This window comes from Lemur catta, chromosome 12 (assembly GCF_020740605.2).
Source record: "Lemur catta isolate mLemCat1 chromosome 12, mLemCat1.pri, whole genome shotgun sequence".
NCBI classification, from domain to species: Eukaryota; Metazoa; Chordata; class Mammalia; order Primates; family Lemuridae; genus Lemur; species Lemur catta.
The window spans coordinates 10600778-10744956 of NC_059139.1; the positions used below are offsets into that span (position 1 = coordinate 10600778).

Genomic DNA, 144179 nt, shown 5'->3' on the forward strand with positions numbered 1-144179 from the left:
AAGCCGGGTAAAGGAGCAGAGGGTGGGAGGAGGGTGCCATTTTAGAGTGTTCTGGGAGGACCTCATGACAGGAATGCAAAGTGGTGCCACGAGGACATGCAGGCAAGAGTTGTGGGCAGAGGGAAGAGCAAAGCCTGCAGCTCTAGTGCAGGGAGGTGCTGTACACGTTTGAAAGCCCACACGAGCCAGACTGAGCAAGTGAGCAGAGTAGTGGGAGCTGACATCAGTGAGGGCAACTGTAGGCAGAGCACGTAGGACCTTGTGGGACTTGGCAAGGACGTTGCCTTCATTCCCAGGGAGAAGGGACCTCATTGGGGAGTATCTGAGGAGAGGAATGACATGATGATTTACGTTCTAAAGCCATGGTTCTTCTGCTCTATCAAGGTAGGACTGCGAGGAACAAAAGTGGTCCTACTGCTAAGTTGTCCTAGTGGTTTTCTGAGGATGTTGTAACAAAGCACCAAGAACCGGGTGGCTTGAAAAACAGACATTTATTCTCTCCCAGTTGTGGAGACCAAAAGCCCAACATCACAGTGTCAGCAGGGCCCTGCTCACCCTGAAGGCTCTAGGGGAGCCCTCCCTTGCCTCTTCCCGCCTTTGGTGGCTGCTGACAGCGCGGGTGCTCCTGGGGTCATAGCTCTGTCACTCCAGAATCGCATGGCACTGTTCATCATGTCTCTGTGTGTCTTCACATGGCTTTCTCACAAGGACACCAGCCACTGGATTTGGGGCCTGTCCTCATCCACTATGACCTCATCTTAACTAATTACACATGCAAACCCTGTTTCCAAAGAAGGTCACATTCTGCGATTCCAGGTAGACATGAATTTCAGGGGGACACAATTCCACCCAGTACAACTGGCCTCAGGGAGCTATGGCAACAGCCTCGTGGGACATAATGGTGACTTATACCACCAAAGGAGGTGATGACCAGTGATTAGATTCCGGAAAATGGTTAACAAGTGAACCAATAGAATTGAAGGTGGATTGAAGGTGGGATACAAGGAAATGAAGGATTTGGCCTGAGCAGCCAACTGCAAGAATGCAATTTCTTTTGTGAAGATGGCAGAGGAGCAGGTTTTCAAGAAGAAACAAAGAGTTTGGGTTTGGATAGGTTGGGTTTAGATGACTTGTCTCCTGTTTTAAAGAGAAAATGAGAGCTCCTGGCAGAGGGGCCCTGACTTCCTTCTACCAAAGCCACACACTTAACCAACCCGTGTTCCCTCCCTCCGCTCCGGGTGAAGCTGCACCTCAAACACTGTGCAGGGCTCCAGATCCCGCCCTCTCTGCCCTCCTCGGGGAGCAAGTATAACGCTCCTCTTCCTCACTTATTCACTATGTCAACTTCTCAGTCGTGCCCACACCCCTGGCTCCTTCCCAACCCCATCTCTACGTGCTTAAGGAACTCACATCATGAAATAAAGGAGAAGAAAAAAAAAAACCAAGGAATAATAAGGAAAAAAGAGATGAAGAAATGGAAATCCTGCTTTGGGAAAACAGCTACCTCCTACTGTCACTGTCATCCACGATTAGATCATGGTTTCTCCCCCACCGAAATTCCACTGAAACCACTTCCATCCAGAGCACTGAGACCCTCCTTGCTGATAACTGCCACCAGACACTCTGTGGTCCTGACCATACTTTTCAATGACATTTGGTGGTCTTACCTTGCCTTCCTTTTTGAAGCTGTCTTTCCCCACTTGGCTTCTATAAACATCCAACTCCCTTGGTTTCCCTCCCCACTCTGTCTGCTCCTTCTCACTCTCTCTCCCCCCTCAAGTGCTGGGTCCAGCTATAAACCCCTGACATGTACATTTCCAGCAGCGACCTTGCCCCTGAGCTTTGGATTCACACATCCAGCTGCCTCTTGGACACTTCCACGTCACTGTCTACGGGCACACAAACTCAGCAAAGCCACCAGAGAACTCAGGATCATTCTGCCACCTCCTACACCCTGAGCTCTCTGTTTCAGGGTTGGCATGTGGCTCCCTCACCCTGCAGACCCAGCAGCCATCCTGGGCGGCTCTCACGTGTTTTCTCTCTCTCTCTGCCCCTTACATGTAAATCGCCAAGTCATTCTGCTGCTCCCCAAATGTGCCTGCTTCCTGTGCACACTCTGCCTCTGCCACCTGAGCCACCTCCTGCTTCTTCAGGTTCTCCGTTTAGAGGTTACCTCCTGTAGAAAACCTTTCCTGAACCCTCAGTCTGAGTCATTTGTCCTTCCCGTGTATTCTTTCCTTAAATTCTCATTTCCACAACACAGCACTTAAACGACTTTGTTCTAAAAGTCAGTGGACTTGACTTCATTCTCCACAAGATCATAAACTTCTTGAAATCAGCCTGTCCCTTGTCCTGTGTTCCCAGGTGGCCTTCCCTTCATGTCACCTCACAGGAGGACTTTGGGGCTCATGGTCGCTGTGCCCCCCCTGTTCCTTTTCCCCTCCATTGGTGCTGTGGCTCCTGACTTTCTACCTGTCTCCTTTCAAGGGCAGCCTCCCCGGCTCACGTGGGGAGTGGGTCCTTATGAACGTGCCTGAAAGGAGCAAGCTGGGCCCCCTGTGACCATCACAATGGCAGGACGGAGGTAACGCCACCTCAGCTGCCCATGCCAGCATTAGCGAACAAGGATGGGGGTGTAGAGACGTGAGCATCCCAAGAGCTGCAGCTAACAAACCCAGTAACATTGTAAGGGGTGAAGTGTTTATCTTCTCCCGGTCTCCTAATCAGTGCTTTGGTTCTTTCCTCTTACTAAATCCTGATGTTTTCAAGAGTATAATGGGAAGAGTGTCCCACTAAGTATTTAGAGATCCCATTTAGAGTCCTTGCTGTCACAGCAGCTTCTGGAGCAGATCTCCGTGGTCCCAAAGCCCCCGAGTCACCATAATGAAGAGTTCAATGTGCCACTGTAAGAAGGTGCTTCTCTCCACAGTTCTCGCCCACAGCCCATGCCCTTTCTGAGGTCCAGCAGCTGCCACCAATCTCCCCGCTCGATGGGCTCACAGTGATTGTGAAATGCCCAGGTCCCCACTGTGCATCTACACGCATAAAGCTCCATTCTCCGTGCATCTCAGAGCAGACTTTTTTTTTCCTACTTGTAGTATCAGAAAAAGATTATTTCCCCTGAAAAGCCACGTTGCATATAGAAAATCCTCAAAAATATGAAAAGTTGCAAGAAAATTTAGTGACTGCTGACCCGTTTTGGAAAATTATCATAAAATGCTTTGGATTAAGGTTTATAGATTTTAAAATAAAACACCACCAAAACTTTATAAGAAAGTGTGCATTATTTTCATTCTCCCATTGGCTCTCAGTATCCTATATTTCCTAGGGAGAAAATGCCTTAAAACAATTTGGATCTCCTTGACTAATTAACTAGTTAAATCTATGGTGTGGAAAATGGCACCTTTACGAAACTAATGAATTAGTCTCTAGATAGCACCGGGGCCCAGAACTTTGAGCTTTGCTATAAATCATAGCATCTGCTGCAATTCTGCATCATGCACATGTGATGGAAATGTTTTTTCCTTAACTGATAAACTGGCACTGAGCTAATTGCCTAAAGTATCTCTTTAAGGTCTTTAACTAATTATGTCTTAATATATAGAACATGAAATTATTTTTCTATAAATTATGTCACTATATAATATATACATAATTATATAATTATATATTATGTTATCCATATTGTTTAATATATGTTATTAATGTTTATCCATTATTGTTTAATATATGTTATTTATTTTATATATAATTTGAAAACAAACTTTGCCACATTTTGGAAAAAGGATGAACTTGAAAACAAAATTTAAAATATTAGATGTTTGTAACCTACTGTCATTAAAATGTGTACATTAGAAAAAAGCTATAAAGAAAAATACGGACAGAGCATGACCTGTGTTTAAAAATCACACATTGGGCTGGGCACAGTGGCTTACTCCTGTAGTCTCAGCACTTTGGGAGGCTAAGGCAGGAGGATTGCTTGAGGCCAGGAGTTTAAGACCAACCTGAGCAACACAGAGAGATCTCATCACAAAAAAAAAAAACAAGAAAAATTAGCTAGGCATGGTGGTGTCCACCTGTAGTCCCTGCTACTCAGGAGGCTGAGGCAGGAGGACTGCTTGAGCCCAATGGTTTGAGTTTGCAGTGACCTATCATTATGCCACTGCACTCCATTCTTGGTTGACAGAGTGAGACCCCGTCTCTACAAAAAAAAAAAAGAAAGAAAGAAATATCAATTGTTCGATGACAGTTAATCTAATTGTGGAGCAGCAAAGACAAATTTATTTTGCCGTTTAACTCTACAGACAAGGGAGGTTGGAGCATTTGCACATCATCAAAACCAATAGGTCATGCTAATATCCCTAACCTATGGGGGAAAAAAATCGAAAGGAAAAGAGAAGCAGTCCCGGGCTGAAACAAAAGCAACAGAGAGAGCTTGCTTTATTGTGGCATGTTTTTAGTTATTGGTATGTACAGAATAACAAATGATAATTTGATTATTTAGGGAAAAATCTAATGGTAAAATTTATTTACTCTGGAAAGTGATTGGGGGGCACTTTTAAAAATGGAGAAACTATCCCAAGATCTATGATGTGCTTTCTGGGTTTTGCTGTCTCCTGGGAGAGGGGAGGAAAGCAGCACAGCCCATCTGATGCCCGAATATTTCTACTGCATTATTGAATTTACAGCAAGTTGTGGGGAACACCCATCCCCCAGAAATGACCTTGCCCAATCTTACCACCTGCTGCTTGAATACCATCTTCTGTGTGGGATTCGGTCCCAGGCACCCAGCCAGCCCTGTAGGGTGGGATCATGTCTTCACCTATAGCCTGTGCTCCCCCCAACATGAGTTCTCTCCTTTGCTGGAGCATGCCTCTCTTTCCGCCCCCAGCTGTTCCAGAGTGTTGTTTTTCCCTTCAAGACCCAGGTCCTGTCAGATCCTCAGTGACACCTTCTCCAGGTGCCTGAGGGACAAATGGCCACCCCGCTGAACTGCCGCTTCTCTCAGCTCACCTGTATGTAGATACATAAGATGTGGAGCCTCCCCGTGAACTTGGCTCCCCCGGGCCCCGCTGCTCACAGTGCCCAGCACACAGAAGGTAAAGGCTCGTGCTGCAAATTCACGACTGAAAAGAGACAGGCTGAATACAGGTTCTAAATTTGTGTAACATTGGAAAAGATTTCAAAAATAATAATTTAAAATATTTCCCACTCATTTCCTTACCATAATTTTTTTTTTTACATTTAAGGTGGCCTGAGTTTGAATTATGGCATTCACAATTGAAAAGTTAATTGTTTATAACATAATTTATATAGTGCAGTGTTAAGAATTTTAATTATTTTAAAGCAGTGAATTTGTTCTCTAAATGCACTCCCCACCCTTGGAGTGTTTCTTTTTGAGTTTCTCTGCAATCATATCATGGATGGTATATTATGTTAAGTGGAAATTCTGCCAGATTTCTTATTCCAAGATTGATTCAGGCTGTGTGTGTGTGTGATGGGCATGAAGAGGTGAGGGGAAATACGGGGTGTAGACAAAGGTAACATCCAAGGGCAACGGCCTGGGAGGGAGGGAAACTAGGGCACATGTCCCTTTCACGGGGACTCATGCACCCACACAGACATCACAGGCAGAGGGGTTCTCACCCTCTCTCCCTTTTTGTTTTTGAGTGAGGTGTGCACTTATTCAAAGGGCAGTCTGGCTATACACTGGAAGTGGTAGTCTAACCTGTGTTTAAAGTCTCTTAGTGCAGCATTTTTAACACAAATTATTCTAAATGTAATGACATTAGTAACCAAAATTATTCTCCATGAAATGTGCTGTTGACTACTCACCTTAGTGAATAAACTGTCCAGGAACCTCACCCAGGATGGTGCTCACGGGACATCATATTACAACAAGCAAACAAAGTGTGAAATAGAACGTTTAACACGCTCACCTCCTATATCTGCTCCTAAATAATGGCTGAATTTTCCTTCCTTTGTGACTTCATGATTCATTCTTCACATTTCTGCAAATTGTCACATCATTGTCATTTGTAAAATGTTTTTTTAACTGGAAAAATATCAAGTATTGGGAGAATTTTCTATGGAGGAATCATATAATATAATAGTGCTACTCTGTGAACTACTGTATTATGTCAACATGATCTATTCTATTATTAATCACTAAAAAATTATTTTTAGAAAATAGAATATAAAACATTTTACTTTATATGCTTTTAAATCTAGTCATTAATTACTTCAAACAACCAGCATGTCCAACTCTTGTTTCTAGGGAAAGCGTGACTTCCTGCCTTCTCATCTGCTCTGCCATTGTTCATTCAAATGTGCCAATTACCTTCATTAGGTGGATAAAAATGTGGAAAATCCCCAGATACCAATAGTTAGCAGCCTGTTCCTGGGGAGTCAATAGGCTCATTTTTCTTTTCCTCTTTTCATTTAAAAAATACTCATCTGGTGAAAGAGAAAGACTTCTCACTGCTGGCGAAAATATTTCATAGGACTTCATTAAACCAAGTAATAGAATTAGTGTTTAAGTGATTAAGGTGGTATATACGTCTTTACTTAGAAGAAAAGAAAATCTAATTAAGATGGTGCACATGGACTTCAAGACACTAATAATTAACTAAATTAATTGTGAGAGGTCTGTTAGAGGATTACGCAAATGTTAGGCTGTATTACAGGTACTGGATGCAACATTTTGGTAAGCTTTGAGGCTTGTAAGTATGCAGGATGCCCTGCTGATGTAATACATACTGAAGTAAAACTATTTTATTCCACTTATTTTTATATTTCTACAAGCGCTCTGTATTGTTTCAGAAATTAGGAAACAAGCCATAATTCCTAGAACTTGCATTCCTGGGGACAGGCTATTTCATCAGAACAAAAATGTCATGCTCAGATTTGCCAACCAGCACGAGGCATGAGGAGAAGCCCCTCTGTGCTGCATACTTGATAGGCACTTTGGAACCTGCTCACAGCATTCTAAACTCTTACCCATGTGTCACATGTCTGAAAGATTACACGTAGAGCAAAACGTTTGATAAAAATATATTTAAAATAAGCAGGAAAAAATACTTTTAGCTTAAGGATAACTTTCATCATTCTTTTAACCAAGTACAGTTAAAATTATATGTATAATGATTTCAAGTACCAACTCATAAAAGATGTGACAAATCGGAAAACAAAGAACAAGAGGACTCTTTTTTTCAGAAAAATGTATTTGCAATTCAAATGTTCATATAAAAAGCATAAATTTTAAAAAGTTCATAGATGTTTGTTTTTAGAAGTGCTATGGTTTCACCATTCATTGCAACTACATTCCAAAAGGTGCAGGGTGGTCCACACTGCATCATCTTATGCTTCTGTCACACTGAAGTCACTCTCATCACAACCTCCCCCGAGCTGTTATCTTCCGACAAATCTTCATGGGGCCTCATCCGATTGAACAGATGCAACAACACGTACCCACACTGAAACCGGGGTGAGGTTAACTGTGTTGGGTGGACCAAGTTTCTGTTCCGCAGAGCTGTCAATGGCAACCACAAAGTCCTACTTGTGGAAGACTCTCCCCGGCTGCTCTCTTCGATGTCTGTGGCTTTGTCATAGTTTAATACATCCCAGTGCAAATTCACAGCTCGCCAGCGCTTAAAAACCCTGTAAACTGCAGCTCCTTCATGGACAATGAGACCTAAAATTTGAGGGAAAAGAAAAAAGACTGGTGATAATCAAAGGTCGGGAATGTTGTTTTGTAGATTCAAGGGATTCAAGAAATATTCAACTGTCTGTTATTCACCATCACTGAAGAACATGACATGCTGTCTACCCAAATATTATGGCTAATGGTAAGCTACTACCCATGCTACACAGGAATAATCTATACTTAAAGAATACGGATACACCAACATGCAGAGAGTTAAGCTATCACGGATATAATTACTTGGCTCCATGATGGCTTAGAATATGCCTTGGGCATTTACATGGTCTTAGGAGAATCATTAGGCCCATTTACTGATTTAACATACATGTCTTGACTGCCCGTTGTGTGCCAAGCAAAATGTTAGGGGCTTGGACCCAGCTGGCAACTTAATTTAGGAAAGAGACAGCTAACAGATATTAAGAGGAAGTTGCTTCACACATTTGGAAGCCCACATGGGCCAGACTGAGCAGGTAAGGAGCAATGGAGCTGCCATCAGAAGCAACTGGAGGCAGATCATGTAGGACCCTGTAGGACGTCACAAAGACATTGACTTCATTCCAGTGTGATGGGACCTCATTAGGGATACGTGTCTGAGTAGAGGAGTGACATGATGATTCACGTTCTACAACCATGATTCTTCTGCTCTGTTGAGTTAGAGACATAGAGATATTGAGGGTTCTATCTCCCCAGCTCCTTAAACAATGCCTGACACAGAGTAGGAACAATATGACTTTCTGTTATTTGTGCTTTGCTCAACAATTCAACAAAACTGTATTGAACAGCTATTTGAGAGCTTCATGTAAATTATCTCATGTGGTTCTCAGCACAGACTTAGGAAGTAGGTGCTAGCATTTCCCCCATTTCACAAACAAGATGAAGCCACAGGGATGTGAAGGAACTTGCTCAAGAGCACACAAATAGTGGAGGAGCCAAGATTTAAACTCAGCCAGGCTGGTTCCAAGATCCTTGTTCTTCATTGCTACAAAGGGAATCGGATGATTACACGTTTCTGAGACACTCTCAGGAAAATAAATAAGGTAATATGAGAAACTCGGGGACTACAAACTGGTGGCCCATAAGTCAGGTATGAGGCACTAGCACATGGGGCTGTCATCATCCACCCCGGCCCTACCACACACCCTGCACTGTCACACATTTACATTTCAGTGTGTAGTCCAAATGCTTTTGAATTTGTGACCCTTCACACGAAATGAGTCCTTGGGGGAAGTCCCTCAGAGACAGACGTGAGGAAGAGCTCTTTTCTTGGAGAAAGTTGAAATTCCATGGAAAGTCGATGCAGAGGCCAAGGAAGAGCCCATTTTTGGTGAAGTAAGGCAGGTGAGCATGGCAGTTGGCACAACCACTTTGTAAAGATGAGTTTGAAAATGAGCAGTGCCTGCCTCCCAGCATTTAGACCTTTGGGTATATGCCCTAGAGAAGCTCTCACAAAGCTGAAAAAGGAAGCATGGTCAGAAACATTTATTACATCTCACTGTTTGTATTTGAGGAAAAAAATTACAAGTGATCTTAAGGTCCATCCTCAAAAGAATAGAAAAATTATAGAACCAAGGGACTACAGCAATGAAATAAAGGGAATAAAGTCATATGCATCAACATGGATACATTTCAAAACTATAATGAAAAATATCAAAGTCACAATGAAAAAGTGAAAGTTGCAAAACGAAACACCTGGAGTGGATAAATATCACACATTTTTATGAATACACATATATACGGTAAACACATAAGAGCAGGCATGAGAACAGTAACAGCTGATTTGTGACAGTGGGGAGGGGCTTCATAGAGGGATTTCAACTATTATCTTGAATGTCACATCTGTCAAACAGGGTGGTGAAGATATGGCTGTTCAACATACTGTTCTGTGTGCCTGAATAATTCAAAACTTCAAAAAATTACAGGAAATTTATCAGGAAAGTTAATACAAGATGGACTGAGGAAGGTGTGGAGACAACGAAGGAAGTTGCCAACTTACACGTGAAGAGCAAAGTGGTGGCGGTAAGGAGAGCACAGAGAAAAAAGCAATAAACCCCGAGGTAAAACTGATAGGAATTGTAATGGAAGAAAGGGGGAAATCAGAGTTCCGTATATGTGAGGCTGGAAGAGTGGGTGACTGGAAGGATGGTAGTAATCTTCCCATAGGTGCAATGACTTAAGGGTTTTGAGCATGTTTTTGTTGGGGAGGTTATTTCACTTTTTGTTAGTTAAATCAATACTGGGTAGGTGAGGGAGATACCAGTCCCTGAAGAATCACACCAATCTAATTATCAAAACTCAAGTTTTGCATAGATCCCATACCAGGAGATAAACTTCTGATTCATGTGACATAGAAGGACTCCAAAGATACTGACACAGGCCATTAAAAAATGCATGTGGTCTAGCAAGTAAAAATGTCTTAAGCATAATTATTGTACACCACCAAAATAATGAGGAGAAATGTAAACTTCCATTACTCAGAACAATTTCAAATAATTGTTTCGATCTACTTCTTTTTCCAAAGGAATAATCTAAAGTTGACCTAACTGACCAGATGTTTTCAGGAAACAGCTAGAATCAAAAGTCAAGACTACCAGATTTTAATTGGTGATAATATTATTAGCTTTCTAAATCTCCATGGCCAATGATTAAACCTTTTGGGTTTGATTTTTCCTCCTTAAAATGAAATTGGAATATCTAATCTTTACATTCAGCCAGATAGTATGAAGATAAATTGGAATTCATCAACTATAAAGCACTCAGATTTCCTCTGAGATAGTAACTATATAAATACAAGACATTATTATTAATTAAAAAATCAATAGTGAATCTATGTGGTGAGGAGCATTCATTCACACTAATCACAAAACAATTACAGCCCTAGACAGGTTCATTTTGGGTAAGAGCAGCAATGGGGGTGGGTAGGGAGAGCTTCACTGAGGGGGGAACCATTGGTCTCGCAGGATCCTATTCTTTTTTATTGATTTCCTTTGCAAGGCCAGAAATCAGATCCCTCACTAGAGCTTACAGTCACTTTCTGGGAATATATTTCTGGTAGCTCTTTTCTAAATACATAAATCTACCCAATGTGCAGAAATAAATCCTACAGGTCTTTATAGTATATTTTGAACTGAATTTAAAGAGAGAGAATTTCTTGAAGTTTTCATGAAGACATAATCCCCTTGAATTTCCAGCTATGGGCTGCTGCTTCTTAATTACATTAAGTTATGAATGATGTTTAGACTTTGTTTTATTTCCCATAAGCATTTAAGAAGTCCTTGCCCTGTAGAAGCCTAAATTTTACTGTAATACAATGAACCCCACCCCACTCCCAAGGTTGTCCTCTGTAATGTGCATTTTTACCCTTTCTTCTTTAAATGTTCCGGAGTTGTGGCAAATGCCTTTTGTAACCACTAGTTTTGTAACTAGTGGTTATAAAAGGCACAGTGAGAAGATATGGCTATTATGATCACTCAAGGGTAAGGACCCATTCAGCTCTGGCTCATTGTGTTGGAAATCCAGCTTTTAAAAAACATGCTGCTCTGCCTTTTTACTGATGATCAAATGAATTTGTCACCTTGACATTTCAGGTCATATGAGCGCAGACTTGGATTTACTTTTTCATCTGAGTCACTAAGCCCAAAGAGAAAAGCAATTGTAATTTCTATAAAATGTAAGTATTAAATATTTTAGGATGCTTGCTACATTATTAACGGTATGAATGTCCACAAAGTGTGATTTATGGGAATGTGGAGAGTTGAGAAGTGTGCTTGTGCACGTGTGGCTGTCTGGGTTAGTTTTTGTCATTTTCTTGCCAGTAACATTTAATTGGAGCATCTTCTTACTGGTGTACAAAGGAACATTTTTGTCAGGGAATAATCTTGAAAAGCAAAGCAGGCTTAAATATTTTCTGGTTTAATTGAAATAAAAAACAGTTTTTATGTAAGTGAAATACATTCTAAATTTTGAACTGGTGTGTTAGTTGAAGTTCTTTATGGTGGTGTAATCTGAGCTATTTACCAAAAGAAATGACAGGAATGCTACGAAGGTACATATGGTCACATGCTCACATGTATGTGCACACGGGCACACACACACACACACACACACACGCACAACCATTTGTCTATGTTTACTTTAACACCTAAAGTGTTATAATTAACAGAGACTTGCAAAATTTATAGTCAAATACAAACAAATTTTATCTTATATTAACCACCAAAGCACTGGTCAAACAATTTCATCTCTTGCGTTACCAGTCTCAGCTTTTGCTTGGATAGGTTTGGTTGTTTCTCATAATTTATAAGATAAGTTTTTACCAAGGTTCTATTTTGTGCCAAACACTGTGCTAAGAGCTTTACATGAATGATTTGCATTTAAGCTTGACAGCAACTCTCAAATTAGGTGCTATTACTGAACAATTGTACAGTTGAGAAAACTGAGACCTAGAGAGATTTAACAACTTGTCCAACATCATGAAGACATAAGAATTGGAGCTGAAACTGGAACCCAAATTTGTCTAAATGTAAACCTTGAGTATTACAGTTCTACCCAACCTAAATCTTCAAAGTATGGCAGTCTCCTCTAGTTAAAGAATCACCAACCAAAAGACCTTAATATGGACTAAATATTTGTGCCCCCCAATTCATATGTTGAAGCCCTAATCCCCAATGTGATAGTGTTTGGAGATGAGACTTTTGGTAGGTAATCAGGGTTAGATGAGGGTGGGCATCTCAAGATGGGATTAGTGCCCTTACAAAAAGAAGAAGAGACATGAGATCTCTTCCTCTTTTTCTCCCTCTCTGTGTGCACACACCAAAGAAAGGCCACGTGGGAAAGGGCCTAGCGAGAAGATGGTTGTCTGCAAACTAGAAAAAGAGCCTTCATCAGACACCAAATATGCTGCTGTCACCTTGGGCTTCCCAGTTCCAGAGCTGGGAGAAATGATGTCTGCCACTTAAGCAACCCAGTTCATGGTATTTTGGTTTGGCAGCCCAACTGACTAAAACAGATCTTGTGGACAAACTACATCACCGTCATTTAAAATATGAATAAGTTGTGATTTGAGTGAAGTTTATATGATTAGCTGCCATCTTTAATATCCTGTGTGTCACTGACACTGTTATGTCATTAGAGGTGCCAGTGAAACAGCCACTTCCTATCCTCCCCATCCATGGCGGGGAAGGGCTGGGGAGCCTCATTCGAAGGTGACACTGTCAGTGGTGAGAGCCTCCTCTGGGCAGTGACGCTCACCCTCAGCTTTCCCAGGGAACGCAAGCTCGTGGTGAGACCACAGAGGAACACAGTAAAGCTCCGTGTGCTGTTCAATCCAAATGACCTCTGGGAAAGCTTAAGAACTCACAGCTCACAGCAGATATTTGGCCAAAAAAAAGGCTCTTGATTGTGAGAATGCTCAAGAATTTTAGGTTAAATTTCACCATTCTCTCTTGCCAAGATTTTTCTCTTTCTCTCTCTCTCATTTACATATATAGATGCACACACACATATACATATATATGTATATTTATCTAAGCTTTATAAATATAACCCATGTCATTCGGGGAAGTCAGTGTACACTGGAAACAGAATGTGGGTTGGGTTCTCTTTAATCCCCTGTGCTAGAAGAATGGTTTAGAGCCCATCTCATAAATTGGCCCCACTTTTGACTCCTTAATTTTCACTGATACTTGGTGAAAACCAGAGTATGGTTGCTCCAGAGAAAATCAACCCAATGAAACAGTAATCCAAGATACCCTTGTTGTGATGATCTTTGTGCTAGAATATAACAAAATGCATTAATCTTCCTGGCACTATTTTCCAACCTACCCCAAATTCAAATGCCCAATAATTATAGAAACTTAGATGTGAGTATAGAGGTAATCACTTCAAAAGTAACTGCCCCATAGTTGAATCTTGTTAATATAAATCAAAGAAATACCATAAGCCATGGTTATTTCTTTGTATGTTCAGAACAGTTTTTGGTTGACTGAACAATATATGAAGTTTAATGCAAAAAATGCAGAAAGATAAAACTTAGAGAGATGAAGACTGAAAGATAATATATGTCATTGCAAAAGTCACTAAGCTCACAAAACAAAGCTATCATAAATTAATATCCTAAAACCCATGCCTCTGGAAACTGCAGTGTCCTAATGACATACGGGAATTTTGTGACTATGTATCTCCAATGTTGTCTGTATAGGAACAAATAATGTAAAGAGATAGAACACATAAAGTGCACTGACATCTGTAAAATATGTGTTGATTTTTCTATCACCAAATATAAATGGTACAGAGCTTTGCTCCGCTCACAAATGCATAGAACCAAGTAAAATTCCTCAAACCAGGTTGAGAATGGCATGCTGATGATGAGAGCTTACAGCTCAAGGGCTCAAACACAGATTCATCATTACCATCGATAATATCATCTTCTGTGCAAGAAACAAGACAAGGACAAAAAATTATTCTGGCACAGAAAGACAAATATTGCATTTTCACACTCATACATGGGACCTAAAAAAATTGATCTCATGGAGGTAGTGAATAGAATGGTGGCTACTAGAGGTTGGTAAGGGTGGTGGGAAGGGGTAATGAAGAGGTGTTGGTTAATGGGTAATACTGTTAAATAGAAGGAAAAAGTTCTAGTGTTCAGTAATGCAACAGGGCAACTACAGTTAATAATCTATTATATTTCAAAATAGCTAGAAGTTTTCAAATGTTCTCAACATAAAGCAATGATAAATGTTTCAGGTGAATCATGTCCCAATTACCCTGATTTGATCATTATATGTTATATGCTTGTATCAAAATATAACATGTACTCCATGAATATGTACAATTATTATGTATCAATAAAAAAAATTATTCTGAAACTTCCCAAGACACAAAACACATTAGGGTCTAGATAACTTCCAAATATTGATGATCCAGCCCACCCCACCCCCAAAGTAGGTAACGGCACACAGGAAGAAATGATTAGTACAATAGTGAAGACTCTAAATGATGACGGTTTGTTGAGAGCACACAAAAGAGAATTAGTGTTCACTCTGTCTCTGACACTCTCAATGTCCCCCTTTCCATGACATCTGCAGTCATCAGCCTGGAAGCAAAGGGCACATCTGTGCTGGCTCTCCAACGCTGATGACATCACTTTCTGGAAAGAGAACAAGATGGGAAAGCCCAATTGTCAGACGAAGTCTAATACTGCATTATTAATACGTGACAGCTAATGAAGCTTTTCTGAAAGGTTCTGGCGCAGGTTGAGTTTGATCTTATCCTGCCATGCCTATTTCAGTTAATGACCATCCCCCAAGTCATGCAAACCAGAAATCTAGAGGTCACTACAACTCCTCTCTCCTCTTGCACTGAATTCTGCTAATTCTGGCTTCTTAGCAAACCCAAGCTAAAATCATAAAACAGAATTTCCTGGAATGCCCACTCTCTTACTTTTTTTTGCATGATGAACTATTAATCATGCTTCAAGATTCAGATTCTCTCATAATTTCTTCTCCAAGGCACTCAAACAAAATCAATCACTCCCTCCTTCTACTGTCTACCATGCCACACAGGAAATATCTGCACTGATTTATGTTGATCTTCTTACTGCCTGTGCTGCACCAACTTGTCCATGTGCCTGTGGTCCCTAAGCAGCTGTGTGCTTCCTGAAACAGAACCCTGCCTTGTTTGCCTTTGGGTACCAGTTCCTACTGCAGTGCCTGGCCCGTGGTAAGAACTCGGCCAATCTTTGCTAAAGGAGAGGGAGAGAGAAAGAGTAGCGTAGCCATCATCACTGGGAGCTAAGGGACAACAAGGATTGACTTAATATAGTTGTGACTGTGCTATGAGAACAGAAAAGGGGCTTGAGTATTGTTTTTTGAACATTAAAGTAATATTTTCTGACATCAAAGACAAACTGACACATGCAGTCCAGTGCTAGATTTGGAAAGGGTTTAGGGATGGGGTCCATATTTCATGACAGTGTGTTTGGCCCCAAGTTGGGGGGTGGTACGGGAAATGTGGGCAGAGGGCCTGGCACGGGGCAAAAGAGCCAAAATTCTGTAAAAGGTTTTGCATTCAGCCCCAGTAAACTGTAGCCTCCTCCTGTTTTGCTGGCCTGGCCATCAAATGTTTGCCTGCATCAAACAGTCATGAACCCTGATAGTGACAAAATGGTTGTGCCCAGGCCTAAAACCTGCGAGGCAGATAAGGATTTTTCCCTGCTATTTCCAGGCAGAACAGAGAGAGTAAAAAGGAAGCAATGTCCATTCATGTGATCACTTGTTTTTCTAAGAAGCCTATGATCAATCAATTATTCTATTTTGTTTTATTCTTTGATAGATAGGACACTCTCTTGATCTTTCTACTAATAACCCTGGAGGATAAATCTATGATTGGCATATTCAAAGAATATTCCTCAAATATTATAATGTGCAAATATACATATGTAATATATATAATGTGCAAACTTTGTTACACATTATAAAAGATATGGTATGTTGAATTTTTTTAAAAAAGGGATTAAAAGAATTCACTAGTCAGAAGAATTGTTATATTATCTAAGTTTCTACCCAACAGTGCTTTGCTTGAGAAAAAAAATTCTATGGATATGGTTTTTCAATAAAAGAAAGCAATGAGCCCAATACTTTTATATTAATAGATAATAAAGACATCCTAGAGTTCTCCTATAATTGGGAGCATAGAATCAGTTAATTTCAGTTGAATGACATTTCAATTCTGCTCCTCCATCCTTGGACAGATGATAAAATTTGTTAGCAAAGGAGTAGCCTCATATATCACAGGGCTCTCATTCAAGATCAAAAAGAACCTGATGGACAAACATAGTCACTGAATTTTAAAATTAAAAAATATATATATATTGGGTATGATTTAATCCCACTGTCTCACTTTGGAGGATGAGGACTCTGAGACCCAGGGAAGTGATGTGGCATGGTTTGCTCAAGGTCCATAGTTAGTGACTGAGCTCAGAATCAGAGCCTGCCTCTTGCTGCCGGGTCCGGTGTGCTTGTTCTGCTAGAGCTTAGACCTCAGCATCCTTGGCCAAAGCCAGTCATCACCAGTGTCCTCTGCCCGCTGAATAGTCAGTGGCCAGAAGGGATGTTATACTGACTAAGAAGTAGATAGGATCAAAATATCTTTTGGGTAACAGCAAAGACTGAGATGGGTAAATTCTTCTCTGGTCTTTATCCTAAAGGGTACATTGTAGTACATTTGGATAGGAGACAGGGGAATTATAACAACCCTCATGATTTCTAAAAATAAATAATTCTGCAAACCTGCATTTAATAAAAACTGCGTTTGGTTTAAAAAGCCTATCAATCAATGTCTATCTTCTGTGTTAATTAAAGCTTTTAGGATTTGGTAGATTTCCATTTGTTTCCCACACTCCAGTATATGAACTAACGCCAGTTCTTAAAAAGAGACTATTAGTGAACTTTAGTGGCAAGTGAAAACAGATACAACTAATTTTCCATTTCTTCTTCAGTGAATAAACTGTCTACTGCAGACTCACAAAGCATGATTTTAATAATTTTCAGAGTACACTACACATGTATGTGTTGTTCTATTTTGGAGGAGTGACAATAATTATTTTAAAAGATCTAAATTGAAATATCTAATTAAAATCTCTTTACCTTAGTGACTTGTAATAGGCTATTTCATTGTTGTTGGCTTCAGTTTTCATTTCTCTTAAATCATATAGGCAGTGGATAAAAATTCCAAACAGAACCTACCATCTACCCATAATTAAAATTTATAAACCCTTCTATTTCATTCCATGACATGAGTAAGATGTTTGTAATTAAAATATTAATGAAATGTTTAACCTGAATATAAAAATGCTCATATGTTAGTTTCCTTAATATTCTATCCTGTGACCTAGTAAAAAATTTCAAGATTGTGATGTGATTCTTTACATAGATAATTCCTGTTAGGAAATTGTTTCTCTTGGAAGAAGGGGAAGAGAGAAATGGCTTTTGGTATGGTATATCCCATGTTTTCCATTCTCCTTGCTAATGTTTCTGCATGTGTGGGGCTTTATTAATTTAGAGTAAGTGAATGAAGATTCACAAAATAACGATCTTTTCCCAATGTGCCAGCTTCTTTCTGGCTTTGGCTCCTTCTCTAGCAGCTGGGAAAGCTCAGCCCCTTCTGGAAAGCTCTCCCCACTGGAGGTGAAAGGCAGGCTGATCTTGCTTCTGTCTTCCAGCAGCCCTGCAGAACAAAACCTCAGTGTGGCCCAGTCTCACCTTCGCACCTCTCTTCACCTGCACCTGCGCTGTGGGCCACTGGCTCCTCCCCTGGAAGATCCGCCCTCCTCGCCGTGCACGACCCCACTCTCTCCTGCTCTGGCCCTGCCACCCTTCACGTCTCGCCATGTCTGTGTCCCTCAAGCCAAAGCATTTTCCCTGCAGCCACTGATTCCAGCCATCACATATAAATCTCCAGCTCCAACCTCTATCCTAAGCTCCACACGCTTAAGTCCAGCTGCCTACTGGCCATATCCACTTGGTATTTCCCAGAAATTCTACAAAGAGAAAATGTGCAAAAGGAACCTAGGACTTTTCTCTCCCTTGGCCCTGTTCTGACACCCAGCGTTTCAGTGACTGCTGCTCCTGTCTACCTGTCGGCCTGTGAGTCACACCTGATGGGCCCTCCCCTGCCCTGATTAATCTCTTTTAATTCTAGCAGCTTCCCACCACTCTTAACGCAGGCCTCATCACCTGCCTGGGCTATTGCACTGTCCCTCACCTTCTCCACCCGCCCCTCCCCTTCAGCTTCCACACTACTGAGATGGTCCTCGGTGTCAGGCTGGTCAGTCACACCCAGCATGTGTAGTCTCAGTCCCAGGTGCCACCCACAGGCCCCTTTCCTGCTGCTGCTCCTCAACAGCATCTTTCATTCTTGCCACCCCACGCCACACAGGGTTCCTTAAAAATATCCCATGATTTTGTGTGTTTATAGGTCTAGGCATTTGCCTCCATCTGGGCCCTTCCTAGTTTCTGCTCTTCCCTAAAATTGCATCAAGATTTTCTCCCTCCATGGACTTCGCCAACCAGCATGACGCATCTTCCCCCATTAGTTCTCACGTACATTTCTCCATCGGCACTTTTCATGTTGTATTTTAACTGCTCATTTCCCTGACTGTCTCCCGGAAGCAGGTGGAGAGCAGGCAGTACGTTGTATTCCAGGGCTCAGCGAACCTTTCTGCAAATGGCCGGGTTGTAAGTACTTTAGGTTGTGCTACCCTCACAGTCTCTGCTGAAACTCAGTGACAGCTCACAAATGAAGGGATATGTCTGTGTCCCAACGTAACTTTATGGGTACTGAAGATTAAATTTGATATAATTTTCATGCCATGAAATAAGAGTCTTCTTTTTATGTTTTCCCACCATTTAAAAACGGAAAATCCACTGTGAGATCATTGGCTGGGTTTGGCCGCAATTTGCCACCCCTTGTTCTGTTTGTATCCCTGCCCCGCACTGAAGGCTTGGCACACGGTAAACAATGCAGGGACTGTGGGCTCAGTAGATAACTGACACCTCCTTGGCTAGGCTGTCCCCAGTTGGTGGAGACAGCTGAAAGTGTCATAAGAGTGAGGCATGGGCCCCTCCCCTTAGAAGGCCTAAAGAGTTAATTAGTTCAGAGAGACCCTTCCACGCACAGCACTGAAGGGCAAGCGGGATACGCAACAAGCTCCCTTCTATTTTATTTCCCAGGGTTTGAAAGGCAACAATATCACTAATAATCAACTACGATAATCTTTAGAGAAATTAGTAAACATCAGTATGATTAAGGCATAGAAAAGCCTATAATTTGTATCGCCAGAGAACAGAAATAATAATGGTCTGCTTCTCAAAGCATGTGAAGGATAAAGCTTGGCTTTTCCTCTGACAATTTGGAATTACAAAGGGCCAGTCTGCCTCTGCCTCACAGGGGCCGGCCCAGAGCGTGTTCACACTGTCCAGATCCGAGACTCTTGCTTGCGTTTCGGGCTCACCGTGTTGAATCAGACTCTTTCTAAATGAAGCTGAGGCATTTCCTGGGGCATGAAACATGCTAAGATATTCTGAGCCCAGGAATAAAATCTGCGCTTGTAAAAGATTTCTACTCTATTTAAGAAATGATTCCAAACGAGCTAGCAGAGTGTGCAAATCTGCAACAGTCTCGGCTGCGCAGGCGCAGCTCCCCTGCAGTCCGGGCTCTGCCTGGGAGGAAGTTTGCAGGGAACCCCAGAGGGGCTTGGGCAAGACGAGAATGTTCCTGTCCTCCCTACAGAAGCGCTGTGCAAAGGTCTCCTAAGTAGCCGAAGCATGGCACCGGGGGGACGGAGGTCCCCAATCAAATTATAGATCCGGAAATGGAGGTATTTCCTGGAGCAGAGGTGGCTCATACACTTCTTACGTCTGGAGGGAAAAATTATAGTGATATGAAGATTCAAAAAGGAAATACTGAACACTGGGCTAATCAACTTTCATGGGTATTATGCCAAGCAGTGTTTAAGTTGAGCTGCTTTTCTCACACGCCGTATGATTCATGCAGACGTACCCACTTTAGTGCTTCCTATGAAACTCGGGATGAGATAAATACAGCAACAACGCCTCCCACCACCTGCCTACCACTGCAACCCAAAGTGCAACCGCAGCCCTTGAGCAGCCTTCCGCACCCCACTCCGGGGCTGGACGCCGGCCTGTGGACTTTCAAAGCCTGGTTTTCCTGAGTGACCCCAGTAGCGCAGATTCCAGAAGTGGTAGCGGTGCTGGTGATGCAGGTGGAACGAAAAGTCAGATCTGGGCTCCATCACCTTGTAGAGAAAAAAACTACTTTACATATATGTGAAGTTTTTTGATTAAAGTTGCTGACAATTTTGCATGGGATGGAGCTGCCCTGCTTGTGCAGCCCTGAGACGTGTGTGTTTCGGGGGGGCTGGCAGCTGTGGTCCCCACTTCCCATAGGGAAAGTATCTTCAGAGGAGGTGGCCCACGTCAGACCACACTCAATTTGGGAGGCCTAGCAAAGAGCTTACTCTTCTCAGACATCCTCAGCCCAGTGTGGGACAGAGGCCCTAAGGGGTACAGGGAACATTCTAATTGTTCTCTCAGTAATTTTACATTCTTCACTTGAAACTATTTGATACATTTTATATTTATCCATAAATATTTTACAGCTTTAAAAAATGCCATCTATCAACAATGGCCCAAGGCCGGCACATTTTACAAATCTTACCAGCAGATGCTCTTTTCAAATGTTTTTAACCTAAAATAATTTAAGGACTATTGTCAACTTGTGAGTCACGCTGAGAGGAGCCAGAGGGCATGGAAAATTTTTAAAAGGAGTTAGTCTAAAAGTCATTTGTATTTCGTTTGGAATACATTAAAAACCTTTTCTTTAACGGTAGATTTACCCTCTTAATTATGCTTTGCTTATGCTAATTGGTCTACATTCACAGAAAGCAAACTGCAGGGAGGAAGATGGCCGGAAAGCACCATGTCAGGAGGAGGCGACCCGGCCATTAAATAGACAACTGGGAACTTACTTGTCATCACCAGTCTAATTACCCTGAAATTCTTCGTCAGAATTCTTTACTGGGACTCATATGACAGAAACAGAGTTAGAAAATGTACATTTTACATTTCAGGTCAACAAAATGTTAAATCATGTGCTACCTTTAGCTGTTCTACCTGGAAAAATATAGCAGAGTGAAATAATATCGAAAGCAAGAGGAAAATGTTATCCTAGGTTTTTAAATGTAAATATATGTCTAATGTAATCAATCTAAAACTGCAGGAATATATTATATTTATTTATTATTCTGAAGTTCTATAATGAAATGTGAATATATTACCAACTGGTAACTCTAAAGTTTTCCTGTGTGTGCCCAAATAGCTTTAGCTAGATATATTGTCAAATATGAAAAATAGATTTTAGAAGGAGCTATAATACCTATAAGAATTTACGGGGATTTAAAGAAAACTTATTTTAGGCTGGGCGCAGTGGCTCATGCCTGTAATCTTAGCACTCCAGGAGGCCGAGGCTGGAGGATCGCTCGAGGTCTGGAGGTCAAGATTAGCCTGAGCAAGAGCGAGACCCCATCTCTGCTAAAAATAGAAAGAAATTATCTGGACAACTAAAAATATATACAGAAAAAAATTAGCCGACCATGGTGGCACATGCTTGTAGTCCCAGCTACTTGGGAGGCTGAGGCAGAAGATCCCTTGAGCCCAGGAGTTTTAGGTTGCTGTGAGCTAGGCTGATGCCACGGCACTCTAGCCCAGGCAACAGAGCGAGACTCTGTCTCAAAAAAAAAAAAAAGAAAAGAAAAGAAAATGAAAGAAAACTTATTTTAATTCAAAATATAGGAAAAATAAAACTTTATGTTGGAGAGTATGAAATTTTTGCAGAAGGAAAATTTTTTTTCAATATGAACTATAATTGGTACAGTCAGGAGAAGACATTTTGATTTTATACTCATCCTAGTATATCTCAGGTTATTTTTTTAAATTCCCTAATTTCTGTAGCTTTCAAAAGTAAGAGAGCATAAACAATTACATCATGCTTTATTTCATTATTTCAAAAGAGCCCTGGGAGATGATATTTTTGGTTCCTGGTGGGTATATCAGTATGTGTTTGTGTGTGTGTGTATGTGTGTGTATCTATTCTCCCCCATTCTGCATGCTTATGCTTTAGTTTGAGGAATAAAATAGTATGAAGAACAAGCAATAACAGAATCAGAACTTCAGCCACAAATCGAGGGGAAGCCATTTTTCTTGAGGCAATTTCAGGGAGTACTTTCTACACCAAAAAGAGACTGAGAAGTGAAATCCCCTCAGTGTTAGAAGTACAATAAATAGAAGAAACTGACCCAAGGGCTCCTAAAATGTGCTGGAGAATGCAGGGTTTTTGAGAGGCAGTGATCTCTGGTCTCAATTTCTCCTTACAGTGTTTCCCTGAGTGTTTAGAGAACACACCTACTCTATGTCCCTGTACATCACATTCCAGTGCGGTCATTTTTATTTTCTTAAAGAAAATTGCTCCACAAGTTTAAATAGTTATAGAATTAATTTTAAGAAAACCACTCTAATGGTGTTAAATGTACTTAAAACCACCATTAAAAGGTCAAGAAAGTGGTGATGCCCATGGCTGGCAAGGTGTGGGAAAACAGGAACTCTCGCATGTTTGAGGGGAGTATAAATTGGTAAAGCCTTTTTAGAGAGCACTGTAAAAGGACTTATCAAAATATAGCACGTGCTCATTGCTACTCAACCCAGAATTTCCACTCCTTGGAATTGTGCCAACAGAAACATTCGCATAAAAGGATGTCTTTGCAGCACTGTCCCCAATGGGAAAAATAGGTAACCACCTAAATATTTATCAGTAGAAGAAAGGCTAAATACATTGTTATGTATCTGTCATAATAGAGAGAAATCTCTAGATCATACTATTGAATGAAAAAGACTATTTGCTCAACACCTTGTATAGTGTGATCCCATTTACATGAAAAAAATTACATAAGTATCTATGTACCTACAGGCATGTAAACCTAACAAAAAAAATCTGGAAGATACATCAAAATGTTGAGATGGGACATTTCCGCAAAGGAAGTGGCATAGTAGAACAGGGGATGTGAGTGAAATGGTCTTTTTGTAACTTTATAGATTACACAATTATAAACAAAAATTGTGTGTGTGTATGTGTGTGTTATGTGGATAATTAAGAAAATTAAAAAAAAAAACAAAAGCAATGCATGTGCGTAACTGTGTAACCATAATCAATTCCTTCCCATAATATTTCATGGAAGATCAAAACATTTTCTGGACTTGGATTTGCCACTAATTTACAGTGTTGATCAGATTAGGTGCAAGCACTGCCATCTGTATTTCGGGAATACCACTAAATGTAATAGGGTTTTGCTTTGTTGCTTCTGTAACAAGAAACTGAATTCACCTAATCTGGTTCCACCAGACACTAAAATGAGTTGGTAACTGCTCTTATGCAAGTGAATCAAATGACCCCTGTCTTCATGTGGCCTTCTCCTAGTCCCTCAAATTTTTCATCATTAATAAATATATTCCTCTGGTGGCACAAGCTTCCTTTGGTATCACACAACCAACGGAAGTGGTGGTCTTCTGTTTCCTCAAGGCACACAGTTATGGAGTGAAGAACCAGATCCTCTGCCCAGTGCCTTCTTCTATGCACTTGCTCTTCATTTCTGGGCTTGCTAATCTCCCTTTTTCCCCTGTGCAAATCTTTATAGGAAGGAGCCAACAAAAACCTGATTCATTACCTATTCCTAAATTACTGCCACTGCCACCAATAGCTTGGTGATTTAAATCCTTTATATTAGTTTTCCTGATGTACAATCATAGTCTGAATGCCATCTATTTAAATATTTAAAAGAGCTCCCCAAATATAATATAAAGCTGTATCTCTTCATACTTCAATTTCCTTAAAACAGATGTGACTTTTATAAATGTAGATTGAAATATACTTGACCCACAGAAGTCTTCTAAAAAATTTTGGTAACCAAAAAGAGTCATCTGTCCAACATATCCCCCATTATGGCTCTCTGCCTAACTCTCGGCAACCATCCTCTCACGTTAATGCCTTCCTTTTAAACTTCCCGAGCTCATTTTTACTTTATTCACCTCTCTTGGAACAGTTTCTTTATCATTTAGGAAGTACAACCCATTTATAAAGACAAGGTGAAACTTGTTAATCAGCCCCTGCACACTTACTCCATTATGTAGAATCTGTGCTGTTAATATAGTGGTCACTAGCCATATATGGCCATTTAAATTAAATTTAAATTAATTTAAATAAAATTTAATTTAAAATTTAGTTTCATTCTCACTAGCTACATTCCAAGTGCTCAATAACCAAATTTAGCTAGTGTTTATGGAACTGGACGGCACAGATATAGAACATGTTCATCACTGCAGAAAGTTCTACTGAACCACTTTGATCCAGATATTTCAACTATAATAGTACCTGGACCCTTGGGAGAATTCAGAACATCAATAGCAAGAAAAAAAACTATGTCTTGGAAAAGAAGAAAATGTATTAGTTAATGAAGGAAACCAACAAACAAATTCACTGCATCTGAAAATAAGTAAACAAATTTTCCCAAGTAAATAAGTGTTCTACGAATCCTTAAATTTCTATTTAACAATACAATTCTTCCTAAGCATTATATGCACTGGCTAGATTATAACATTTTTGGATTCTGAGATAATCTATGGATTTTCAGAATTATTTCTTCAAAGAATATTTATGAAGCTGCCAATCTGTTCCTTCTCATTTAGGTGTAATCAAGTTTGAAAAGTTTGGACAGATAGGAATGAGGGAATGTTTCCCAGTGTTTGAAAGCCCTCAGAATGGCCGGCCAATCCCACATTCTCCAACAGTGAGAAGCCGGCCAGTGCTCCATTTGCCAGGTAAATCTATTCATCTTTCTGCCCACTTGGCCATCATTTCCCCACGAAATCTGCTCGAAATCTTCCCCTCTCCCTGTCCCACTGCCATTTCCTGCGTTTACTTCATAATGGTGCACATCCAGCTGCATTCTAATGACTTGCATGCCTGTCCCGTGAGGCCATGAGCTCCTTGGGGGCGGAAAAGTGACCAACTCGTGTTTGTATTCCCAGAACCTAGTGCTATGTCTGACATAGACAGCTCCCAATAAAGATTATTAAACTGAGCTGAGCAAATTGGACTCCGAGGTGTAAATCTGATTTCACTCTAACTCTCACTGTAAGACTTCCAGTCAGGAGTATTTAAGGTATAATCAACGTAATCGTGATCTTTGTTACTGTCCACACTTAGCATGCAGACATTTGAATTAACCCGAAGTGTCAACAGGAGCTATTGCTACTGTGATCCAGGTGGCTACTGGCAGCCTATGTGCATTGTGCTTCCTTTACTGTGTTTCTAAAATTCTTGAGAAAAAAAATAAGATTTTCTCTGGGCCAAAATAGACTAATTAGTGAGGTAGCCAAGTGAAATAAACAATGTTCAATCTGAATTCTTTAATATTTTTCAAAATATACAAATAGATCACTGAATGATGAAATTTGGATTTGATGAGCCAAAAGACAATAAGAAGTACTGTCAATATTTAAAACCCAGATAAAAAATTACGCTCCAAAATGTCTCCAAAAAAATGGCAGCTGTTTTTGTTTCTAAGATATCTGACTTTATAAAATGAGCAAATGCTCAAATTTCAAGAGAAGCTCAAATTTGTCATTTATCATTGAAGGATCATTGGAGTTCATATGTCCGCGTTCTTGAAACCAGAATTCTAACAATCTTGATTAAAATACTGACATTACCAATCAAAATTCAAGATATAATAACTCCACACTAAATGCAAGTTGTGAAATTTTAAAAAAAGTTATTTTCTAACCATGGAATGTATGATCTTTTTAAGTATTATAATGATATGAAGAAAGTCAACTGGAATTTTTTTCCCTCCAGGTTGGATTGGGATCCTAGTGGTTCTTTTATTTTGCATTTCCCTTTAATATCAATGGAATACCACATTTTATAACATTCATACTGTAAAGTAAACACTATCTTTGAATTTGTTGAGGGATTCAATTTGTAGAACAATTTTATGATTCTTCTTTATTTACAGTGATGCCCTAGAGATTGTATTTGAATAGAGATTCAGAATTGCCAAATGCTTACATATGCATTATCACCTTTAATGTGAATTGTTCATACACATGATCAGCCCAATTATTCAGGTAACATCTTCTCAGTTTATATGTTATTCATGACATTTCCCTCCCTGTTTTTTTTCTTTCTTGCCTGAAATTTGATCATTTTCTTTCCTATTAGTCTTGCACTACTGACAGGGAGGAAAGAAAAAAAAAATAGGGAGAAGTCAGGCTGATCCCATTTTAAACATTTATACAGTTCTTTTAGGAAAAAAAGACTGAAGAATTAAACTGCTAGTTAAAGTGAAACTCTAATAAATAGAGGCATTAATTTATCTCAGAGTTATTTCAATGTTTCTGACATTCAAATCTATGACTTCTAATTAATAACATAATTATTTCATAATCATTATTTCCTCTATTTTGACCTGCACAGCAGGGATTCTTATTCCCATTTTTATAGTTGAGAGATGAAGCTGACCTGCCCAAGCAGAGGCCAGGATTAGAAACCAAGTCATTGATCCCAAGCTTAGCTCTCCTTACCTGAAGTCTGTGGTTCTTAAGCTCTAGCGTGCATCAGAGCCTAGCAGGGGCCCCACCCCTGAAATCTCTGATTCAGTAGGTCTAGGGTGGAGCCTGAGATGTGCATTTTTTAAAAAGTGAGGCAACTGCTGCTGCTGCCAGTGGTTCACAGACGACACTTTGAGAATTGCTGCTTCAAATCATGGCGCCCTCCTTCAGCTCTTTAACACCCCAGTAAGCTGTAAACCCCCTCGGAGCAGAGGAATTCTTTCGATACTGCGATGCCCCTCTCCAGCCACTCTCACCTGCCACCAACTGGTCACCATCACAGTGCCTGTGGCACCGCCCACGCACCACATAAGTGCTACATGAATAGCTTCCGTTTTCTCATGGTATTAGGGAAAAGACAGATTGGTCAAGTGAAACACAGAAGTAATCTTCCAGTGGGGCCTATTTTAGCTAAAATGTTTGATACTTTTTCTTCTCTAAGCCACCGAATTTATTTAATGAAGCAAAGAGACATGGGCTGGCAAGAAAAACTGTCCCCAAGTCCCTGACCTTCCAAGGAGCACTCCACACCCTCAGGGAATCTGGGCAACCACCACAAAGACAGACATCCAGCTGTCCGTCCCCTCCCCAAACACACAATGCAGGAGGCCATTTGCACCAGTCCATGTTGCCCTGCTTTGTAAAGGGGAATTGATTTGCCTCATTCCTAAATAATTTCTTCAGCTCCTCCTCCTTCCTTTTGGTTGCAAAATATATCACTTTGGGCATTATCCTGGATTTTTGTTTTTGGTTTTTTTTTCCCCCAAACTACTTGGATATAAAAATGTTACGCTTTTTTATAAAAGCAGCCAAATTGTGACCCCTGCAGACAGTTAATTAACTGGTGAACCGTGATAATTCGAACCACAGCATTCTATGTTAGATCCGACTGGTGAAAACATAATCGCTGAAAGAAACGGATTATACTGACAGTTTGTTAATGTTTAAGGTCGTGGTCTTACCTATGCACACTAGATCCATAAAACCATACATTCCATAGCAGATTTGAAAAAGGATGTCCTTCCTCTGCCACACTGCATAGGGGCTGAAGGCTGACCAGAGGAGCCAAGTCACACTCGCTATCAAGAACAGGGATCCTAGGATTACAGCAATCATCTGAACTTTCTCAACCAGTGTTATAGAAATGCTTTGCCACTAAAAGAAAAACAGAGGCATGTAAGAAAGAGGTGCTGTGTATAATTAAAAAAGAAAAAAAAAACATTTTCAGCCCCATGTTTCTCTTCATAATGTTAGACCCTTTGCAATCTGGCCCCCAAATGAATTTTTCCATTCCATCCAGGCTATAAAACATAGACAAGCAGATAAAGATTAATGAATTGCCTTAACTTCATTATTTTCAGTAATTCACCACTCTGCAGGTTTAATCTAGTTTTACTCCAGATAATATTATGGAGTGTGAATGGCTGAGGAATATTTAGTACCTGGAAATCATATTATTATCTTTCACGCATGCATGAAATTAAATACACTCTGACCATTCATGGTGAGCTCTCCTCTGTCTGGTAATTTATTTTGCTCTTAACACATTTGGATAATGCAAAAAGAGGGAACTGTCTCTTGTTTTTGTAGAAAAAATTTTAAAAATAAATAAATAAGTTATATAAGAACATCAGTAAAAAAAACTCATTTAAGATAACACACTAGGATAATCATAAGGGAACGATGAAATTGTACATTATCTGTTATTGGTACATTTCATATACTCAGATATTACTGACTTTTTATTATCTAATGGGTAATCCATGAAGAATTTTTGTCAAGATTTAGAATTTGTAAGTAAGTGGAGTATCTTTGAAACTCACAAACTGTTTTAGCAGACTCTTCAATGGGGAAAATAATTTGGTGTTCTAAGTATCAACATTTGAAAGGATTTACAGCACAAGTGATCAAAAATCCTTCCAGGGTGCTATCACCTTGAGAGGATTAATTAGTCATGTTCTCACTTTTGCATAATTAAAACAGAAACAAAACTAGAATTGTTATGGTTTGCCAGTAAACAATGAAACTCAAAGCAACCTGCATAATGTCATTTTGTGTGAAAGAACTCTGGCTGTTTTAACATATGGCTTCTCAGAAAAATTTCTAAACAGTTTTAAATAATCATTTTAAAAAATGAGCTTAAGCAATATGTGTCCATTGCTTAATTTCCTTAAACTCTTTACTTACCTTAAATCTGAACATATGTAACCCCAAATAGCAAATCTATCATACTTTCCCTCTCTCCCTCATTGTCTGTCTGTCTCTCTCTTTTACATACACAGACACACCATAAATAATTTACATATAACATTTTAAATATGCATCTGACCCTGCATATTAATGGATACTATTAAATTCTACATTTCTTAAAGATTAAATACCAATATACATTTGAAATATTTTATTCTCCAAAGTCATTTACTTTATTTTTCTTTTAAAAATCAGAACCAAACAACAAATAAAGTTTGGTGAAATACTATAAGATATTTCCATTAATTTTAATGTGAAGATTGATTTATTGAAAAATGGCTCTTGCTTTTACAATTTGGAATGAATAATAAACTAGTTGATGGTATTTTTGTCATTACAAATGAATCAATGCTGTATTTCAAGCATGTTTTTGGAGGTTTTTTCCCCCTAGTTTCTTTACATAATTTTTAACACATTCATTCCAAACCACCAGGCATTTGAATCTTAAACCATTTTAAATTTGGTATCAACAAACAAATGTGAAGTGTCAGTATCTCTTGTTCTTGTTTAGTTTTGATGCTCATTAAAATTTGCTTTGAATACAACGTGTTAAGCAATTAAAAAAAAAAAACTACCTACAGATAGCATCCATTCTAGATGGATGTTGCCATGTCTATATGCATTATCTTACCTGTTACCGATTTATTAATCATAACAGACAAAAACAAAGCATACTTAAGTAGATCAGGCAAAGGTGTCCAAGCTGTGTGTGGGTGTACATGTTTGATTTTCACATGGTGGGCCACATGTTCAAAACCCATATGCCTGAATCACAGGAGTCTTGAGTAATCAAAGGTGGGTGAGAAGAATTTGCCAACAACAAACAGTCTTTACTGATACCTATTTTCTTTTTGCCAATAATTCATGTTACAGGTTTATGATGTAATTTTACTGAAGTTAAATTTGAATAGCTCAATAACGTATAATTAATTATATTTAGCTTCAATTATACCTACTAATTAATTGGTCCAAGCCTGCTTGCATGATAGCTCAGTAACAACACGGTGGCCACAAACACAGTGTGGTCAGTCCCTCCTGGAAGCTTGGACACAGACTGAGGTTGGATACAGTGGCTGTGGCATTTCCCGGGACACAGAAAACCAGGACAGGGAGCACCGACTGTGAGGGATAAGCCACTTCTATTTCCTGTACGGCAAGTTTCTGACACATGAGGTTAGCTGTTCCTTGGTGGGGAAGAAGAAGCTTACCAGGAGCAAGAAACACTGACCCCTCACACTTGTCTCAGTGACACCAAATTTAAAATGGTTTACAATTCAAATGCCTGGCCGTTGTAAACAGAATTAATGTGTTTAAAGTTATGTCACGAAACTAGGGGAAAAAAGAACAACTTTTGACTATAGTACACTGGGAAGCCTAATTATTTACTAGCATCATAGAAATTATTTTTTTGTTGTAAATCTAAGAAGTAACTTGGGATTGTTGAAGCTTATTTTTAAAGGAGGATATGTTATACAAATGGGCTCCCTGAAATTTCGATATAAAAATTTTTATAGAATTTGGTTTTATATAAAAATAATGCAAATAAGCAAATGTGTTCAAAAGTAAATAGATGTTCTTCATATACTGATGAACCTTAAAATTAACCTCATTTCACTGAATAGCTAATGAGGACAACCTATTTTTAAAAATGAAATTATTAAATTTTATTATGAACCTAGGAATTTCTCCTTGAACACTGATATTTTCTTGGCAATTCCTTTGCCCACTATATGCTGTGCTTTCTTATTTCTACCAGTATGTGCAAAAAGGGGGATTGTTCTTATCCTTCCCCTAGGAAAAATAATTCTGTCTCCACCAGTGGAAAACACTCACCCAGCGTCCTTGCCCTGGGAAGGCTCACACTATCTAACAGCTCAGCCTCAAGGAGCTGTGTTAATGGACCATTACCTTGGACAATAAAAGTAGAAGATGAGTCTCTTAGGGCTTCTCTCTCTACCCCAATGGTATCCAAGGGCTGGATTGAAGTTGGTAAGGTATTTCTGAAACTTGAACAAAAATTTTCAATGGCTAAACACACTTTTATCCCCTAAAGAGATACATGCGGGGCAGTGTGTGTGTCCGTGTATGAGTCTTTTGTTCAACTTTCCTCCCGTGTTTGGAAAGGAAAGTAATATAATAATAACCAGATTGATTCTAAATAATTGCCATTGTTTTATTTCATTCTGTAATGTTTACATATGTGTGACTCTTTTATATTCCTGAAAAGCTGTTCACTTCAACAGAACCAATTATTATGCCTATTGTTCCAGCTGAAGTGGGACCAACTGGCTCCTCTTTTGGGATTTCACCCTTGTTTAGTGCACTAGAAGTAATTTGCTAACAATAGCCGATATTTGTATATGACCAATACATGCCAGGCATTTTTCTAAGAGGTTATATGTATTAACTCATTTAACTCCCACAACAACTCCATGAGGGAATTACTATTATCATCCCCATTTTGCAGATAAGTAAACTGAGGCAGAGAGAGGTTAAACAACTTGCCCAAGGTTATACATCTAGTCAGGACCAGAGCTGAGATACAAACCCAGGCAGTTTGGCTCCTAGGTTCATGTTCTTATCACTTACCCTAGACTATGGCATAATTTGGCTGAGCTATGGTAACAATTTGTCGCACACACCCCTATCTCTGCAGTGCCAAGACAATTCTGATGAAAGTTCCGAGTCTATCTCCTCTGGTCTGCTGAAAGAGCTTTCCAGCCAGACTTGCAGCCCTGAGTCCTTCCCTGCTCCTCAATATAATTCTGCAATCTACGTTCCTAATACGAGGGGAGCTGCCCCTCTACGCACCATCAAGCAGGGCTAAATGTTTGCTTCCTCACATATCCTCTGTTCCTGGCATGTAATCGTTGCATAAGGATTGAAAAAAAATGGGATGGAAGGAGATTAAGAGGAAGAGAGGGAAGAAGCAGGGAAGGAAGGAAGAGAGGAAAAGAGGGAGGGAGGGAAGGACACCCCTCAACCCCTCAATTCAGCGTCATCCGACTTCTATTTATTCTCCCAGATGCCGCGTACCGTTTACTTTGGTCCCTCTGTGCCTGTGAGCACGCTCCGTCCTTGGCATGCAATGCCTTCTCCTCTTTCCTCACCTGTCCACACCTGGCTCCAATGACACTCTTCTAAAAAGCTGTCCCCTCATGCCCTCGCTGTCCCCTCATGCCCTCCCTCCCCTAAACAGGCCCCTCTCTCTGGGCCGCCACGATCCACTGTTTGTACTTCTGGTTAGTGCGGCTGCTTCTTCCCTTCTTGCTTGGATCCCAGATGGCCATGTAGCTCCCGCTGTCCAGGGACTGCAGGTTCCCCACGGCAGAAACTGAGTCTCCTTCCCCTCACGTTCGCCACCCAGCTGAACACACCCAGGAAGTGCTGGAAACACATGGAATCCCGACTTTAGTGCCCACGGCCCATCCGACGGCCAGGTGAGCCGTTCCATCACTGCCTGCAGCACAAAGTCCCGGCTCTGGCCAAACCACCGCTTAGTCAACAAGTGCGAATTCCAACTCAGACCTCTGTCTCCAAAGCCTCAATTCTTTCTAAAATGCCCTTCTTTCTGCCATCTCTCTCTCTCTGTTCCACCCCCCTTCCCTCTGCCCGCTTAAACTAACACATGTTGCCTCTGAAAAGAAAAACAAACGGGCACAACTATACCTATCTAAAAGGTGCTTGTGGGAATGGAAAAAAGTCAGTATATGCAAAAAGCAGTTCAGCAGAGTTCCAAAATCTGACCCCCAGCTTTCTAAATGGCATCTTTTAAATACTCCTTGAATCTGAAAGCTGCAGTTTGTTAATATTAACATGAAGAGGACAATCTCAAGGAGTTACATCTCTTTAATTTTAACGAAGGTTTGGAAGAAGGTAAATAACTCACACTGGAAATGATTTAATATTCTCTTCATAGGTAACTGTTCAGAGATATACCAGTAAGGTCCCCCAGACCTACAAAGATCTGGACGAGGCAGGCGGCCCAGGATCGGGTGTGCTTGTGTGTGAGGGCCCAGGTTAGCGGGGAAATCAGGTAAGCACTCCAGTAATTACCACAGACAGCTGTGAAACCACAGCAACTACTGCGCTCTTCTCAATGAAATCTGACTAATTATTACTGCCTTCGGAGAAGAAAGGGTGGAAGAAAAAGCTAGAGATTTTCTTAACAAAATGACAGGACATCCACAGTATCCCCTGCACAAATCCCTTCCATCCAGTACGACAAGCACTTGAGAAAGACATACAATTCCTAGAGAGAAGAAAATTTAGAAGAAAATGGACCTGTCATTCCATAGTCTGAAAGAGTTAATTCACCTTCTCAATGTAGAACCCAATTTCCTCCCTGAAAATAACACATGCTCAGAAGGAATTAGACTGAACTCTGAGACAGTTACCCATTCAGTGTGCCTTTAATCATTCAGTCTAAAGTATTGTTTCATCTTTGTTTTTATAAGGCAGGCCAGATATGAATCATAAGTTAATAGATTTTTAGTATGATGATTTATGCCATGCACTGTGACAAGTGGGATTACTCACCAGTGTCACAGGAGAGAACACCTGCTCCTAAGAAGTGTCCTCCTCAGAAAAATGAATTTAGCTAACACCTATATTCAATCATCTTTAGATGGTGTTTAAATTGCATAGCTAGAGTTGGGATTTGAAATGCTGGCAGAAAACATCTCAATGTGTAATCAAGTTGACACATATATACAACATTCGGTTAATTATATGCCCATTCTTTGTAGAGCTGTATTTATAGGCTGCACATTAAGAGTGATTTCATGGTTTGGAATGAGTCTTTTCTGCTCGAAAAGCATCTTCATAAACTTATCAGAGCTGAGAGAAAAATCAGACAAAAGGAATTTGCTTTTGCCTGAGAAAGTTGAAATTTAAACAACCTAGATAAAATAATTAGAAAACATGGAACCACTTCTTTGGAAAAATTAGTAACAATAGGCAAATGAAAGATAAGCTATAATGACTGATCCTAAAGATGCAAATAGTAGTAAGGGGATGTATAAATAACTCTATGAAAATTAATTCAATACCATAAGATGAAATAGATAAGTTCCTTGAAAAACTGAACTTACTAAAGCTGACTCAAGAAGAAATGGAATGTATGAGTAACTCTATATAAAATAAACTGACATTGTAATTAAAAGTCTTCCACAAACAAGATAACAAACACCTCCAGGACCAGACAGTTTCACTAGATGTTATCAAACATTTAAAGAAAAAACTGTATCAATATTACATATTCTCTGTCAGAATATAAAGGACAGAACATTTTACAACTCATTTTATAAGGCCAGCACAACCCTGATACCACAACCTGATAAAAACATTACAAGAAATGACAAATCCAAACTAATATTCTTCATGAGCATGGATGGGAAAAAAAAAAGTGCTCTACAAAATATTAGCAAATTGAATCCAGAGATACATAAAAAGAACAATGAAGCATGAGTGAGTGGAGTTCATCCCAGGAATGCAAGGTCAATATACCATTCAAATATCAATCCATGTAATTGACCATGTTAACAAACAAAAAAAGAAAAAACAAACCCCCTCCATAGATGTGGTAAAATCATTTGACATACCCCCAATTCATGACGAAAACTAGGAAGAGAAAGAAAACTTCTTAACCTGAAAAGAACAACTACAAAACATTTACAGGTAGGATCATATTTCATTGCGGAAAATAAAAACCTCTTTTGTCACATTAGGAACTAAGCAAAGATGTTCACGCTCATTATTCTTATTCAATACTAGACTAGATGTCCTCGTCAATGCAACAAAACAAAGAATAAAAAAGAGAGAAAGGTATAAAGATTGTAAAGGAAGAAGTATAAAATCGTCTCTACTCTCTGTAAATGGTATGATTATCTGTCTAGAAATCGCAGGGCATCTAAAAGAAACCTAGTAGAATTAGTACATTAATTCAGCAAAGCCTCAAAATACAAGGTCAATAAACAAATATAAATTGCATTTAAATACTGGCAGCAAAAATTTGGAAAATAAAATTACAAAAACAATACTACCTAAAAGAACAAAAATCATAAATGACTTATGACTGAATTTTTAAAAAAATAATCGACAAACTATTGCTAAATAAAATTAAAGAAGACCTAAATAAATTGCAGTTATGCATAAGAAGACTCATTATTGTTCACATAAACATTCTCCCTAATTTTAACTTCAAAAATTAAAATAGAAGCAAAATAACATCAGAAAACCAAAAGTTTCTTGTTTTGCTCTCATTTTTTAAAAAGAGACCATAGATCGTCAATCAGTTGATGCCAATCAATCTAATTTTAAATTCACATAGACAAAAAAGAAAATTGTTGGTTGCAATTTGCACAAGAATTAGGCAGGAGAAAACACTCTTGACCCACTTTCTGATGTGCAACAATCCTCACTCCCACTTCCTCAGCTATTGGTAATGTGTGTCCTCCAGGGGACAGTCTTGACCGTAGATCATCACTTTGTTTAATTAAAACGCCTGGAACTAGGTCATGTGACCAACAGAGAAGCAGAGAGGTGGGTGGGCAGTTCCCCATGTGCACTAGGGAATGTCGTGAGGGTTTCATGTTATCATACAGAATTTAGAATGTCGATACAAATTTTTCTTCCAGAAACCTGGAAATCTCAGGAAATTTGACCGGCCATGTCCCAGGACTATGCGATATGCCCAGTATGTTTTTAGCTCAGGGACAGGAAACCACACACCTTGAGGTAAAGGTTACATTAGGAGCTCTTGGGACACAAATGTCCAGGACCATGTGCCCGGGTCCTAGGGTGACAAAATAAGAGAGAAATTTTCTTTCCCAAGAAAGGAAGCCCCTGGAAGGAGATGGCCCCTAAGAAGACTTTGTTCAGGTAACGAGTTTCTTCCCAGCTTTCCTCGTGACAATTAGGCTCAAGGAGAGTGACACAGGACTAGGCGAGGTTGCCCTTTAACTTCAGGACCAGGAGATTCGAATCCTGGATTTATCAGGGCAAAGGTGAGACTGGCCCAAGGCCACCTGGAGCAGCAAAGGGACCAAGAATACCAGGCAAAGGCCATAGGGATCAGATAAGCCTGGAAAATTCCAAAATTCAATTCCAGGAAGTGCGGGGAGAAATTAATGAAAAATGAAGATTTGTTTATCAAGTGAGAATCACGATGAGCAGAGCCCAGGGACTTGAAGTGAGGAGTGACATTGAATGGGAGAGGCATCTGTAAGTGGTCAGGGACCAGGACAGTAATTACACGGGCATGATGAGCCTTCCAAAGAAGTGTCTACCCTGAAAAGCCTTCTGACAAAAGCTGTCCTCTACCCAGATGCCCAGTCGCTGGTGATAGGAGACGGAACCCCGTGGGCTCTTCTATCTGGCTGGCTCCAGATTCACAGGAAGAAAAGCAGATCAAAGCAGTTAAATGTGTGAAAAGTTTTTTTAAAGTGGATAAGGATGCTTAGTTGGAAGGTTATGTCTAACGGAGAAAAATCCTTGGGATAACTGAGTATTGGCAGGAGCAACAACTATTTGAACTAACAAGTGTTAATTTAGCAACTGTGGGGTACAGAGTCCACATAGGGAACACCAAAGATTCTGATCTCACTCAAGAAAAAGCATATTTAGTTTTCCATATGCTTTCTCTAATTCTTCCAGAACCATCCATATCTCATCTCTCAGGGTTTCTCTTGTTTAATTGTTTTGGTTTTTATAGATTTTCATATTTGTCAAAGGTTTATTAGCACAGATTTAATAGTCCAAAAGTTGAAATAAAAATACACTTTAGCTCTTCAGATTTCAAGAGCTTATGCTGCCTTCTCCTTCTCTGTTGTAATGTTTCTTGTGAGAAAAGCAGGTGCTATCTGTTATTTCAAATCAGGGAAATTTTCCCCAAGTGTGGACTGTCTAATATAGTTAGTCTTGGTAACTAGATTTTGTCTCATATAAATTAAGAGTGTGTGTCTGCATATAATGCATTTTTATTTCATTACTCTTCTCAGTTTTCATTATTAATTATGTTTCAGTGCAGGCTCCCCAGGAGAACTCTATCTAACTAATTAGTAGGGGGCCGTACTGGATTTACTTGTTCTCTCCGCAAGGAGTTGAAAGCTACCTTTGCTAAAGGAGCTTATTAAAACTCTCAATAGGTTATTGCTGTTCTTAACCTTGCTTTGGGGCAGAATTTTCACTGAAAGCAACTTCCCACTTGAAATACTTCAGTTCACGTGGGCCAAACGCTGTATATTCTTCTGGCGGTCAGAACAGCACCGTTGTAATCAGGAGCATAGCACAAGGCAGATCACCCTTCCACAGAGCTCAAGCACAGTCTTTCCCAGAGGGGCTTCCCCGGGCTGGGGGAGGAGCACACTCCACCAGGACACACAGAGCTGCGACCTGGCTCCACGACCTGGCAAGTAACTCTTCTCATAAAGACCTCGATGTTCTTCTCTACAAAATGGCATCTGCTGTGAGATATCCCAGAATAACTGTGTGTCGACGCCTCCATGCCTTGCCCTCCTTCCTGAAGTGGGGCTCTGGGGACCGAACCAATGGCTGTAAGACCAGGAAGTGGCTGAGTCAGTGACAGCAAGGACACAGGCCATGAGCTGAGCACCGAACGTGCAGTGTCTACTACCACACGGAACTGGGCTTTGCCTCAGCTCTGGGTTAGAGAAGTCTCAGCGTGGGATAACACGACCAGTGTAAAAATGCATATAGAATTCTGCACCCTTTAAGTATCTGATACTTAATAAACGTATTTATTCAATTTGCACCTAACAAATGTCTGGTACATGCCAGACCCTATAGAAGTCACCAGCATATGGAAAAATTCCTATTCTCATGAGATCACTGCCTAAGCAGAGAAAACCCACAAAAGTCTAAAAATCACAATACAGCTTGTGCTCCCACCTTCCTCTTACCCCTCCTTGGTGTGTACTCACAGAGAAACGTGAACGTGGTGCTTGGCGAATGGAGAAATTGCCTCTGCTGGAATTGTTCTGGAAGGGAGCACTTGAGCCGAGCGCAGCAGGATGAGTGAGAAGAGTTGGCTGGGTGGAGAGAGAGCTGACGACGCGGGGAGACATGGGAAGGGCGGACAGGAAGAAGCAAGTGCGACAGAGCTGGCATGTTTGGGGAACAGTGATACTTTTATTACTGCTAGAATAGAGTTTGAATTTTATCCTATGAGGCAATGACTCCTACAAAATTACAAGAAAGAACCAGGTCAGAATGTGACAGGATGTCTCAGAGGTTTATTTGCCTAGTCCTGTTCTTGTTTCCTGTATATTCCAGAGAAGGACACAACCATACATTGCGACCCACACGTGTTTCTGCCATGTGGCTCTTGCCAATCCCCATCGAGAACGAGTGCCCACTTCTCCACCTCCTTGAATAGGGGATGCTTTGGCCAATGGCATTTGGTAGACGTGACCCCCTATCAATTCCAAGCACAGATTTTAACTGTCCTGGCAGCTTCGGTTTCCTCCCTCTTGGAAGGAAGGAAAGATGTGCAACTACCCCCAAAACACCGTGTCACGAGAAGCTCAAGCCACATGGGAGAGGTCCTGGGGGATGGGACACAATGCGGAGAGGGAGACCAAGGGGCACCAAGGAACTGGGCGTGTGAGTAAAGATTTCTTGGAAGTGGATCCACAGCCCCAGAATCCTCAGCAGATGCCACACTGATCACAGACAAACCGCCCAGCAGGGCCCTTCCGAGCCACAAAATCATGAGCAAAATAAAAATGGTTATTTGAAACCACTAAGTATCAGGAGAGCATCGTGTTAACCACACGAGAAACAGGCTAGGACTCAGGAAACCAGGCTCTTAGTGTATCACCAACTCAGCTGAGTTGTCCAACTTCACCCCTTCTCTTCCTCATCTTTAAAATGAACATTTTGATTAAGTCTCTCTGTGGCTCCTTTCTGCCCTCCAGTTCCCTAGAATACTCACTTCTCTTTGTTATTTAACCTTCTCTTTCCTTCCCACTTTCCTGCTACCCCTCTTCCTCCAACTGCTTCTCCCCACACCCACCTTGGGAATTCTATAACAAAAACCCCATTAAGAGCATGAGGGATGTTTCAGAGGTGATGAAATGTTCTAAAACTGTATTGTGATGATGGTTGCACAAGTCTATAAGTTTACTAAAAATTACCGAATTACACACTTAAAATGAGTGAAATTTATGGTATGTAAATTATACTCAATGAAACTACTTTTTTTAAAGTTCTGGAAAAAATCCTTAAAAAAGCAAAATGAATGAAATACTTTTGGCAATTATATGTTTATCTTCTATTATAAAATATTTGAAATGCATGTAATTTTTTAAATTAAATATAACTCCTGGCACAACCCAACAAAGAAGGAACTCCTAAGAAGGCCATTTTACCTAAACAGAGTCTGCTTGCTTTGCTCTTCCTGGAAAGTGCATCCTGGCCAATGAGTTCAGACTCTGAGGTCAGATTTGAATTCAGGGTCTGATACTCCATCTCCTTGCTGTATGACTTTGGGCAAGAAGGACCTTAGTTTTCTCCTTTAAAGTGGGATAATAGTAATTATTTCATAAGGTTGTGGCAAGGATTAAATGAAAATACACACACACACACACACACACACACACACACTACAGACCACAGTGCCTGGGCACATAGTGGGTGTTCATTTAGCTATAATTTTTCTTCAAAGGCAAAAAAGCCCCAACTGATATAAACTCTCTGAGAAAGGCAAATCCCTGAGCATTCCACTTCTAGGTGTTTCTAGACGAAGTCTGATGAGGAATGATTGCCAGTGTCTGGGCACCACGGCTGCGCAGCTGAGCTCCCAGTCACAGCCCCAATCACGTCCCCCGTTCCTGACATCCTGCCCTGGTTTGCATATCACTTTGCTTGAAGTGCAAAGAAATCTGTTCCACTTCCATAAAGAACTGTGAATCTCATATGTGAGATCTGGCAGCTCATTAATCCCCAGGAAGGGGTGGGGAGAGGGAGGGAGAGAGAGAGAGAGAGAGAGAGAGAGAGAGAGAGAGACAGCTGTGAAATCTTCTCATATTTTATTCTTTACTTTGAGCAACATTTTAATACAACAAACAAATAATTGCCTTCCTGCTAGTTCCTAGAATTCCTCATTGTCCTTTAGTTTTCCCATCATTAAGGGTTTTACAGGAATAACAAAGAACAAGCCTTGCCTCACTGAAGAGATCTTCCCCTGGCTTAAACTTTAGGGCAGTTTTTCCCATTTTAGTTGAGAACCCACTACTTGCCGGGGGCTGGGCAGCAGTGCAGGACAGAGTACTGCAATGAGACACCGCAGCCCCTCCCAGAACACCTGAATGTCGGGGGAGGGAGGAGACACAGGGCCAATGCCGCAGCGACTCCCTGAGCAATCTCAAGCCACGGAAAGCACAGAGGAGGCCACATGGGCTCTGAGGTTTGCAAGCATCAGTAGAAGAATGTGCCTGTCAGAAGGCCAATACCTCTTACTCTTTGGCCTCCTGTTTTTCTTTAATTTCATTTTATCTTTCACTTGCCTTCCCTAATGCTTTTGAGTTCTCCTCCATGCCTAGTTTGCAAGTCAACAGCAAACAGTCAAATAGTGACTTGCTTAGTCTATTCATGTGAATAATCCAATATAACATCTGGTTCCTACCTTCAAATAGCCCACAATTGACTCGATTGGTAAGATCAGTGCATTGGAAACCAAGGGGCCAAACAGCACAGCATGTTGAGCCATGAGCTGCACGGAAGAGAGTGTGTGTTGCGTAATGGGAGCCGGGTGGATGCACATCAATCAAGCCGAAGCAACACAAAACGGTTTCCTGGAGTCATGTTCAGGTTGCTCCTGCCGGCAAGGTCTCATCTTGGACTTTTTCGCCTCCCAATTCTCCCTGCCGTTCAAAGGAGGCCTGCCTTCTCCAAGAAGCCACTTCAGATATCTTGAGCAAGGGGCACCTCTGTGGTGCCCCATTTCAAGTAAGGTTATGTCTGCAGGACCCCAGAGGAACCATATGAAGAGTAAAAATGTGGTCGACAATCTGATAGATCTGTCTACAAAACATCCAACAATATGACTGATTTTCTCCCTATAAATCTCGTAGACACATGGTCATCCATTGACACGTCCACTTCTCCAACCACGCTGTGGGCTCTCTGCAGGCAGGGACCGCCCCCTACTGATGTCTGAGTCCTTGCCCTGTGGCCCCAGGCCTCGGCACCGTGTCGGGACTCAGGATACACCAGGCCCACGAGCAAAGTGTGGTTCTGTTTTGTCTCTTTACATGAGTGACTTATTTTGACAGCTTTCATGGATCCCCAAAGTCACTTTAACTGCTAATTCCAGCCCAGTTATTCTCAACCAAGGGTGACTTTGCCCTACCCTGCCCCATCACCAGGGGATATTGACACCATCAAGAGACATTTTTTGTTGTCACTACTGGAGATGGTGCCGCTGGCATCTAGCGGGGAAGAGGCCAGAGATGCTGCTAAACATCCTGTGATGCACAGGACAAACCTCACCACAAAAAGCTATTTGACCCAACCCATCAGTCATGCTGAGGTTGAGAAACCCGGCTCCAGTCTATCACACGAGGACTCAAACAGGAGCCGAGCTTGGACTGTGAGTATTCTGGTTGTGTTCTCTTTTGAACTTAAAGCATGCTTGTCTTTTAAAATAAATAAAGAGAAAGAAATCTGATACTTTTCAAGATAACTTCACTTGTTTCCTGGGAAACTTAGCAGCAGTGATGCCCAAAGTGTCATGGATCATCCTGTCAGCCAGCACCCTGCATCACAGAGTGACCTTGTCCAGAAATACGTGAAAAACAGGTGGTACAGGGAGGACAATGGCAGATGGTGACTAATGGGCCGATAGGTTCAAGGTGACTAGTTAAAAACATGTTCTAGTTCTTTGTGGTTTTGAATGCAATAAGCACATATATATACAGCACAGCCTGTTAATTTTTAAAATAAATGATAGGTGACTCAATGAAGCATTGATGAAGGAGGAAAACATTACTTAAGGAAAGATTTCTTTACAACATGAGATGAACTGACACATGATAGGCGAATGTAGATATAGACAGATATAGCTAGATGGATGGAAGGATGGATGGATGGATGGATGGATCCACACATACATGCATTCATAGACAGATAAAAAGATAGGCTAAGCTTTAACCTTCATCCAAGGCCACAGCCAAGGTCACTATAATGTCCACAATGCTATATGCCCATCCTGTGTTGTGTCTCCACCCAGATTAGGAAAACAGTTGGCCCTTTTTTGACTTTCATTAGGAATTGGAAGAAAGCTATCCAAAGAGGGTAAGGTGATGCTAACATTCTTGCACCAAACAGCTTCTGGGTCTGGTCACCTTTAGGCCTCAGAGAAGGGAGACTGCCCTAGGGACTAAATGATACTACTGTCATAGAGAAGAGATAGTTCTTCAGATAGGAGAGAAAAGCAAAAGCAATCTGGTTCTGAAATAAACAGTGGGCATGGATGAAGAGTGTGTCCACTGAGGACAGAACTCAGCCTATTCCAGATATGCACATATAGAATTTAGAACTAGTCTTCATAAAGACACAGTTGGAAGGAGGTAGAAAGTTCTTTAGAGACCCTTCATTTTCAGAACAGAGTGGCCCATGCAGGGATGTGAACTGCTGTGGCACGGCCACTGAGCTGGCTGTGGGATGTCAACATCCCCACCAGAGCACTGGCTCCTGGTACTCTGCCACGATGCCTCTGAACCTACCCTGAAACCCCTCTTGTTCTCACTTATGTCATCTTCTTACTCTTATAAATTCTTAATTATTTCTTGCCAATCCAAGGGAGCTGGCCTATTGCTCATAGAAATGGCAAAAACCACCTGCCCCACGAGCATCAGAGGTGGCCGGGGGTCTGGCCACAGGTGAGGTGTTTTACAAAGCTGCACCTGTACTACTTCTTATGAAATTTCCATTTATCCCAACAAACGTTCCAAAATAATAAACATAACAAGGGAAATGAATATGAAATTATCCACATGATGGTGGAACCACCTTCTAAGCAACTTTACTTATAAATGGGATTTATCTGGCAGAAGATGTGAAGGCAAATTTTCTAGAGTTTTCCCTCCCCCAAGAGATGCTTAAAGTGAAAAAATTAACTAAGTGATTCGGAGAAGAGAGGAGGGCTTGAGGGAAGTACTATTGATTTTTTTAAAATCAGATTACCATATTATTGCCTTTTAGGCAGTTATGTTCCCATTAAAGAAAAATTTATTCTTCAACAAACTTCTCTGACAAAAGTTTTGTGATGAGAAGTACTGGAGTTGAGCATGCTTTGCAATTAGTAAAGTAAGGCAACTTCTGCTTCCCAAGTAATAAATTATTAAATAGCTGCAACAATATTAAATGTGCTCCTACTAAAAGAAATAAGTCTATGTCTAGTTATTTTGTAGCTAAGAAATGGGAGGGGCTAAAATAATTGTATAGTTCTTTCCTGCTAAACAGTGAGTCTTAAAGTTTCTTTTTAACTTCTCATTCTTTATATTTCTATAGATGAGGCTTCTCATTTGGTTCTCCTAATTAGTTCGCACACACCTCCACCCACCTCAGTGCAATTACTGCATAGGCAAATTTTTTAAAAAATTAAAAATTTATGTTATAATTCAGCTAAAGAACATTAATACAAATACAGAATGACTTAATGTAATTGTTTGAGAATCAAATGGCTAGATGAATGGATATGTCAAAATACAAACCAATTCTCTTCTCTAGTGTGTTCTACTCAAGTTACAGACTAACATAACCAAAGTCAGAAGTATTGGAATTTATATGAAAAAATACTTCCAATGTAATCCATTTTTAAAATGGTTATTTTAAAATAATTTAAGTGTTTCTGTAATTGCAGTACTGAAAAATTATTTTTATTACTAGTTTTGATAGATTGTTTTTACCTCAAATTTGGTATATGCCAAAACACTTGTCAGCCCTTACAAAATTGATTTCAAAAAAAAAAAAAAAAGAAATGGGAGAGGGAGGGCAGTCATAGAGTTGCAAAGGTGAGAACAGAACTTGGAAGACTGTGTCGTGACCTCAGCCAGGGAAGGGGACTGGTTGGAAGCAGAACTGTTCCCGGGCAGGATAAGCTCCAGGTGGAGAAAAGAGGGGGCCCAGAGGACCAGAAGTGTTTCCTTCTGGGAGCCTCAGCAGGCCTAGGGCAGGGGAGGGAGGGAGAAGGGCAGGTTAGAAAGCCCCAGACTGAGAGAGAGTGTCCAGGTGCCCCACCCATCTTGGGAAGCTACTCTGGCCTTACTTTGCATGGGGTGTAGGGAAGGCTACACAAGGCAAGGACTGTGTATTTCCAGGTAGCTGAGTCCTGTGAGAAAGCTATGCTCTGGGCTGCTTCCCTCCTGCAATTGCAGGAGCAGAGCTCTGCTTACGGTGTTTTGTGAAGTGTGTGCATGCCTGTGTGACACTGGGCCTGTGTTCTCCACCTGGTGTTAATGACAGTCAACATCACAAGCCTTGAAATGGTTAGACCTTGAAGCCATTTCCTATATAACCTTGGAAATGTGCTTGACCTTCAGAGCTAGAGTTTCATCATCTGCAAAACAGAGATAATAATACCTACATCATAGGACTACTGTGTGAGCGTCTGGGACATGATAAGAAATACAGATATTTGGTCTCTGCCCCATTTCGTGGCACACACACCCTAAAACCCTTGGAATCTCCAAAGTGATAACAATCTTTTGTATGCTAATAAGATGACTAGTGGCTAGGGGCTCCTGGATAGCCCCTCCAATGTGGGGGCTGGTTGCTAGGGCCAACCATATGATTAGAAGGTTGAGATTTTCAGCCCCAATCCTTGACCTCCAGGGAGGGAAGAGGGGCTGAAGGTTGAGTTGGTTGCCAATGGCCAATCAATCATGCCTATGTAATGAAGCCTCCATTAAAAATTCAAAAGGACAAGGTTCAGAGAACTTCTGGGTCGGTGAAATGAAGTCTAGAAAAACCAGGCAAATTATATTCAGATTTTTTTCAATGAATCTAGAAAATTTTATGTTTGCAATTTTAAAGGCACCCATTAAGACTCAAAAATGATAATACAAAGAGTTCTTGGTTAGAATACTGAGGCTAAGATCACATAATGCAGTTTCTATATTTGTAAAATCATTTTGCACAAATAAATCATTAAATCATGTCACTGGACTCAGAGGAGAACAGATAAAGTGCTGAGACTGTCTGGCCCATCTACTTTTGCATCTTTCCACCACTAACTTACAGGCTGCTAGTCATGGGCAAAGAGCAGCATCTTCACAGCTGAAGGCCACAATCACAATACGACATAACAATATAATATGAAATTATTTATCTGAACTACAGAATATTAGAAGTAAAAAAAAAGGCACTTACTTAGAAATAATCTAGTCCATGGGACTGCAAACTAGTACAACCTCTGTGGAAAACAATATGGACATGCCTCAAAGAGATACAAGTAGAACTACCATTTGATCCACCAATCCCATTACTGGGCATCTACCCAAAAGAACAAAAGACATTCTATAAAAAAGACATCTGCACTCGAATGTTTATAGCAGCACAATTCACAATTGCAAAGATGTGGAAACAACCCAAGTGCCCATCAGTACATGAGTGGATTAATAAAATGTGGTATACGTATACCATGGAGTTCTACTCAGCCACAAAAAACAGTGGTGATCTAGCACATCTTGTATTATCCTGGATAGAGCTAGAGCCCATTCTACTAAGTGAAGTATCCCAAGAATGGAAAACCAAGTACCACATGTACTCACCATCAAATTGGTTTTAAGTGATCAACACTTAAATGCACATGTAGTAGTAACATCCATCAGGTGGCAGGCAGATGGGAGCGGGGAGGAGGGGATGGGTATGTACACACATAATGGGTGTGGTGCGCACCATCTGGGAGGGAGATGGACATGATTGAAGCTCTGACTCGGGTGAGGCAAGAGCAATATACGTAACCTAAACATTTGTACCCCTGTAATATGCTGAAATAAAAAAAAATTAAAAAAATAAATAATCTAGTCCAGACTCCCATTTTATAGAAACTGAGGACAAAGGTAAGATGACATACCTAAGGTCACACAACTAGTTAGTGGTCAGCATAGTAAAAGTTGCAGGTCTTTAAATTAGTAACAGTCAACTCAGAAAAGGGTGTGAATTTATATGTCTAATATCCAGCCTGTGAAGTAATAGTTTCTGTATTCCTTGAGGTCTAACAAGATAATTTGTATCATATCAAAAGCTACCAAATTAAAGAATGATGCAGCCAGAGAGCATGACTTTTATGGTGATCGTGATAGGAAATTGCTAATACTTAGCCAAAACCACTGGTAAACTAAAAACTGATATATGTTTAAAATAAAATTGGCTCCAGTAGATATATGCTTCTTCCTGAAAATCACTGGTAGATACCATGATCTACAGAAAGCTCTCTATCCATTGCACTGGCAATATTCTTTTAGCTTTGAAGAGTGGGGAGGTTTCCATTCCCAAGGAGGCAATCTCTAACATATAGCTCGCTATTTCAATACAATCTCCACAATTAATGTTGGCTAGTGATCAAATGAAAAGTATGACTAAAATTTGGAAGAATATTCCTGAACAAACTGAAGAAACTCACTATGTTATTACTGCCTAACTTAAAAAAAGATGGGATTTTTTAGACAGTCTTATAGATCAAAGGGTACCTTCCCTTGTTAGATAAAATAGGCATATATTTGGACGAGGCTATAAAAAGGGCATAATTTTAAGTGAAGAATGATGCTTAGAATCTCAATGCCAATAACAGCCTTTTAAAATGTGATACAGGCCAGGTGTGGTGGCTCATACCTGTAATCCTAGCACTCTGGAAGGCTGAGGGAAGATGATCACTTGAGCCCAGGGGTTTGAGGTTGCTGTGAGCTAGGCTGACGCCACTGCACTCTAGCCTGGGCAACAAAGTGATACTCAATACATACATAAATAAAATGTGATACAGTATTGATACATAATATTTGTATGTATCTATGGGTACGTCTGGGGGATGGACACGCTTGAAGCTCTGACTCAATGGGGGAGGGGGAGCAAGAGCAATATACGTAATCTAAACATTTGTACCCCCATAATATGCTGAAATAAAAAAAAAGACACCTGCACTTCAATGTTTATTGCAGCACAATTCACGACTGTAAAGATGTGGAACAATCCAAGTACCCATCAATTCATGAATGGATTAATAAAATGTGGTATATATACACCATAGAGTACTACTCACCCATTAAAAAGATGAATTAATATATTTTGCAACAATCTGGATGGAGACCGTCTTCCTTAGGTGAAGTATCCCAAGAATGGAAAAACATACACCACATGTACTCACTATTAAATTAGAACTAACCGATGAGCACACATGTGCACAGAGGGAAGTAAAACTCAGTGGAAAGCAACCAGAGGGTGGTTAGGGGAGGGGAATAAACCAACCTAATGGGTACTATGAACACTATTTGGGTGACAGGCACATCTGTAGCCAGGACTCAAGCATTACAAAAATGATCCATATAACCTAAAACATTTGCACCCTCTTAATATTTTGAAATAAATTTTTACAAAAAGAAGAAATGGCTGTGATAATTATTATTCTAAATATGAAATACAATGTGGCTTCTCATGTTTTCCATTGATTAAATTTTCTGTATTTGGATTGTCATTTTAAGAATTAAAAACCTGTGATGTGGAATCAAAAACAATCTATCTAAGCTTTTCTACTTGATAGTATGTATTTATAGCATTTAACTGCACATCGTGTCTCACGCTGCTGCGGTTGTTTCATCCTTTTGTGGTGAGAAAACGCCTCGCCATCAGTGAGGCTCAGGAGTAACATTATGAGTCTTGACTCTGCAGTGACACTTCTAACAGAAGCCGAGGGGGGACTCTGCAAAGGCATCTTGCAAGGAGAATAAAATGAAATTTAATGCAATATTTAGCCAATCTCCTTCTTAAGACAAAATCTGTGCGTCGAATTTAAACCGTTATTTTGTAATGAGTGCTCTCTTATTCCTTAATGTGTCGATTTCCTTCATAACACTGGCATTAGATATGCATTTGGTACCACTTCCTGTACGTCCCTGAATCTCCCATTTTGGGTGTTGGCTTCCTCCTCAGCTGAGGAACACGGTCAAGTGGAGCTTGAAGTCATGGCCTCGTCCGTTTATGGGAAAAGAATAAATTCATCAACAAATCTGAGTCAGGAGCCCTGGGAGGTGGACGAGGGGATAGAAGCAGTGGCAGGCAGCGAGAATGTCTGTTCCCAGATAAGCATATTCAGAAAGCCTACATGTTAGCAGGCATCTAGTATTTTCAATACATTGGATAAGAGGGAAGGAATAAAAAGATTTATATTAAAATTACATATATATATAAATTTATATTTATATAAAAATTTTGCACCAGTTAAGTTGAAACTTGGAGCTCATTTACTTTTTTACATTCTTATCTTTTCCTGGGAAAATTTCAGTAAAAGCCACTTTTATGTTTATGTTGTTTTTTCACATGCCTCTGTGGGCACTGAACCCTCTTGTAAGTATAGACTGACATGCATTTTGTGAGGCAGAGAATTATTAGGAGTGAGTTGGCAAAAAGTTTAATGGCAGGATTCTAGCCTTTGGAACATGAATGTATTTGTTGATGACCACCAGAAAATACACTGCAGGCAATAAAGAAAATCATCCTGTTTTTTTTTTTTTTTTTATCAAGTCAATGAACAGTACTCTTAAAGTTAATATCCTCAAATGAAGCATTTCAATCACTTCAGGCTGTCTGTATGTCTGTGTAACTCTCTACAACCACAAAGTTGAATCTAGCTCTATGAGATCAAACTGACCACACTTCAGTGCCAGGGCCTGAGGGATTCTTTCTCACCAGGAAACAGACAGCATCCACTACCCCACCTCCCAGCGTGTGGTCCATCTAACAAGGAACTCAGAGACTGTCCAGTTTCCCATGCCTACAATTTCATCAAACAGCTCTGATTATTTCAAATAGTTCATTCAATGTCACCCCCAACCCCAAATTGCTGAGAACTGTTATTATAGGTGATTTACAAAATAGTTTCTGCTACCATGTGAACTTCTAAAAACAGAAATGCTATGCTATTGGTTTCACTTTGTCTACTTTGACAGAGTAAAAAGATCCCATGGTGACTACAGAAAAATTAATCTCGGGCTACTGGGATTTAAAAAAAACTAAAAGCTGCTATTGCCTACCATGCATGGTACCATCACGCTTTGGAATATCTGGAAAGAATTCAAAGCTATAACACCATGCAGTGATGAACAGCTGCACAAAAATATCTAAACCTACGGACAAATGTTTAAGAAACTGGATTTGGGGGAAATGCACGAACAGCATCTTCATAACAGAAGCTGCTTTCCCTGAAACAATCCACCACTCCATACAGGGTCAGACAGTGAGAGGTGCTAAGAATTTTTTCAAGCACAAGGAGAAGAGTGAACATTAGTAGTAACTGCAACAGGGGTTTTACCAGAGGAGTAGCAATACCAGCAAGAGAACGGATGAATTTTGCGGGTGGTTTGCCCGAAAAGATCCACCTAACTTAACAAACAGAGGAGGGGGACTAGATAAGCACCAGGATTGCTCTGGAAATTTCTCAAATTGATTTTCTTCAATACAGAGATAAATAAAATATGACTGAATCAGCTGCGCTATAATCTAGTTCATTTGGGATGCTATGAATTATTTATTCCTATCTACCCATTTGGCATGTTTATTCACTAACCTTTTAAAGCCAACTGATAAAATGGTGCAAACTTTTCATAAACTGATCCACATGGGTAGACACACATAAGGACTAGCTTCTCTCTTTGCACTCCTGAACTAACTTTCATTCATACATCTGCGGGGGGCGGGCGGGGGGAACCAGAGTACACATGGGTAGTGCTTTGCACAGCAATGTTTGAACTCGGCTTCCTGCAGCAAGGCCCCACAGGAAGGCAGCAGGCCCACAGGAGGCGGTGACTGCTTTCTTTAAATTCCAAAATAAACCAGCAAATAAAATTCACTCATTCATCGTCTAGTAACTTAGTGCTCACTTTGTTCTGGCTGCCGGTCATACATTTGTGAAAAGACAGGCACGTTCCTGCTCACGTGGTGCCTAGACTAGCGGAAGGTGCAGGTGTGAGGCCAGGAATGGCACAGAGCAAGTCAGCACGCAGCCGTAAACCTGAGCAGCGCTGGGAGAAAGCACAGGCTGCTTGGAAGCGAGAAAAGAGGAGGAATCCATCCATCTGGGCTTGGGGGCTCAGAGAAGCCTCTTTAATCAAAAAGGATTGTATCCTGAGAGCTGAGGAATGAATGGGTAAGAAGGCATGCAGAGAAAAGCAGGGCATAGGTGTGCCTGGCGAAGGGAAGAGTGCTGAGCACCTGTGGTGATTCTGAGGCACATGTAGAACTGCAGATGGAATGCACAGGTGAGAGAATGAGTGACCCCAAAGGAGCTCAAAGAAATAGGCGTGGCCCAGGTCAGGCAGAGCCTGTGAGTCCCCCCAGGGTGTTTCAAGTTTTCTCCCAAGCTCACTGGGGAACCAACCACTAAAGGCTTTTAAAGCAAGAAGTGATGTTTCCTTCACTGCTGTATGGAGACTGGCTCTGAGCAGGGGAGAAACAGAAAATCCATTTAGAAGATCATTCAGCTGGTCCCGATAAGAGGCAGCGATGACTTGGACCAGATGGTGGCTTGAGAAGGCAAGTGAGCGGAGGTGCAATGCACTGAGATGGGAGAAGGTTTCAGGAGAAAGACCAAGAGTTCCATTATGGGCACATTCAGCTTGAAGTTCCCATTAAACAGGCAAGAAATGATGTCAAGTAGGGAGTTGGATTTATGAGCATGAACGAATTACCACATTCAATAGAGGAGAAATCAGGATTCTAAAAAAAAAAAAACAAAAAAACTGAGCAGTTAGAGAGAGAAAGGGAACCCAAGAGGGAGTTACCAGAAGAGCAATAAAAGAAGGGACACTCTGTGTTTGTGTTGTACTGTCCAAGGTGTCTTAAGACCCTTCTTCCAGGTCACGGTTGGCTTTAGCAAGAGCAGTTTCAGGAAAGCCCTGGAGGAATAAGTCAGTCCAGGGTGGGTTAATCGGGGACAGGGAAGTGAAGAGGTGGAAACAGTGAAGTGTGGACAAGAAAATTACAGCAGTTTGTAACTCAGGGTCAAGGGAAGGTTTGACTGCTGGGTTTTCGCCTCTTCTGTTCTGTTTCTTAGCATGAGCGTGTGGGAGGCTATATAACTGTATATAATGACTCTTGGAAATAATCCAACAAAGAGAGACAATTAAGAGTCAGGGAAGAGAGGACACAACTGAGGAACAAAACCTTTAGCTGTGGGCAGGGCTGCTGAGAGGAGGCCCCTGAAGAGGCTGGTGTTTCCTCTCTGGTACCAGGTGGAGAGACATCACACAGGGGGTGCACCCCTGACATTCTACATAGGATTTGGCAAGAAAAAATTTTTATTTTAGTTTTTCTGAATCCCCAGAGTCGTGATAATTGGAAGCCTTGAGGTTTTAAAATATTAAGGAATGCTTATTCATGAACACTATATGTTTTGGGAGGCTGAGGTCCTATCAGCCAACAAAACAATTATGTTTACTGACTTGCTGACAATACCATTTAAGAAGCCTCAAATTCTAAGTTTATTCCACCAATTATTCCTCTAAGGCAAAAAGCCCAAGGCTCTGTGTTTTATTACTTCTATTTATAGTAATAAAAACTCAACCTACAGATTCAAATAAACAGTGCAAAATGCAATGAAGTAAAAAGAACTCGCTTAAAATGCATTACTAAATAACCCTTCCCAAATGGATTCCCCTAGGCTTTATGTCCCTACAGATGCTGCTAAGCGCCTAACTCAAGGACACCCCATCCCAGCAGGCGGCCCAAGGACGGCAAGCAGAGCCCGCATCTGTGCAGGAGCCAGAAACTCCCAAGGAGTTTCTGAGAATGGGATCTATGTGGTTTCTGCAAGTTTGCCTTTAAAATTTAAAATCTCACAGATTCATTCACTCATTCAGTTAACAAATATGTACTGAATGTCTACGATGTGCCAGCCATGGTTCTAGGCACTGAAAACACTGTGGAAAATAAAATGAGTCTTGCCCACAGGGAACTTTCACTCAAGGTGACAGAGAGAGCAATAAACAAGGAAGACAGTCGATGTACACCCGGGATGTGGTCACTTCTCCCCACCTGCACTGCTACCACCCCAGTTCAAGTCACCTTCGGGTCTCACTTAGATGACTCCACAGCCTCCGCTCCCTGGCCACTCGCCTTCCACTGGGCCCCTCCATGGTCTTCTCTCCACGGAGCAGCTAGAGAGATGCTGGTCAACTATTGTCACATCACAGTAAAGCTCTGCCTCAAACCCTCAGATGGCTTTCCTGCTTCCATTACCAACTGACATTGTAAGGAAAATGCAAACTTTCATTTACAACGTACAAGGCTCTGCCACTCTCTGACTTTGTATCCTGCCACTTTCCCTGAGGCAGATGGCAAAAATCACCACGCAAGAGGCAGCTCCTCTCACTGAGAGGCAGAGTCTATCTACCCAGCCCCTTGAATCTAGGATTGGCTGTGAGACTGGCTTTGACCAACAGAATGTGGAGGAAGTGACTTGGCATGTGAATAAGCATGGGATAACCTGTCAGAGGACAAGAGACAAATGTGGACCGGAGATGAGCCACCCTACTTGAGATTAGACCAATCAACCCTCAGCTTCCTGGGAGCTGCCAGAGACACATGCATGAGCCCGTGCAAGACCAGCAGAAATGCCCAGCTGAGCCGACCCAACTTGCTAACAAACAGGTTACTGAACTAGATAAATAGTGGTTGTCTTAAACCATTAAGTTTGAAGTGGTTTGTTATATGGCAAAAGCTAACCAATACATCCCTCTCCTTATCTATTTTGTTCCTGGTACACTGACTTCCTTACTATCGCATGAACACAAACAAGTATACTTTGCAGTTTGGGCCTTTGCACTTGCTATTCCTGATAGTTAAGAGCATCCCTCACCCAGATATCCAAATGTATCACTCCCTCCAGATTCCTGCCCAGCTGTGACTCATCAGGGAGGCCTTCCCTCAACATAGTAGATAGAATTGCAAACCTACCTACCCCATGCCAGCCAAGCACTTCTTTATTTTTCTGTGTAGGGTTTATCTCTAACTGACATACTGTATTTACTATGTATTTACTTATCCATCCATGTTTAATCTGCCTTGTCCATTAGACTATAAGAACCATGAGGACCAGGACTTTCTCACATTTTGTTCACCCCTGTGTCTCCAGTAACTAACAAGGTCGCATATAGTAGGGACGCAGTATGTATTGGTCAAATGAATAAGTAAATGAATGAACAAAACAAACCAGAAAATATAAAATAGTAATAACTACTAGAAAGAGGTTTAAAATAAGGTCATTAGGTAGTAGTGAGCAGGTGGCCTACTTTAGATTTGGTGGTGACAGAAGGCATCACTGAACAGGTGACATTTGAGTGGACACCTAAATAAATTCAAGTTCTTCTAAATACAGAAGGTACAAGTTGCAAGTAAGTGTTACACCAGCAATGTTGCTGTTCCCAGCTGCAGCTGACTGTGCTACAATGGCCCAGGGAACAGTCTCCATTCACAGATCCAAAAGCCAGGCTAAAGCTTTTATGCCCAATAAAATAAACTTGCCCATCCTGAAGCAGGAAGACTTTATCCTGACCACTCTATCAATCCTACCATCAATATCCTTATAGCTACACTATCGCGGCTGTCCACAATAACAATGCTGACTCTTTTGAGCATTTGTTCTCTGCCAGGTACTGTTCTAGGCACAGTATGGGCTTTGACTCATTGGTACCATTATTATCCTCATTCTAGTATCCACTGGTACTCTTACTATCCTCCTAGAAACCAGGAGACAGAAAATGTAAGCACTTTGTCTAAAGGCTGACAAGCAGCAGTGCTGGATTTAAACACAGGCAGTTTGGCTCTGATGCCCCCGCCCTGTGCCTCCCACTGTACACTGCCTCACATCAATCCCAATGCCATAACCAGAACTTTGACAGGAGGAAACTCCTGGGCCCTGGCACCGAAGCATCATGCTTTCCCCGGGGAGCCTTGAAACTGATTGCCTCTTCTTCCCCCACACATATAAGCATGTACAGAGCATGAGTCTGGAAAGAAGGAGCTCCTCCAAGGGGAGAACTGGATGAGGCGTCTCCGCATTCATAATGAAAGCTGGTCTTGCTGTGCCACCTGCCATCCAAGCTCCGGGATCCTCTTTTGATCAACAATCTGAAACACCAGTGCTCACCATGCATGTAGTCCCTATGTTTGCTATCTTAAAAGCCCAGCAGAAATAAGTAATATTTAAGGAAAATATTTTTAGAACAAGGAGAACTAGACAAATGTTAAAAGTTTCACCAAATGACCTTCTTGTCCCTGTGCCTAGTGACCACCTAACTTTTCTATCTCAGTATCAAAAAGATACCCACACTTGTATGTTTATCACAGCACTATTCACAATAAGAAAAGGTAGGGAATCAACCTAAGTGTCCATCAATGGATGGCTAGATAAAGAAGATGTGGTGTATATATGTGTGAATAATATTTCTTTAAAACAAAAATCACATCTTCTGTAGCAACATGGATGGAACTGGAGGCCCGTTATCTTAAATGAAACAACTTAGACACAGAAAGTGAAATGTAGCAAGTTCTCACTTATAAGCAGGAGCTAAATAATGTGTAAACATGGGCATAGAGTATGGCTCGATAGACAGTAGAGACTCATAAGGGTGTGGGAGAGTAGGAGGGGGATGGGTGACTTGAAATTACTTAGTGGGTGCAATGTATTAGGTCATTAAATATGAAATGTCCAATTTTGAATCCAAAGTGTAGTTTATCATATCTCAAACAAGAAGCAGTACAATTAATCAAAGTATGCACCTAAGCTTTCAACACAGTTTTGCCATCTTAGCAGTAGCTTGTTTATGCCAGCAGTGAAGAAGCCTGGAGAGTGAGTGGTGATGAAATCGACAAAGGCATTTTCCACAGCTTATTGAAAATTAGATATTTTTCCTTCCAAGCAGTGGTCCAAAGCCTGGAAGAAGTGGTAGTCAGTTGGTGCAAGGTCTGGTGAATATGGTGGATGACAGAGAGTTTCCAACTCCAGCCTCTGTACTTTGAGCAGCGTTGTTTGTGCAACACGTGGTCAAGAGTTGTCTTTCAAGAGGCTTGGTTTGTCTCTATTGACCAATCTCGGCTGCTTAATCATAAGCATCCTCATCATTTCACCCAAATGGCTGCAGTAAACATCTGCTGTAATCAACTGACCAGGCTTCATGAAGCTGTAATGGATAGACTAGCTCTGGACCACCAAATAGACACCATTAGCTTTTTATGGTGAATATGCAGTTTTGAACTGTGTTCTGGCACTTCATCTCTATCCAACCATTGTGCCAAATGCTTGTGATTGTTAAAAAGAATCCATTTTTCATCATACGTAACAATACAGTTTAGAAATAGTTTGCCTTTATGTCATGACAGCAAAGAAAGGCAAGCTTCCAGGCGATTTCTGTTTTGGTACTTGTTTAACTCATGCAGTACCCATCTATCCAGCTTCTTTACCTCGCTGATTTTTTTCAGATGTTCCAATATTGTTGGAATAGTAACATCAAACCTTGCTGATAATTCGCATATAGGTTGAGATGGATTCCCTTCCACTACCGCTTTCAGCTCATCATTATCCACCTTGGTCTCAGGTCACCCACATGGCTCGTTTTCAATATTAAAATCACCAGAATAGAACTTCTCAAACCATCGATGTACTGTGCATTCATTAGCCACATCCTTCCCAAACACTTTGTTGATATTTCAAGCTGTCTGCACTGCATTGGTTCCAGGACAGAACTCATATTTGAAAATAACAAGAATTTTTGACTTATTCATGGTTTCACACAAATTGCTCTAAAAAAATTTGAAAGATAATCACAAGCCAAAATGTGCATTTGAAAGACTGAGGATGTACCTTCACAATAAATATAAAACAATAAGTGTCAAAATGAAATGTCAAAGATATCACTGTCAAACTTAGTACTTAAGGAAATTGGACATTTCATACTTAAATAATAAATTTTATTATTTAAACTCTGTGGGCTCATCTCTATAACAAGACATGAGGCCAGAAACCATGTATTCTTATATCCCCTCATAGTTATCTGCTGTGGCATCTCCAATATCACCATAATGTTATTGCTCAGCAGAATTTGCAAAATGAAAGACCAGATTTGCAAGTGACCATTTTTAGCATGTGCAGTCTTGCCACATTAAACATTAAGTCCAGCCTTCTTTAATTTATGTGTATAAAGACCTGTTTTTTACAAGCCAACATGTTGCACGAAACATGCACAGATACACATAGGTCAGTGGGATGGGACATTTAAATCAGGACTGCCTGGGAAAAGTTCAGCACAGTACCTGATGCATCAGCTCTTGATGTTTACAAAGTTACCAAGTGTAAATCTTTAAAACAGGCAAGTGTTTGAACTTGGAAGACAAAGAAAGCGAAGCTGTGGTTCTGTGGGCCAGGTGGCTCATTTTAAAAGCTTCTGAGCATGGAATGACCCAGGATGGGAGGCAGAATGGGCTGAAAACAATGCAAGGAATAAATGAGAAGTTGTGAGGAAAAGAAATAGAAGAAGAAAAGAAGAAGAAAGCAAGGAGCTGCTACCTAGGAACGGGGGCTTCTGAACACAGAGAAGTTTCTGCATAAAGTGACTCACAGGCGAGATTAGAAAGAGCAAGTTAGAAAGGAGGAAGAGGAAGGCTGGATGGGTTGATGGAAACACTTTTGGAAATTATTTCTGTTATAGAAGAGGCAGAATAGTTCACACAGAGCTCTAGATAATGGTTGAAGAGGATCACTTGTTGGAATGTAGTGGGAGAGAGAATTTCAGGGATTTTAGTTCAACCTGAACTCAAACATGAGACTCAGGAATCCAGGCAAAAATGACCTCTCTTCATGACCCCAGGAGAAGACAGAAGTATGAGTCAGGGTGCAAACAGCTCCCAGTGAGGTGCTACATGGATCTGAAAAATAGGATTGCAGGAAATACAAGAGTATGTTTTCTAGAAAAGGAGTCAAAACTGGAGGCATGGCCTGTGTCCCATAGAGAAGGGTGAAAGATGCCATCCCAAGGCACTTCACACCTGTTCACGCCAGTGATGCCTCCAGGGAGGTGAGGGCTTGGGCAGTGTCCTCAGCCTGTTTCATCTCAGTTGCATCATTAACTTAAAAGCCAAGGTAGCCAAAATTCTTAGAAATTCAGTCACCAATTCAGGGCAATTAAAATCTCAAAATGAAAACTGAGTTTTTATCATTAGTTTCTATCTTGAATACAAGGCACACTTAGGGGCCAGATTCATAATTAACAATAGGAGATGCAAATCCATATTTCTAATTATCTCTTAATCATTTCTAAGTTTTCGGCAGATGTGTTCTCACATTTGATTATCATTGTTTTCTCTAGAAACATGGTAACGTGGTCACCTTAGTACTAGGAATGCCAGCTTGGCTAGGAGCTTATTGTTTGATTAGGTTTGCTTTACTATAATTGTCTTCAATATGAGATTTCTTTGCAGGAATATTTTTCAGCCTCTTGTCAGTTATGTGAAAGTAAAGCAGAGTGTAAGCCATAGATTGCAATCGGCAGTATCAACTCACAGGAGCCAAATAATCATGATATGTCCCGTTAGGCTGAAATGCAACACACGAGTGAGGGCAACACTCCTGATGGCGCATGTATGACCATCTGAGGTTTGAACTGCGCACTGGGCTCCAAAGCCAATCTGTATGTTAAACACTGGTAAAGATGCTGTTGTGTGGATTGAGGATAATACACATAACTACCCTAGAACTGGGATATCTCATGGCACATGTACAATGCATCCTGTAATGTCATCATTATCCTAGAGCTGTCAGTGCTGTAAAGAATCCCCCAAATGTTCCCCCGCCATGTGGGTTTTAAAGCACAGAATGAACTTCCCAGCAATGCTTGGGCTGCCATAGGGAATCTAGTCCCAAGTCTGGCCCCCAGGAATGGATGTGGAACTTGTAAAGAACTTGTATCCTTTCAAACTTGCTCTTACTAATCTCGCTTCTATTTCTTTTCCTCACAGCCAAGATCTTAGAGCTGGCTCCTTCATGGTCACCTCTCACCTGGGGAACCCTGCACACTGAAGTTCCTCCTCGCCACTGCTTCACTACTCTCTCAAAGAGACTCATGTCAAGAAACCAAGAATAAGTGGCCCAATAATGAGGAAATCTAGCTACATGTGCTCCATGAGAGAAAGAGAGAGAGAGAGAGAGAGAGAGAAGCTACATAAATGAGAGGGAATTTAATACAAGTCTCTTGCGGGTAAAGCTGATAAACACCAGTGGGCCTGTGAGGTAACCTGCACTTTTATTTTTCTCCGTGAGAAGAAAGACACAGCAAAGACATGCTGCCCCTGGAATTCGTACATACTAAGTCAATATGATGAGAATTTCCTCATTTTGATTGGTGAATATAACTTGCTTGGCAAATCCTTAGAAAGCAACCAAAGTAAGTGTTTATTGTAAAGGATTTAGACGAATCCCTCAGTTATCATAGTTGTTAGTTTGCGTTTCTTAAATAACATCACTCCGGCTCACAGACACTATATGCACTAAGTGTCATAACCCAGAGCAGTCAGTGAGCAATTGCCAACGAAGGAATAAAGGATCTGTCGCTGTGACATAAGCCGCAGAAGGTTTTCAGCTGGGCTCTTGGGCAAAAGGGGCAGGGATCACTTGCCATGTAAAGAAGGGAAAGAGAGTCGAGAGTTAAGATAAATCATTTTCTGATCTGCACAGCGCTCACCAGTTCCATGAAGTCAACATGCCAAGAATGTATCGCATAAATGCCACTAATTAATGACCAAATCATTTACTAGAAAATGTTGGCAGATAAACTAATTTTAAATTTTTAACACATGAATTATTTTGCACTTTATTCCAAGTTATAATACTTTGCATCTGGAATTAAGTTTAAGTTCTTAACTGCAAAGCCCCTACTTGATGCTTCGTATTGTTATAATAGCTACCTCTTTGTGCCCTGCACAGACATTTTACAAATAAGAACTAACTGCTTATAATGAAAAAAAAAAAATCATCACTATGTGGTGGTCCTAAATTCTCTAGAGCAAAGAAAGCTAAAAGATATTATATTCTTTCTCCAGTCTTTGGTCCTGTGTACAGCATTTCAAATATTTCAAAAGTTCTCATGCAATGAGACATACAGAGTTAAGATTGTAATGAACACTGACATGAAATCAATTCACCCTATGAACCACTCACCATAGCACAATTCATTGTTTGTTCCAACCTTCAGGAATGGTATTTTCAAAAACTCTGCTTTCATTAGTATCTACTTTTAATAGGCATGGACATTTTATTAGGAGTCAAACCAAGCATTAAAAATTGGGAGAATAGTTTTAAAGAGTGATAAATCTTTAATAACAACATAAATCTACCTGCTTACATCATCTTAGCTCAGTCAGAAAAAAAGGATCTCCCCTTGGTTCTTCCAAACAATGAATTACAGAGATAATTAAAGTAGCATATCCAGAGTAACTGGTTAAACATTCAAGCTTCCCCGAGTACGGTGGAAACTCCTAGGACAGCAGGACTTAGCTGATACGAGCAGAGCAGCTGAGCATTCAGTTAGCAGGTGTTACGGAGGCCCAGCTCACTCTAAGCCATGTTCACTGCTGGGATTTACACACAGGACACAGATTGTCAATGCTCTTCAAACATCCTTCAAACATCCTGTCTTCCTTTGCAGTCAGTTTGGAGCAATGTGACTAAGTGGTCAATAAAATGTGAGGACTAGGCCTTAGCCACACCAGGGCTGCTCATAATCATCTTATGTGAGCCTCTCCCTCTCTCCCCTCTTCCTCCTAGTGACCCTGGAGACCCGTGTTCCAGAGGGTCTGTCTCCAAGAAGAAGGCGAGCATTAGACTCGTCTTGGACTGGAACATGAGCAAGCAGTACTTTTGGTTGGGTTAAGCCACTGAGACTTTGAGATTCACGCCCACATCACACCCAACCTGCCTTGACCAACACAAGGCACGTCTGAACAGATCTGCTGAACTGCCTGGCTCCACACAGCAGAAGGCTATTTGCATGAGTAGCTGGACCAGACTCAAGCACGGCAATTACAATGTGCATTGCCTCACAGCGGGAGGGACCATCCTGCATGTGGCGAGGCATCTGCTTTGCAGATTTCTACCCCGCCCAGCTCACAGGATGCATGTCTCTGGTGTCCTAGGAAAAAAGAGGGGAGAAGAGAGGGTGTGTGCAGAATACTCTCAGTTTGGCCCGCCAGGCCTCATGTCTGTCTTCCTCTGCCTGTTCCCAGTCACAGGAGTTCCCCTGCCCTCTGGCTTCTGGCTGGATGCAGCCAATGGAGAGGACTTCAGGAGGTCAGAGGGAGGGAGTGAAGTCCAGGTATCTGCTCCACTCACTTCCTCTCCAGCCATGGACTTGGCAGTGGCTATATTCTACTACACCGGGGCTCCTCCCCTCTTCCATGGCTACAGCCTCCAGTAACTCTCCACCTGCCCCTTCACCCGCTGCTCTTGCAGTCCCTGGGTGCCTGCCATCTCTTGTGGGTTCTCCTAACCCTGTTCACACCACCCACAAAACCTGAGGGCTCCATCTGCTTCCTATCAGGCTGATGCAGGCTGCACGGATCTTTATTGAAATTTCTGTACGACACTGCAACACGAGGCTGCACTACTGGGTGAAGCACAACCAAACACACAAAGTGAGGTGCTCTCTCTACTCTGACTCAAGACCCAATGCCGCTTGGCTATTTGAAGGCTACCAGACACATGACAGCACCTCAGGGCTCTAGCGAGTGACTCAGCAACACCCCTGCCTCTGGAGGCAAAAAGGGCTGTGGCTGGGTACTTCTGCACAGCTTTGCACATTGCTGAACAGCTATTAGCTGCCAAGGGATGCTCCAACCCACTGAGATGGCCCGTAGGGGTACTCAGAAAAAGATGAGAAAGGTTTGAAATCGTCCAGGATCCCGCTATGTGAAGGAGGGACAAGAGACTGAGAAATAGAATTTAATGTTCTTGATGTTACCACCTATGTGAATCTAAGCCTGGGAACATGATCATTTTTAGGAGAAGGTGGTGTGGGAAAAGTCACTGAATGGAAAATGTGTCTTAACAAAAGAAATAACTTCCTTGGAGTGGATTTTAGTTTACTGGCCACATTCCAAACTGTGTGTGTGTGTGTGTGTGTGTGTGTGTGTGTGTGTGTGTGTGTGTGTGTGTGTGGGGTGTGTATGTATGAAAACACCATTTCAAATGTGTCATTCAAAGTCCGTGAGAAAATTTATTCAATATTCAAAAATTTAGGAAAAAAATACGTGCAAGCTTGGCCATCTGTTCGCGCCTGTAATTCACAAAACCTCAGTTGCAGATGGATATTTAAACCTTAGACATTTACTTACTCTGCCCTTTTGTGTCTAGTTCTTTTCAAGTTCAAAACTTTTATTTTGTATGTATGATCATACCCTTCTTGACATTTACATTTTTACACAAAGAAGTCCCATTAACCTTTGATTATGAGGATTGATTAGAAGACGAGCTTAATGCCAGTGTCACTTTTAGCAGCGTCATTCAGCCCTTCCATGTGGCAACCAGAACTTCCGCATTGCTCAGGACAGTGCATGCAACTGGCATGAAAATGACATGCATTGGCACCCTGCTGCATACCTGGGCAAAATGCTATTTTCATTTCTGAAGAGCAGGGTGCCTTACAAATTTAACAGAGTAAGTTGGGACATTCCAAATATAGGAATATAAGACTGTGGAATGGCTGGAAACGTTTTCTATCATCTTCTCATTATTATCTGTGTTGCTTTGATAATGTTTTCTTGGAATTGCTCAGGAGGCTTTTTCCAGCATATAGTTTTTGTACCTATCATTTTTTTCCATAAAGCAATATTTTATTAATAGAATACACAAATGTTAAAGTCACAGTTTACAATGAGAAAGAATTCCTTATTTTTAAGTCCAGTGTTTTATATTCAAATAGCTATGCCAAATTTAATTTAATGTAATATAAAAATGTTTACATGAAAGTATTTATTTTAGTGTTATCTTATATTCCCATTATGCCTTAATTAAGTAAATTATATTTCAGACAACTTGCTGGCTCATCAATATTTTATGTCTTCACTGAGTTTCAGCAATTCCATAAAAAAATTACAAAATTTAACTGTAGAGTAAGATATTTATTTTTAATATCCTTCTTGAGTTTGTTTTCTGGTGTTTCAACAGAGATATAGTGATTTCCAATCAACATTCATTCCAATCAGTTATGTAATTATTTTTTTTGAGGTCATTTTGTGTGACTCTGCCCCAACTTACATTTAGCTTTCATAGCACTGGGGATATGTCGCAAGAGTGAGGAAAGCTTTGATTATCAATAAGAAAAGAACCAAAAGAAAAATAAATGAAAATCTGAAAAAAGAACATGCAGTCAAATTTATGCTACAAAATTCAAAATAGACAAAATTTCTACCTCTTTCCTTTTTTAACATTTCAAGACATATTTCCTAGGAAATCAATAGAGACAAAATATTTTATCAGTTACAGAGAAAATGAGAGATAATTATTGCCCACTAACATTTTGTCTAACTTCATTGAGTAAATACAGGTAAAATCTCATTTTAACAAATTTAATAATTATATCCAGATTCAATTTTGGAAATCTAGCCTACCTCTCAGCCAACAATTCATGTGAAATTTCATGCAAACTTCCATGTGAATGAAAAGACCATAAATTTCAGATACACATACCACCCCTCACATGATAGATGTGTTCACATTTTTGTGAACCACTGCTCCATGTTACTGCCAATGAAGATAATGAGTGCTTCAATAAGAGTGAGTGTGCACAGATCTTGAACTTGAATACTTTCGCTATGTTAAATATGCTCACAAATTAGGATACTGTGCTGCAAAATGTTGTGCTGGTGATATTTGGGCATTATAAATATAGTTTTGTGGTTTTCAGACTTCTGTAGAGATTCTGGCTGGGTGGTTATAGAATATAATCAGTGCAGAGTGCTACTAAGTAGAGAGGATAAACAACCTTGGTTCTAGTAAAAATCCTCCTGATGATGGTGTATATATGAAAGGAGCAGACATAAAACGACAAACAGCAATAGCAATTTCATCGAGAAAAACAATCCAGAAAGTGTCATTGAAGGTAGGCAAAGATGCTCAAGGTATGATCCTAATTTGCATTGTAATTATTGGGGGTAGAAGACAAACACCATCACAAATCAACCTTAGTACCACTGCCAGAGATCAAACCATAAACTGACAGTCTAACTCCAAATATGTTTATATCATTTTTATTAGGTACCACATTTTCCATGCTCATTGAAATTAGTTCACTTCCTAAATCTTCTCCATCTGGCACAACTTATTTTAACCCATATGCCTGAAGGCTCATGTTAATTTACCAGACCAATATGGTCTGATGGCTCCTTCATTTTAAATAGATAAAATAATGTTGAATATTCACATTTGCCTTTAAATATACATGTTAAATCTAGCAGTACCTTTAGTATTCCATTTAACAGAGGATAGTCTAAGCAGAAAGAACACAAATCCACATGTAATATTAAGGGAAGTGCTACAACAGTTGAAAGTAATTCCTTAAAAAATTCAAAATTCTAATTCTGATTGTGATAACTCCTAATTAATTTTTAAGAAAGAAAATGAACAATCATCATGAAAGAAGTAGCATGCAGCAATGTAGTTTGGGTCAATAAGCAGTAACATAATCCCACTCAAATTACTTTCCATGGAGAAACAGAAGTAGAAAAAAATAGTTTGCTATTTATAATTTTCTAGACAAAAAGAAGTAGATTCTAGAAACATTTTTGGCCCATTTTGAAATATAATAAATATACAAATGTATACTTATACTGGAACAAGGAAGAAAAAAATGTGGAGTCTGGTAGCAGAAAGGGAAGAAAAAATGCAATCTAAAATTAACGTATCAGCAGAAGAACTGGCGGGTGGCTGGTGGGGGTGGGGGAAGCAGAGGACTGGGAAGACCTGGATGAGTCTTGTCTCCCAGTTACCCACTCTGGAGTTACAAATGAGTCACTCAACCCTTCTGGGGCTCAGTTTTCTCCAGTATAATGACAAGGTTGAAACTGGTGATCTCTCAGATCCCCTTCAGCTCAAATATTCTAGGAAAATTGCCATTTCATGATGGGCAGTTTAAATAGAAAAATCACTACTTTGTGCTTAAGAATTGGAATAAATTTCCTTTTAATTTTTTTCTAAGTACCTGCTTGGTTCTAACTTTTGCTGGCATCTGATGTCAGATATTAAACAGCAGTGATGTTGCATCATTTAAAAGGGAGAAACAGTAATTAAGTAGCAGATGCTCTGTGGTAGGATGAAGTAAGTACCCCAATGTAGGAAGAACAAAAAAGGAAAGCAGAGAAGAAGCCATTGCCTGCAAACCACGAGTGTCTTTCAGAGACTGGCTACAGAGAATTCATCTCATCCCGGATCCAGAGCCTCCGGCAAGAGCTCAAAACATCTACCATTGTGGCTGGGAGCCCGCCCAGATGGTGCAGGAGGATGCAGGATTTGTTGTAAGGCTACAAAGCAGGTTTACTGCCATGCTCAGAACCAAGTACAAAACTGGTTATTCTCAAGGTGTTTAAATAGCCTTAAGAGCAAAGATAATGAGAGGAAATAATTATACAGCAGAGGAGGAGAAGGGACGCAGTGTGATCAGTGGCCACCTGGATATGTTCCTTTTGGTCTGATCTCAACCTTCAAGCCAGCCACGCGCGTCCGACAGCCCGACTTATACGTATGTCAGGGTTCCATTCCTTTTGGTCTAGGAGTTTCCATTTCAAGTTTGTCTTTGGCTTCTTCCCCCTTAATGTGGAGCTCATTACGCTCCTACAGTGTCTGAACTGGCACAGTCAATGACAGAAAGTTTGTACATGGAAACCCAGTTGTCTAAGGAGAGTTTTTTTTAAAGCAAAACACTAGAATGGGGTAAAAACAAAAAATTGAGTAAGGAGCAAACAAGGGATTTTATTTGGATATAGATAATTTATATTGAAAGTGTCAGAGAACAAGATAGTGTAGAGTGTTAGTCCAGAGACCAAGAATAAGAGAGCTGATGTTTCATTAAAAAAAAAAAAAATCCAAAGAACATTTTAGAAAACTTCTTGGAAGTCTCACAACTATGAAAGAAGCTATGCCCTATAAGAAATAGTAGCAGAAAATAACAAGGAGAGAAAATCCTCAGATGAAACATCAATAGGAATAGACAGAAACACATCTAGCTGCAAGAGAGGAAAAGATAAATAAGCGCAAAGAAATAATCAAATGCAACAGGCAAATCAAAATCCACACTGGAGTGAGAAACTGACATTAACATGGACAATAGGAATAGGTGCAATAGTCAAAGATATAATGAAGAAAGCCTTCATGTACTTAATAAAAAGAGTAAAACTAATCAAAATATATATTTGATATATCCTAGAAAAAAATACTGAATCAAAAGAATTAAAAAATATACTAAGAAGATTTTTTAAAAGTAACCTACTGTAGAAGATTGAAAAAATGGCCCCAATTATCCACACCTTGTAATCATACCCTTTGCAATATATAAAATTTGCAGTTCCTTCCATTGAGAATAGAGTCTAATTCCCCATTCCTTGAATCTGGTCTGGTTCTGTGGCTTGATTTGCTTTTGCCAAGAGCATGTGTCAGAAGTGGCTAAGTACCAGTTCCTAACCTGTCCTGGAACCCTGCCACCTGAACAAGCAGAACTAACTAACTGAAGGCAGAGAGCCCAGTGGCCCTAGTCTAGGCTGTCAGAGATCAGCCAGCTTTCCAAGTCCCAAAATATGACAGAACTCGGCTGACATCAGCAGAAACATCTCTACCCTACATATGACCACAGGGGCATGAAAGAGTCCAGCCAAGACCAGAAGACCACACAGACTACCTAAAGACTAACAAACAACAACAAAGGATTATTTTTATAAACCTCTGAGTTTTAGATTCTTTTGTTACATAGCACTAGCTAACTATCTAAATAGGAATAAAAAATTATAACATACACATGCACAAACACATACATACACACATGCAGACCCACACACATATTTGCAAAAATATGAAAAATGTTGAAATATTTGAAATGCCCTTAAAGGAAATAAGCAAAACTCTAATACCCCACAGACAGCAGGGCAAAGGACGGCTACAGAAAATTCACAGAAGAAATACAAATGACTAATGAACATCACAAACTACTCAACTCCGTTTATAAAAGAAACAAACATTAAAACAATGAAGTGCCATTTTTCCTTTATTAAGTTGAAAACAAAATTTAAAAAGTCATAAGGCTAAATGCTATGGTCGGCATGGGAAGAGCATCGCTCACACACAATCCTGGTGAGAATGTCAATTGGCACAGCCATTCTCATAAGCAATCTCCTACTGTATATAGCTAAGGTTGAATGTGACCCCCCCAAAAGCACACGTTTTAAAATTGTAAAGATTGCAATCCACAGTGAACACCTAACAATTATAAAAATGGCAGCAACACTTACATGGCAGAGCCTATATGAACTATAGAAGTATGAGAATTACAAAAGTTTTGAGATTAATTTCTCTCTGCCAAAGAATTATCAAGTGAACAATAAAATTACAAAATCATTCTAATAGATACATAAATGGAATTCCATATCCTAAAACAGAGAATGCAACTTCTTTACATTTTTTATGTAATGCCTCAATAAATTACAAAAGTAGAAATTAAACAGAGAATAATTTCTGTTCACAGTGTAATAAAACTAAAACTCTGCAGTAAAACCAGAAAGCCTAAAGACCCTGCCACTTGTAAAAATTTTAATTCTCCAAAATGAACTTTGTGTCAAAAATGAGATTAAAACCAAGAATACAGAATATGCAGAAAATAGTGAAAGTGGAATGTTCTCTATTGGAATCTCTGGATACAGTTGTGATGTGCTCAGAGGAAAATCCACAGCCCAAACTACTTATACTAATATTTTTTTTAAAAGAGACTTTTTTTAAAGAATTAAACATCCAAGTCAAGAAACATAAGGCCAATAATTGAGATTAAACCCTTAAATAACCAAAATAAAGAAAAAAATAGAAGCAGAATATAGAAATAACCACAGATTATTCCTAGAATATATGAATCATAAAAACTACTTGGCTCACAGATATTATAATAAATGTGAAAACCTGTATGAATGGATAATTGTATACATAACCAATTAGCACAAATGAAATGACAACACATTTTCAAAGAACACTCCTCTGGAAATGCACCAGACAAAATCAATTTCACATAAGTGAATTCTATAAATCCTTAAAGGAACAAATAATTCCAATGTTATTTATAATGCATATAGAAAAGGAAGGAAGGTTTTTGGATCTTTCTATGAAATGAGCATAACCTCTAAACCACCTGATAAAGACAGCATGCGTGCACACAAACACACACACACACACACATATACACACACTACAAATTTCTCTTATGTCTTCAATAAAAAAATCTTAAACTAAATCCGTGCAAACCAAATTGTGCAGCACTATTCAACATTAAAAAATATGTTGATACAATTCTTAACCTTAGTAAGTAAAAATAGAGAAATCTCATTTTCTCCATGAATGCTCAGGAGTTTACCAAAATTTAATAAAACTTAAAGTTTATTCATTCATGATTTTTAGGAACTCCTAATAAGACAGAAAAACACAGAGATATCACTAATATCATAATACTAACATCTATATAGTACTTATTATGTTCCTGCCATCCCAAGTGGATGTATACCTATTCAAAAAAATTTTTTTTCCCTAAAGTAACGGTGAGGTCAAGCAATGGCAGTGGGACCAAAGTGGGTACGGGGAAGGGCCAAAGCTGTAGGACTCCTGATTTATTCTGAAAGTTGGAGGAATTGTCTAGGCACCAAGCCAACAGAGGAAGAAACCTCTGGGTTACGTTTACCCAATGGCTGCTGCACACTGGACCAGATGGCAGGTGCTCATCATGCTTACCAAGTGCCTCCCAGGTGCCAAACACAATGCTAGGTGCTAGAAATCCACTGGTAGAGAGATCCTGTCCTCATCTACCTTGCTTTCTGGCCCTAAATCTAAAGGCAAGGGGCATTTAACAGCTCAAATCCTCTTTATCAACAATAAACACTCCCAAAGTTTCAGGCACGGAGTAAAATAAAAACAAAGCTGTGGCCCTTTCCTAAGGAGTCCAGAGTGTCCACAGGGATGCGAAGGCCATCTGGAAACTGATACGCGGCAAAACCCCTGCCGTGATTTATTGGCAAGATAAAAGAAGGATGTCCTTGGAAAGTCATCAAACACAAGTGTGAGAGAAACACATCCATTAGAAGCTAAACGGCTTGGGACACCCTTGTCTACACAGCACGATCACTATAATATTTTGAAGAAAATTGATGTTTTTAAAATCCAATAAAACCCACTTCCATTCACCTTGAAAATGTGAATTGAAACTCAATAGACAAGAAATATATGAGTACACTACATTCTGACCTTGAGCAAAAAGAGCAGCGTTGCCTCCAAAACACGTATTCTGTGAAAAGTACCTTCCAGCGTCCAGGTCGTTCACGTTCATTACCTCAGTGGCACAAGGACCCCCTCAAGGCCTTTAACAACCAGGACGCTGCTTGATTTGGGGGGAGGGGGGGATTTCCTTCCATTTTTCTGGAAAATCACTTTCATATAAAGATTTTTAAAAGGCAAAACAGAGCCAACCCATGGTTTCCACATGAGTCACTGTCAAAAATTTAAAAGACAACCTTGAGATCATTTTAAAGAGGAAAAATAGCAGAGTCTATCTTAGTCATATAGTATCAGCTCAGGCCAAAATGACTAAAACCTCACTTGAAGAGTTGGCTTCACAATTTCCAAAACCAAAAGAGTTATCAACAAGTAGTTAAAATCGGAGGGAAATGATTACATTGTATTATGTTTTACAAAAGCAAGCCATTTCTAAGGTAAGATTTTAAGAGGCAAAAGCATCCAAGAACTTAACAATCATAACGTGGTTTTCTGCCCAGCCTCGGACCTATGTCCTCATCTCCTCCACCCAAGTTCACCTTCCTTGTAAAAATAATGAGGTTGGAAGTAATTCCACTTTAGGACCACTGGGGCGGATTTCAAAATCCTTCTGAGCCCAAAAGCATCTTGAGCCAAGAAGACAGCTCATAAGGCAACCAGATAACAAAATAGAGCCCTGCAACACAGCCTGCTTTCGCCCTGAGGATTCCCACTGCCTACAAGCTCTGGATGCCAGGTGTCGGTGGAGCGTGGCATGCTGTGCAGTCTGGTGACCAGGGGACGCTCACAGCTCCGGCTTCTGTTACCCCTGCCTCCTCTCCTGTGTTAGCGCCACTGACAGGGAATGCTCCGTTTATACTCTTTGTATTTTGCCTTTTAATGCATAAAGGCTACTAGTGTCAGATTTTAAACAGGGCAAAATACCCTGTGTCCATATCCCTTCCCTTTTCCTTTCTCTGCACCTTCGTTTCCTCACCTGTCCTTGGCCCTTCATTCTATTTGAAGTCCTTCTAAGGGACCCTTTGTCCTGTCTCTATCTCTGACTCCTAAGGTAGCAGAGCGTAGACTCAGGCCACTGTGGATACGCTGGAGTCAGCGAGGCAGAGCGGGGTGAAGGAAGGCAGCCGATGTGGAGACAAGTCCTGATCTGGCCACAGCTCCTATTCCCAGTCATTCCCTGTCCCTCCAACAACACTAGGTCTGTCCCACGGGCCAAGGCGATCTGGCCACACTGGTCCTCTCTAGCCGGCCTGTTCCTCCTCCCCATCTCCCACGAGCTGGCTCACCAGGCCACTGAATGCTGACATTCCTCCCATCCAAAAGGAACTTCTCGTCTTATTTTTTTATCGTTCTTTTGATCCCTTGCGCAGCTAACCTGATACACTATTCAACAAGAATGTGCCCTTGGAAGAGAACCGTCCTGAGCAAGAGCTGAGCCCCAGCTAGCACGCCAAGGAACGCAGGCATTTTTCACCAACTCTAATTCAATCTTTTTGCCTAAACCAAGAGGGACTAATTGCAAAACGAAGGAAAGGCAAAAAGAGGAAGGCAGATATTTGAAAAGATTGTGTCTAGGTCCAGAGGAATGTGGCACAGAGTGGGAGGTTTGGGTTTGGGTGAGTTTCCCCAGAAAGACACTCAGCTTGTACATCCTGGTAGCAAAACCTCGTCAAAATACTGGCGGGACTTTAGAAATAGTTTCATTTAAGTGGCAAACTGCAGTGCATTAGAGTCTAAGAGCTACAGTCTGTAGACCCCTGGGGTTCAGCAGGCCCTAGCAGTGACCACGCTCACTCCATCTGTGTTAACTGAAACCAGCTGAATTTAATTAAAACCAACTCAAGTTCCCAGTTCTTTACCCCTGACCCAGTGACCCAGGATAAACTGTTTAACCTCCCTAAGCCTCAAGAGAGCCATCTGTAAAATGGGACTAATGATAAAACTAATGGCACACATTTTAATAAGGAACTGTTGAGCTAATACATGTGAAAGCAATTTACACATAGACAATGTTAATTGTTACTCCCAAGAAAAACTCAATGAATGCCATGAGAGGAGGAAAAAACATAGCTAAGAATATGTTCTTGAAGAGTCAGTTTCTAAATATTAAGATGACCATTAGTGCCCTTTAAAATAGAATGTAACAAATTGCTCCTTGATGCCCAGATCACACACACACTCCCAGGGTATTATTCATCTCGAGGTACAGCCACCGGCAGGTCCTCCCTGCCCTCCCCGTAGGTGACAGGGCACTTTGCAATAGTACCACTCTGCAAACTCTTATTTTCCCTTTCCTTCATTCTCTCCTCTTTATCCCACAATCCTCTGTCTGGTTTCCCAGCAGCTTGTTTGATTGATCTGAGGGATTCAGCTTTTGGTTAAAGCACACATTTTGATTTTTAATCAAAACCACATATTGCAATCTGTGTATTGAGCACACAGAGAAATGCACAGATATGAGTCACATGGCTTCACATCCAGTGAAATTATGCCATAATTTAATAGCCAAGTGAGGAATTCATGGTGCCAAAGTAAGTATATCACTTCACAATGCCAAACACTGTGATTAGAAAATAACATTCAGTTCATTATCTGAATTTTTAGGCTGTTAAGCAAACATTTAAATTAAGTGGAAACATGGGGATAACTAACTAGATTTTTCATTCTTAATGTGGGTTTTAAATGCCATGGCCACACCGTAGAAAACCAGCAAAATTAAAAGTGACAACTGACAGAAATGAGAAAAAGAGGTTCGATGGGGAGCTTATAGGAAAATCATTAGACAAAATATTCCCATAAAGGAAGAACTGGGGTTCGAGTAGACACTGCAGGTTAGTAGAAGAGAGTTTGATATGTTCATTTGAAAAAGTCAAAGATCCTCCACCCTTTGGGTGTAGGCTGCACTTACCATCTTATTTTTAAAGAGCAGATTATGAAAGGAGGTGGGAAGGAATTAATAACTTCACAGTGCAGAAATCTGGCAAACACAACCTCAGCCAAGTTGCTGTCGTTTGAATGTGTCCCTCAAAATTCATGTATTGGAAACTTAATCCCCAATGCAACAGTGTTGGGAGGCGGGGCCTAATGAAAGGTATTTAGGTCGTGAGAGCTCTGCCCTCATGAATGATTAACGCTGCTACGGAAAAGGGCTTTCAAGAGGGATTTTCCTTTCTCTTCTGCGGTTCTCCCATGTGAGGACATGGCGTTTCTCCCCTCTGAGAACACGGCACTCAAGGCACCATTTTAGAAGCAGCGAGACCAGGTGCCTTGGTCTTAGACTTCCCAGCCTCCAGAACTGTGAGAGAATACATTTATGTTCTTTATAAATTACCCAGTCTGTGGTATTCTTGGTATAGTCGCACAAAATGGACTAAGACATGAGTTCTCAAGACCAACATCAACAGTAATAAGTCGCGATGACAGCATGCACCCTTGATACAATATAATGAGAAAGACACTTCACTTCTCTGGTCTTCCTTCCCCAAAACCATGATCCCATCTATCCACAGGAACAACATCATGCAAACCCAAATAGAAGGGCATTCTATAAGACACTTGACCAGTAATTTTCAAAACTATCAAGGCCATCAAAAACTGTCACAGACAGGACAAAGTAAAAGGGACTAAATGGCATCTGGCCCCCTGGATAGGATTCTGGCAGAGAAAAAGGATACTAGTGAAATCCTAGTAAGTTGTGAAGCTTAGTCAATAATAACGTGCCAGTGTTTGTTTCTTAGTAGTGACAAGTATATCATAGTAACACACAGGCATAACTCCAAGATATGGCAGGTTTGGTTCCAGACCACTGCAATAAAGCTAGTATCACAATAAAATGTGTCACAAGAATTTTTTGGTTTCTCAGTGCATATAAAAGTAATGTTTACATTTTATTGTAGTTTAATAAGTGTGCAAGAGCATATCTTTAAAAAAACCAAAGTATATACCTAAAGTAAAACACATTATATTGCTAAAAAAAAATGCTAGTGATCATCTGAGCCTTCAGCAGGTCATAAATATTTTGCTAGTGAAGGATTTTGCCTAGATGCTGATGGCTGCTGACTGATCAGGTTGGTGGTTGCTGAAGTCTGGGATGGCTATGGCAATTTCTTAAAATAAGACAATGAAGTTTGCCACATTTATTTCTTGCCACATTTTCCTTTCATGAAATATTTCTCTGTAGCATGAAATGCTGTTTGATAGCATTTTACCCACAGTATAACTTCTTTCAAAATTGGAGTTGACCATCTCAAAACCTGCCGCTGCTTTATCAACTAAGTTTATATAATATTCTAATTCCTTTATTGTCATTTCAACAATGTTCACGGCATCTTCACCAGGAGTAGATTCCCTCTCAAGAAACCACTTTCTTTGCTCATCCATAAGAAGCAACTCTTATAATATATAATATAGATACTGAAAGAAATGGATTTTGGAAAAATATAAACCATGTCCCTTTCCCTTTTTTCTCATTCCAGCATATGCTTTTACATAAAAAAAAAATACACAAAGATATGCCACTTTTCACAGAATCACTATCTCCATATTTCCATATTCATGCAACATATGACCCTCAAGTAGATAGTAAACTTCCTTACATTTCCAGGTAAGTTTTCTGCTATTTGTCCAAAGTAAATAATTAGATAAAATTTCACCTTTTTTATGGACCAAACCTCTGAGAGGGTTTTCTGTCAAAGTGTTTCAAATCCCTTCTGCCTCAGTCAAATACCTCCCTCACAAATTCCATAAATGGAGTGTAGCATCCAGTTTTATTCAGGTATTGAACATTTCAAATCAAAGCTCATAATAATTTTTAAAAACAGGAGAAAATTCCTTGATTTTGTAAATAATCGAAAGAATTGGGACATAAGGACAAACTTCTCAGTCACGAATAAGTGATGAGCTGGTGAATATCACTGTTTAAATGTCAAGACCCTTTTTGTTTCTATTTTCTTAAAATAAAGGAGCAGGCAGGGTACCTGTAACCCCCTGCCATGGCCTTCTTCACATTATACCACATCATTCTAACCCATGGAAGTTGGTGCCTGTTACCCACTGACATTACACATAAACAAAACAAGGTACAGTTGAGCAAAGCCCTTCATTTGCTGAAAGCACTCTAATTCTTCTCTTTAGCCCTGATGGTTTCAAACTGCAGAATTCTCTCTGGTTCACCACAACTTGGAGAATAGAAATAAGACCCCCCTAGATTCAGGGACAGGACTTCAGGGCTCACTCCTCAAGCTCTATGATTTCAGGGGTTTCGCATAGATGATGTCTAAGGCACTTGCAGCTCTAAGGACTAAAAACCTGAAATTAATTCAAAGTTCTGATTTGAAAGCCTGTTAGAAGCAGAAGAAACTGTTTGGGCTACATTGTTTCCAAGTTTTTAAGTTTGTGGCAAAATAGCTAAACTGGGAGGACAATCAATAATCTCAATTTAGCTTTCAACTATAACACAATTTGAAAGTGGGCCAGGTAGCACAGTAGCAGACATGCAGGCTGTAGCAGCCACATTTCTTAAGAAGCACATCTCTTGCCTTCCATTATAGCACTTTGCAGAAGACGAGATATCAAGGAAAATAACTGGAAGTTCTAGCTTAGCTATTTTGTGCTAAAAATCATAAAGAGCTTGAGACAGAGACTGATGGGGGGAAGAGAGAGAAAGAGAAAGGGAAAGGGAAGAGGGGAGAGAGGAGGGAGAGGGGGAGAGAGAACATGCTGAACCAACTGCTTTTAAGTTTACCAGAATGGAAATACTGGAAGTATCTCAATAGTTCTCAGATCAATTTTCTCAAAAGAAAGGAACATTTCAAAGGACTCCCTTTCAGTTGGTATCATAGTGGGTACCATCTTTGACATGATTGCATTTAGAGGCAGGGTTGGCCACAGTGGAACAGGTTTTGATTGGTCAATGTTTGAAGTTCCAAGAAGACCCTGAACCAGTACTTAGTCTCTCTTTATGCACAAACTATAAAGCCCTTTATTTAAAAATCACTGCTAAAGCCAGCTGACATTTATTCAGTGTTTTCTCCATGTATCACTCTGCTTAATGCATTATGTGCATCATTTCATTTAAGCTCCCCAAAACCCTATGACACAGTTACTACTATTATTATCCCCACTCACTGTAGCCAAAAATACTGGGACACTGAGGTAAAGAGGGGAGGAGGGATGGGTATATTCACACCTAATGGGTGTGGTGCGCACCGTCTGGGGGTGGACATGCTTGCAGCTCTGACTCAGGTGGGGCAAAGGCAATATATGTAACCTAAACATTTGTACCCCTGTAATATTCTGAAATAAAAAGTATATATTAAAAAATAATGAAATAAAATAAACAGTATTTTCAATAAAAAAAAAATACTGGTCCAAGGTTACAAACGAAATAAATGCAGAGAGACTCAAAATCTGATTGGTGGGCTTATTAAAACATGCCCTCAACTGTGAAACTGCTTGTAAAAACTAGCAGGTCCTGGTTCCAGACATGGCTTGGCCACTATCTATCTCTGGGAGCATGGCTACCTCATCTGCTCTCTGAGTGGAGAGGCTTGGTCTAGATGATCTTTAATGTGTCCATGGAAATCTGAATTTGGGATCTCCCAGGTATGCTGAATGACCATGAATCTGTCCCTAGTTGTTTCAGAGCGGTCATTCCCAGACAGTGGAGTCCACTGGATCTATTTATGCAACTAATATTGCATGGCAACATCACAATCCTAACACTCTGCTCCTCAGTTTGCAGTTATTTGGGTCCCTTGTCTACGTTCTACCAGAAATTCTTCAAGATGAGAAGCATAATTCATCATTGTAGCCCTCAACTCTGCCTTGCCACTGTCTCGCCTATTGCACACATTCAATGAGCACACCCAACACACCGAATGAGCGACAGAACCCAGGGAGAGACTGCTGGCTCACAGCTCATACAATTGCAGATGCCAGGAAATGTCTGCGCCACCATCAAGTCTACGTAGCACCAACAGATCATGGGGAAATTTCCATGTGTGTTTTCTTAAACTTCTGCCTCTTTTTTACATTGCATGCTTTAGGAAATTTGAAGAAAAAATCGGGGGAGAGTGCAGTCTATCACTTTCAGCCTCACATCCATTTAATAAATGATCAGAGTACGAAGTAAGTACTCAAAGTGATAGGAAACAAAGGGCATGAATTTATTTTTTGATAATAGAAAACCAACTCATAGGATTAAATTTGTGGAAGAAAATATACATAATGGATAATAACATGTAGATATCATGAATGTAACATATTTCATAATCTCACTTTTGGACACCCGTTATAAAAGAATGGCTACCCAGAAATTGACCAAATTCAGTGGCTACATGGAATTTTCCTCTCCTCTTTCCTTCTTTCCTCACTAGCCTACATAGACCCACTAACATCTGGCGATCTTTCCCTGGTACCAGCTTCCAACCATAATCATTACTTATCCTGTCCAAAAGCAAGTGCAGACCAGTGGGTTTGGTGATGGAGAAAGGGGAAGAAAGATACGTGACCCCCTCCCCTTCCACTGCCTGTCCCTACCGCCCTACCCACCGGATCCTTCTCCAGCCACCTGAAGCCACCTGTTAGCTGTCCCCTCCCATCTGCTCATCCAGCTCCCCCTTACCCTGAGCAGCACTGCACCTCCCCCAAGCCCTAACCTCAACTTCCAACACCTTCCTTTGCAATGTGAAGTCTTCCTGGAAAGTCACTAAATGCACCTTGTTTTGAAGACCTAGGGCCTAAATGGAAAGAAGAGGAAGTGTAATGGAGAGCTGAGTTGAGGAGGGAATCCTTTTGCGTTATGGATGCTTCCTGGCTGCTGTGGTTAGAATCAAAAATCATAAGAATTCAACACCAAGTGTTGGCGAGAATGTGGAGCAACTAGAGTTTGCTTACATTGCCGGTGGGAGTATAAATTGGTACGAGCACTTGGAAAACTCTTTGACAATATCTACTAAAGCCACACATACATATACCCTGTGACCCAGCATCATTGAATGCATTAGGGCCCCAGGCCTTCCCCTTTCCCTGTATCCATGCCTTCAGCCATGTAACTCTGCAGTTTCTCCTTCCTCCGTAGAAGAAATGCATTTCCCTGTGCCTTGACTTTGGACCCAGCCTTGGAATTTGCTTTGGCCGATGGAATGTCAGCAGATGTGTGCTTGCGTGCTCTGTTATGTTCCCTTAGGCTTCAACCATCTCCTTAAGAACAACATGCCCTGGGTAGCCACTGGGCCCAGGAGAAAGAGAGCAGCATGGCGTACCAATGGCCTGCATCCGCGGTATATCCACGCAACAGAATACTACACAGCAATGAAAAAAAAAAACAAACTACTGCTGCCTTCGACCACATACATGAATCTCACAAATGTAATATTAAGCTAAAGAAGCCCAAGACAAAACTGTAAGCACCATAAGATTCCATTTAAACAAAGTCCATAAACAGACAAAACGAATTGATTTTGATAGGAATTACCTTTATATCACATAATATAAAGAATTCTTGGAATTTAGAAGGAACAGCAGGAAGCTACGAGAGCCGATTCCTGCTGCAGTTTTCACTGCTCGAAACGAGCACGTATGGAGAGTCCCGGCTCTCCAGGCCCTGGAAGCCCGTCGTCACCAAGCTGGCGAGAGCAGAGAGGAGAGGAAATGTGTTTCCCGCCTCCCCAAATCCCAAACTCAATCCCCCTCAGAAGTGTAACCCGTAGTGCCGCAGGACACACAGGCTGAGTGGCCTCCGCGGGCGGCCTGAGGAGCCTGCACGGTCTCTGCGAGTGAAAAAGTGTTGGGATTTCCAAGCAGGTTTAACACATTCCCGCCAGGGAGTTGGAGACGGCCTTTGTATCAGCATAATGGTCAAGTGTGAGCTGAACACTCCTGGTTTTCTTCCAGTATTATTATTTCTCCACACAGCTGGCTCATCCTCTGAGTTTCAGCTCATGCTCACCTCTTCCAGAAACTTCCCCCACGCAGCCCCATGCCTCCCACCTCTGTCCCCCACACCCAGTGCTCAGGGAGGTACCCGTTTTCAGTACTCGCACAGTGCCCTGGGCACAGCCTTAATGATGCATTCACCACACTCCATTGTCATTTACGTGCTTCTATTCTCCACTGGACTGTTAGCCCCTTGAGTCTCAAGGCCGTCACTTATACTGGTTCTTGACACCAGCTTCGCAAGAACACTGTGGAATAACTGCTGATCCCCATACCTGAAACGCTGTTCCTGCCTCTCCACCCATTCAGATCCTAACTCTGATAAGTGTTTCCCACTGCATGAGACCCTCTTTGATCCCTGGTGCTACCCTGACCTTCCGCTTCTCTGAAACTCTGTGACCTTAAGAGTTCATTGTAAATATCTTCCATTACTCCCTAACAGCTTCATACTTACACGTATCTTCCCAATTAACTTTTAATTACCAATGTCAGTATTTTAGTAAATGTCTTCTTCAGCTATTGCTGTACACACATAGATATGTTCAGATATCTATCTATTCAGCTACTGAGGTTAGAGCACACATGTATCCCATAACCTGATTTCTGTCCCTCGACAATAGAATGTGGAAATCTTTCCAAGTCAATGCCTTTCACTGGCCTCACAGTAACCCCTGTATTGAGGTGCCACAATTTACATAACCATTCACCACCAGTCCTTATGGGTGAGCCTTTAGGCCTTTCCCAATATTCCTCTATCATAAATAAGACTGAAATCAATATCCTCGTATAATTATACCCTTAGAGCACATCCATCCCCTGAGATGTCCTTGCCAAGTCAAAGGTCGTACTTTTTACACTCAGACAAACATTCCCAAGACCACTCTCCAAAAGCACAGTATCAGCTCAGAGGCCCAAAATCCTTTTCTCAGAACCACTCCCTTGCCACGTCCCACTCTTTCAGACTGATCCATTTTTTCTGTCTCCTACCAGAACAAAAATCTGGCAGCTTGTGCTCTTGTATCTTTGCCTCAGGAGTGTGTCTGTACGTGCGTGTGTGTGCGTGTGGGGATGGGTGCATGGGTGGGTGGAATTATTGAAGAGTGATGCCAATCAGAATTCTTCCTTCCCTGTCTCCGGTTACTGCCACAAGTAAACATTTCATATTTCATCCTTAACATTGTCAAAAAACATATGAAAAGAAACCAATCTCCCATTAATCAAAGGAATGCAAATAAAATAATGAGTTTTTAGTTTAGTTTTTGTTGTTGTAATTTCTGGGTGAAGACAAAAAGTAATATTCTCTGTCAATACAAGTGTGGGGGGAAACACCTATGCCCATTTCTTTTGTTCTCTTTCCTAACTGCGTTAGCTAATACTTTCAGAATAATTTCAAATAACAGTGGTGACAGCAGACACTCATGTATTGATTCTAATTTTAATAGCTATATTTCTAGTATCTCCCTCATTAAGCATGAAGAGATATTTAGTTAGCATTGTATTTTTATTTCTGTTTTACTTACCTTTCTATTATATTATGAACAAATGACTTTTACCAAATGTACCTTTTTTTTTGCATCTCTCAAGATGAATACACAGAAACTGGTAATTTACAATGGGTGTGACATAAACCAGACAGTTCTACCTGCCTACTCAGCTGTCTAACAAAGGACTGTTTCTGTTTCTGTCAAAAGATGAGATTTGTTCCAAGTTTCTGGGCCAAGGCTCAAAAATATAGCTAAAACACATGTTCTAAGTATATCTATGGTATAAAAGTAATCGCTGTTATCAAGATCCATGTCACAAACTATATCAAACCCTGTTAATTAATTCATCTTAAAGAAACCAAGACAAATTTTGTCAGGATTCAGTCTGGTGCAAAAAAAAAAAAAAAAAATCCTGACTGACACTGGAAGAATAAGTGTAAGAGCACAGGATAAGATTATCTACAAATAGTTTCCAGTGCAGAATCAGACATCCATTTCTTATCCCAATTTGGAGACACAACGGGGGCCCAAGATGATTCCTCCTTCCTCCCAAAGTTTATGAAATAAAGTGCCCCTGATGAATCTAATTTCAGGAATTGGCATTGTTTCTAAATTCTGCTTCTTCTATTTGGCTAAGAATAAATCTGTTAAAATATTAAAACATGCCAGTAAGTGGTATCATGTGTTCCCTCACCACCTGCAGCTAGTTATGCTATCTTTCAACTAAATGTATCTCTCTACTTATTACTATGATTAAGCACCAATAATGTCATTGGGACCACACAAAGTACAAGTTACGTTAATGTAATATGATCATTTCGATTGTATAAAATAAATATTATGGCACTAGATGCACACATTGTAGGAGCAATAAATCTTCCACTTTGACGCCCTCTGTTGACGTATCGTCCAACGCTCTGCACAGGCCAAGGCACCACAGCGGATGGCAATAAGTCAACCAGTGAGGCAGAGAGACAAGAGTGCGGCACGGTGACAGGAGCACAGGAAAGATAAAGGGCCGTGGAGGCTCCACAGGGAGGAGACTACACTCAGTGATCAGAAATGGCTTGGAGAACGAGTGGCGTTTGGATCAGACGTGGAAAGCAAGAGGAGATTTCTCCACGTAAACAGCAGAGAAAAGGCACTAACTAGATGAGAAAGGAGCGTTGTCAGCGCCGGAACTAACGCGGGCTTCTGGCTGTGCTGGGAAAGCAAAGATGACTCTTCGGCAAGATGACAGGTTACACGGAGCGTGGGAAGCGAGCGTGTGCCTGGTAACTGCAGATGTGGCGAGCTCAGTTAAGACCTTGACTATCGTGCTAGGAAGTACGATTGCCACTCTGCAGGCAACTAGCACTTGCTAAAGAGGCTCTTAAGAAAGGGTACTACGGCACGCTCAGTGCTGTGTTTTAGGAGGTAGAAAAGGTGGAATTCTAAGTATGTTAGCAAAGATCACACATTAAGTGCAGTATCCTTTACACTGGAAGACACTTGTATTCAAAAAACTATTAATAATTGATGGATGTACATATTGATAGACTTAGTTATAGCAGAGAATGCTCATTGTTGCTCAATATCTATTCATTTTTTCTTAGAAAAGAACTCCCAAAATTCAGCTGGTCACAGGCTAACCAAAACAGACACATTACCAAGCTTGCCCTGCAGCTATTTAATAGATGTGATCGTATGACTTGGCTGTGGTGTAATCAAAAGTGCCGTGTGCATCTTTTGAGAAATGTTCTCTAGACTTTTCTAGACATCCCTAGAAGGATGTCCCCTCCCCTCTTTTTCCATGCTCCACAGGGGATGTGTACGTGATGTCTGGAGCTGCAGCAGCCATCTTGGGCAATCAGATAAACTTAGGAATGGAGGCCACATACATCAGAGCAGTATGACAGGAGGGGCCTGGACTTTCACAACATGGAAGCACAGTCCTGGAGCACTTTATCTGATACTTTTAGGGAGGAATAAAAGAAATTCTGACCTTTTCTGAGCTTTAGATATTTGGATTGTTATGACTTGCATCTAAAACAAATCCTATGATATGGTTGGGAAGGTGATGCCAGGGGATTTCTGTACCTACATGTCCAGCAAATCTGTCAGCTTCACCTCGGGAACTCAAAGAATTCTGTCAGGGGTAGAGCAAGCCATACAGGACAATCCAATTAAACTCAAAAAACTGCATTCAACTGAAGAAAACACATTGTTTTCAAGCACACATGCTACATTTACGTAAATTATACATATATTTGGCCCAAATTCAAGTCTCAGTAAATATTAAAAGACTGAATTTATACCAAGTATATTTTCTAATCACAAGGCAATTAAGTTGGATGTCAATAACACAAAGGTAATCCTCTGATATTTAAAAAGTAATCGTGTGATCATTGGTTAATGTCTATCTCCCAATTAGATGGTAAGTTCGATAAGAAACTAACAGAACAAGCTGCACCCCCAACAAAAATAGAAAAAAAGTTTGTAATGATGTTAATATACATTTAAAAATTAATAAGTTTTATTTCAATCAAAAATAGGCAAATAATATGAACATATAATTCACATACATGCACTCACACACAGACATACCAATGGTCAGCAAATGCAAGGCAATGTTCAACCTCACTAGTAATGAGGGAAATGAAAATTAAAAATAACAAGGTATCATTTTTATGCAACATTAATAATTTAATAATAACTAATCATTTATCATTTCTGTATTGGGAAACAGGCACTGTCCTACAACGCTGATGGAAATTCATACCAGTACAGTGTGGATCATGGACAATTTGGAAGTATCTTTCAAAAGGTTAATGGCTCATACTCCACACCCCAACATTTCCACATTTGACTCAACCCTACAGTCATACACTCAATGTCTGTGAGTTCACTGCATCATTTTTATATTAGTGAAAAGTTGGAACTACCTAATGTCCTTCAATAGGAAAACTGTTAAATTATTAGATTCATTCTAAAGAAGATAATACATTGGTTTAAAAGAATAGAGAACTATGTGTTTTAATATACTGTTAAGTGAAAGAAGCTACAGAACAAGGCAGGTAGAAGCTCCCATTTGGGGGGAAAGAAATACTATAAATACACAGAAACATATGTATATCCATATAAATGCATTTTTCAAGAATCTTAGAGACCATAGACCATTCTCTTCACGGTAATTATCACCAGGAAGCAAACGGGCCAGGCTGAGGCCTGGGGTGCAAGTGAAGGAAGGGCTTATCCATTTTTACCCTACTGCTTTCTATATTACCTGAATTATTTAAATTTTAATATACATTTTGACAATATTATGTTTTCCTGAATTACTTATGTAGCTAAAAACAGTTTAGTAAATTATTAGATTTATCCCAAATCCCTTAGTGATGTGTGGTGTGCATGAACTAGGACTTGGCCTCCCTAACTGATTGGAAGTGTTCGTTCCATTTTCCCAAACTGAATTAAATGTTCCTGAATTCCAGAAGGCCTGTACTTGGTACAACTGAAGCACCTCAAAGTAAAAAACATTTTTTCTAAACTGATTGTTCTTATCATATTTTTGAGAATTAAGGCAGGCATTCCTATTAAGCACTTTCCAAGGTGCCTGACGCATAAGAGCTCAATAAATGGCAGTTATTATCATTGTCAGTAAGCATCTCTAGAAGTAGTCATTGTATTGCAACATAAACTTTACAATACATGTACTTTTCTTCTGAGCTCACCAAGGTTCAGCCATAGTCAGCCTGAGAAAGTGGGTACATAGGGAGATGCCCAAATATACTCTTAACTTCCTCCTCCAGACTGCTCTTAACCAAATTTAATAAATATTTCAGTCCTGGAAATGACACGTTGGGATTGGCTTAAAGTAAATGCTTGCCCAATCTATATCACTTTCCACCACTGTTTGCTACGCAATAGAGTTAGTTTTAATCCATGAATATCTGTAAGTATGTAAAAAATATATTCTTTGCACAGAGTTCTGAGCATATATACTATATACTTCATTAATAATTGTATAATTTAATCACTGTATAGTAACTTTGCTGACACTGGTTTTGATCAAACATCTAAAAGAAATTCTATTATTAGACTCTGATAAGATATGAGAAATGAGCTCTCTTACTTCCAAAGTGGTGGCCAAATTCTGACTCACAATTGATAAGACGCTCTGTATTACTTTTCATATCGTAGAACTGTCACTCATATATAGTTGGCACCTTATTTGAAGTTTAGGGCCTTGTGTTCAAACTATAAACTAAAACTGCACTGCCTTCAACAGTACCCAATATTATCTTAGTTCTTTATGAGAAGACTATTCTTATGTCAGTGAGGAACTGCTAAGAAATAATTCAATAAATATATTTTCATATAGAACATGCAATTGTATACATATTAATGTAAGAATTTTCCTCCTCACTCTCATGAGACTTTATACTATTGCATTAAAAATTGTCCCAGTTTTGTACCAATCCTTTGCTGTGATATTAATAACAATAATAATTACAGTCATGCATCACTTAATGATGGGGATACATTCTGAGAAATGTGTTGCTAGGTGATTTCGTCATTGTGCAAACAGAGTGCACTTATACAACCCTAGGTGGTAGAGCTCACATCTAGGCTCTATGGTGTGGCCTATTGTCCCAGGCTACAAACCTGTACATCATGTTACTCTACTGAATACTAGAGGCAACTGTAAGATAATGGTAAGTATTATATTTGTGCATTTAAACATAGAAAAGGTAGAGTGAAAATACAGTATTATAATTTTATAGGACCATCATTGACTAAATCATCATTATACAATGCATGACTATAATTAACAAATTAATATGCTCTGTATTTTGTTAAAGGTTTAACTGTTGAAAACATGTTACTGACCACGCAAAACAAGTTTTAATTTACTATATGGTTATTTCATTTAATACCCTAGGGTTTGCTGCTGAGAGAAGAGCCACTTAATAAGTAACAAAAGTCATTTTTCTTACCATATCAAAATCTGATGAAGAATATTTTTCTATATGTCCAAACTAAAATATACACCACCAAGAGAGTCAACTATAAAGTAACCATACTAATTTATGCAATTTTTATCATGTGTAGATTTTCAAGTACTCTCTGAAATCTATTTTGGCCTAGAAATATATTTTAATTTTTTATAGGGCAAAAGTACTATATGCACACCATTATGTAAAATACACTGTATGTATACATTTATTTATTCATTTTAAAGCCCTCACACTGTATCCTTATTTAAAATAGTTTTAAAATAGAATTCAAGTCAAAAACTGTAAAAAGAAACAAAGAAGGTCATTATATAATGATAAAGGGGTTAACTCATGAAGAAGATATAACAATATATATGTGCCCAATATTGGAGCACCTGAAAATATAAAGCAAATTTATTATGATAGATCTGAAGAGAGAGATAGACTGTGTAATACAAAAGTAGTTGGGTACTTCTATACCTCACTTTCAGCAAAGGACAGGACATCCAGACAGAAACCAATAAGGAAACATGAGCATTTGACAAAATACTTCATCTTTTTATGATAAAATTTGACAAACTAGGCATAGATGGAACATACCTCAACACAATAGAGGCCATATATGACAAACCCACAGCCAACATCATGAAAACTTTTCCTCTGAGATCAGAAACAAGACAAGGATGCCCACTTTCACCACTTCTATTCAACATAGTACTGGAAGTCCTAGCCAGAGCAATTAAGCAAAAGAAAGAAATGAAAGGCATCCAAGCTGGAAAGAAAGAAGTGAAATTTTCCCCATTTGCAGATGACATAATCTTATATGAAGACTCTAAATATTCCATCAAAAAACTGTTAGAACTAATAAATGAATTCAGTAAATTTACAGGATACAAAAATCAACATGCAAAAATCAGTGACATTTCTATACACAAACTGAAAAAGAAATCAAGAAAATGATCCCATTTATGACAGTTATTTTAAAAACCTAAAAATAAATTTAAACAAGAAAGTGAAAGACCTGTACACTAAAAACTATGAAACATTGATAAAAGAAATTAAGAAGACACAAATGGAGAGATACATTATGTTCATGGTGGGTGCCATGGGGGGTGCTCCATGACTATGTTCATGGATTGGAAAAATCTTCAAAGAATTTCATTCTTTGGCATGTAGATATCTGGTTTTCAAAAAATCATTTATTGAAGATTAATATCATTAAAATGTCCATACTACCCAAAGTGATCTAAAGATTCAATGTAATCTCTATCAAAATTCCAATGTCATTCTTCACAGAGATAGAAAAAACAATGGTAATATCTGTATAGAACCACAAAAGACCCTGAATAGTGAAAGCAATCCTGTGCAAAAAGAACAAAGCTGGAGGCACCACTCTACCTAACTTCAAAATATACTGCAAAGCTACAATAATCAAAACTGCATGGTACCAGCAGACACACAGTTCAATGGAACAGAATAGAGAGCTCAGAGGTAAATTAATGCATTTATGATCAATTGATTTTTGACAAGGGTATCAAGAACACACAATGGGGAAAGTACAGTCTCTTCAATAAATGATTTTTGGAAAACCAGATATCTACATGCCAAAGAATGAAATTAGACCCTTAGCTCACACCATATATAAAAATCAACTCAAAATGAATTAAAAATTTAAGCATAAGACCTCAATCTATAAAACTACTAGAAGAAAACATGGGGGGAGGTGCTCCATGACATCAATTTGGGCAGTGATTTTTTTGATATGATCTCAAAAGCACAGGCAACAAAAGCAAAAATAGACAAATGGTATTACATCAAACTAAAAAGCTTCCACATAGCAAAGTAAACAATCAACAGTGTGAAGAAATGACCTATGGAATGAGAGAAAATATTTGCAAACACATATCTGATAAGCAGTGAATATTCAAAATATATAAGGCACTCAAACAACTCAATCACAAAAAAACAAGTAACTTAATTAAAAAATAGTCATGGGACCTGAATAGACATTTCTCAAAAGAAGATGTACAAATGGCCAACAGATATATGAAAAAATGCTCAACATCACTTATCATCAAAAAAATGGAATCAAAACCATAATGAGAGATATCATTTCCCACCTGTTAGGATGGATATTATCAAAAAGATGAAAGATGTCAAGTGATATGGAGAAAAGACAACCTTTGCACAACCTTTATTGGTGGGAATGTAAATTGGCACAGTCATTATGGAAAACAGTATGGAGATTTCTCAAAAAATTACAAATATAACTACCACACAATCCAGCAATTTCCCACTACTAGGTATATGTCCAAAGGAAATGAAATCAGTATTTCAAAGAGATATCTGGACCCCCATGTTTACCGCAGCATTATTCACAATAGCCAAGATATGGAAACAACCTAAGTGTCCATCAATGGATAAATGGATTAAAAATGTGGTATATATACTCAATGGAATATTATTCAGCCACATAATCTCACCTGTATGTGGAATTTAAAAACATTGAACTCATAGAAGCAGAGAGTAGACAGGTGGTTACCAGAGACTGAGGGTGAAGAGACGTTTGTCAAATGATATAAAATTTTGGTCAGATAGGAGGAATAAGTTCAAGAGATCTATTGTACAACATGGCAACTATAGTTAACAATGTATTGTATTCTTGGAAGTTGCTAAAAGAGTAGATTTTAAGTATTCTCACCCCCCAAAAATGACAAGAATGTAAGGTAATGAATATGTTAATTAGCTCCATTTAGCCATTCCACAATGTATATGTATTTCAAGACATCATGTTGTACACAATAGATATATGTAATTTTTGTCAATTTAAAATAACTAATTATTTTTTTTAAAAAGTACAAAACACATATCAACAAACTTTTCATACTCAGTAACATTAAAATTCAATGGTCTATCTTGAAAAAATTATATAAATGAATAAAATAAATTTAAGAATTTTATGGACACACCATGATATAACAGAACATTTGTACACCTAAAGTCAGCCCTATAGACCCCAGCTCCACCTGTAAGACCCTTAAAAACCACAGAGCTGAAATGGTTTCCCTGTTAGAACATAACATTCCTTCCACCTTTTGCCAGGCTTTCAAATACTTGATATACGTACGAGTCAGACAATAAGGCAAGGACAGTACTACAAACCAAGTTCTTTAGAGCTATTTGCACATTATTCATTTTCAGTAACTAATAGGTCACATTTTCTGTGCATCAAAACAGTAGCAATTTTGGCCTCATTAATCTGAAAAAGGGATGCACATGCTTCCAGACAAAGTTTGTCTAATATCCATTATTGTTCTTGAAATGCATCATAACTCTGAAATAAAATTATATTTCCCATTTAGAAAAAGAAAATTATTTATATCTCTCTACTTTCTTCTTCAATTTCTTTCTTATTTTTGATTATTTGCAGGGTACAGAGCTGTTCCCTGAGATTCACAACCAGCCAGAGATAATCATTCTCCACACATCCTCTCACCAATGCCTGATCCTCAGGAGATAGTCGGTGCCTCAATAGTTACTGCTTAATTAATGTTCCTCTGGTTGTTAACTAAGAACTTAAACTGCTTGGAAAAAAATTCTCCTCCAAGCAAGACGGCTTGCCATTAGTAAAACAATCCTTAGTAATTAAAAACCTCATTTTCAAATATAGTTCATAAGTTTTACATCATGAAAATTGCTTCTCATCTAATTCTCTTTTAAAATGTTGCCCCAAGCAAAATAAAAATGCCCTCTTTGAAAATCTAAATCTTTAAAGAATTTAAAGGATTTTTTCTTGGTTGACAAAAATAGCAAAAATATTTGATGATCAATATATTACAAATATTTTGGCAGAGACCACCAGATGTTATAATTATCTTCTATTTAAACTTGTTGCACCCAGATACACAATGGGCAATCAAAATTTGAATGTACTCCCTATAATAATTCTAATGAATTTAACATTCTGCCTGAGTTCACATTCTTTATATTCTTAAGATATTTAAGAAGTAGTTATTTCAAAATCTTTGAACACGGTAAGATTTAAATCCCTCAAATTGCAAAGTGGAATAAAGAAAACATAATGTTTGATTAAATCAAAATCTAATCAAATACAAAAATAGATATTTGTTCAAGCAAATTAGGTGAGCAATAACACATGATAAAGCTTTTTAAGTAAATGGAATCTGAGTTAAGTTTATTTTCAAACAAGATGAAAAAAATATAGAAAGAAAAATACCCCTAACTTAATGGAACTCTATGCACCCTGGGTCAAATTCCAAGAACCTAACTGTAGTTCACGTGAAACACTAGAGGGCAGAGTTGCACAGTGAAGCTCTTCTGACATTTAACTGGGGGAAAAGGATATCCTTGCTCATATAAACCATCAAGACACACTGACTTATTTTGAAAGGGTTTAAACTTTTAACAGATGGTCTAAACCAGTGCACTATGAAAGCAATCAACCAAACACAGAAAACCCAGGCAAGAGCTCCACAAAGAATACTTATCCTAAGAACAATCTATCTTCCTTTCTGCTTGTATTCATAAATATCACATCTTATTCCCTATGAAATGACCATACTATTCTCCTGAATAAAAGATTCTTAATAACCCGCTTATGCTTATGGCCTTTGAGAGCTAAAGGTTTTAAGTTACGGATGACATTTCCCATCAAATTTGGGAAACTGATAATTACATTTTGGTTGACTTAGTACCATAAGCTCAAACAAAATGTCTCCATATTATTAAAAGTTTTCTGAAGAAGAGGAAGGCATCTTCACCTTTAAAAATTCCTTTATATTCATATTTACTGCCAATGGCAGAGATTCAAAAAATACGGGCTGCTTAGCAACCCACTGCACTGACAAATGGAAGCCATTTATTTCAAATGGATTTTGGAAGCCCAAATATCAATTTGCATTGCTCCAGGAACAACATAAAAAGTCATTTCCCCTCTTTAAGTCCTTGTGTGTCTTTCATAGTGGCCACGTCATATATGAGCCACTTCAATATCTCCCAATTACATTGTCTTGACAATGACAGCCTCAAACACTCATTCTCCAAATGGCCAGGTTCCCAGATGGCATTCAGTGAGATGAGAGAGCTTCTCTTCAAAACAATCCATCTCAGAAACTGTGTTTGCAACAGAAAAACTGTACTTGTCCAAGGAGAAAATAGGTCCAAAATCAGTTTTTCACTTATTCTATTATCACTGTATTTATAAAAATCAATATTAAAAATAAATATGATCCTAGGTAGACCTAATTTCTTCTATACGAAGGCTTTTAAGATCCTACCGCTTTGTTAATTCTGTAAGTTGAACTATAAACATGGCTACATAAATAAATATTTTAAATGACTCAGGAGGAACAAATTGAGCATCTGTGTTTCTTAGTATTCAGAATACATTTCCTCTATTCTTTTTCACTTAATGTCTAAGTAATTGTACTTTTTCCTTGGCCCTAAAACTAATGTCTTGAGTCTTCTCTATGATATACCAGATATAAAATAGATTAAGGAAACTGAGGCTTTATAAAGGCTTGCAATATATTGATACAAATTATAAAACTATAAGCTATAAATATAGACCTCTCCAGTTCACTCATGAAAAACTAAAACCCAGAATGAAATGTACTTCAGTAGGAAAATTAATCATGGTAAATATTCATTAGCATTGCCTATTTATAGAAGGCAATATATAAAAAAATTTCTGTTAACCAAATCAATGATTATAGATTGGTAGCTTTCTCCAATCACCCTGCCTAAAATTTTAACAATACCCCTCAACATTTCATATCCCCCTCTGTTGACCAATGTTTTCTTCTTAGCATTTGTCACTAATTCTTTTACTTGGAATTTCTACTTATATATTACCAGTCTCTGGAATGTATGACACTTAGGGCTGGAATTTTCTCTTTTTTTTCTCTTTTTTCTTTCTTTCTCTTTTTTTTTTTTTTGTTTACTCTTGTTCATCCCCAGAGCCTAGAATACTGGCACCTAGTAGGTAATTAACAAATATTTGTTGAATTATTAAATGGATAAATACATAAGTGAATAAGCAGCAAATCCAAAATCTAACAAAATTGTACATATCATAAGTTTTGTTCTAACGAGGGTAAAAGTCAGGAATCAATAAGAGGTTATCAAATGCCAAGCACTTTGAAAATGTTACTTGATTTAATCATCCCAACAACATTAAGGAGTTAATACATGTATCTTCACTGTTGGTCACACAGCTTAGAAAGAGGCTGAGCTAAAATTTGGATTCTGGTCTGCATATTGCCAAAGCCCATATGCTCTTTCCATTATATTACACTAATTTACATATAATCTCAACTCTTCTGGAAGATGTATAACAAATTTTAAAAAGGTGAGGCTTAAGTTACAAAGACTACTTGTTCAACATGACCTCATAGTCAGGAAGCTCTGGAGATGCAAAAGCAATTGACTATGAATGGCAATAAGAATCTCCTATTTATTAGAAAAACAGACTTCCACAACTCCTCAATTACTCACACCAGGTCTCAAATAGTTTGAAGGTGGGGAGAAAAATGGGGAAAAGAGGATAATTGCATAAATACACAAACTAGCAGAATATTCACAACAATTCCAATTAGGGATTCAAAACATTTCATTTCAGACAGCACATATTCTCCATGATTGTAGAAACTTAGACTTTGCTAAATGGATAACTTCACAATCAGAAAGCAATCCCTAAAATATTTGTTGATTTTCATAAGTATCTATTCCATGGATAGCTTTATACAGGTTCCAAAATCCCTTACCCAATAAGCCAACTAACTAATATGCTCTCTGCAAGAGACATGCTTTAGATTCAAAGACCAAATAGGCTGAAAGTAAAAGGATGAAAAAAGATATATATCTTGCAAACAGTAATCAAAACAGAGCTGAAGGCCGGGCGCGGTGGCTCATGCCTGTAATCCTAGCCCTCTGGGAGGCCGAGGAGGGGGGATCGCTCGAGGTCAGGAGTTCGAGACCAGCCTGAGCGAGACCCCGTCTCTACTAAAAATAGAAAGAAATTATCTGGCCAACTAAAAAAATATATATAGAAAAAAATTAGCCGGGCATGGTGGCGCATGCCTGTAGTCCCAGCTACTCGGGAGGCTGAGGCAGTAGGATCGCTTAAGCCCGGGAGTTTGAGGTTGCTGTGAGCTAGGCTGATGCCACGGCACTCACTCTAGCCTGGGCAACAAAGTGAGACTCTGTCTCAAAAAAAAAAAAAAAAAAACAGAGCTGAAGTGGCTATATTAACAGACAAAATAGACATTTAAGACAAAACTTGTTACTAGAGAGCTAATATTTGAATGGCAGTTTCCCCTCCAAAATTGGTACGTGGAAACTTAATTGCCAATGAGTTGGCATCTTAAAGAGATGATTAAGTCATGAGGGCAAAAGCCCTCATGGATGGAATTATGGCCCTTATAAAAGAACTAGAGAGAGTGGGTTTACTCTCTTTTGTTCTTCCACCACATGCAGACACAGCATTCATTCTCTCTGGAGGATGCAGCAACAAAGCAACCTCTTGGAGGCGGAGATCGAGTCCTCACCAGACACCAAATCTGCTGGCACCTTGATCTTGGACTCCCAACCTCAGAACTGTGAGCTGTTTGTCATTAAACTACACAGTCTGAGATATTTTGTCATAGCAGCATAAATGAACTAAGGCATAGAAACAAAGGACATTCTATAATGATAAAATGGTCAATCCATCAGGAAGATATAACACTTAATAAACATACTTGCACCTAACAACAAAGTCCCAAAATATATGAAGGAGAAATGGACAGAACTGAATGGAAAAATAGATAATTCAACAATAATACTTGGAAACTTCATTATCCCACTTTCAACCAAGATCAACAAGGAAATAGAAGACCTGAACAACACTATCAACCAACTACACCTAACACTATAAATCAACTACACCAGACATCTACAAAACAGTGTTAAGTACAGAAAACACAACAGCAGAGTATACATTCTTCTCAAGTGCACATGCAATAGACTCCAGGATAGACCATATGTTAGGCCAAAATCTCTTATCCAAAACATTTTGGGCCATATGTGTTTCAGAATTCCAAATTGTCTGGATTTTTAAAATATATCATGGTACATTTTCAGTATATTATGGAACATCCACACCATAGGCAGGGTCCAGGTCAGCACCCTGTAGCCAATCACGTTAATGCCACAGCAAAATATATGACTTTCGACACTAAATGAGATAGATAGACACTATAAATAGCTTCAAGTCAGTTCAGATATTTTGCCACCAAATAAATTACAAAGCAAAAACAAAATTAAAAATCTGTTGCTTCTGCATTCAAGGCATTTTTTAAATGGATAAATTTTTCTTCATCTCTGCTATCATCCTACTATAAACCACCATTGTGTCCCTTTTTTCCATCAAGAGAGCATCTTAACAGCATCAATTGCCATCAGCCCTGCCTCTCTCTGGCCAAGTCTCACAAAGCAACCAAAAGCATCTATTATGACGATGATGATGATTATGATGATGATGATGATGATTTATTTCTCTGCTTGAGGCCCTCCAATGACATCACACTGCTCTTAGAATGAAACATAAGTTCTTCCCAATGACCTAATGTGGCAAGGCGCAGCCCTATCTCCGTAGCAACAGCTCCTGCTATTCCTTACGCACAGTCTTCCAGCCACACAGCCTTCTTTGATTCCCTCAAACACCCCTAGTTATTTCCCGCTCAGGGTCTTTGGTTTCCCTGTTCCCCTTCCTGAATGCTCTTCAAAAAATTTTTCAATAAGGCTGGATCATGATCAAACTTTAGGTCTAATCCCTGATGTCACTTCCTCAGAACAACTTTCCCTACCCTTTCAGCTAGCTACCCATGACCTTCCATACATTCTTTTTTTCTTAATAAACTTAACTTTAGTTTTTTTTTTAATTTATGCAAAATTTGCAAAGGTAGTACAAAGAGTTCCCATATATCTCACATCCAGTTTCCCTATTAATATATTACATTACTATGGTGTATCTGTCACAAATAATAAACCAACCGTGGTACATTACTATTATTTATCTCCATACTTTATGAGGATTTCACTAGTTCTTCCTAATGTCCTTTTTCTTTTCCAGAATCCTATCCAGGACACCACATTACATCTAGTCATCATGTCTCCCTAGTCTCCTCTGGTCTATAACAGTTTCTGAGACTTTCCTTGTTTTTATCTTCAGCTTTGAGGAGCCCTGGTCAGCTATTTTGTAGACTTCTCCCCAATTTAGTTTTACCTGATGTTTTTATCATGATTAGACTAGGGTTATGGGTTTGGGGGGAAAAGACCACAGAGGTGAAATAGTCTCATCACATTATATTAAACGCACATGCTATCAACATGACTTATCACTGATAATGTTAAACTTGATCACCTCCAGCTACAGCTGTATTTGCCAGGCTTCTCCTCTTCCTTCCACCCTATTATCATCTATTCTTTGGAAATAAGTCTCTAAGTGCAGCCCACACTCAAGAGTTAGAGGGAGTTGAGCTCCAACTCTTGGAAGGGAAGGGAGATTATATACATAAATTATCTGGAATTCTTCTGTTAGGGAGATTTGGCTCATCTCCCAAATTTATTTATTTGTTCAATCATTTATTTATATTAGTATCTATTTGTGCATATTTATATTATAGTTTAAATCTGTGGTCCCCAAACCCCAGGCCACAGACCTGTACCGGTCCGTGGCCTAAGAGGAACTGGGGTGCACAGCAGGAGGGGAGGGGCAGGTGAGAGAGCAAGCGAAGCTTCATCTGTATTGACAGCTGCTCCCCATCACTTGCATCACTGTCTGAGCTCTGCCTCCTGTCAGATCAATGGTGCAGCGTTAGATTCTCATAGGAGCATGAACCTTACCGTAAACTGTGCATGCGAGGGATCTAGGTTAAGTACTCCTTATGAGAATCCGAGGTGGAGCTGAGGCAGTGATGCTAGCAATGGGGAGTGGCTGCAAAGTCATCCTGAAACCATCCCCCACCTCCAGGTCCATGGAAAAATTATCTTCCATGAAACTAGTCCCTGGTGCCAAAGAGGTTGGGACCCACTGTTTTAAATTATAATCTAATACTACATTATAATAAATAATTATTGTTCAAATTATTCCAGCTTTAGTTATTAGAGGTTCTTTCAGGTTGGCTCTTGTGTCCCTTTGACCTGGCTTCATCTTTTTCTTTTTTAAAGATTTCTTTATATTCTGGCACTATAAGATCCTTCAGTCTCATCTTGTATGTGACTGGTGTCTTTTGTTGTAGAATGGTATCAGAAACGAAGATCTGGTGCTAAGTGAGCTTACTGTTACTGGGGTGTCACTACTACTGGGCTCTGTCAACAGACAGAGCTAGGAAATATATGTATGTACACTAACCTATGTATTAGCACATATTCATACATATTTCTACATGTAACCATTTGTATTACTATTAAGCAAAACATCAGTTTATACTGATGTACCATGTGGTTCATTTTAGCATACTCATTTTAATCACCCAGTGTATCAGTCAGGGTTCTCCAGAGAAACAGAACTAATAGGATATGTGCATATGTGTGTGTATGTGTAGACACCAATGCTCCTCAACTTATGATGGGGCATGGGGCTATGTCCCAAAATAATCTCATTGTAAGTTGAGAAGTATATTGAATGCATATCATTTTGCACTACCATAAAGTCAAAAAATCGTAAGTCAAGCCATTGTAAATCAGAAACCATCTGAATATATATTAATACAATATACAATGTGTGTATGCATGTATGTGTGTGATGAGATTTATTACAAGGAATTGGCTCACGCAACTACGGATGCTAAGTCCCAAGATCTGAATCTCCAAGCTGGAGACCAGGGGAGCTGATGGTGTACTTCCAGTTCAAGTCTGAAGGCCTGAGAACCAGGAAAGCTGACAGTATAGTTCTGAAAGCCTACAAGTCCAAAGGCGGGTAGATTCAAGACTCGGTTTAAGTTCAAGGGCAAGAAAATCATGATGTCTTAGCATGAAACCATTCAGGTAGGTGGAATTCCCTCTTACTCAAGAGAAGGTCAGACTTTTTGTTCTATTCAGGTCTTCAACTGATTGGATGAGACCCACCCACATTGGGAGGCAATCTGCTATCTGCTTTACTCAGCCTACCAATTGAAATGTCAGTCTCTCCAGAAACACCCTCACAGACACATCCAGAATAACGTCTGACCAAATGTCCGGGCACTCCATGACATATAAAATTAACCATCATATCCAGTTTATTTCCATTAGGGTCATTAACATAATCTGTATTACCTAGATTTTGTATTTATCTGCTTACTTATTAATTTTCTATCCCTTATCATCAATAATTTAGATTCCAGAGGCAGAGGCCCTGCCTGTTTTAACCAACTCTGTAACTCCAAGGCCTAGAATAGTGCCTGCTATGTAGTAATGGTTAATTTGTTGAATAAATTTTGAAAATCAATTAAAACACATTAACTACATAATTCATACTAAAAAGAATAAGAAAAATGGAGTATTTTGAGGCTAACCCTAGAACATGAGTAATATCATCTTCCAGACCAAAAATATACACATACTGATCCATCACTATGTCTGTTATATTAATAATCTCCATGCACTCATCATCATTTAACATTGAAATTTTCCCCACAGGCAATTCAAAAGATGCCTCATGTTTTCCCTTTGAAGTTTACTGTGGCAGAGCTTAATCATATCCAAAATGAAGCAGCATATGTCCTTTTCAAGTTTCCTTTTCTGTGATCAATATTACCCTCAGTCTCAGCAGTGTGCAGGTCAAAGGGAGGAGACGGACAGAAGGTAGTGAGATTCGTCACCCATCCTTATATGTTTTGCCAAATCACTCAGAAAGTTTTCAGTATGGAAGAATCTTTTACTCCTTGGCCTAAGAACTATGTCACCCAAAGCTACTCAACGAATTTTGGCACAGTTATTTGTAATCTTGTGGGCTTAACATTTTATAACTTCTTTCAACTACTTCTCAAATTGCTGAAAAGTCTTACCTAGATCTGAAAATAAATTTAATAGAGGCTATGGCAGTATGACTGAGACACCACCATGAACACAAAGGAAGATTGTTTGGGAGGAGATTGAAGGTGATTTTGAATTCAAAATTTCTTTCAGCTTCCAGGTTTCAGCTTGGGCATGCTTGGTCCTAGAGAATACAGCATAGGCAAAGACTTTCACTCCTCCTCACTGCGTCCTTCTCTCCAAGGGACTGGATGTCCCACTGGAAACCTCCCATCTACTCATCCCCACACAAAAGATGAGAGTAAGATGATGGGAGAAAAGAGAAGAAAGAGATGGAAGAAGGATAGAACAAATATCTACTGAATGCTCAATATATGTCCAGCAAATCCTGTGCTCGCGACTGCTGTACAGTTTTTATATTTTTTATTTTTTTAAAAACTGAATAGGTCACTTACATACATATTCACATAACATAGAAAACAAGTTAGTACTAGGGAGAGAGCTGGGGAAGAGAAGAGGGCAAAAGTATTTCCTGTGGCTTCTGGAATAATCTTTCATAAGAATATAAGCAAAATCTCTGACATTTGTGCAAGATGCTATCCTTCTTAAAATCTTTTCTAACAGGTTGAACACACCAAAGGGAGCCTGTGTAAATTTCTTGAAATAGTTCCTTGTTCATTTAAACTGTTTCATAGCTCAGAGTCATGACACAAATTGAGTAGAGAGATGACATTTGGCACAACTGCAAGACCACACATAACAAAGGAGCGCCAGGGAGTTCTTGGAGTAAGAGCTGGATGCTCACGGGCAGCTCCACTCCCCTGTGCCCAAATTAAGCACTTGGCAATTTGCACAAAATTAGTATACCAAAAAGAGAAGCAAAGCGAAAAGGCAAAGTGAGGCAACAATGGAACTCTGTTACTACGATAAAGATACGTTCATTCACTGCCCAGGCGTCAGTAGTCAAAATGACTTAACTCCAAGAGGTAAAACTGGGCAGACAGCAGGTTTTTCAACAGTGGTTTTCAAAGCACACCATGCCTAAGATAAGGATGGAATAAGAAATGCCTCCTCAGTAAGTTCCATTATTGACTTTGCCTACATAGAAATGCTTCCAGGTTTTTGTCATGTCTTCCCAAGCAATTGTTTTCAGTCCACCTCTGCTTATATAAAACCTCATTTGGCTAAATCATATGGAACAGCTGCTGAATTATGAGTTATGCTCACAGGGAAGATGTTGTCAAATATCCAAGAATACAGAAAGTGCAAGCCATGAGGCAGTTTTTCTTGGCTGAATCCTCTGTGTCTGCCATCCATTTACTTGTAATTGTAGGTGATTATCTACTCATCCGTCCATTCCCTGTCACTCTCAAGGGCTGGAAGCACTCTCATTTTGCCTTCAGAGTCATCCCATTCTACTCTTAGAAGGTCCGAAAATAGAAGGAAGCTGAGTTTTCTCTACTCCAATCCCTTTAGCGAAACATCGGTCACATCACGCCAAAGCCCCACACCAAGGCAAAGCAGGACACAAGTGAGGAGGAAAATAGCCTGAGCTCTGGCATCATCTCCCTGGTTTGGAGTATCACATTCACCAGTGGAAAATCACTTCTAAAGTTATGTTCCAACTGTACAAACTGTTCATCAAAAACAGTCACCTTGTTTTCAGCCAGGTGGCAGATTTCACACCAAAAATTTATATCCAGTAGATATTCTCAGCAGCTCATCTGCACCCATGATCATACAGTAAAATTTCCAACAAATTATTCAAATTCCCTGAACAAATGCTAGATGAAACCCTTCAACCAGTGACAATCTCAAGAAAGTGAGTATGTCACACATGGGTAATTCCGTATTCACTGAGTCTTTTTTCATGACATTTTGTTTTTTGAAAAGAGCAGATATGTCTCATTGAAAGCCTTTTTTTTAAATTCTAGGTTTTTAAAAATAGATCCCTCCATTACTCTCAAGGCTTTTTCCTGTAGTTTGAAGAACTGAACATAACTTCCCTAGACAGATTCAGAATAGCATTATTAGAAGATCAACTTGAGAACAAGTTGAAAATTAACAGCCAGTAGATGGCTAATATGTGAATAATGAAGAAAATTTTATTTCCTTAAGCCGTGTTCTCACTGCAGAAATTACATGACATCCATGATTCTGGCCACCTTACTAAACACTCATTCATTTATTCATTCATACCGCAAATATTCACTGAATGACTTAACTAAAGCTACTCCTTGGAATGCAGGATTTGAGTCCGCTACAATGAAGACACTGTTTAAAAGAAACAATGGTTTTAGTATTTAATATTTAATGTTAAGAAGTTAATAGCACTTCATTATGGAACTAAAGTGCTACCATTTTCTACATGATGTAAGTTTAAGATGATTTCACGCAAAATTACAAAGTAACATAAAAATTTAGAAACATTTCGCCCATTTAATTTTCTAAGAGGTCCTAAAACACCTAAGTCCATATCAATATTCCATTTGTTTAATACCACAAAACGCAGCTGGGATAAATCCAGCTCACCATGAGGCTTTGTGTAGCCCATGTATTCTTAAATGGTACGAGAAAAATCTTTTTTAAAAATCCTATTTCTTGACACATAAAGATTATATGAAATTCAAATTTCAATGTCAATAATTAAAGTTTTACTGGAACACACCATGCTCATTTATTTATTTAGTGTCCATGGTTGCTTTCGTGCTAGGACAGTGGCTATAATGGCCTCTTAGCCTAAAATATTTACAATCTGGGCCTTTAGAAAAAAGGTTTGCTAACCTCTGATTTAAATAACGAGACAATGTTATCAAGTGAAGACATTTTGGAGCCATGACAAGGTTTCTCTACACAACCGCTTCCAATGCTTGCCACCCTGGCTTGCTTTGACCAAAAAGTCTATGCATTTCTGCCCAGCAGGGGGTTCTTTCTTCTAGAGGCAGCTGGGTGGAAGGGCAAAGAAAGCAAAGAAGAAAAAGGTGTCCAAAGGGAAATGTACTTTAAAAAGAGCTAGAAAACACAGAAAAGAAGACGTGCATGGAGAAGAAAGTTCTGGAGGGTGTCACCCATAGGGTCCACATTGTCCCCAAGCTCTATAAATTTTAAAAGTAAACACCAGTGTAAAATGCCCTAAATGGCCTTCACCTCCTTTTACCACTGTCTCAGAACCATTTGGCTTTGAGACAAATTGTAAATTCACTGTACACATAGTCTATACAGTAAACAAGATGGGAATAGTATTATATAAAGTATAATTTACATATTTTATTCAGTGGAGAATCATTCATCTGTTCTAGTGAGTAAAATGAAGATTCATGTGTTCTGAAATAATTAGTAAGCAAATGAAACAAAACTAATACCTGATGTGTTCTTTATTTATTGTGACAGTTTTAGTTACCTATAAAATGTGCCAGTATATACATTTAAATATTACACTTGAACATTGTTTTTCAGTTATTCAGGCACAGTAATGAAAAGTCTTCCCCCTTAGCTTGTCATTGGCTATTAAACCTACAGAGAATGTTAGCAAGAAGAACAGAGAAAAAGTCAAAGTGGTAGCTCACTATGTGACAAGGGTGCACATATGCAGACATTTTTAAGTCATAAAATATAAATATTTTGAATGATTTCAAATGACAGCATGTAATGCTGATATAGTTCATGCTTGATGTTTTATTAATAAATTTTCAAAATCATAGTCAATTTTCAATGATAATTTGTCGGCTTCTCCTAATGCATCAGCAGCTACATTATATTAGCAATCAGTTCTGAAGGTAGAAATACCCTGTCCATGGTGGAGCCTCATTTAAAAAAATAATGACCACAGGGTGGTCAAAAAGTTATTTAAAGTTCTACAAATGCCTTATAAAAGGTCCAGAAGCTGTACCTTAGAAGGATAGCCAAGACAAACCCACCTGGTGTCAAATTACTTCCCAATTCAAATTTGTTATGATGAATCCCAGAGTACTGAGAATATGACTAAAAATGAAAAATAATCTCAAGGCATTCTCCTTCCTAGGAGACTCTTCAGTCATTTTTACCACTAGAAGAAGACCTGTTGCTGACATCACATTTGTTTAAAGAAAAAGCAGGAAGGGAAAGGCTAATCAAAATGTTACAGGCCAGGAGCCTAATCCCTGCAAAGGTATATGGACCAAATGTGAGTCTCAGTCCTTTTCCAGCCAGGTAAGGCAGGCAGCTATCACCAGTCCTATCAGAGCACCAGAGGAGGAAGGAAAGTTGGTGGTCACCACAATTCTCTGTGACTGGTGCTCGGCCACTGTCCCTTTGTGATTGCCCTGCAGGGATCTCTGAGACTTCTCTGACCTCTGTCCTACTCACAGGTCACATGGACTCCACCCCACACGGGTAGTTCCAAAGAGTAAACAAACCATGGCTGCCTGACCTTGAACAGTGCACCTCCTGCTTGGCCACATTTAAAAGCATCTCATAACTCCATTATGAGTAGACTCCAATAAGAACGTAAATAAGACCCATGGTGAGGGACATCTGGAGAATAAATATGCTCACTGCACTGAGATCATTATGTCTCATTACATCTGCTTTTTAAAAATGCTGATTCATTCATTATTGATGATAACTAAGTTGGTCAGAAAACTGAGATGGGTTCCCAGAAAAAACAGTGGGTAAAAATCAAGGGATAAAGTATGGTATGGAAAGTGGAGCCATTAACTCCACTTTGGTGACAACAGAGGAAGGGAACAAAAAGGCTGTGTGAACAATGACCAGGTGAAGGGCCCTGCCTCCTAGCTGACAGCAAGTGATCGTAACCACAGCCAACATCAAAATGGCACCTATCATAGGCCAGGGCACCATTCTAAGCACTTCATGTACATTAATGTACCTAATCCTCAAAATAAGGTATAAGACAGGTGCCATTGTCATCTTTTTGAAGATGAGTTAACTGAAGTGTAAAAAGTTTAAGTAGCTTGTCTAAGGTAACATAGCCATTACCTTCCATTTACATATATTTTTCCATGTTTAGGCAGTATAGCCTGCCCTTTATAGCAAGTTTAAAGTTTCCCATATAGTACTTTATCCTGTATATGTTATCTCTTCAAAGAGACATCCATGTCTCTTGGAAAAATATTGAAAGCATTCATAAACTGGAATATAGCTTAATTAATGTATAATGTCACCACCATCTAAAAATAAGTTTGATCATATATGCTCTTGCATGTCACTAATTTTAGATCATGCTATGAGACTCAAAACAGCACTAGCTTTTACTCTTAAAATATCATTAATGCATCATCTTGGATATGTTAATAAATAAAATAGATTCTGCAAGTAGGTAGGAAGGTAAATGCATTTTAATTACTTCAAATGTCTTAATTAACTCCTACTGCTAATGATGCAGCAATTAAGGTTTAAATATGTTGTAGAGGATACATCCGCTAGCTTTCTATTGAGTCATGTTGCTGAGCATCACTGAAATCTAATGAAATTGGGAGGTTCGGATCCCAATTCTGAAAAAATTCAAATCTCAATGAGAAAAACAAGTAAAACTAAGGCATTGGACTTGATGCGGCATGTTTCCTTCATACGCACCTGCTTTCTGACTGTTTTTTGCCCTTCTCTGTCCCCATCTCCCTCTGAGCACCAGGGGATATATCATGGTAATAATCACTCCCAACAGTGCTTGAGGATATCCATCCAGCACCACTGGTGAGTTAATCTCCCACACATTTTTTTAACCTCCTTTGGTTCAGAGCCCTGGGAGAGAATTTATGGTGATGCTTGCTGATCTATCTGGATTTAACGAGGACCAAGTGCAGAGACCAGAGCAGGAAGCAAAGCATTTTAGCAGCTACCTCTTCTGGTGATAAAGATGGCCACTCTCTTTAAAAGAAATACCAGACTCCAGAGGTGCAGTCTATTTTCCCTTGCCTTGAATTTGAGTTGGTCCCATGACTTGCTTTAAGTAAGAGAATGCAGCAGACGTGAAACCATGTCACTTTCAAGGCTGAGCCTTAAGAAATTTGTAGCTTTCACTTTCATGCTCTTGGAACCCAACTATCACAGTATGAGAAGCACATATCACATGGAAGGAGAAGTGAGGCACCAGCTGGCAGCTCCAACTGAGTTTCTAGCCAACAGCCAGCACCACGAACAAGTAGAATGAATGGGTTGGATGTTCCAACCCAGCCTAATCTCTGGATACTTATAGCTCCAGATGATGCCACATGTAGAAAAAGACCTCCCAGCTGACCTCAATCAACCCACAGACCTTTAACAGATAATAAATGCTAGTTGTTGTTTAAGTTTTGAGGTGGTTTGTTATGCAGCAATAGATAGTCAAAACCTTTCCAAATAACCTTAGAGACCCAGGCTGAAACCAGTTCCTGCTTGCCTCAGCCTTATATAGGACAAGTCATGATAGATCCGAAACATTGAGACGTCTAAGGTGGGTTTGAGAAGAACATTTTCCAACATGGTGGCTAAAACCATAGACCTTGGAGCCAGACTGACTGACTTTGAAACCTGGCTTTGCATTTTACCACATATGTATCTAGTAGAAGTTATTTAACTTTCCTGTGCCTCAGTTTCCCTTTGTACAAAATAGAGATAATATTCTTCCCCTCAGGTTTGTTATGAAGATTAAATATCAGTATCCATATATAAAAAATACTTAGAACAGTGCCTGGCACAGAATCAGTGTTCAGTAAATGTTCTCTCTTAATTAATTGTTTTTTATTTTTTATTCTGCTCTACATCCAAGAAACCACCTGCTCCCAGCTGACTGGCCTCACACCAGCAAGGGAGAAAACTAAGAATCACAGTGAATGCTAGTTTGTGAGTCATTCATAACAGAAATGTTAGATAAATAGCTAAACTTTATCTTAGAATGAACTACTCCTATGTGTAAGAATCCATACTTTGAGAACCTTATAACCGATTTCTGTTCATTATGAGTACCAAACTTTATATATATCTAATGTAGTCCTGGAAAGTTATTTCATCTCCAGCATGACGTCATCACATTCATATCAACTTTGTTTCTAAATATGATTTTGCAGATCATTGCAACAATCAGATCAGATTACAGATCACAGTAGTATTTGTATACATTACAATAAAATTAATCTTACATGTGTTAGTAATACTGGATTTATTTTTAGTACTTTCCTGGAGGGAGGAGGGTCATATCATATACATAGTTTAGGAATTGCTTTTGTTAAAATAATTATTGAATTTTTTTTTAAATGAAGCAAAAGACAGTAGTAATCAATTCTCTTTGCTATATGATTAGAATTAGTATATAGTAGTATATAGTATTTTTTTTGCCCCAGTTCTCTGTCTCTTCTCGATTTTAAAATGTATATCAAGGATCTATTTCTATTTACTTCAAAATTTATCATCCCAAATGAATTTATATATAGTAGCCATAAGTTAGTGTTTTTGAAATACTTAGCACTCTATTTCAGCTCTTGAGCATCTGACCATAGTACTTCTCATGGGATGTTTCCCTGGAGCCCCAAAATTCTCCTTTTTTATAATCTTCCCACATATTTCTATTCATAAAATTATTGTAGATCCAATTATTCTACCCATATTCTTGTCTTTGGACACAGTTTCATCTAATCTTCAAGACGATTATGACAGATCCATAAACTGATACCCAAGTAGTTCAATCAATTAGAGGTTCTGGGAAAATGTGTCAGGGTTGTGTCTGTCTTCAGCATGATAATATCACTCATCCACATTAGTTACACTTTCTCTTTCCAAATTATTTATAAGCCTCAGGTCAGCCTGAGAAATTCATATTTTCATTTCATGCTTGCTAATCATGCCTTAAATGGCAATTATTAGAGATGTAAATTAATTGCAAACTATATAAAGGATGTACAAATTTAAAACTGAAATTTAAATTATTAATGCAATAGCAATTTTGCCTCCAGGTTCCTTCTGCAAATGCTAAGAATTTCACCTATATTATATTGCTCAGGGAATTGTAGATTTTATTACTTTTTCCCCTCCCAACTTTTCCATTCCCTCTTCCTTTTCCTTCTATTCGTCCTTTGTTTCTGTGTTTCAACCCTACTCTTTTATGTCTGCTTAACTTCAGCCTACCAGATCTCACTAATTACACGTTATTCTGCTTTTCTTTAAGATGACATTGTTAATGTTTTGTATTTTACATTCCACCAGGCTATTCAAAGAACCTGAATCAGTTATAGCATACATTTAAAAAAAAAAAAAAAACTATTTTTCCAGGGCATTTGTAGAACTATGGGTATTGTGTTATTATATGATTATACACAAAAAGTTTAAGAATACAGACAGTGGTATTATTGAAAGTAATTGTTGGGAATACTTTCGCATCTACTTTGTAGTTGAAGACAGCAAAGAACAAAAGTAGCCAAAATTTAACTGTGAAAAAACATCATATGAAAAAGAAAGCCTGGCTAAGTGAAAAGAATATTCAACCAAAGTTTCCACACTAGTAAAGTTTTGCTTTACTTGGATCCGTTTTCCATAAAAGGAGCCCATTAGGGCTTAAATGCTTAAATTAGCAAAACACTACTAAAACTAATTATGTAACATTTCTAATTAATAAAATTGATTTAAGTGGAGTATAAAACATTTTATCAACTTTCCCCTTCAGAAATAAGGATGGGTGTAATTTGATCAATAAATAAGAAATTAATAAAGGAAACCATTGGAGTAATGTCTTTTGAGTTTCTCAGATAAGATGTCATGGCTTTCTCTAAACACATCTCTACAAATTCTAAATCTTGATTTTTACGCTGATTTGCATAAAATGTTTTTAAGCAGCATAAGTAAGCATCCTTAGTAATAACTAAACTCAAGTGCACTCATGTCAACAAAATTATTTCAGAAAAAATAAATATTACAACTGTTTACCTGGCACGGTTGTTTCATTTTAATGGCTATGACATGGTATCTGTAACAACAGAGTTCACAGGTCCAGGAACCTCTCTCACTGATCCACTTTAGCAGGCACAGCTGATGTGTATACCGCACTGACCCATCACATCGGCAGGGATTTAACAGCTCACCCTAAAAAGAAAACAGTTCAGTATGAATATTTGTGTCTGTATCTCTATTTTAAAACTCCAATGCTTGCTTTCTTTCCTTTCAAAGCCATTTACCCAGAAGGATACAAGCTTCAAGCTCTATCCTAGAAAATGAAATTAAAATTTTATACCTCTGATGGGAATGAAGCTAAAGTCTTAAAACTATTTCAAAGATATTGCTTAGAGTTATGACATAAATGTTCTACCAACATACAAAATGTCTGCAAGATATAGCTCCCAATACCCTTGGGGGAAAGCTGTACTATTAAATCTCTTTAATAACTTTTAAGTGGATGGTCAGATGCATTTCCTCTGCAGTTATTCTTAATCATTGCTAAAGAAGAAATGCATGGCATCCCAGAAAGCAGCTTGCAATAGCATTATGCTTTTATTTTTTCTAAATGTAGCATCATAAATATTGACCTAGGGTGATATATTCCTGAAAGCCTGCATATTATTATGCAATTTCCTTACTTTTAAAAATATTAAACCTAATGTTTTCTCAGACCACACATATTGTAAGAGATATATTATCCTTTCTTCTGCATGACTACTCTCATTTAAGTTTTCATGCGCCTCTAATGCTATTTATAATTTTATAATTGTGTTTCTAACAAAATATAAAGTACATCTCTGGCTAAGTGGCCTTTCTTTCAAAGTATATTCCTATTTGACTTGAACAAACTGTAACATACTTTTCACATCAGTGAGATTAAGTCACCAAAATTTGCAATAAGGAAAGAACCTGCTCTTTTTGGCTGTGACATGACTCACGCCCAGTTTGTGTTCTAAGACTATCCGTCTCAGAATACATCTGTAGAAAACAGACTTCACTTTACATCCTTGAGGTTCGCTTCTATGTATAGACCAAATCCATTGAGTAATTCAAAAGAAATACTTACGGTATTATCATTAAAGCACCTGAGGAACGTGTAGCTGCACAACCAGGTAGGAAAAAAAGTGTAGATCAAATTAAACCCTGTATTCGCCACTGGGACATTTTTATCTGCCTTCACAGAAAGGGCAAGGGGAACACACTGGAGCCATCTCTGACAAGGCAGGACCAGACAAGCCCCACAGGAGACAAACCGGGAGGCGCGCTCTGTCCTTGGTGCTGAACGCCGGGCCACTGCGAGCCGGAGCCAGTCCGGCCGCGGTCGGAGCCCACCGCCAGCCGCCCCGGTCCCGCCGGGCCCTACCTGCTCGGCGCCCTGGAAGCAGATCTTGCAGATGGGCTGGTGGTGCTGGTGCTGGTGCCCAGCGCGCTGGTCGCCGCCGCCGCTGCTGCTGCTCCGGCTGCTGCACACCGAGCGCGTCTCGGTCTGGTCGCCGGCGCCCTGCCGCTCGCCCTCCCCGCTGGCGCTGGCCTTGGGCTCCGCGGGGCCGCCCTTCGCCGCCGCCGCCTCGGGGTCCGCCGACTCCGGGAGGCGCCTCGGACCTTCCGCAGAGTCTCCGGCCGCCGCGCACACCTCCTGGCCGGCGGGCGGCAGGGACCGCGGCGGCGGCGGCGGCAGCTCGTCGGTGCCCCTGCGCCGCGGGGCCACCTCCCCCGGCGGCTCGCTCGGCCCGGCGGCGCCCTCGGGGGGCACGGGCAGCGGCGGCGGGTAGCGCGGGGTCGCGGGGACCGGGGCCGGCTCTGCCGGCGGCGGCGGCGGGGGAGGCGGCTCGGCGTCCCCGCTCTCCGCCCCGCGACACCGACCGCCGCCGCGGTCGCCCTCAAAGCTCATGGTTCTGCCGCCGCCGCCCTCCTGCCGGCCCGGCTGGCGGGCCGGGTCGGGCCGCAGCCGGGGGGAGAGCGGAGCGGGAGGGAGGGACGGAGGAAGGAGCGAGGTGGGGAGGGGCCGGGGCACCAGGGGCCGGGGGGCGGGACGGGGAGGGGACACGGAGGGCCCGGCGGCGGTGGCACAGGCTGCTGCTGCTCCGCGGAGCCGCCGGCTCGGCTCTGACGGAGGCGGCGCCGAATCCCGCGGCGCGTGAGAGCCGCGGAGGGGGCGGGGTGCGGGCGGGAGGAGCCGCGCGGCGGCGGCGGGTGCGCGGGGGGAGGCGCGCGGCGGCGGCGGGAGCGGCCCGGGGGCGGGGGTTTGCAAGAGAGGGAGGGAACCCGCGACGGGGTGCGGCGAGGACCGCCAGGAATTGGGGGACCCCTCAGCCGCCCCGCCGCCGCGGCCCGGGGCAGCTCCCGTCGGTGCCAGGCGGGGGACCCTCTCCGGAGCGCGCGGCACTGCGGCTCTCGTGAGCGGGGCCGCGGGGAGGGTCGGAGGCAGCCGGTGCAGAAACCGTTACCGGTGGGCAAGTGGGACGCGGCGGCGCGGGCCGGATGGGGGCGCGACGGTGCCAGCAGAGACCCGCGTGGGAGTGGGGGGCGCGAGGCTGGTGCCGTGGGCGCGCCCGAAGCGGTGAGCGGGGGCAGAGGGCGCGCGGGACCCGGGGACTGCAGCCGCCGCCTCCGAGCGGTCGCTCCCCTCGTTCCGAACCTTCTTCCTCAAGGGCGCTCTCACCGATCCGGGAGAGCCTTAAAGGAGAAGTCTCTGGAACCTGTGTCCTCCCCTGTCTGGCCCGCCCCTGAATCCTCCCTGCGTCCTCCTCACCGCCTCTCGCCTGCAGTGAGTATCCCGGGTTATTTGTAAATATCTTGGTCCGAGGGCCATTTCCTGGAATGGTTTCTAATAGCGAACCCCGGTGCCACGTTCTGTGGCTTATGGTCACTTTCATACTTCCGTATAAAGGAAGCAAATGACACCAACCCTTTACTCGGGAAAAGTGTTTGCAACCTCGGGATTTCGGTTTTGCTCATCCCAAAGTCAATTTCTCTATGACTCTACCCTGCAAAACCTCTCTGGGACACATCTTCAGGTCAGGGCTACAGTCCTCCCAGGTTTTTTTTTCCCCAAAATATTAATAAACTCCCTCATCTATAGGGAACTACACGGGAAACCATTCGCATGCAGTAGTTTCCAAATTCGTGTATTGTGAAATCGTAAAGCATCGGATTCATATACTGCAATGTGTCTATCCAAATCAGTGGTGATTTTCACTGATGTAACAGTTTGACACAAACGACTCGCTCTCAGGGCAGTCGTTTTTGGCTGCATTTCATAGCTGAAGACCCAGGATCAGATAAGCAAAGTTACCTGTTCAAGGTCACTGGATTATTAACAGAGAACTTTTAAACTCCCAGACTCCAGATTTCTGGGCTCAAAGACCAATAATTTTCTTTCCAATCCTTTCTTCTGCCTCCTAAAATAGTATTGTATGTAGTACATGGTGTGTTTGGTGGCACTGAATCCCATCAATAATTAGATGTTCTGAAATGGTTGAGCTAAACTACCAGCTTAAGTTAATTTTTCCATTAGACATTTTGGCAGTAAGAAGTATCTTTGATTAAAAAAAGAAGACTTGAGTTCCTTTTACAGAAATTAGAATGCAGAGAAAGAAGGTACTGAAAAAGAACTCAAGAATGCTTTGTCACAAATGGTCTCCAATGAAATAGTTTCCAGGAATGTCCTTTAACACTTAGCCCCCTCAGACTAGCTATTTTTGGTACCAGAGTGGCAGTCAGCAAGCACATTTTAAAAATAATAATCCCTGAACTCCCTAGGAACTTATCACATTGAAGAAATGTGGTTGTAGATAAGCTTTCATTTTCAGTCCTCACCTGCCAAAATGACTTGCACAAGTTTGTCTATTGCAACAGTCTTAAGATAATCATAAGCCTTCGTCACAAGTTCTTGAGTTAAAAGGGTATCTAAACTTGTACAAAATCCTCTAAATAATTCAAATTGTGACTAGTAAATTTCTACCAGGCATGATAAAATACATTATTACTTAAAGGACAGAATAAAAGCTATGGGTTCTCTATAAACAATGTAGAATAAATCAGACAGCAAAGTAGCATGGATGAAGGAGGAAAAGGCCACAGGGCTAGAAGTATCTTTTCAGTTAATTGTTTCTGAAAAATATACTCCAATGAGAGAAATTTAAGTTTCCTTGATACGGTAGGTAACTACATAAATACATTTCCCAGCTTCGATAACCTCCAAAGCTGACTCCTTCCTAAGAAAGGAAAACTTGTTCATGATCTTCAATTAACCAAATGAGTTTTCAATGGATTAAGTTAAAGCACCTTCTTTGTAACTTTGACTAAATTGTCTGTCATAAAAATATAGAATAATGGGGAACACAGAGGGGATGAATCACTCTCAGCTGCTGGCACCCAAGTTCAAGAGAGATGGAGACACAGACATCAGATAAAGATGGGCAGGGCACCAGCAGCTGCTGACAGCCATCAGTAGCCAATGTGCATCTGCCAACTGAAAAATGAATGAGGGAAACACAAGTTTGTCAAATTTGAGGAAATACTGAAGGGCACATCAAACCTGCCTCAACCTATATAAATGAGTAGAAAGATAAAAATAGTGCAACAACTGCTTGAAAAGTCTCCATTTTCATGCCTTTTCCCACCCCCTAACACACACACACACACACACACACACACACAGAGTAAAAGGGATGATTCACTGAAATGGATGCTTCATTATGATAGTGCAAACCATTTAAATACCAGGAGCTTCTTCAGTTAACCGTTTAAATACCAGGAGCTTCTTCAGTTGAATCCAAGGATGGGGGAGAGATGGGAGGGGTCCAGGCAATTATGTTCCAAAAAGTTCTTTAGTGATGTTTGTGGATATCTGTAGAATATTTTCCCTGGACTTCACTAATGACCACATCCTCAGGGATGTCAGATAGGATAGGATGCAGGCTACAGCAGAGTGCTTTCAGAATTCTCTTGAAGCTGGACTAGGTGTGACCTCAATATGCCCTCCAAACAACAGAAGTTAGCCTGGGGAGCTCTTTAGAGTAGCTTTTCAATTCTTCTTAGTTTAGCTCTTGGAGATGTTCCAAAATTGTTCATTTGTTAGTGGTACCAACTCCCTGCTCAGTTGAAAACCCATATATATCCACCTTTGGGGTACACTAATGTGTCTCTGTGGCCACTGAGCACAATACACAGAATTCTCAGTTGCCTTCAGATATCTGAAAGAAAAGAAATTAAAACTCTAGGTATGTTTTAGAACAGCAAGGTTATGCCGCGTGTGTGGGGGGGGGGGGGAGGGTTGTTTTTAAAGAGGATAGTGAAGTGCAATCTGTGCATTACCAGTAAGTACTCAGTGCAGAGCCCAGTTCAAACCACAATCCCAGTGTACCAGAACTATCCAAACATCCTTCTAATTGTCCCTGTGCTTCTTACACTTGGCTTCGTCCTCTGTGGCAGCCAGGATGAACCCATTTAAGTGTGAGTCCAGTCGTATCATGGCTTCTCACTGCAGTTTGTGTCATATTGAAAATCTTAGCATGCCTTTCAAGTGCTCAGTCTAGCCCCTGGTTATCTCTCTGAAAATGTCTCTATACCCTCCCCACCACTCCACCCTCCCTGTTACTCATTTTTGCTACGCTGGCCTACTGGCTATGCCCTGTATACACCCCCTCTTCACTCTTCCAGTTAGTATGGCTCATCCTTCACCTCAGCCAGATCTCTGCACTTCATCATAAAGACCTTTCTTAGCCTTTCCATCTGAAATATAATCCTCTACTCCCATTTTAATTCTAACCCTGGTCCAGTTTTACTCTTTTCCATCTCACTTTTCTACTCAACATTATATATGTACATATTGTGTGTATTTTGCTTGCTTGTTTTCTCATCTAACATCTTTGACCAGAACTCTGGCTCCATTGGAGATGGTTTTGTTCACTGCTCTGTTACCAGTGCCTAGAAGAGTGCCTGGCCAGAGTTAGTGCTCAGCTGATGTTTATTGAACATATGGATAATCCAGACAATCAAGCAGGTAATTGTTAACCAGCCTCTGTGTTTAAGCATCATGCAGCTGGTTAAACCATCGTTCCCAGGTGGGGATGCAATCTGCAGAAAAATAAAGGATGCAGTGCATTTTGGTGTGTTCCATGTGATGTAATTTTTTTTCCTTGCTTAACCAAATTAACCCAAATTATTCTGTTTTTGTGGTAAGTTGTAGTTGCTGCCTAATCATTCATTTGCTACTGTGTATAAGTGAAGTCAGCATCTTAGATGACCTTGCATGTAGAAGGGACAGGAATAGAAAAAAAAAAAAAGAGAGACAGAGAGAAAGAGAGAGAGAGAAAAAAAAAAGATGACCTTGCAACTCATGTCCATTGAAGGCACTTGTCAGAAATTTGAAAACTCACACCACTGGTCCTAAGGGAGCCAAAGTGAAGAGTATGGATGGCTAGTCCCAAATCTGACCAATCTCACTGATCATCCATCGTGCTCCCTGATATGATTTTACCCTACCCTGCATTCCAGCATTGGTCAATTCTGCTCTTGAGGTTGGTACCATTCTTTCCTTCAATCTTTCTAGCTTTGCTTCTGGCATTTCTCCGTTCCCCGCTGGCTCTTCCACTCATAAGGGCTTCCAAATCTAAGCCAGTAAGCCAGTCCCCTCTCTACCCTTCCTAGGTGCCTTGGTCCTCAGCAACTGACTTTGCTCTGGCATTTCTCCAAGAACCTGGTATCTTCTCTGAAAGCTCACTGATACCGAAACTCTGTATACAAATACCATCAAAGCTCACTAATTCCTACCAAAACACTTCTTTCAACCTCCCTCCAAAATGTTTTGAGACGTTCAAAACAGTAAAATAGTATCTTAAGAACATGTTTGATTTTTTTAAAGGATCATGTTGCATTAAAAAAAAATAATAACCAAGCATTGCTTTGTCCCTTATTCTCCCTCACCTTGAACTTTGGAAATACAGAAATGCTTTTTACGTGACAGAGGTGAAGGCATTAAACCACATTGAATGACCACGTGCATAGTATATCCCATACCTGTGAACACAATGGAATCAACTTGACCTGCTGGGACCACCAAACTTTAGAAGGATCTCAAATAAAGCGAGCACTGATTCTCTTCAGCTTGAAATCATCTATTTTTCTTCCAAATTCACACATTGTGATTTTTATGATCTTTATCATGTTATGCCTTCCATTGTGGGGTTAGGTGTGCAGTTATCTGGGTTTTTCCCCTTGTGCTAGGTTGTAAGCCACTGGGTTTGAGTCTGTCTCTGAAGCATTTAGTGAGTATGATGGCTGACACTAGTGGGAACTCAGTAAATGTGGATTAAATAAATAAATATTAACTGAAATCTTAATTCAAAAGAACTATTATTTACTGTTTTAGAATTATCAATGAGTTCCATATGAATAGCAACTTAAATATAGCTATGTGTTCATGGAGTTTGGGTGGAGAGCAAAGGACTGGTTTACTAGACAGAGAACTTGCTAGACTGAGACAAATCCTTCTATGGAAAGTGTTGGCTTCCACTGGGTGCTGGCCTTAATCCTGGCTGCCGTAGGGTCCCTGCCTCTTTCATGGGGCCTCCACCTTAGGGGAGTCTTCCATCAGACAAGAAGAGGAGGCAGCTCCACGTTTACACCAGACACCAACCTCACAGAGCACCCACACTCCACCACCTGTCCTAGACTTTAAAACCCAGGAAAAGATCACGATTTCTCCAGCCTGGACCATAAGCTACTGCTGACCAGCCACTGAAGGTCCCTTCAACAAAATTACATAGTTGATATGAGTAAACAGTAATTCCTCAAAGGAAGAGCAATGTTGTTTCCAGGGGAATGACTGCTTGACATATTAAAAGAGATACAACTCTTCCCACGTCTTCAAGTTTGACCTCTAGCCTATACAATTTATGATACTTTTCAGTTCTTCCCCTCTTGTCCAGCTGAACTCACTCACCTGCTCCCCACTAAGCTAACAACATGAAACTGCACCCCAAAAGATACCGAATGGTTACTGAAATGCCAAACCAAGAGTTATAAACTGCAGCCTTACACAAGGTTTCTCAAATGCAGGGAGTTTTGAATAAACGGGCATCAGTTAATACAAGTGAAGAAAAATAATATTTGATATTATGAGCACGCCCCCAATGTGCCAATATATATACGTGGGTGGGTGAATGGGGGGATGGGGAGATCCCACGAATAATGAGTGTCATCAAAAAAGATTGAGTGCAAAAAATAAAACACCATCTGTTTGTGCAATCAACAATTAGCAAGTGAGAAATTTTTGATAATGCACTTTAAGGGATACATGGTTGATCCTGACCTCAGGACACCCCTAGTACAGCTAAGAAGACAAGCACATAGATATAAACATGTAACACAGATTAAGAGCATTGGTAGGAGGATAAAAAGTGTTATGGAAGTATAGAGATATAACAATTCTGCATGGGAAAGCCTTCATTGTAAGACAGTTCCTCAGAGTGGGTTATTTGAGCTGGGGGTTTGAAGGCTAGATACGAGTATGCCAAGTGTACCAACTGTGCTCCATCTCAGCAACTAACAAAATCAAATGGAGAGAGAAACTGCCGTGGTTATTAAACTTACATATGAGGGCTATCAAGAAAAAGAAGGCTGAGAGTGGATATGGTTCAAGTTCATAAAAAATGATGACAAGTGGGATAAAAGTATAAATAAGTAGGACGAACCTACCACATATTGAAATACTAGAACACAAGCACCTTGTGCTGGAAAAACATCACTGTAAGAAGAATTTAGACCATGTAATTACCAAGAAGTCGCTATTCCATCCAATGCAAACTAGAATAACCTGAGAACCCGGGAATAAGCAAATGAGCCTCTAAAAGACCACCTCAGCCCACCCCACACACAATCACATACGCATCCACTTAATAACACTTCCAGTTTCCTGTCAGGTGAGATCAATAGAACTGAAATATTTGATTTTAAATATAATCCTAATAAGTATGCTTACCTAAATTGCCTGTCCAGATTACAAACAAAATGGGTTACAAACAGATTACAAACAAAAAATTTGGAAATGTTAAGCAGAGCAGCAGGATCAGAAAATAACAGCTAATATTCCTGCCCTTGCCCCAAAGAAACCAGACCCAATAATTTTAAAAATCTCAGCAGTACAAGTTAGGTTAAGAGCAAACAGCTCTTTACACAGTTCAGTAAGCCAGTGGAGGTATTAATATTACTGCCTTGTACCGGTTATATCATACAATCCCCGGTATTCATAATGATTTTAAGTCTCCAAGAAAAGTTTACAGCCTGGGCTATGTCTGCTGACGAACCTGTAAAAGACGACAAGACATGGATTTGGGAGATTCCCTTTCAATATGGTTAATTACAAATTCTTACCACTTAAAGTAACCTCTTAAACTGTACCGAGACCGCTCAGTGCCCCTGTGAGCAAGCGCTGTCGCCCCCTCCCCTGGCGGATCGTAAGTCACTTGAGGGCAAGTCATTTATCTTCATGTAACATTTATAGTTTGTCCCCAGTGCTTAGTACAAATGCCTTGGCACATAATGGGTATTCAAAAAAGCTTTATATAATGAACAAAGGAGAATGAAGTGATTGTAACACTTTTAAAGAAGATTTATATTAAAAATGAATGAGCTTTCCACTACGTGAACAATTCTTTTGCACTTACCAATGATAACTAAAATTGATTGATCCTTTACTGGGTCAGGCACTATTCCAAGCACTTCACACGTGTTAATTCATTTAATCCTCACCACAGTCTATGAAGCATGCGCTGTTATCCTCATGGTACTGAAAGGGACAGTGAGGCCCAGACGGGATTCTCTGTACCCATTCAGGGCGCTGGCGAGTGGCCAGGGCTGCCTTCAGGCCCTGGCAGTCCGGCTCGCACTCCCATGCCCTTATCCGCTCTGTCAAATGTCTCCTGCGTTATTTTATGCATAGCAGACCAAAGAAAGAAACCTGTGCAACTCACTGCTACAAGAAGTGGCTGAGATCATCAGTGTAAACTTCACCAGTTTACAAAAAGCCCTGGTGGTTGCACAACGTTGTGAATGTTCTTGATGCCACAGAATTGTACACACAGAATGGTTAAAAAGGTCAATTTAATGTTATGTATGTTATACCACAATAAAAAAAATTGCTTTTTAAATCCTGGGGTATATTTCTGTAATGCTGTATCTGAGCCTTCCTTGCTTAAATGAGTGACCAGTTTATGAGGAACACCTAAATTCTAGGTTCCCACAAGCCTCCTGAAGCTCCCTTGAATTTGCCTTTGATGAGAACTAAATTTCCAGCACTAGCGCCATGTTTTTAGGCTTAAAGTGTTTTTTCAATGTTATCATAGGTCTCATCCTCCTTCATTTTCCACCTAAGTACCAATACGATAACCAGGATTCTGGAGTGTGTGTGAGGCCAATTATCACACCCATATGCAGAATTGACCAAGAAAATCACCTAAACTTGATGCTGCAACTCTGGACTCCCCTTTCCCCGACCATGGGAAAGGCAGGATTGGAGAAAAGATTGGGGAGCTGTTGGCACTAGAAGTGGAGCCGGGGTTTGGTTGAGGGTTATATCCTCAGCAACTGCAACAGTGAGTGTCTAGACACTGCAGGTGCTGAATAAATATTTGTAGAAAGAACAACAGATGTGAGTCTGCTGTACTCCCTGCTTTGAGGAAAAGCTGCTTTCTTTTCACCCCAAGCCTTACCAGCAGAGCTTCGAGGAAACCCCTCTAATCAGGGAACCTCTTTGCAATTAGAAGACACAAAGGGCTAATTGGTGACTGACTTACACTTAATGCATGTCAAGTAGATGGCGAGCTGGAATCTACTGCCCAAGAAATCCCGAGGGCCAGAAGGCCAAATGCTTTGGTGCTGGAGCCAAAAGCATGCTGCTGTCTTGCCTCTGCCTGCCTTCCAGATTGTATGTCAAAGGATGTTTGCATGGAAGTATGATTAGACAAAAGCATGTGATCCAATGGTGATGTACTAGGGAAACTGAGAGAGCCCTATTTGTTCAGAGTCTTCTCTGTGGGTCCAGGGAGGGCATCTCTCACATGAGGGTCTTATGACCTTGTTTAGAGGAAGGTCAGAGAATTCTTGACCTGATTCAGGGGAGATGGGTGGGAGACCTTCCTGCTTCACTGTTTTCTCAAATGTCGAGGTGCCATATTCGGGGGGAAGGTGTCCTGAACTCCATCAGTCTCTATTGCCACCTGTATATCCTTAGCCAGGACCGGGACATGGGACCCTGTGTTAGATACCAGTACCCAAGGGGTGGTGCCAGTGGTGTATTGAAACCCCTCTAAACCAGGATTTTTACAGTCTTAAAGGGCTTGGTTGGAGGAGCCAACAAAGAAGACCATGCAACAGAGATGGTATGTGACTTACAAGGCCTTAAATATTTGCTATCTGGCCCTTTGCAGAAAAGATTTGCTGGCCCCTGCTTTGAACAGTCCTGCAAAGTATATATTAATGTCCCCAAGTTACAATGGAGGAATCTGAGACTCAGGAAAATTAATATGTCCAAGAAAGAAAAAAAAAAATCTATTTCTGAGCCAACCTAGCAAAAGGAGATTAATCAAGACCCAAGAGAACTGGGTGGTAGGAGAAGAGCCAGAAGCAAAGGGGAAGGAAGGTACAGGGGACTTCGGAGGGACACTTGGCTCCTACCTACATTTTCACCTTGCTGCCCCTGAAGAGCAGGAAAAGTTAGGATGGGCGCGGGTGGTGGGAGTTCTGTGTCTGACCTTTGATAGCATGAATTATCACAGCCATACTCTTTCTAAATTGGTTTTAGATGGTACTGGCAGAGAGAAAATAATAGGAGTGGAGAGTCATTGAGTTGAAAAAGTGGCCATTTCCTAGGCACTTATCTGCATACTGGCTGGGAAAAAAATATCCTCCTGTAAAAGGTCTATTCACTTTCATGTTTCAGAGAATAATTTATCTATAAATCATGATTGAAACATGATAGCACAGGCCTAAAACTCATCCAAACTCTGTGGTGCTTAAACGGGAGCAACTTTGGCAACCTCCACACCCCCACACCCAGGGGACATTTGGCCAGGTCTGGAGACATTGTTGGTTGTCACAATTGGTGGGACGGTACTTCTGACATGAAGACAGACAGAAGACAGGGATGCTGGCAAACATCCTACACTGCAAGAAAACAGCCCACCATAACCAAGACTTGTCCGGCCCAAAATGTCAACAGTGCTAAATATTAATAACAGCAACACTCTCTCCAAGATATGGGTGTAGGAGAAATAGTTAAATTTCTAAAAACACCACTGCAAGGGAAATGTTAAAGGACTTGGTCAAGGGAAGGAACCGACAAAGATGACTATGCTGAAACAACAAAAAGAAGAGTATTCTGAAAAAAAAAGTTTCAGAAGAAAAAAATAATAATTTAAATATTAGAGTTGTGGGTTTTTTTTTTTAACTTGAAAGAAATAGAAACAATTAGGAACGAAGGATAGTGCCCAAAACTAATTGGACAAGCTATGCATAATATAAGAGCATATGCTTAAAGTACAAAGCTAACCAATTTAAAATAGATTAAAAGCAATGCATATGCAGGAGGTAAGCCATCACAGACTGGTGAGAGTCACTTTCTTTCAGCTTATTTTTCATTTGCTTCCATGCTCTGTGAATAGATTTCCCACTGATTTCAAAGGATATTTTGGTTTTGAAACTAGCTTTATGGAAGCCAAAAATTAGACTTTAAAAATTATAACCCCCCAGCAATTTAGATTTTAAAACTCCTAGAATATAGGAACATGCATATATAATCTACGCTGAGATCCATGTATTAAACAAAAACAAAAATTTTAATGATAGTGATGGGAATAGTGACAGTGATAAAAAAAAATTGACTGATGCAGGAAAGTATGATCCTAATCAAGAAGGTTTAAAACCAAAAACACATGCAGAAGAAATTCTCCGTATTCAAAGAGCCCATGGATAGTAACTCTTGACAAAGATTCTTTGCTTGACCAAACTTTAGTCAAAACCTTCTCCTAGGCCCATCTGTGCACTTTCTTGTAAATACAGGTTTGGCAAAACTAAAGTCAGTTTAGCGATAACTGTTCTCCCCTCCCCCACTCTCCATATCTGCTCATCCTCGGTACCTGATTGGGCTCCTCATCCTCCAGCCTTTCCCAGGGAACTGATGTCTGATCACTCTGGCCTGTCTTCAGCAAGATTCCTGTTAAGTCAGGTTAGCCAGAATCCCCCTCACCCCTGATTTTTTTCTCTTAGTAATTGTCCATCCCCTCCCCCACTCAAAATTCCCAATTGCCCAGTCTGTATTGGGAGTTGAGCATGGTCCCTCTCCCCCACTGCAAAATCCCACTGTAGCAGTCCCCATACCTACCACGGTGGCCCTGAATAAAGTCTTCCTTACCTTGCTTTAACAAGTATCATTGAATAACTTTTTCTTTAACACTCTTAAATGGGTAAAAAGAAAATCTTCAATGTGACATTGTGTTTTTTTCAGATTTCACCATTTATACCTGTGATTCATTGAAATTTTTAAAAATGTAGAAAACAAAACAGAAAAAAACTCCTAATTCTACCATTTGGGAAAAACAAATAATGTGCATTTGTAGCAAAGTACCTTTTCTCTCCCCTCCAGAAACCCTTTCCTAGGAAAGATTTTGCTGAGAAGAAGAAAAGAGCCACAGGGTCTCCTTCACAATAATAATGCACCACAGGTAGGGTCAAAGAGGAGTCTGTGCTCCCAGGGGCCAGTTAAATTTTGCAAATGTTGTCTTTTTGTTTTGTAAATGCTTCTCTGTGAGGGACCAGAAGAATTAGAAATCCTCCCCCAGGAGCCAGTTCATACCCGTCTGAACTGGAAGGAACCAAGTGCCAATCTACAAACTCAAGCAAAGAGGAGGAAACTTTAGGATGGGTTTTGGTCAAGGTATAGCAGTGAGCACCAGAGAGGAGAGACTGGCCAATGCCCATAGGAGGAACCATAGGACCAAGAACACCCTTAACATAAGAAAGAAATCTTTTCAACAAGCTAGCCTTTAGGAATGCCTCCTAATCCATCAAAGAGCTTTCCTTTAATTAACCAAGCCTTCTAGTCCTTCCAAACATTGTGACTTAACTAAGGCAATCCTACTCCACAGATAATATATTTTGATCATTTTCACAACTTTCCAAAATATACTTTTTAACGGGGACATGGTGCTACATTACATGGTTATACCATTTATCTCTTTGCTTCTAGGAAATTGATGTTATTCTGTTCTTCTTTCTGGTTTTGTTTTTTATTGGGAGGAGGGGAGGACCAGGGGTATTATCAATAATGTTTGTATAAGCATCAATAAGCAAATTCTTCTTTGCATATTTTATTATTTCCTAAAGAAAAAAAATCGCTAAAGTAGAACTGATGGGCCAAGAAGTAGTGAAGTGTTTTATTTTTCCCAAGAAGTCATAACTGTATTAACAATAGAAACTGTCAGATTTTTAAACAAGCTGCAGTTACTCTTTTGAAACATCAAAATGAATAAACAAATAAAGGAAAGAGGCCTCATTTGCATTCTCAAATGGTTACATTTTTAATTCCATAGTAGCATTTACAATATCATTCCTGTTTTTCTTCAGAGCTCAGGCTATCTTTGTTCTTGTCCCTTTTGCCTGTGACATGACCAAGTCTGTGTCTTTAACTTCCACATTCGTTTCATGGAAGCCCACCTCTCCACTCTCCTCTCATACAATTGGAGTCTGTATTTTTCTTGAGCATTCTAGACGGCTTCACCTGGACCTTTGAGGTTCCCAGTAGCTGGTAGCTGTGGTTGCTGAGACAGGTCCTTGATCTTGGCTTCCCCCCAAATTACAATGGTATATGAAGCTGGGCTTTTGTAGACATCTGGCCTTGGGATGACAAAGAGGATATTCTTAGGTTTCCTGGTGGTGATTGTAGCAACCTCTGTAAGCTGTCAAAGACTGAGTTTGGACATGGCCTCCCATGCCTTCTGCTCACTCCGACTTGCTTCACTCTACTGGCTGGTTCTTCATCTGTTCCAGTTGCTGCTGCCAGCTGGGCTTGCTGTGTGGCTGCCTGTGTGGAATCCAGTTCCGGTACTGATTCATCAATGTCAGATCCTGTTCCACACCCTGTCTCAGCCCCGGCTGTGGCAACTCCTGCTCTGTGGCAGGGGCAGTTTCTGTAGCTTCTAAGGGCATTTTGTGAGGGGGAACACAGGATCAAGATGGCAGCAGGAAGAGCATGAAAGTTTTTGATACCAGTGCATGAGGGCATTCTAAAAGGTGATCTGAATTTACATCAAATGTCTCTTTCCAAAATACCCTGGATATCATTTTTTTGGGACAGGTTCTTGCTCTGTCACCAAGGCTAGAGTGCAGTAGCATCATTATAGCTCACTGAAACCTCAAACTCCTGGACTTGAGTGATCCTCCTACCTCAGCCTCCCAAGTAGCTGGGACTACAAATGAACACCACCGCATCTGGCTAATTAAAAAAAAAATTTTTTTTAGAGACAAGGTCTCATTATGTTGCCCAGGCTGGTCTCAAACTTCTGGCCTCAAGCAATCCTCCAGCCTCAGCCTCCCAAATTGCTGAGATTACAGGGTGAGCCACTGTGCCCAGATATAATTTTTTATAGCCATAAAGTTATCCATATTATAAATGTACCTTAATTTATTTAACAATTTAAGTTGTGTCCACCATTTCTTACAGAATATTTCTATTTATATATCTTTGTGTGAATATTTCCATACAGAAGGCTTCTAGAAGTGGAAATCTAAAACAAAAGGTAAATAGTGTCTTAGTCTGCTTGTGTTGCTATAAAGGCATACCTGAGGCTGGATAATTTATAAAGAAAAGAGATTTATTTGGCACATGGTTCTGCAGGCTGTACAAGAAGCATGGCAGCAGCATCTGCTTCGGGTGAGGCCTCTGGCTGATTCCAGGTGGAAGGGGAAGGGGAACCGATGAGAGAGGGAGCAAGAGAGAGCAGAGGAGGCGCCAGGCTCTTTTCAACAGCCAGTTCTCATTGGAACTAAAAGTGAGAACTCACTCACTCCCACAAAAATGGCACCACCCATTCATGAGCGATCTGCCCCCTGGCCCCAAACACCTCCCGACAGGCCCTACCTCCAACACTGGGACCAGCGTGAGACTTGGCAGAGCCAAACAAACCACATCCAAACCATAGTTGTTAGTGTAGTTTAAATTTTGATAGATTTTGCCAATTGCATTGAAAGCTTTTTTATTAACTTATCTTCCACCTGCAATTTTTTCCTCCACTTTCAACAGAACAGGATATAATCAATCCTTTGAAGTTTTGAAAATCTACTGTGGGTAGAGAGGGCATATAACTAGTGTCTTCTTGTTTTAATTTGCATAATCCTGATGACCAGTGAGGTTGTGTCATCAGGGGAGAAAAAATATCATTTCCTCACCATTATAAGGCTTATGGCTGAAACCCTATAGCAAAAGACAGATTAACAAGAGAAAAGCATAACAAATTTATTTAATAGAAGTTTTATGTGACATGAGAGCCTTCAGAAATGAAGACCCAGAGATCTGGGGAAAACTGTGTATTTTTATGGACAGTTGTGCAGAAGAATGATTAGAGGTAAGTAACCCTTTCATTATCTGTATGTATCCCATAATGTCATGTCATGCAGCTCAAATAGACACAATAAATTTTTAGTTTTAAAAAATAAAGTTGCACATCTTATTTTTTAAATATTTATAATTATGTCCCTCTCAAGCCTAATGTTTTTTTATTTGTGTTATCTTATTTGCTATTTTTCAAACAGTGAAGTTTTGATTTCATTAATTTCATTTTACTTTATTTAGATTTTTTGTTCTATTTTTAAAACTGCAAATAATCTTTGGAGTAGTATTTGGCTGCACTCCAATGAGTATTTTAATTCAATTATAACTAGAATATAGTCTCTGCTTTAACTTTTTCTTTCACTCAAATAATATTTTTAATTGTTTAAAAATTTCTGATGATGATATATTTAAGAAAAGGCCATAGCTTTTATTGTTTGTTTGTTTGTTTGTTGAAACTTTATTTAGCAATGAGGATGTTATCAGCATGGTTTCTACACTTTAAAATACGTAAGATTTTCTATGCAGCCTGGTATTTGTGATGAATATTTGTAATTTTTTCATGAGTGTTGAAAAACATTGCATATTCTTGTTTTGTTTGGTATAGAGTCTTGTATATTGTCACTTAATTTTTTTCTATTTTACATGCTGATTTCTAAGACAAATGTTAAAGTCTCCTCATAAGTTTGTTGGATTTCCATTCATTTAGGTATACATTGAATCTCACTTAACATACCAACTATTATTATTATTAGGCTTATTTTATTACTGCTTTTGTATTTATATTTTAAATTTTATTTACTAATATAAATATTACATGTATTATCAATTTATAGTTAATATTAATTACTATTAATAGCAATGATTATATTCAATATGATTATATGTGGAATACAGATACAATTTTATATATATTCTTTTCTTACAAGATTAAATAATATAATTATTGCTATTAACAATAATATAAAATAAATAACATTTATATATAATATATAACTTAGTATAAATATAATTGTAATTATTATTAAGTTCATTCTATTGCCTGGAGTAATTTGGGTTGGGATGACATTTTATTTGTTTGTTTAATGTTTTTCTTCCACGTTATTACTCTTACTCAAATATTTGGTGGCACTTAGCTGTCTGGTCACCCTTTGAGATGATGATCCGGATACACAGCTTTGGTGTTGCTGTTCTGCATCCCAGGGAGAAGATGTCTCACACACGTTCTGCTGCAGCGTCACTGGTCAAAGTGCCACTCGCCCCACTGCTGCTGACTAGCAGAGAGTTTCTCGCCTCTGTCTCTCTAACCTCTGTTACAGTCGACAGTCACCCACTGCCTCCTGCTCACAACCCCCTTGGTTTCCCAAGATACCAGCCCCTCTTCACCCTGCACCTCCTTTTCTGTCTCTTTTTGGGGCTCTTCTTTCTCCTGCTCTGCACTTAAATAATATTCTCTTCTCTTCTCCCTCATTCCTGTTCTGTCCTCACTGAGAGAAGTGCTCTCCAGAACTCCCAGAGCTTCAGTCACCACAGGGAGCTCCCCAGCTCCAGCCACTCTGCGGAGCCCTGAACTCAGAGAGTCAGCTGCCTCCTGGGGACATTCATGTATCTGTCCCCTGACATCTCAAACACCCCACATTCAAGACCAAAATTCTCCTCTGGCTGTTTGAGCAAGTCCCCACTGTGGTCTCCATCTTGGGGAATGGCACCTCCCCCATTGGGCTGCCCTGACAGAGCCACCAAACCCTGGGCTCATGTCCTCGGTATGAACTCTGCCATAGCTTGGCCCTCATCACTTCTCCCTCGGACCCCTGCAGCAGCCTGCTAATCAACCCCACCTCCAACTGTGCCTCCCTCGTAGCCAATCTCCACTCGGCTGCCAAATTCATCTTTCTAACATACACATTTGATCATCATGGTGACAGGAGTAAACCCGCTGGAGAGCCAAGTCCAAGTTCCTCAAGTTGGCAGACAAGTCGTGATCAGCCCCGACAGCCTTTCCCATCCCACCTCATGCTGCACAGTCCCCGGCACACTGGCCACACTAAACATGTTGGCAGATCCTGAACATATCACATGCTCTTGCGTCTACACTTTGGCAATGTGATATTTTGCTCTATTATTTATTTCTTCTTCTTTCTGGCATATCTTTCTTCCACCTTACCCCTTTCTTAGTTGGCTAATTAGGCCCAGTCATAAAAAACTCAGCCCAGTTGTCAACTCTTTGGCTAGCCTTCCCTGATGCTCCCAACAGAGGATACAGCGGGACCTTTCCCTCTTGTCACCTGGAATATGCCACGTTTTTTTTCTCTGCTATAGCACTTAGAACAGTGTATTGTCATTCTCCATCACCCTGCCTCCTCCTGATCTCCCTGGCACCCTTATCATACTCTCCTTGAGAGCAGGGACTGTGTCTCTTCCGCCTGTGTGTGCACCTCTAAGCATAGTGCTAGGCATATAGGGGGTGCTCAATAAATGTCTTAAATAATCCAATTGAACCATCTAGGAGAGCAATTTGCACACAGTTTGTCTCCTTTGCTGGCCTGCAAACACTTTTAGAATTCTTTTTTTCAAATCTGTCTCCCACTGTCTACTACCATGCTGTTTACATTCTAGACACACAATGTGCTGAATTAAATGACCATTAGTGCTTCATATGTCCAGAAAACCTAAATGGTATTCATCAAAAACAACAAAATGTTCATTTTTACAATGCTGACCAACAACATGATGCCATGATATTGAAACAGATGGTTAGTGCAACTTTCATAATTATATGGAATGCATCCTTTCAAACAGCAAATTGCTGTCGAACCTTTTGGCATCTAGTCCATACTTAATAGTTTGCATTGTTCCTGTTAGGATTTTGTACTAAGGTGCCTGCTATCTTCAATCAGGGCCTCCTAGGAGGATAATTCTCTATAGCCAGAATGTCCAATCTACCACAACCTGGATAAAATAGCCTACAGAATGATTCAACTCTCTTTGCTGCAATTGTGTGCTCACCAAGCCTATGCATTATTTATCTGATGGGTGATAGGAAGTTAAAAAAAAAAAAAAGAACAAAATTCCTTCTCTACCTCCTGGACAGTGTTTTGTTAGTCATGAAAAATTCTGATTCTGAATTTCTTTTTTGTGAGATTTCATATATCTTTTAAGACATTACCCATGGCCTACTACAATTAGATGCATCAACATTTATTCATATTTTATACTAGCTATAACTTAATCTCAACATTTGATAAACACACTTGCACCTAGATTGAGATTTGGGAACCAAAGAGGGTTTTCATATGATTTTGAGGATACATTGTTTCAGGTGTTGATTAGTTTCACCTAATTTATGTCTAGTATTTTATAGTTTTATAGGCTTTTATAGGGGATATGAAAACACATTTGTTTTTACTAATCAAAGTAATACATTGATTATTGTATGAAACATATACATTTTAATCACAGTAGAGTTATTTATTCCATAGCCTTTGGTGGAATAGTGGGTAGAATCACCACAATGTTCTATCTCTATTCTATTTCTGTCTCTGTCTCCACCAAGTTAGATAATTCAAAGGAGTTACATGTGCATATTCTGTGACTACATGGATCTTTTCTTAAGTGTTCTCAATAGCTTGTCACAAACCCAACTGGACCCAAGAGCATGTCTGTCTATTCATCCCATTCCAATAGTTTTCCTTTTCTGACCATCTCAAGTTTGCCTTCTATTCCTGAACTTCCCTCACTCTGGTCACGTAAGAGCAAGCTGGATTCATCTATTTTGTCCATATTTTAATTAACATAATAGAGATTCCTGATGGCATTATCTATAATTCTATTTCCAGGATACTGTCCTTTTTTTTAAATAGCTAATGGTATCCACTATGATATATTAATATATCTGAGAAAATCCTCAGGGTGCTTGGAATATGGAAAGTGCCCTGTTCTCTTACAACTGGGGCTTCTTCTAAGAGAGTCTCACTGCTGTCTCTGAAAATATACTTAAATTCACTCCCTAACTGAGCTCCTACTTACAAATTGAACTGAAATTTAATCTGGCATCCAAGTGTGTCCAGCTCTCCTTGATAGATCCATTGCAAAAATGAATGAAGAACAAGAATTTAAAAAAAAGAAAAGGAAAATGCGTTTGGGGATTCGGGGAGCCCTACAACTGCAGTGGAAAGAAAGGGACATACATTATACCATCTCTTCAATCTTCTCAACCACCTTGAAAAGTGGGTATTTTTGCTCCATTTTACAGAGGAAGAAACCGAGGTTTAAAGATAGTAACTTAGCAAGGTCACAGAGGTGATAGGTGGTACAGCAGGTATTCAAACACCAATTTGTCAGGCTCCCACACACTTCATTTTTGCACTATACCACACTTTTGGCATCCTTCCTAAACCCCATGTTTTCTCTTTGCCTTTATCATAAAAGTGCTATTACATATTTTACAACATGTTTTCCTAATCAAGCTAAAAGATTTGCGATTAAAAATTTCTTTAAAAGATTTGTATAGAGTAAGTTAGATTGCTATTCTGCTCCAGCTTCTGAAAATGACTAGAATCTTGGAGAAAAAGTGAAAAACAAGAAATCAATCTTCAGGCCAGGAACTGAGGTCAGAAGAGCATTAGAGCCAGCTTTTTCAGTGGGGTCTTTTGCCAAACCAGGTGTACTCAGTTTTAGTTTTCACAGCCTCAGGGCATATACAAAATAGAATAAAAATGCCCAGGGGTGGCCCCAGGTGGGATGTAGCAGGTAATGGTCCAGAGGAAGACAGGATCTCAAAGGGTTACAACCTAATTCTGTGTAGGGAAAAACAATAAATACCCCGCTCTCAGACTCTGGTACTGCAGGAAAGATCAGCCTGGCTCTGGGCAGAGTGCAGAGGAAAAAAGCCCCTGAGACTTTAGAGCTACTAGTTGGTTCCCGTGAATATATAAAGCCCTAATTCAAACTCCTCATGAGATCCTAAAAGCCTCAAGCCCAAAATTTAATTTACAACAAGGGTTTTCATCCAGTGAAATTAATACCACCTAGCAGGTGGTATTTGGAAATGTTTGGGGATGTTTTGGGGTTCTCATAATTACTAGGTGCACTACAGGCATTTTGCAAGTAGAAACAGGGATACAAAATCTACATGATGAAGAAATGTCCCACCCAAAATGCTAATATCACCCTTCTTGAGAAACGTTTATTTAATATAGTGGGCAACAACCCTCTACACCTGAAAAAGAACCACTAAATTTGCCTGGAAAACCCTGTCTTTATCTCAGATTTCAAGAATTTTCACAATTCTCAAAGGAAAAATAAGAAAATCATAGTCAAAAATAAATAAATAAGAAAATAAGGCACAACCCACTGTAGCCGTGAGATCCTGCCCACCCTCTACCACCACCACCGAAGGATTGCAACTTCCCTACTGGCACCTGGACAGGGGTAGGTGAGAGGTTCCCTCGAGTCATGGCCCCCCAGCACCCCATGGCACTGTCAGCCAGTGCCTGGCGCCCGGTCTGACCCTCCTCATACCTGTGCTCAGGTCCCGGCTGAAGGTAGAGGGTGGTCTCTCTTGGCTGATGCTGAGGATTCAGTCCCTGGAGAGGGTAGCAGCAGGTGCAGGGTGTAGACACGAGTGGGGTGCAGGGCCTCAAGACAACCCATTCTGGAAGGGCGGCGGATCCACGCCTGAGCTGAGGCTCCAAGCCCATAACGCTCGCGGCATTGTCCCATTGGCTTCACTTGCAAAGCACAAATTCACTTTCATTGATGATTCCGAATTTCAGCATGGCATCTGCAGAGCATTAAACCCCAAGCGAGGGGCCTTACTGTGCACAGGGTCTCATGTGACCACCCCAGTCTCACACCATACAGCCAGTCCCGGCTCCCAGCCACGCCAACCACCCACGCATGCTGCCAGGCCAGCTCTCAGCTGCCAGGGGCTGCTTTTCTTCTTCTCAGGGGTATAAATCTAGGCGCAAGAATTCCAGAGCCAGGTATTGAAAAGGGTTTGGGAGGTCTCACTGTCCACATAAAGTACGCAAGTTCATTTAATGTCCTTGTTTTCGGCACCCACTTCCTCAGCCAGGAATTCCCAAGCCTGGATTTCCTCTGCTTCCGACTCTCCATAGAATAAACCTGCGGCCTTCCTCCAGGAAGGAGAACTGGAATCCAGGTGGAAATGGAATGAGGGAGGGCCTGGGGGCAACTGTTTCTCATCAACACCTGCAGACAATCTTTCTGTGTCTAGCCCCACGCAAACCCCATTTTCAGAGGTAGATGCTTTCCATTTCCAAAAACTTCCATTTCTGGACCTCTGTGATGTAACCTGACTTGGCTTTCCTTCCTCAGCTTGTATTTCAATTTCCTCTGAATTGCTAATTCAGTTACCACTTGCTTATTTCCTTTCAAGCTTCCAAAATTGTGTTGCTGTTCTTTCCACTCTTACTTTTTTTTTTTTTTTTTTTTTCATCTTATGGGCTTTTAGCTTTTCAAAATCTCTATAGTTGTCATCTTTGTTTGGGTTTGGGAAGGGGCAGAATGGTATTATACATGTGTAATCAATTCTACATGTTTAACTGAAAGTCTCTTTTCATTTTCTTCCCCATTTAAAAATAGAAATTCTCTTTCTCTTTTCTCCTCTTTCCCAGTGGTTGTATCCAGGGAGCACCAGTCATAGTTAGATCCACAATTTAGGCCTAGGATGCAGGATCCTGAGAAGCCTGGCTTCCACGGGGAGGACGTGTTGACATTGTACGGACAGGAAGAAGGTGCCTGTGTGCTGGACAACTGAGCAATAAAACATCAGATACCTAATACTTAATTTAAGGGGAGCTCCAAGGACATGGTTGTAACAATGGTGATTCCTGCTTCTCTAGAAACTGCTACTGTCACATGAGGGTGAGGCCCCACCAACAGCATCTGTGCCATGGATGCCCTTGACCCTGAGCAATAGACCCAACTGGACCAATCAGATGCACTCCCCTTGGAGTTTCAACTTTGAACTAAAATGAGAGCATTAGGAGTTATCAGTAACTGAGGCAGGTCAAAGGCAGCACTCTAGAGGGAGACCTCCCAATTCCATTGCCAAGGCCCCAGAGCCACCATAGTCCCCACACATCATAAGCCCTTTTCGTAGGTCAGCTGTTTTTTGTGTTCTGTGAGATACTACCATACGATACATCTGACCAAGAAATTCTTCCTTTTCTTTTTTCAAGGTGCTGTACTCATTTGTCAAAATACAGTGGAGGGCTGAGCTGAAGTTGCAAGAACCAATTATGTATATGTCTTGCCAACTTTATGTCCACTGACTTCACAATGACAACTTAAAATCGGCCATGATGAGAGTATTTACACCACAAGAATTGGAAAAGGCTACAAATAAGGGCTCTGGGGTCTACCCCCACCCCTCACCAGGAAAGCTGGGTATGAAACATTTCACAGAACAGCGCTGATTTTATTGGAAATTGTATGTTTCCCTGGCTCTCTGTTGGCCCATCCCTAACTGGATACAATACTTCTGCTTTCCCTTCATCCCAGAGATATTGTTGAGATTTAACTGCAATAAATGGGAAAGAAAATAAAGGTTTTAAACAAGTCAGCTGTTTGGTATTTTTGACATTATAAATTGGAAATTTTCAATTGCTTTCAATTAACATTAAATTGATTATTGATTAATGACATTTTTAATAGATTCATAATTTTGTGAGAATAGAACATATACTGGACATATATAAACTTGACTGGCCTATGCATAACTTGAGGAAATAAAGATAATAAAATAATAATCAAAACATATTAGGAATATAAGTGAGTAAATTCTCCATCCATTTTCTTTAGCAAATTGCAACAATCCCCAGCCAGAATTATAGAGAGGAAAAAACTCAGTTATCTTTTAACGACTTCCCCCTCTTCCATTTGGTAGGAAATTTGAAGCATTTTTCTCTGAAAGATTAAAACAATCATCTAGTCTGAAGATGAAAAAATCAGCTGTCAGTATAATACATTATTACTTTATATTTATATACAAATACATATTACAAAGTGAATTTATGTGCCTTATCTTCTTTGGTTCTATTAACACCTATTTTTATTTTAGAGTCTCAACTCAACTCTCACCTTGCCTTTTTTCTTTTACTTACATATAAAATAAAGGTTCTCAGATAAAATATGGCTTGGATTTCAATTTCAGGTGCAGAGTAAGGATGTGCTAGTACTGCATTTAGATCCATATCTTGGGTTTTGTGCTCTGTGCTCTGAACAATTGAATTAACATTAACTCTGTGTCCCTCACTGAAAATAGACGTTGAGTCAGGATAGTGTGGATATTTATCATTATGAAAAAATATGTGTAAGGTAAGCAATTCAGAGAACATTAGAAAATGACAACAAAACAGGTGCTCTTATAAATAAGGTGCTTTTGAGAACATAAAGAAGGGACAGCCCTTGTCCACTGGGACTGTGGTTGAAGGACAAAAGAAGAAAGAGTCTAAATAAGTAAATCAGAAACATGAGTTGGAAGGAAAGTTAACTTCCCGGATGAGATATTACTGGCTCTCAGTCTCATTTTTCTTCTTCCTCGAGCCATCTCTCATCCTTTCTCATAGGAGGGGAATTTTATCAGGAGACCTCATTCAAAAGATTTGGTCAAACATAATTCTGAAAGCAAATTTGCAAGAGAGGGATTTTTGCTAAGAAAAGCCTAAGAGAAATGTTTTTCACGTATAAGGAGCAGCCTAATAAAATTTATAGCAAGAAGGGGAATATCAAGACCTGGAGAAATGAAGAAAAGAATATATATGAACAAGAGAGGAGCAAAATTTGACTGAAACAAAGAAAGGAACGGACTTAAAGACAGTTATGTTGCATAAAATATTACTATATCTTTATTTATGAACAATTCAGAATTATACAGCTCTCATGATCCAAGTTTTTACTTCTACACCAGAATAAAAATTACTAAAGGAGTCCATATGCAGAAGCTGCTCTTTTTGTCCTGCTTGGTGGCCTCCCCCATATCCCCTCACATGCCAAATATATGCTCGCCCACCAAAACGCTTCTCAGGTCTTTTATCTTTAAACATGATCTCTGATTTAGAATGAAAAGCTTTGCCCAGCTAAAGCAATTTCACACATGAATGAGCAGGAAGGTTTTTTACCCAAGCCCACGGAATCTATCATATACTATCACTTGTGTATATTCTATATATTTTTAATTATCTTGCAGCTTTTGAGGCTGGCAAAAATTATAACTTCACAATGCTGATAACTTATCCATATTACAATTGAATAAGGGAAACATTCAGGATAATAAAAGAATAACCATATTCCAAAAATTCCATTACACTGGATAATGTAATGGCCATTGTCAAAGCTGAGGGCTATAGGAGATCTTAGCAAAAGAAAGGAAGATTCTCTGTGATTTGGTAATCTTTGGAAATCTCCATGAATATAACTTGGGAGTAATTTCATCAGTCCTTTGTTTATTTACTCATAAACAAATATTTCCTGAGCAGCTACTCTGTGTCAAGCCATGTTTATAGCATTTGTTTTCTGGAGTAAACAAGATGAGAAAGGTACCTGTTCCACGGATATTACCTTACAGATGAAGGAGGAAAACAAGCAAATACACGAGAAACATGTCAGCTAGTGACAAAGTGCTATATAGTGATGTGATGTGATAGATCAAGACCAGGTGGCTATTTTAACTTGTGTGGGCAGTGGAGATCTCTTCAAGGAAGTAACAGTTCAATTAAGCAAGTAAACACGGCAATAAGAAGTAGTCAAGTAAAGATCTGTGAGGAAAAAGATTCCAAGCGAGGAAATAGATGTCCTAAGCATGGAAGGAGGTCCATGTGGCTAGAATGTGGCTCATGAGAAGGGAAAGCATGAGGTGAAATTGGAAATGTAGGCAGAGGCCAGATCATGGATGGTGGGCAGAGTAAGCAGGAAAAAGAGATGGAATTCTATTCTGGTTACTTAGAAAGCTTTTGTAGGGTTTTAAAAGGGGAGTGAGGAAATCAGATTTAAATTTTTGAAAGATCACATCAGCTGCTATGCATAGAATGGGTCATAAGGTATCAAAAGTGAAAGTGGAGGGAAAGTTCAGAAGCTATCAAGCTAAGAAGCTATCAAGCTATGACGGTAGCCAAAATGAAAGCTGCTTATGGCTTACATGAGGTCAATAGAAACAGAGATAATGAGAAATGATCAGGTTCAGCACATCTTAGAAGTGCCCTCAACAGGTAATGTTTATGAATTGGATAGGAAGGTGCTGAGGGGAAAAAATCATAATTTTTTTGCTGGAGGAACTCAGTGAATGATTGTGCATTAACTAGGATGGAGATACCAGGGAGGAACAAGTTTATTGAGGGGATGTAAAGAGATATGAGTTCTCTTCGGCCACATTAAGTTTGAGATGTTTATTATATATCTGAATGCAGATTAGGTAGTGAGATATGCCTGCCTGGAGTTTAAGAAGGCATCAGCCCAGAGATAACTATGTGAGAGTCCCTGGCTTATAGATTATATTTAAAACCATGGAGGAAATGAGGTCTGTAGTGGCATCTGTAACAAAGGGGATAGGAGAGATCTGTGGGGAACTCTAATAACTTCTTGTCTGAGAAGGAAAGTTTCATAAAATAGAACTCAAACCAGGAGAGATTACATCATAGAAGCCAAGGGAAGAAAGTGTTTCAACAAGGAGGATAGAGTCAGCTGAAAGATAAAGGAAGTTAAAAGATAAAGGTAATTATTGGACTTGGCAATACGGCAGTCATCAGTAACCTTCACAAAATGAGGATCAGTGGGGTGGTATTGATGACAGTGCAGTTAGCATGAGTTGAATACTATAGTGTGAAGTGGAGACGACATCGACTGATAGCCATGTAAGATGTGAAGGGGAAAGAAATAAACAGATAACTGGAGAGGAATGTGAGGTCCAAGGTTTTTTGTTGTTGCTGCTGTTGTTGTTATTGTTGTTGTTGTTTTTAGATAGACGATATTGGGGCATGTTTCAGTATGGAGAAAGAAATTGATACAGGAGTTGGGTGTGGAGTGGATAATGGCAGGTACAAACAGCTTGAGAAATCAAAAAGTGTTGGGATCCAGGGTGTAAGCACATAGAGTGGCATTAGCAAGCAACAGGAGCCCTTAATCCACAGTAAAAAGAGGGAAGTCCAGAAATACAGGATAGATGGAGATACATTGACAGATTTGATGGTGGGTAGAGCTGAGTTTCCATGTGATTGCTTCTATTAATGAACTGTGAGATAAGGCCATCTGCTAAGGGGAAGAGAAGAACATTTGAAGAGAGATTAAAGGGTATAAAACAGATATTTTGGACAATGAGAAATTGAACATGCTAGCGAAATGCAGTGAGATTATGGGACAATGTTGGTTATTCATTTGAGATTTGTTGATGAGCAGTTAAAGTCATTTAGAGTATAACAAATCAGCATCACTATATATTTTTCTCCAGGAATGTTTAGCTGCTTGAGTTAGGCATGCAGAAAGTAAATAGTTGAATTGGACCTACAGGGGAGATTTGTAAATAAGAGCAACATAGAAAAGTAAGAGTTTCATGGAGTAATTAAAATAAAGGATCTGGAATCAAAGGGGCATAAGAAGGAAAGTGATGGCACAAGGCTTGTAACTGATCATGAGAATTTGTTGGAATCATAGATGGAAGAATTGAGGTGGAAAAATAGCTCGAGGGGAAGGAATAGTGTAGGTGGGCTGGAAGGAGAGGAGGTGGGCGTCAGAAGGTCATGCTTGATGTCCAGGTTATTAAGTGGTCTCATTATTGGTGATGACCATGTCCAGGGTGCAGCCAGCAGAGACAATTGCTGGAGTGGATGGAGGACAAGTAATGGAGGCAAAAGGCTGAGGGACTGAGAAACCAGAATGTGGGGTAGATCCCATGCATGGAGGTTGAAGTCATCACGAATAGTTCAGGGTTGAAACAATGAGACAGTCTGGTGCTAAACTCATCAACAATTCATCAACAAGAAGGGATGTATCCAGATATCAGTTGAAAGCAACAATTAAGAAGGATTGCAGCTATTACAATCTAATGTCAAGGACACAAGGAGGTGGAGGTTTAGAAGAGAGAAAAGGAGAAATTGCTTGGAAGTGGCAACCAAGAAAATGCAAGATACTCTCAATGCCAGGTTCTAAAGTTTTTAGAATATGGACAAATAAAAATCCTTTATTCAGCATGTTTACCAGAGAAGCAATGTCATGGAGCAAGAAGATGAAGAAAGAGGCTAAGAAGGAATACAGAGGAGGTTTTGGTGATGGATGTAAATCATGTTTACTACACTGTCCAACAAATACTCACCGGTCTGGGCAGAGTCCTAGGCGCTGTGTGTGGACACAGCAATGAACAAGACAGTCACAGTCTCTGCTTCCAAGGAACGTGCATTCTGGCTGGGAGAGGGACAAAAATGAACAAATAATAAAGAAAACAAAGCAGATATGGTTCAGGGCAAAGAAGAGAATTTAAACAGCGTGATTGTGATCTGACCAAATGGCTACTGTAGATCAGGAACTGAAAAGAGACTCTCTCAAGAGAGACTTTTAAAATAGGGCCTCGCAGAAGGGCTGGGACGGGCAGGGGTAGAAACACATCCAGATAACAGGGCGCACAGTCCAGGGGACGCCAGGTCGCTGGGGGGAAGGACTCGGGCAAACCAGGGTGTGAGATGTGTTAGGAAGGATTGCAGCTGCTGGTGGCATGGCAACGGTAATAGCCTCCTAGGGCTGTCATCATAAAAGGACCACAAACCATGTAGCCTGAAATAACAGAAATTTATTCTGTCACATTTTTGGAGGCCAGAAGTTTGAAATCAAGGTGTCAGCAGCGTTGGTTCCATCTGGAGCCTTTGAAGGAAATTCTGACCCATGCCTCTCTCCTGGCTGCCAGTGACTGCCAGCAATCCCTGGCTTTCCAGGGGCTTGCAGCTGCGTCACTCCACATTTTGCCTCCCTCTTCACATGGCCCTCTTTCCTCTGTGTGGCTGTATCCCTACATCCCTGTGTCCCGATGTCCTTCTCCTTATAATGACACCCGTCATGGGATTTAGGGCCCACCTTAAGCCAGTCTGATCAAATCTTAACTTGATTACATCTGCAAAAACCCTATCCCCAAATAAGGTCGTATTCACAGGTTCTGAGTGGGCAAGAATTTTAAGAAGACACTATTCCACTCAGTACAGCAGCCACAGGGTCTGCCCAGTTCTCCGCACGGGACTGCTCTCTCTTGCATGGCCAGAATCACTAAGCATGGGCTCAGGCAGGGGTGTCGCCCTGGACACGTGAGACTGAGAGCTGCCCCCTGGCTTCTGAAGCAGGGCGCTGCAGTGCGGTGGGCAGGACTGCTCGTGCAGGGAGACTCCAGCACTCCACCCTGGGGAGTAGGGCTGGGACTGCACCAACTGCAAGAGGCCATTAGAGGGAAGGTGGAGTGCACCTAATTTGGGATTACCTCTCGGCTGTGGAGGAGACAAGCAGCATCAACAGGGTTCATGGACTGAATTGTGCCTCCCCAAAATTCCTAACCCCCAATGGGACTGTATGTGGAGATAGAGATGTTAGGGAGGTAATTAAGGTTAAATGAGGTCATAAGGGTGAGGCCCCAATCCGATAGAGTTGATGTCCTTGTAAAGAGAGGAAGCGACGCCTGGGAGCTGCCTTTCCCGCAGGCAGGCACAGAGACGGGGCCATGTGAGGACACAGCGAGGCGGCCTGTCTGCAAGCTGGGAACGTAGGCTTCATCGGAGACCATCCCTGACAGCACTTTAACTTGGACTTCCAGCCTCCAGGTCTGGGAGAAAATAAAGTTCTGTTGTTTAAGCCACCCAGTGTGTGTACTTGTCATGGCAGCCCCAGCAGATTAAGACAGCAAGTCTTCCCTTCAGGTGTAACAAACAGGAGTCAAATGCCCTGCAGGGAAGGCGGGGAAAGGAGAGGGGAAGGAAGGATTGGATCAAGGTAGCACTCTGCATCTTATCAAAACATCTCTTCAATGGTCATGACAGAGTTCCTGATTGATTATAAAGAATGTTTTAGTAAACAAATATTTATTGTGCACCTATGATGTACAGGCCACTTAGTTGCATCACTATATTTCAGACACCTGACGGAATCTAGGGGTGATTAATGGACTTGGTCTGATGCCAAAGAGAGAGTGACTTTGTCCACTCGCCGTGTGCACCACTGTCCCTGTGCACTGCATGGAAACAATGTTCACCTTCTGCTATCGTGATTTCAGAGAGATGGAAAATAAACCTGTGCTGTGAAAGTAATATGACATTAACTATTTCTTAATGTTGGGGAAAACATCATTTGTTTTTTCAGAACAATACTCTGGCACTATAGGCATTGTTCTTTGTGTCACCTCTACCAACAACCACTGAAATGGCTTCATCCACTCCCCTATGTCTTCTAGTTGTAACTTCATGTTCTATTCCTGCTGTCCCAAGCCATTTCCATTTGATTGCCACATGGGGAATTATTTTGACCCTTGATAACAAGTTTAGAAGCTCCTAGCAATTCGATTTCACAGTTTGTATTCACTTTAAGCTATTCCTGAATGGTCTCCCTGAAAGAGCATACAAAGAAAAACCAAGGGGTCACTTTGAAGGTCTGGTCTGGTTTAACATCTTTATTAGCAATCTGGAAGAATGCGAAAACACCACAGTAATGAAATCTGATTCTAAGTTGGGAGTTGCTCCAATAACAAAGGAATAAATTGAGGAGAAAACCACAGACTAACTGAAATTCAACTTGGCAAGTTACAATCTAATATATCTGAGAACTAAAAACGAATTCAAAACATAGACTGTCAATGGATGAGTGAAGCCAGTCAAATATTAATGTCCTAGAAGCCCTGAGGGTGAGGGTAAAGTTAATCATGCGTGTTAGCAGAACTGAGATAGGTTAGACAATGATCAATGCTATTTTGTAGAGCAGGTAAGGAAGTACTGCAGGAAAGGAAATGTAAAGGATTGGTGAGATGGCATTTAGATGGGTGTGTTATAATTTGAAAAATCCTTCAATTACAAAGAAATTAAAGGCAATGTATCAAGGGAAGAATGGAAGAAGAGGATTGACATTGGCAAAAACAAGCAGAATGGAGGATTAAAGCAGATACATATGACCTGGCTGCTTTAGCAATTATTAAAGGTTCCAGAAAGCAATGTTGCGTAGTAGGTGAGAATTTCAAAATCAGACTTGTTTTGAGTCTTCCATTCTGCACTTACTAGTTGTTTGACCTTGGGCAAGTTATGTAATTCTCAACGTCTCAGTTTCTTGGGCTGAAAATCTGAACTAGTAGAAATACCTAGTTCTTAGCGTTGAGAAGTGAATGAGATAGATAAATCAATAAGAATAATCAATAATTAATAATTCAAAGATAAATTCTCAATAAACATTGACTGCAACAAACAGTAATAATAATGATCCACATATAATTGGAAAGGTTTTTATATTAATGTACGTTTTGGTTTAATATTTTACTTTATGTTAGTGATGATTTTTTGCAAGGAAAATTTTCTAGACGTGACATTCAATTTAGAGTTTCCATCCAACCATTCAGCAGCCTCTCTGGAAGCAGAGCGTTAGCGGTAAGTAGTTCACTGCCCCCATCAGTTTCTCCACTGCACAATTCTACCATCTGTCCTCCCATCTCTTCTTAATCAGAATAGCCCTAATAGACAGTCCTAGATCTAGTGTTTTTTTTAAACCAAGAGATTACGGAATGAGAGCCAGATGGCAAATTTGAGCATATCTAGGACAATCACTTTATTTAGCTACAAAAACAAACAAACAAAATTAAACAGTGGTTTCTCCTTTTTTATATGTTGGCCAGATATCTCCTTGAACTTTTTCAGATGACAAAAAAATCTCCATCCACTTGTCAGGTAACGCTCATAATCTCAGACCACGGCATGGCAAAGTCAGAGTGTGTTTTAGTTGTGCCCGTTTTAAAAAGTCTCAGTTGTGTATAGTTGTTTCCTGTTCCCTATGTCAGGACTTCTCTTCTGTGGTTTTAGGCCAAAGGGCAAATGAGAATATCCTTTTTTAAAAGGAAAATATTTGAAGGGAATTTCTGATGGACCAAAGGATATAAAGATGGATGAAGTGTGAGTTTCCCCCCTGGAGAATGTTGTAAATCACCAAGTTAAATAGAATTTCCTCTTTCCTGAAGTTTGCTTGCTGATTTATACACTTCCCAGAGACATGAGAGGTAATAAAGTGTGTTCCCACAAAGGTCCTTTTCTGACGGTAGAAGCCTGGCTTGCCCATTGTAATTTAGACGTATTAATTAACAAGACTGGACACATTCCTTTTTCAATTGAAAACTTGTGCTCCAATGGCTTGATCAATCTGATAACACTAAAATAAAAACTATTCTGCTCCAAAAGAATTTTTTTCTGAGAAAAGAAATGAATGACTTATTGCTTCTAGACATAGTCCAGACATGTCAATTTCTTTTTCCAAATTGAACATTTTTTGAAAAGTCAGCTATCAAGTAGACTCTAGCATAGACATTACTTTGAGATAATAGATCAATCATCTCAGACCTTTCTATATCATCTTGATTTTAATGCTATTGAAATAATTTACTGTATTTTATGTTATTTCCAAGGAGGCATCAAACTATTTTATAAATAATTATTAATAAGTTTTAGAGTTTTGAAAAAAACTTGATTACCTCAACAAATATCTCACTTCTTCCCTTAATACTGTGACTCCACGTTATAGCAGAGATGATGCTTTAATATTACTATGTATAGCAATTTTTATCATTCATTTTTTCCTAAAGGAGGTGACTTCCTCAAGAAATAAAAAAAAGTAGTACTCTATGTTTCTGTAAATATGAACATCAAAAAAATATAATGTTCTACTTTGGAATTCAGTCACATTAAAGACAATTTATTATCTGAAAAGCATGTTTTCCAACACAAAATTTGCTAATATAGTCCAGACGTGTCTCAGTGAACTCTCCGGCTCTTTGCCTGCATGTGAAAAGTAACTTTAGTTCTGTTTGAGGTTGATGTTTTTCTAGCTTATTGAAACAGAAATGACAGAATGCCAATTTCCTTTCCACTTGTATGCCGTGTGTAGGAGTCAAATAAACAATCACACAAGGCATATTGAATTCTTTTCAGCTTGGGGCATGCAGTTCATGTGTCTCGCCGTCTGAGGAAAAGCTGGGTAGGACAAGAGGCTGAATAACTCATGAGGTTCCTATCACAGGAGTATTCCACCTGCTGGGGGGGGCGGTCAAACACGCCCACACTGGTTAGCTCTTTTATGTTGATTTGACCTCAGCTTTGGGTGAAGAAGTTTTCTTTGACAATTTGCTGATCCAATCGTTATTACTGGGCTGAGGAAAACAGAGAATAAAAATTCCTTTTCATTTACTCAGGGTGCTTCTCTGAGGTCTATGTCTCTCTTTTTATCAAATGCTTTGAATAGACAGAACTAATTCTTGATTTTTCAGATACAAATTTTGTTAGAAAAATATTCTGTTCTGAAAGTATCATTTGGACTTCCTTTGGTGAAAGAAAAAAAAAAGGTAATTACTTGGAAGAAAGTAATAGCCCTCTGTAACGCCTACGCTTTGTTTCCATCTCTGTATAAGCATCAAGGAGATAATGCCTCTCCAATCTGCCTCTAGATGATCTTGTCTGGGACAGTGTAGAACATTTGCCAAATTTGCCCTGTACCAATATGACTTATTATGCCCCATATGATTGAATCACACATTTCCTGCTGCATCAAGGTTATCCAGATATCTGGAGCAAATTCCATTTTGTTGTAGGTAAAAGCAAGCCGTCCTACATTAGGTCCAATATAGCACAGCATTAAACGTTTGCTACCTTAGGGATGTTCTTCACTTTTCAGATTAAAATGCCTGATAAATATGTGTATATTTTCATTTACCATTTATTGCCTATGACTTGGAAGTCTATTCTCCAAAAATTTCCTTTGTTATGGGAGGGAAAAGATGGAGACAGTGTCTCTGTTATATACTAGAGAAAATTGGTCCTTTATGTATCTATTTATTTTTAATTTCAGAATATTACAGGGGTACAAACATTTTGGTTACATGAATTGTTTTTGTACAGATTGAGTCAAAATTATAAAGGTGTGTTCATCACCCAGATACTGTGCATTGTACCCATTAGGTGTGAATTCACCCATCCACTCCTCCCCTTCCCACCTGCTTGATTTCCGTTGAATTTTACTACCATATGTGCACGAGTGTTGATCTATTAGTTCCAATTTAGCAGTGAGTACATGTGGTTTTTTGTTTTTCCATTCCTGTGATACTTCACTTAAAAGGATGGTCTCCAGTTCCACCCCAGTTGTTACAAAAGGCATTAGTTCACCATTTTTATGGCTGAGTAGTACTCCATGGTATACATGCACCACATTTTATTAATCCACTCATGTGTTGATGGGCACTTGGGTTGTTTCCACATCTTTGCAATTTGTGAATTATGCTGCAAGTGTCTTTTTTATAAACTGTCTTTCTTCCCTTCGGGTAAACACCCATTAGTGGAATTGCTGGGTCAAATGGTACTAAACCATTTCTTCTGTCTCTAAGTTGCTCAGCTTGTAATTGATACATTGCTCTTAAAATGCTTTTACATCATGGGGGCTACGTTGTTTTTAAAACAATTAAAAAGTACTTATGCACCTGGAATTCTGATTCCCTAAAAAGGGAAATTAACAGGCGGGAATAAAGAAGGAGGAAAAGAGAGAAAGTTAGCCCTCAATGTGATTAAAGCTTGAGGGTTGGGGAAAAAAAGAGATGAGGGGGAAAAAAGCAAGGAAAGAAAGTGTTTAACACCTGTTGAAATTCAAAGTACAGAGTTGACTGGCCATCTGAGAAAGCCAAAATCACAAGGAACTGGAGCAAGGATTCAGGGATTTTCAGAGTCCCTGAACCTCTCCAGGGTGCTTTTAACAATGCAGCTTCCAGGACCCCACACCATTCACCTGAATCAGGAGAGGCGGGGAGGAGACCCAGGAATTTGCATGTTAACCACTTCCCAGGGGATTCATAGGTGCAATGAAATCTGACAGCTGCTTGTACATTAAGTCCAATGCACTGGAAAAATAGAAACAGCACTGGTCTGCCCAACCCCTAACTGTCCCAGTGGCCTTTATTTGTCAAATAACATAACCAAATCTATCTCTCACTTATCTCATCATCAAAACGCTTTCAAAGCTAACACCTTCCATCTGGCGGCATCTCCTAAGTATCTCCTGTCTCCCCTCAATGACGTACGTAGCAGCCTCCTCTCCGGTGTCTCTGCTTCCACCCTTAGCCCCTCTTATGCATCCCCCAAAGAGTAGCCAGAGGGGTTTTTAAAAATGAAAATAAGATCCTATTACTCTTTTTCCTAAAACTCCCCAGTGGCTTTCTAACATACTCAGAGCAAAATTCAAAATACTTCTCCGGAGCTGCAAAGCAATACAAGATTCCGCCCCACCCATCCCGCCCACCTCTCTCATCTCCTACCTTTCTCCCCCTTGCTTTGTGCCTGTTATTCTCCTGGGAAGTTGCCTTCTTTCAGATCCTCAAACATGACAAACCTGTTCCTCCCTTAGGGCTTTCGAGCTTGTACCTGGTTAGTTGAATGGGCTAAACGTGGGGGGGCATAACCAGAAAGGCGCTTTATTCTTCACCCACCACTGTTCTGAAAGGCGCTCTGTTGAACCTCCCTTCCCTTCCGCTTCAAGCTAGCTCAGACCGTGCTTAGCTGCCCGCTCACTGTCTAAATGAGAAGCACAGTCTCACCCCGGGTGGAAATCGCCTCCCCCATCTCAGGTCTGCTCCGTGCTCAGGAGCCAGTAGGAGGGGCAGCTCAGGACTCTCTCATTCTGCTCCGTCTCCTCCCCTCTGGCATCTGGCTCCTCTGGGTTGAGGAAGGGAGGAAGGATTAGCAGAAAGGAAGCCACAACAGCTGTGCACACCTGGAGCCACTCAGGTTGTCTCTTGTTTTCAAATGCCCTGTCTTGGCTGACACCATCTAAATGCTAGCTGTGCCTCATAGGGAACACCCTCAAAGACACCCTTCTCCGCTGTCACCACCCCAGGGGCCTCCGCAGGGCACTGGTCCCCAGTGTGAGCAATGCATTCTCTGCCAGCTCCTCAGCCCACCTCCACCACTCATCCGTGCCCTGGCACACCGCTGGGGCCCTCTCCCTCAGCAGGCAGCCTTTGGGCGGGGTCCTCTCAGGCAGCCTCAGGCCATGCTGTCTTCCCACAGAGCCCTTGTGGCCAGCTGGGCACTGTCTGACATCCTGTGCCCCTCCAGCCCCTCCCCGGAGGTGTGGAGCTGCGCTCTCCTCTCATCCCACCATTGCCAGTTTCTCCAGCCAGTTGCCTATCCTTAGACTTCTCCAACCAAAAGGTGAGCAACAGCCTCCTTGCCACACAAATCCCAGATTCTCTAAGAACTGTCTCAGTTCTTGCTGATAGCAGCAGGAGGCAGGTCTCTGAGCTTCTGTAAGCAAACTCTGAGAGAGGGGATGAGTCCAGCCTCCCATTCTTACAAGCAGCTTGGCTTTCGTATTCTCTGCAGATTCTTCATAATCTAGAAAAGAGGAAGGACTTAATATTCTTTATGAGTGAATGAACGTCTAGCTCTGTTCTAATACATCCAAAGCCAGCTTTAGTAAAAGTGGTTGATGAACAACAGTCTTTTGTTATCCAAGGCAAGAGTAGTATTTTTAGAACATTTGTTTATTTTTCTCTCTAGAGGGATAGATTTCTTGATGGATGTATGATATAAAATTAACATTCTGCTTCCTAATAACACTTTGTATTTCTTTTGGATAAAATGACCTCAGCTTTCACGAAACTACTTAATTGCAATAAATGGCTAAACAGAATTTCATTTTCCTTGGGCAAAGTCAGGGGATAATATTCATGTTACACCTTTGATTTTCTTTCTCTCACTAGTTTGATGTTATAGCAAATCAACATCCTTAAGGGGACCAAACCTTAAGGTGGGAATCAGCAACCTAAAAATTTCATGCCATGATTTTTATCAGGTTAATCATGATAATAGTTAAATGTCTTGAGCACTTGCCTCGTGCCAGGTCCTGGACTGTGGGCTTCACATAGACTAACTCAGGGGTTGTTCTAAGCATAATGACCAGAAGAGTGTTCTGCCCTTTAGGCAAGTGTTTCTGACCTTTCAGGAATATGCCTTTTATAGGCATCACCATCTGAACAACTTCCATCCCCATCCTCTTGAATCTCTAAAAGAAAAGAGATAGTGTGATACATTCCATTTCCAGGGCCGATGATCCCTTCCCTAGGACAACCATGTTATAATGTACTACTTTATTTATTTAAACATAAGACTCACATGCATTTCTTTTTTACTTTGAGATATTAGTCAACTATTGTCCCCTAAATAAGGTACTGCTTCATTAAAAATATACTAATTATATAAGTTTTAGCAGTCTCTTTTAAATAGCATTTCTATTTAATAGCATCTTTCTGTAAGGGAATAAGGATAATTGTAAGCTCGATACTTTATACTTATTATGTACATCTGCCCATACTTTAAATAAATAACAAGGTTTCAATGTGAATATGTAATTATGTGATTTGTTAAATGCTATTCTAAAAATCGATGTTTTGTTAAAATTCTCCCAAACCATGTAAATGTGCTTTGGTTTTCCAAATTGACCAATTTGCTTAGATATTTTTACAAATAATATCCCATAAAGCACACAACTAAAATGCTTGGAAATATGTCCACCCAGGGGTTGCTCCTCAATGCCACAACCTAGCTGACTATTTCCTGCTGAAAACTCTGGTTTCAAGATCACTGTTCATTTAATTGATGGCTGCTGTCTTCATCACATAGCTGTTAGCTCATCAAGAAGATAGTTAAGAACTTGACAATATACATTGCATTAACTTTTTTGCCCTAAGGTTAATCGTAAGAAACATTTTTAAATGCACTTTTGATGTGCTAAACTTCTCTAATAAATATGATTAAGTAAAATAAGTTGAGAGGAAGAACATCAATTTAATGAAGATTGCTTAACATTAGGCAGTGGATTTATATTTGAGCAAAGGGAAATTTAGTGTCTGTACTTTCATGGCTATTAGAGAGAATTTGGCTGTGATCCAAGCACTGAGTTGTACCTTCATTGAGCTAAGCCAGAAAAACACTGATGGATACATCAAGATGATGAGCTCCCACAGAATATTATTTAGGGATTTATTCCTACATGTAATGTGCTTT

At 40.1% G+C, this 144179-nt stretch overlaps 1 protein-coding gene and 1 pseudogene across 1 annotated transcript; both read right to left on the minus strand.

Moving 5' to 3' along the window:
• Positions 1–7203: 7203 nt before the first annotated feature.
• MARCHF11 (membrane associated ring-CH-type finger 11) lies at positions 7204–107404 on the minus strand. The gene is made up of 4 exons (XM_045566268.1): positions 106660–107404; positions 105288–105443; positions 27903–28095; positions 7204–7693 (listed from the first exon to the last, which is right to left on the minus strand). The coding sequence occupies exons 1-4, from the start codon at positions 107185–107187 to the stop codon at positions 7371–7373; spliced, it is 1200 nt and encodes a 399-aa protein (XP_045422224.1). The 5' UTR covers positions 107188–107404; the 3' UTR covers positions 7204–7370.
• Positions 107405–119867: 12463 nt separating this feature from the next.
• Positions 119868–120574, minus strand: LOC123648456 (annotated as a pseudogene).
• Positions 120575–144179: the final 23605 nt, after the last annotated feature.

Excerpts from the sequence above, each read along its gene's own strand:
- MARCHF11 (XM_045566268.1), bottom strand. The coding sequence starts at position 107,187 with ATGAGCTTTGAGGGCGACCGCGGCGGCGGTCGGTGTCGCGGGGCGGAG. Across the intron at positions 105,444-106,659 it reads GCTTCCAGGGCGCCGAGCAG|GGTGAGCTGTTAAATCCCTG; the intron begins GTAGGGCCCGGC and ends TTTTCTTTTTAG. Across the intron at positions 7,694-27,902 it reads TATGGATCTAGTGTGCATAG|GTCTCATTGTCCATGAAGGA; the intron begins GTAAGACCACGA and ends CTCAAATTTTAG.